The 109,649-nt window shown below is 37.3% G+C and overlaps 2 protein-coding genes across 6 annotated transcripts; both read left to right on the top strand.

Moving 5' to 3' along the window:
- The first annotated feature begins 16,975 nt into the window (after positions 1-16,975).
- Positions 16,976-108,576, top strand: MIGA1 (mitoguardin 1). Of its 5 annotated transcripts, XM_082667935.1 has the most exons (17): positions 17,013-17,038; positions 20,190-20,219; positions 29,059-29,128; positions 43,434-43,611; positions 45,068-45,204; positions 47,025-47,151; positions 50,372-50,505; positions 51,237-51,360; positions 79,753-79,853; positions 92,430-92,548; positions 92,805-92,877; positions 93,927-94,013; positions 95,430-95,528; positions 98,467-98,601; positions 99,706-99,759; positions 102,662-102,778; positions 104,529-108,167. In XM_082667935.1, exons 3-17 carry the CDS (start codon positions 29,099-29,101, stop codon positions 104,745-104,747), a joined length of 1,734 nt encoding a protein of 577 aa, XP_082524061.1. In that variant the 5' UTR covers positions 17,013-17,038; positions 20,190-20,219; positions 29,059-29,098; the 3' UTR covers positions 104,748-108,167. The 5 variants fall into 5 exon arrangements, with proteins under 5 accessions (XP_082524064.1, XP_082524060.1, XP_082524063.1 ...); XM_082667938.1 differs by lacking the exons at positions 29,059-29,128; positions 104,529-108,167 and adding an exon at positions 108,503-108,576 and having other exon boundaries at positions 16,976-17,038; positions 20,190-20,303; XM_082667934.1 differs by lacking the exon at positions 29,059-29,128 and having other exon boundaries at positions 16,976-17,038; positions 20,190-20,303.
- On the top strand, positions 25,881-26,312 carry LOC309834994 (2-iminobutanoate/2-iminopropanoate deaminase-like; the record flags this gene model as incomplete). The annotated part of the gene is made up of 1 exon (XM_082674244.1): positions 25,881-26,312. The coding sequence occupies one exon, from the start codon at positions 25,881-25,883 to the stop codon at positions 26,310-26,312; it is 432 nt and encodes a 143-aa protein (XP_082530370.1).
- Positions 108,577-109,649: the final 1,073 nt, after the last annotated feature.

Raw genomic sequence — 109,649 nt, 5'->3', positions numbered from 1 at the left:
TACTATCTGACTTAAAGGAGAGTTTTATAGGTTTATTTGAAAAAAGACAAGTGTTTTAAATTTTCTGACCTTTGCTGTGATGACAAGTAGCTGTCAACGATATGCTAATAAAAAAAATTTTTTTAATATATACATTTATCCTATGGCCCCAAAGTAAAAGTTGTGTTTCAAAAATGAGTGAGAACTGCTTTTGGAAAGAAACTTGTACAATGAAGAGAGCATTTTGAAAAAGGAGGTTTGAAACTGTTTCCCTTATTTAGTAATATTCCTGCCAAAAATTGTGTCACCTATAAAAAACTCATCTCTGCATCAAAAGACACCATTAAGAGATGAAAAATCAAGCCAGCAAATAGAAGATATTTTAAATATGTATTGGGTTGGCCAAAAAGTTCCTTCAGTTTTTATGTAAAAATAAAAAAACACATTTTTCATTTTCACCATGAACTTTATTGAACAACATATTCACCGTTTTATTCCACTACCTTCTGCCATTTTTCAGGCAACTTCATGATTCCAACTTCCCAAAACTTTTTATCTTTTTGAGCAAAGAACTGTTCCAGGTGTCTTTTACAGTCTTCCAGGGAACTGAAATTTTTTCCATTAAGAGAATTTTGTAAAGACCAAAATAAATGGAAATCCGAAGGTGCAATGTCTGGTGAATACGGTGGATGAATCAGAACTTGCCAGCCAAGCTGTAACAGCTTTTGCCTGGTCATCAAAGAAACATGCAGTCTTGTGTTATCCTGATGGAAGATTATGCGTTTTCTGTTGACTCTTTCCGGACGCTTTTCGTTGAGTGCTGCTTTCAATTGGTCTAATTGGGAGCAGTACTTGTCGGAATTAATCGTCTGGTTTTCAGGAAGGAGCTCATAATAAACTCCCTTCCAATCCCACCATATACACAGCATCACCTTCTTTGGATGAAGACCGGTCTTTGGTGTGGTTGGTGGTGTTTTACTTCTCTTGCCCCACGATCTCTTCCATTCCACGTTATCGTACAGTGTCCACTTTTCATCGCCCGTCACAATTTGTTTCAAAAATGGAACGTTTTCATTACGTTTAAGTAGAGAATCTCATGCGGAAATATGGTCAAGAAGGGTTTTTTTGCTTAACTTATGTGAAACCCAAACATCAAAGCAATTCACATAACCAAGCTGGTGCAAATGATTTTCAACGCTTGATTTGGATATTTTGAGTATGTCGGCTCTCTCCTGTGTGGTATAACATTGATTGTTCTCAATTAATGTCTCAATGTGATCGCTATCAACTTCAACTTGTCTACCCGACCGTGGAGCATCATCCAGCGAGAAATCTCCATCACAAAACTTCGCAAACCACTTCTGACACGTTCGATCAGTTACAGCACCTTCTCCATACACTGCACAAATCTTTTTTTGCGTTTCGGTTGCGATTTTACCTTTCTTGAAATAATAAAGCATAATATGCCAAAAATGTTGCTTTTTTTCTTCCATCTTCCGTATTAAAATGGCTACACAAAAATTCACCAGTTTTGATAAGTTTTTTTTTTTTTTTTGCTGTACGCAGGCCTCTCACTGTTGTGGCCTCTCCCGTTGCGGAGCACAGGCTCCGGACGCGCAGGCTCAGCGGCCATGGCTCACGGGCCCAGCCACTCCGCGGCACGTGGGATCTTCCTGGACCGGGGCACGAACCCGTGTCCCCCCGCATCGGCAGGCGGACTCTCAACCACTGCGTCCAGGGAAGCCCATTTTTTTTTTTTTTTTAATGCATGCTGATATGGCAGCTGTCACATACAATCTAACAAAATTGTCTCGAATGGAGTTAAAGACACCTAAGCACTACTAGAGCCATCTTACGGAGGAAAACCAAACAAACGTTTTGGCCAACCCAACATAACTAATAAAGAGCTCATATATAAATGTGTGTATATATGTGTGCATATATGTGTGTGTGTGTATGTGTGTGTGTGTGTGTATATATGTGTGTGTGTGTGTGTGTGTGTGTGTGTGTGTGTTTCCATAAATCAATAAGACAATTAAATAGACAAAAGGCAAAAGTCATTGCTCCAGAAATTCCTGCATGGAAAATGTATCAGGCATGTTATGTTACCGCAGAGTGTGAGCAAATTTAGCTCAACCACAAAGTCTCCCCACCAACCTGCTTGATAACCAACATCCTCTTTGGCTTACCTGTCCTTCAGGGGTCCTAAGGCAAAGGGAAGACAAATGATGTGACTGTTCAAGGCAGGTGTGGCTCATTGCCTAGATGACAGCAGGCAAGTGCCTCTCATGTGGACACCAGGTCAAATCCTTGCTGTGGATCTGTCCTTATAAACGAAGCAAATGCACTCTGACAATGCAATCTCTCTCCCACTTTTAGCGTTCATGGATTCCCACCCTCCCTGCGAACTCACGGTTTACATTTATCCTTTTATCCCTTTATCTAGAATCCTTAATCCCTTACTTTTCTTCAAATAATACCTCAACAGTAGGCTGTAAGGAAGGATGCTATCATTGGGAAATCTATCAACTCCCCTCTCAGAGAGGAGAGATTATAGATTCCATAGTGTGAACACCCAGCTGAATCACACTAATTCTGGTATAGAACTCTGGAGGTGCCATTCGTGTCCAATATGATGTGAATTGTATGCCCTGGAGCTGTGCATCAGGCCAGGTAGTGAAGGCCCTCAAAATGGGGCTGGTGACCGGGATGGGGCAGGGCAGGAAAAGAATATCAAAGCAAATACTTTCTCCTTTTTTGCAACTAAGGGCAAGTAAAATAGCAAAGCACAAAACATACATTTCAATGCTCATGTAATTGAGACTGAATAAGCCTTCGCAAATGCTGTTCCCTCAGACACACTTTTGTCAGATATACTTTGACCTGATACCAAACTCCTATCCCTCATTTACCTAATTCCTACCTAGATATTCCCTGCTTAAAGTAGCACTCTTGGACTTCCCTGGCAGTGCAGTGGTTAAGAATCTGACTGCCAATGCATGGGACATGGGTTCGAGCCCTGGTCCGGGAAGACCCCACATGCCACAGAGCAACTAAGCCCATGTGCCACAACTACTGAGCCCGCGTGCCACGACTACTGAAGCCCACATGCCTAGAGCCATGCTCCGCAACAAGAGAAGCCACCGCAATGAGAAGCCCGCTCACTGCAATGAAGAGTAGCCCCTGCTCACCACAACTAGAGAAATCCCATGCACAGCAACGAAGACCCAATGCAGCCAAAAATAAATAAATTTATTTTAAAAATAATAAAGTAGCACTCTTAAACAAACAAATTAATTAATTAAAGTAGCACTCTTCACCCCATTATTTCTCATTTCAGTACCCTGTTTGTTTGTTTCAGAGAATTTATTATGAATTTGAATTATTTTAAGATTTTTGTGTGCACCTAATTTTTTGCCTATCTTCTCTGAACTGTAAGTATTTCTGTCTTGTTCACAATATTCTCAGAGATCAGCATTGCAGGACTCAAATATTTGCTGTTTCTCAACTGGGGACAGTGGATATTAGCCCCCTGGTAGATATTTGGCAATATCCTTGAAGAGGACTGGAGGAAAAAAGAGTCACATTCCTTTGCATTAACATGACAGGAGAGTCCAAAACGTTGTTAGTGCCACTGTTGAGAAACCCTGATTTAAACTGAGGCTTTATGTTTTTGGTTATAAGTGACAGAAACCTAATGAAACTGTGGTTCCTAATTTGATGAACAAACTGAATTTGGTAGGGGGTAAGCAGAAACCAATTTTATTCTCTCTTATTACTGTCCCTGAATATTTCTGAGGATCCCTCTCTATTCCTCAGACAAAATCTTAGGCAAAGGCTTTAGCTTTTTTCCCTGGTATTATGATCTCTTTTTCATTCATTTCTTAAATTTTCCATCTTACAACTCTAAGAGCAGAGTTCCTAGTTTAAAAAATCCCAAATAATGGGCATATTGTCTTCACCTGGGTTAAGTGCATGCCTAGGGGCATTCAACCAGAGGGTCAGGGGCATAAAAGAACAGAGCAGCTCCAAAGACAATTATGTGGATGAATGGAATGAAAGTTTCCAAGAGAGAAAAATAGGGGGTCAAGTCAACCCAATATCACACACACACACACACACATGATATTGGTTTAAAGGCTGAGAAAGAAGATTTCTGATGAGCCAGACGGGGAAGGATTTTTTTAGGCAGAGAGAACAGCATAGGTGAAAGCACATGAGCAAGAGGCCATGTGCTAATTTGGGAACTTGTAAGGGGTCGATATTACTAGAGCAGAGACTGAGGGCAGGGAAACGGAACAGTCTAGACGCAGAAGGCAGATCATGAGTGATCATGTCTGCTAAGTAGACTTTTCCCTCTAAAGATCCATGAAGAACTTTGAGAAAGGGAGCGACATAATGAGATGTATATATTAGATTACTTGGATAGTCATGATTAGCATAGTTTGGAGACTATTGCAGAATCCAGACAAAGGAAGGTAAGGGCCTAGCAGTGGAGATGGCTGTGAGAACTACTTAGGAGATAAAAATCAATAGACTTTGAATCGACTACATGGGAGACAGAACTTAGGGAGTTTCCTCTATGGATTCTCTTTATTTCTATTTTGAGAGTTCACTAACAAGTTTTTCTGACTCTAGTCTCAGTCTACTCTAGTACAGTGCCATACTTCTGAACACAACTCTTCCTAAAACACAAATCCAATCATATAGCTCTTTAATGACTCCTTGTTGCCCCAGAGAATTTTTTTTCGCCAAGGGTCTAGGGTGAAAGGAGAAAATTTCCTAGGGGTTAATATCTAAGGATCTTGCACTGGTCTGAACCAGAGAATACCTTTCCAAATTGTGTGCCCTAGGCACCTGCTCCCCTAACCCTAGTCCCCTTTGGCTATAGTATTAGCCAAATTTACTCCTCCTATCTCATTTTTTGTTATACCCAACAAAACACACTTTCCTCAAACTGTTCTAATCTACATCCCATTCTCCTAAAAGGCAAAACACTTGCTTGTGCCTCTCCTATTTAGTGCTGCTTTCCCTAACCCTATCCCTTAGAATGACCTTTTGTCCTTTGCCCTTTATCTTCAAAGTGAACTCTACTCATCTCTCAAGAGTCACCTCCTAGGAGAAGCTTTCATCAACTTTCCCAGGTCATGTGGGTCCTTCCTTGTATTCTATGTCATGCTCTCTAGTGATATTATACTGCTGATTATAAATTATACAGTGTAATGTCATTATTATATATTGCAATAATTTTTTCACTTTTCAGTCTCCTGAACCAAACTATGCACAGGGATTTTTCTTACTCACCCTAGTATTTTCAGCATTGAGCACACTACAGGGCACACTGTAGGAAATGGACAAATTAATAAATTTGCTGCTTAAAGAGATGAATAAATGTGAAAATATTAAAGAAATATGATATAGTGTCTAACTTGAAGAGATAGTAATTTTCTTTTTCTTTTTTTTTTTTTTGCTCTGTTGTGTCTTCATTGCTGCACTCGGGCTTTCTCTAGTTGCAGCGAGCGAGGGCTACTCTTTGTTGTGGTGCGCAGGCTTCTCACTGTGGTGCCTTCTCTTGTGGAGCATGGGCTCTAGGCTCACGGGCTTCAGTAATTGTGGCTCACAGGCTCTAGAACGCAGGCTCAGTAGTTGTGGTGCACAGGCTTAGTTGCTCCATGGCATGTGGGATCTTTCTGGACCAGGGCTCAAACCCGTGCCCCTGAGTTGGCAGGCGGATTCTTAACCACTGCGCCACCAGGGAAGTCCCAGTAATTTTCTTATACGTTTAAAAATGTTTATCATTTAAATGTATAGACAGCAGATATAGTTCTTTCCATTTTATTACTTTTAGAAATAGCACATGGTTTTCTAGACCTTTGTAACGTTATGAATTCTAAATGTACAAAATAAGAATTCTTGTTTCCTTGAGGTTTAATTTTACTATGATTGCTCTTTATTTTTTTTAAATATTTATTTATTTATTTGGCTGTGCCAGGTCTTAGTTGAGGCACGCAGGATATTCCCTGCTGCGTGTGGGATCTTCGCTGTGGCATGCAGTATCTAGCTCCTGCCTTGGGAGACCAGAGTCTTAGCCACTGGACCACCAGGGAAGTCCCTCTGGCTCTTTTTTTTTTTTTACATTTTTTAATTTAATTTTATGTATTTGTTTATACAGTGGGTTCTTATTATCTATTTTATACATATTAGTGTATACATGTCAATCCTAATCTCCCAATTCATCACACCACCACCCCCCGAGCCACTTTCCCCCCTTGGTAGCCATACAGTTATTCTCTACATCTGTGTTTCTATTTCTGCCTTGCAGACCAGTTCATCTGTACCATTTTTCTAGATTCCACATATATGCGTTAATACACGATATTTATTTTTCTCTTTCTGACTTACTTCACTCTGTATGACAGTCTCTAGATCCATCCACATCTCAACAAATGACCCAATTTCGTTCCTTTTTATGGCCGAGTAATATTCCATTGTATATATGTACCACAACTTCTTTATCCATTCGTCTGTCAATGGGCATTTAGGTTGCTTCCATGACCTGGCTATTGTAAATAGTGCTGCAATGAACATTGAGGTGCATGTGTCTTTTTGAATTATGGCTTTCTCTGGGTATATGCCCAGTAGTGGGATTGCTGGGTCATATGGTAGTTCTATTTGTAGTTTTTTAAGGAACCTCCATACTGTTCTCCATAGTGGCTGTATCAATTTACATTCCCACCAGCAGGGCAGGAGGGTTCCCTTTTCTCCACACCCTCTCCAGTATTTGTTGTTTGTAGATTTTCTGATGATGTCCATTCTGACTGGTGTGAGGTGATACCTCATTGTAGCTTTGATTTGCATTTCTCTAATAATTAGTGATATTGAGCAAATTTTCATGTGCTTCTTGGCCATCTGTGTGTCTTTTTTGGAGAAATGTCTATGGAGGGCTTCTGCCCATTTCTGGATTGGGTTGTTTGTTTTTTTACTATTGAGCTGCATGAGCTGTTTATATATTTTGGAGATTAATCCTTTGTCCTTTGATTCATTTGCAAATATTTTCTCCCATTCTGAGGGTTGTCTTTTCATCCTGTTTGTAGTTTCCTTTGCTTTTCAAAACGTTTTAAGTTTCATTAGGTCCCATTTGTTTATTTTCGTTTATATTTCCATTACTCTAGGAGATGGATCAAAACAGATATTGCTGTGATTTATGTCAAAGAGTGTCCTTCCTATGTTTTCCTCTAAGAGATTTATAGTGTCCAGTCTTACATTTAGGTCTCTAATCCATTTTGAGTTTATTTTTGTGTATGGTGTTAGGGAGTGTTGTAATTTCATTCTTTTACATGTAGCTGTCCAGTTTTCCCAGCAACACTTATTGAAGAGACTGTCTTTTCTCCATTGTATATCCTTGCCTCCTTTGTCATAGATTAGTTAACCATAGGTGTGTGGCTTTATCTCTGGGCTTTCTATCCTGTTCCATTGATCTATATTTCTGTTTTTGTGCCAGTACCATATTGTCTTGATTACTGTAGCTTTGTAGTATAGTCTGAAGTCAGGGAGTCTGATTTCTCCAACTCTGTTTTTTTCCCTCAAGACTGCTTTGGCTATTCGGGGTCTTTTGTGTCTCCATACAAATTTTAAGATTTTTTTGTTTTAGTTCTGTAAAAAAAAAAAAAAGCCACTGGTAATTTGAAAGGGATTACAATGAACTGCAGATTGCTTTGGGTAGTATAGTCATTTTCACAATATTGATTCTTCCAATCAAGAACATGGTATATCTCTCTATCTCTTTGTGTCATCTTTGATTTCTTTCATCAGTGTCTTATAGTTTTCTGAGTGCAGCTTTTTTACCTCCTTAGGTAGGTTTAGTCCTAGGTATTTTATACTTTTTGTTGCAATGGTGAATGGGATTGTGTCCTTAATTTCTCTTTCTGATCTTTCGTTGTTAGTGTAGAGGAATGCAAGAGATTTCTGTGAATTAATTTTCTATTCTGCAACTTTACCAAATTAATTGATTAACTCTAGTAGCTTTCTGGTGGCATCTTTAGGATTCTCTATGTATGGTGTCATGTCATCTGCAAACAGTGACAGTTTTACTTCTTCTTTTCCAATTTGTTTTCCTCTTATTTCTTTTACTTCTCTGATTGCCATGGCTAGGACTTCCAAAACAATGTTGAATAACAGTAGTGAGACAGGACATCCTTGTCTTGTTCCTGATCTTAGAGGAAATGCTTTCAGTTTGAGAATGATATTTGCTGTGGGTTTGTTATATATGGACTTTATTATGTTGAGGTAGGTTCCCTCTATGCCCACTTTCTGGAGAGTTTTTTATCATAAATGGGTGTTAAATTCTCTTAAAAGCTTTTTCTGCATCTATTGAGATGATCATATGGCTTTTATTCTTTAATTTGTTACTATGGTGTATCACATTGATTAATTTGCATATATTGAAGAATCCTTACATCCCTGAGATAAATCCCACTTGATCACGGTGTATGATCCTTTTAATATGTTGTTGGATTCTGTTTGCTAGTGTTTTGTTGAGGATTTTTGCATCTATATTCATCAGTGGTATTGGTCTGTAATTTTCTTTTTTTGTAGTATCTTCATCTGGTTTTGGTATCAGGGTGATGGTGGCCTCATAAAATGAGTTTGGGTGTGTTCCTTCTGCTGCAATTTTTTGGAAGAGTTTGAGAAGGATGGGTGTTAGCTCTTCTCTAAATGTTTGATAGAATTCACCTGTGAAGCCATCTGGTCCTGGACTTTTGCTTGTTGGAAGATTTTTAATCACAGTTTCATTTTCATTACTTGCGATTGGTTTGTTCATATTTTCCATTTCTTCCTGGTTCAGTCTTGGAAGCTTATACCTTTCTAAGAAATTTGTCCATTTCTTCTAGGTTGTCCATTTTATTGGCATATAGTTGCTTGTTGTATTCTCTTCTGAAGCTTTGTATTTCTGCGGTGTCGTAACTTCTCTGTTTTCATTTCTAATTTTATTGATTTGAGTCCTCTCCCTCTTTTTCTTTTTTCTTTTTTTGTGGTATGCGGGCCTCTCACTGGTGTGGTCTCTCCCGTTGCAGAGCACAGGCTCCGGACGCGCAGGCTCAGCGGCCATGGCTCACGGGCCCAGCCACTCCGCAGCATGTGGGATCTTCCCGGACCGGGGCACGAATCCGTGTCCCCTGCATCGGCAGGCGGACTCTCAACCACTGCTCCACCAGGGAAGCCCTCCCTCTTTTTCTTGATGAGCCTGGCTAAAGGTTTATCAATTTTGTTTATCTTCTCAAAGAACAAGCTTTTAGTTTTATTGATCTTTGCTACTCTTTTCTTTGTTTCTATTTCATTTTTTTCTGATCTGATCTTTATGATTTCTTTCCTTCTACTAACTTTGGGTTTTGTTTGTTCTTCTTTCTGTAGTTACTTTAGGTATAAGGTGAGATTGTTTACTTGAGATTTTTCTTGTTCCTTGAGGTAGGCTTGTACTGCTATAAACTTCCGTCTTAGAACTGCTTTTGCTGCATCCTATAGGTTTTGGATCATCCTGTTTTCGTTGTCATTTGTCTCTAGGTATTTTTTGATTTCTTCTTTGATTTCTTTAGTGATCTCTTGGCTATTTAGTTACATATTGTTTAGCCTCCATGTGTTTGTGTTTTTTACATTTTTTCCCTGTAATTGATTTCTAATTTCATAGCATTGTGGTTGGAAAAGATGCTTGGTATTATTTCTATTTTCTCAAATTTACCGAGGCTTGATTTGTGACCCAAGATGTGATCTATCCTGGAGAATGTTCCCTGTGCAATTGCAAAGAAAGTATAATCTGCTGTTTTGGGATGGAATGTCCTATAAATATCAATTACATCTATCAGGTCTATTGTGTCATTTAAAGCTTTTGTTTCCTTATTAATTTTCTGTCTGGATGATTTATCCATTGGTGTAAGTGAGGTGCTAAAGTTCCCCACTATTACTGTGTTACTGTCGATTTCCTCTTTTATAGCTGTTAACAGTTCCGTTATGCATTGAGGTGCTCCTATGTTGGGCGCATATATGTTTATAATTGCCATATCTTCTACTTAGATTGGTCCCTTGATCATTATGTAGTGTCCCTCCTTTTAACATTCTGTATTTTAAAGTCTATTTTATCTGAGTATTGCTACTCCAGCTTTCTTTTGATTTCCATTTGCATGGACTATCTTTTTTCATCCCCTCACCTTCAGTCTGTATATGTCCCTAGGTCTGAAGTGGGTCTCTTGTAGACAGCATATATATAGGTCTTGTTTTTGTATCCATTTAGCGAGCCTGTGTCTTTTGGTTGGAGCATTTAATCCATTCAAGTTTAAGGTAATTTTTGATATGTATGTTCCTATTACCATTTTCTTAATGTAATGGGTTTGTCTTTGTCGGTCCTTTTCTGCTCTTGTGTTTCCCACTTAGAGAAGTTCCTTTAGCCTTTGTTGTAGAGCTGATTTGGTGGTGCTGAATTCTCTTAGCTTTTCCTGTTGTAAAACTTTTGATTTCAACATCGCATCTGAATGAGATCCTTGTCAGGTAGAGTAATCTTGGTTGCAGGTTCTTAACTTTCATCACTTTAAATATATTGTGCCACTCTCTTCTGGCTTGCAGAGTTTCTGCTGAGAAATCAGCTGTTAACCTTATGGGAGTTCCCTTGTATATTACTTGTCATTTTTCCCTTGTTGCTTTCAATAATTTGTCTTTAATTTTTGTCAATTTGATTACTGTGTGTCTTGGCGTGTTTCTCCTTGGGTTTATCCTTCCTGGGACTCTCTGCGCTTCCTGGACTTCGGTGGCTATTTCCTTTCCCATGTTAGGAAAGTTTTCGACTATAATCTCTTCAAATATTTTCTTTGATAGGTTTCTTTCCTTCTCTTCTCTCCTTCTGGGACCCCTATAATTCGAATGTTGGTGTGTTTAATATTTTCCCAGAGGTCTCTTAGGCTGTCTTCATTTCTTTTCATTCTTTTTTTCTTTATTCTGTTCCGTGGCAGTGAATTCCACCATTCTGTCTTCCAGGTCACTTATCCGTGCTTCTGCCTCAGTTATTGTGCTATTGATTCTTTCTAGTGTATTTTTCCTGTCAGTTATGGTATTGTTTATCTCTGTTTGTTTGTTCTTTAATTCTTCTAGGTGTTTGTCCTTTAATTCTTCTCGGTCTTTGTTAAACATTTCTTGCATCTTCTCGATCTTTGCCTCCATTCTTTTTCTGAGGTCCTGGATCATCTTCACTATCATTATTCTGAATTCTTTTTCTGGAAGTTTACCTATCTCTACTTCATTTAGTTGTTTTTCAGGGGTTTTATATTGTTCCTTCATCTGGTACAAAGTCCTCTGCCTTTTCACTTTGTCTGTCTTTCTGTGAATGGGGTTTTCCTTCCACAGGCTGCAGAATTTTAGTTCTGCTTCTGCTGTCTGTACTCTGGTGAATGAAGCTATCTAAGAGGCTTGTGCACACTACCTGATGGGAGGGACTGGTGGTGGGTTGAGCTGACTGTTGATCTGGTGGGCAGAGCTCAGTAACACTTTAATCTGCTTGTCTGCTGATGGGTGGGGCTGGGTTCCCTCCCTGTTGGGTGTTTGGCCTGAGGCGACCCAGCACTGGAGCCTACAGGCCCTTTGGTGGGGCTAATGGCCATCTCTGGGAGGGCTCACAGCAAGGAGTACTTCCCAGAACTTCTGCTGCCAGTGTCTTTGTCCCCACAGTGAGCCATCGCCACCCTGTCTCTTCAGGATACCCTCCAACACTAGCAGGTAGGTCTGGGTCAGTCTCCTATGGGGTCACTGCTCCTTCCCCTGGGTCCTGATGCACACACTACTTTGTGTGTGCCCTCCAAGACTGGAGTCTCTGTTTCCCCCAGACCTGTCAATGTCCTGCATCAAATCCCACTAGCCTTCAAAGTCTGATCCTCTAGGAATTCCTCCTCCTGTTGCCGGACACCCAGGTTGGAAAGGCTGACGTGGGGCTCAGAACCTTCATTCCAGTGGGTGGACTTCTGTGGTATAAGTGTTCTCCAGTTTGTGAGTCGCCCACCCAGCAGTTGTGGGATTTGATTTTATTGTGATTGTACCTCTCCTACCATCTCATTGCAGGTTCTCCTCTGTCTTTGGATGTGGCATATCTTTTTTGGTGAGTTCCAGTGTCTTCCTTTCGATGACTGTTCAGCAGTTAGTTGTGATTCTGGTGTTCTCGCAGTAGGGAGTGAGTGCACGTCCTTCTATTCCACCATCTTCATTTCTTTTCCCTATTGCTCTTTACTTTAAAGTAACTTTAGAATAAACTGGCTTACCTAAACTCTTAATAGAAAAACATCTGTGTTGTTTACACTTTATTTTACATTTTGATGTAAATACTTCCCAATGGAACGCATGCCTCTTATTGGAGCAGCTTAGCATTTTGATAACTACTGAGGCAATGCAGGGAGAGCATGCGCTACATCAGTCTCTGGCCTCAGATCTCTAGGTTTTATCATTTTCATAATCTCTTTAAGCCTCGATTTTTTGACCTAAGAAATGGCAATAATAATTTTGGGGGGTAACAGCTTTATTGAGATACAATTCACATGCTATATAATTCATGTATTTAAAGTACACAATTGAATAAGTTTTAGCATATTCACAGATTTGCACAACTAGTACCACAGTCTAAGTTTAGAATATCTCACTACCCCATACCCATTAGAAGTCCCATACCCTTTAAGGAGTCCCCTCCATTTCCTCTCAGCCCTTTGTGCCCTGGGCGGTCACTAACTTACTTTCTCAATAGATTTTCCTATTCTGGAGGTTCATGTAAACAGAATCATACAGGAACATAATCTTTTATGACTGGCTTCTTAACATGTTTTCAAGGTTTACCCATGTTGTAGCATGTATCAGTACTTCATTCCTTTTTATGGCCAAATAATATTCCATTATATGAATATACTACATTTTATTCATCCATTCATCAGTTGATAGACATTTGGGTTGCTTTCGTTTTTTAGCTATTATGCATAATGCTACTATGCACATTCATGTACAAATTTTTACTTCAATGTATGTTCTCATTTCTCTTGGTTATTGTCTAAGCGTAGAATTGCTGGGCCATGTGGTACTCTATGTTTAACATTCTGAGGAACTGAATCTGCAATATTTGGATGTGTATGGAATAGATGTTCTAAATTAGCATCTAGAACAATACTCTGAGTTCTAGATGCCTTGGTTGGCTTAGTTCTGACTTGTAGAGGAGTCTTGTCAAACACTCTTGGGTGGGTGATAAGAACAAAGATACAAGGGCCAGTATATGTCCTATGGCATTGTGTAGATTTAAAGGAGGTCTTGAGTTATTGCTGGGGACTCTGCAGGTTTTAGCAGTTAATGGAAACGGTAATTGGGTATATGAATTACCTAAAAGAATTCATTTACTTAGGTAATGTCATTGGTTTTAATTGTCAAAGTGCTAGACTTTGGTCAGGTTTAATGTTGTCACTTGATAAGCACTGTTTCCATCAATAATTAGTGAAGTACACTGGTCATATATTGTCTCAGATGGACTGAGCAGTAATCCTAAATGTCTGAAATAAAATATCAGATATACCCAATCAGTGTAGTTAAATACGACTTCAGTGCTTTCTGCCTGTGCCCCACTCCTAAGAGCTGGCTCTTTTCTTATAGGTCCCTTTTATGTGTTCCTCAATGACTTCCCCTCCCCCTGCCTTGCTGGGCACTTTTCACTGTTTCATTTCCTAATACTTTGAAAAAATCTGTAGCTAACCTTTTACCAATAGATGGTCCGCTTAACTCCTGATTTCAACATACGACCTTTTAAGATAACTGAAGCCTGCTACATTCTGTGGTGTTCACATTGTCCACAGGAAAACTTTTCTTGCAAGATTGCTAGTATAGGGCATTTCTGCTGCAGCCCTCTCTCTCTGCTCAGTCATCAAAGGCCTCTTTGGGTAGTCTGTTGCCTTTAGATTTTTCAGGTGACATAAACTACAGGGCACAGAGGTCAAATTGTCTGAATTTCTTAAAATTCTTTCACTTGGCTCAAGGTGGTGATAGGACGGAATAAGCAAGTACCCTTCTCTCTCCACTCTTGGGGAAGAAGAATGAAAAAGGCACAGCACTCCAGAAAATTGTCTCCTGAGTATTTCCATTCTCCAATCTTTTTTGATCAATTCTGCCACATCATTCCCTGGAGGTACATGAGGGCTAAAAGTTGCTAAATGGGCTGCCCTTTCTCCTAGCATGCCCTGTGTGGATGATTTAGCATTCTTTTTTAGAATGTTCAGGGCACTTGGCATCTATTTTGCTCAGCTTTGGAGCTTCTGCTGAAAGACATGGAAAAGTCCCACTTGATATGCCATATATCTTAGAAATATGTGCCAGGGAATGTTCTAAGTTCTTAACCATTTTTTGATGTCATTGGATTTTGATGTCAATGGATTCCATTGACATTCTGGTAAATCCTATGGACCCCTTTCTCAAAGTAATGTTTCTATGCATATAAAATAAAATATGTAGGATTACCAAGGAAACCAATTATATGGAAATAAGAGTTTTATCCTTGGATTCCACAGAAGTACAAGTAACCCAAGTTAAAAACTTATATAAGAATCTTAGGTGGGGAGGGATAAATGGGAGATTGGGATCGACATACACACCACCATATAAAATAGATAACTATGGGACTTCCCTGGTGGCACCGTTGTTAAGAATCTGCCTGCCAATGCATGGGACATGGGTTCGAGCCCTGGTCCAGGAAGATCCCACATGCCATGGAGCAACTAAGCCTGTGCGCCACAACTACTGAGCCTGTGTGACACAACTACTGAAGCCTGCATGCCTAGAGCCCATGCTCCACAACAAGAGAAGTCACCGCAATAAGCCCGCACACCGCAACAAAGGGTAGCCCCCGCTCGCCGCAACTAGAGAAAGCCCACGCACAGCAAGGAAGACCCAACACAGCCATAAATAAACAAATAAATTTATTTTAAAAAAGAGGATATATGTATATGTATAACTGACTCACTTTGCTGTACAGCAGAAAGTAACACAACATTGTACATCAACTATAATCTAATAAAAAATTTTTTAATCCTAAAAAAATACCTATATAAGATTCTTAGTGCTTTACAAGTATTATTACATTTCTCTTCTCAACATCCCAATGAGGAAACTGAGGCATAATGAGGGTTAGTACCTTGCCTAAGACCATGCACCTAGTAAGTGGCAGAGAAAGAATTCAAACCATGGCAATCTGACTCCACAGTATTGTTCAATACTACGCAGACAGGATACCCAAATTCACTAATGGTTGATGTAGCAAGTACCTCAGTATTTGAACAATAGCAACAACTAATATTATTTCATGAATTCCACTTCCTGGTTTGGTGAGCACTACATGATGACTTTGGTTATCTGGGAGAGGATCAGACCTTTAGAATTAATCCAAGTGCCATTTTTTTTTTCCTGGGCCAGGATAGCAGAAGATATCAAAGATATCAATGTTCAAATATAAGACTGTGTCCATCTGTTGCTAACATCCACATGGACCACCCTGTCCTATGGTTTAAGCTACTATTTGTTCAGTTTTCTTTCGCTTCTAGCTAACAGCATCCTACCTGATATATTCAATAATGACTAAGATTGAATATTCTGGTAACCCAGGAGAAGGGAGGCTTGGAGCAAATTACACTGATTTAGCAAAATAAATACAATCTGATAGTTCTTATTCTCCTGTTAAAGAGTAAAATCCATACCCAGTGTGTAATAATATCTTTCTCATAATGGTTATTGTGGAATTAAAGGAGAGAGTGTTCATAGGAAAGTTGCTTTAAGTGGGAGTCATCATTATTACTGTTCTTCCCATTAGGCTGAACGTTTGGAAGTTGTGGGAAATAGGGAGGAGGCACAGACAGGAGATGGAGGAATAAACAAACATAGCCTTACAAATTCCAGGTTCTTTAAGTGTCAAGAGCACTGTTCACAAGTGCACAATACTTTCACACACAACTCAGTCTGTGTATTTTTAGCTATTGTTCATCCGGTAACGTCAGACACTGGCATTACCATTCTCCCTATTTTCCATTTCACTAAATGGGAATTTCGAACACTACCAGAAAAGACTGTTCATTCTTGATTCTTAGATAGGAATAGTAGCATGTGCTCTCATGTTTTAGCAATCCTTACAAAATTATTTTGTCTTTTCACCACAAATATGCTCAGAAATTGGAATTTTAAAATCTGCAGTTCTGATGGAATGTTTTGGCTCAGGACTGCACATAGAAACAGCATGTTGTTTTCTGTTGTTCTCCCTCCCACCCTATTAGTTTACTGTGTATTAGACAGAACTTCGGAGCTGTGAATACATTGCCTAACCCCTCAGAGTTGACCATATTCACATATTATTTGGTAGCCTAATTCAGTAGGAAATGTGGAGAAAAGCTAAAGAGGAATTGAAATCAATAATAACTTCATCATTACTACAGGATTGGAATACCTCAACATTAATTTGTTTGGGGGCTGAGCGTCTATAGTAGTTCTTAATCTGGGACCTGTGGATTGGTTTTGGGCATCTAACCTCATATATATATATATATATATATATATATATATACACACACACACACATATATATATATACACACACACACACACACACACACACACTATTTTTTCTTTTAATAGTATGTGAGTGTATTTTTTTAACACTGTATTTAAATGACATATGGGGAAAAGGCCCCATAGTTTTCACCAGATTCATAGTATGGTCCTAGAGCCCTCAAATGGTTACGAACTAGGATGCTAGCTCTTGACAGCACTGTAAGAGGACGCAATTCTTCCATTCTGTATTTTACATCTATCTGGCAGGGCGAGAGCCTCTACCCTAAACAAAAATGGCGGGAGCTGCTTCACACGTAGCCCCTCACGCAGAAAGGCTAGGAGGCCCCCGCGACTTTCTCTCCACCTTCCCACTCCTGACCCCGGAAGGACTCCGCCCCCGGGGTCGGCCTGCGGCTCGCTGCGGCGGGGAAGTAGGCGTGGGCAGGCTACACTTACCCTGGAGCGCCAGGTACGCGGACGGAGCAGGCGGGCGGAGGGTCGGGTGGGGTCGCAGCGGACACGGGGTAGAGGCTGCTGGGCGGGCAAGAGCGCCAGCCTGCGACCTCTGGACTCCGAGTGCGGGTGGAAGAACAGAAAGCCGGAGGGAGGCCCGCCCGGGACCGCTGAATCAGGGTGGGCTGGCGACCGCTTGGAACCGGAGCGAGGGTCGGTCGGGGCTGCTGAACCGAGAGGGAGCCCCTTTCCTGGTCCTCTTGGTAAAGAAAAAGGAAGCCCTCAGAGGAGAGCGCGGTGGGGGTGAGGGAGGCCTGAGGGAGGGGCAGCTAGTGTGGTACAAGTTCCTGCAAGAATGTCAGTGGTTTGAGCAGGGAGTGGTTTTTGGATGTGGAAGATTACGCTTTCCTTGAAGATGCTTTCCGAGAATAATTTAGCATCGGGAGGTTTGTGGCGTTAGAGGCCTAATGTAAATAAAGTTTTTCAACTTTTATTTTCTGGAGGGAGGACTCCAAAAGGTCTTGCTCGTGCACAGACCTTTATTTTTTATCATTATTGCAAGTAAGCATTTTTTGCTGTATTTCAAGGATCTTCTCAGATTTCGGTTGTATAGATTATCAAAATTTTGTGGATATTTCAGACTTTCATTCTTGCTTGGATTATAAAGTTCAGTTTTAGGGTGTTTAAGAAACAAATTCTATTTATGACACTTATTTTTAACTCTCTCGTGGTTAGAATGGAGAAAAGCGAGTAATATTACAGAGTATAATATTTTTAGTGATGTTTTAGACACTCCTCTCGAAATTCGAATAATCATGAAACTGCCTTCATGTTTTTTAAAATTAATATTTATGAAAGCAACTGAAATGACCAGTTTTTAAAAGCTATTCAGTTATTAATGATTAAGTTTGGAATCACTTCCACAGTGATTTTAAATGAAAGGGAATGAGGTGGTTAGAATGCAAAAATAGAAATTTGTCAGAATTCTTTTAAGAAAACCCCTGCAGCAAATTGAAGTGATTGCTTTATTTTCTTTCTCCTCTGCTTAAAAATCTGGAACTCTGTTATGGAGAAAATCACTTTGGGTGAATTACTCTCAGTATCTTTTTTTTTTTAAATTTTTAATTCAATAGCACAGATAGCTTTAATGATCCAGAATCTATTTCGTTACCAAAAATGTTTCTCTAAAAGAAATTGTCAGGCTTTTTGGGGGTTTTTTTTTGAGGGGGGGGATAAATGTGCTTCCCCTCCTTTTTTTTGTGTAACATTTCAAAAAAGAAGTACATGTAGGCACTTAAACAATCAAATATTACAGAAGCACTTATAATGAAAAACAGTGGTTCCCTGCCCAGCCTCCCAACATCCCTAGTCTCATTCCTCAGAAGTCTGTTTTTCACTTGTTTAACTGTTTCTTCATGATTTCCTTTGTATTTCTGAATAATATGTCTCTATCACAGTTTGTTGGTTAGAATAAATGTACTTCAATTAGAACTAATTACACTGAGCTGAAATATTCTAATTAGAATATGAGTGAGGGGGAATTAAGTTTATACTCCTTGAGTGTCCCTAATAGGGAAAAGGTAAACGGTCAGTAGCAATAACCCACCTTAAGAAGTATTACTGTGCTTGATGTGAAAGGAAACTACTACTTAATCAGTAGTTTGGTTTTTTTTTGTTTGTTTGTTTGTTTGTTTCCGGTACGCGGGCCTCTCCCTGTTGTGGCCTCTCCCGTTGCGGAGCACAGGCTCCGGAAGCGCAGGCCCAGCGGCCGTGGCTCACGGGCCCAGCCGCTCCGCAGCACGTGGGATCTTCCCGGACCGGGGCACGAACCCGCGTCCCCTGCATCGGCACGCAGACTCTCAACCACTGCGCCACCAGGGAAGCTCTTAATCAGTAATTTTGATAGTTGTCCGAAAAAAAAAAAAACAAAAAAAAAACGGGGCTTATTAACGGAAGGGATTAGTCTACTAGAGTTTAGAAAAAGAGAGCAGAGATATATGCAGAAATAAAGGACTTAAAGTATAGTAAATAAGTTTTTATAGAGGGATTGTTGGTAGTTTCTGTTTTCTCTTTGGTAGTTTGTACAGCACTCTGCAAGGGAAAGAAGTATTGAATTCGGTAGGCCTAAACATTCTGGCTAGTGGGGAAGCCTACTCTTGTACATCAGGCTCTTTCCTAGTTTGTATGAAATATTCCTTAGGGTCCATTAATTTTGTGCTCACCACACAGCCTTTTATACTTAATTCAACTCCCTGCAATGTCTTATTTCAGAAAGGGTATGTTTCGATAGCATATAAAGGTATTCTTTCACTAGATAGTGTATTTTCTTATTATAAATGAGCAAATTTGTAAACTAATTTATATTAATACTCTCTGAATTTGTTTAGTGTGTATCCAGCTGGGTACACTGATAAAATTGAGTTTCTGGCTCTACAAAGCATAGACCCAGACCCTGAACCATCATGTTTCTGTCAGCGTTGTGCTACCTTTAAGGGCCTCTCTCAGTGATGACTGCCTTCTCTGTGGACAACTGATGTTTCCTTCTTTGGTTTCAATAGAAATAGGCATTCAAACAATATTAAAATTTCATAGCATGTATGTCATTTCTTTCAAGAGCTTTAAAATGGGATAGTAGGATCAACTATATTCCAGTATAAAATAAAAATTTTTCTAAAATGGGACAGTAGGAGAATAAATGCTTGAGTTCTGAAGTTCAGTGAGCCCTGAGGTTCATTTTTAGCCCCTAGAGTCAAGATTCCAATCAGATTTCTTTCAGTACCTGCCCCCACCCAATGCTGTTATTGGAAGGAAATAAGTGGGAAGAAAAATATTTTAAATTACTATTTAACAGCTGAAACATTTATTTAACCAGAAAAGAGAGAATCTAGAACCTGCAGTTTTCTAAGGAAAATTTACTACTTGAACTCAAAATTGAAATCTAAGTCATTTTCTTTTTGGTTACTTTGGTGATTAATAAACTTTTAGCTCAAGTAAATTTGGCTCAGAATGTTATTTTCTTCAGGTTAGTGTGCAAAAAAGACAGCTGTTTAATTAAGTGCAAAAAAGAAAGCTGTTTAAAAAGAGTTAAATTTTCAATTTGTATCTTTCATTTGTAGAATAACCAGAAATCTTTGTGGCTAATATATTTTTTGTTTCATTTATTGAAGATTAGAAGAGGAGTCATGTCAGAAGAAACAGTAAGTGAATCACAGTTTTCCCTGAGGACAGCAGCACTAAGAGTGTTTGATCTTCCTCTGTCTTGGTACTATTCTCTCTGCCAGGTAAAAAAAAAAAAAAAAAAATGAAATACGAAGTTGAATAATAAGTCTATTGCTCAGAGCGTATTGTGTTTACAGTATTTAAATTTCATTTGGGGTTTTAAATGCTTCAAAGTGTTTATTAAAGTAGTTTAAAACTTACTTGGTTTTTATTTATTTCACGTTTTTTTGTTGTTATCATATTCATAACTCTTAAAAGGAGATTGTATTACTTTAAAAAAATCTTCCTACCTTAAGTGAATTTACAGTCTATTACAGTTATTTTCAGAGAATTATGTTATTCAGATAGGCTTGTTCTCACTATTACAGTCCTTTAATTTTAACTTTATTTTATTGTGGTAAAATATATGTAACATAAAATTTACCATTTTAGGGCTTCCCTGGTGGCGCAGTGGTTGAGAGTCCGCCTGCCGATGCAGGGGACACAGGTTTGTGCCCCGGTCCGGGAAGATCCCACATGCCACGGAGCGGCTGGGCCCATGAGCCATGGCCGCTGAGCCTGCGCGTCCGGAGCCTGTGCTCCGCAACAGGAGAGGCCACAACAGTGAGAGGCCCGCGTACCGCAAAAAAAAAAAAAAAAAAAATTTACCATTTTAACCATTTTTAAATGTGCAGTTCAGTAGCATTAGGTACATTGACACTATTGTGCAACCAATCTTGAGAACTCTTTTCATCTTGCAAAACTGGAACTCTGGAGCCACTAAACAGCAATTCTTTATTCCCGCTCCCACCAGCTACTGGCAACCACCATTCTCTATTCTGTCTCTATGGATTTGATTTGACTACTCTAGGTACCTCATAAGTGGAGTTACATAGTATTTGCCTTTTTGTGACTGGCTTACTTCACTTAGCAAAATGTTTTCAAGGTTCATCCATGTTGTAGCATGTGTCAGAATTCCCTCTTTTTCCCCAAGTTGGATAACATTTGATTTTATGAATATACCACATTTTGTTTATTCATTCATTCATTGCTGGAACTTGGGTTGCTTCTACCTTTTGGCTTTTGTGACTAATGCTGCTGTGAACATGACTGTACAAGTATCTATTCAGATTCCTGCTTTCAGTTATTTTGGGTATATACCCAGAAGTGAGATTTCTGCATCATATGGTAATTCTATTTTTAATTTTTTGAGGAATTACCATACTGTTTATAATAGTGGTTGTACCATTTTTTATTTCTACCAGCACTGCACAAGGGTTCCAGTTTCTTTACATCCTTGCCAACACTTGTTTTCTGTTTTTTTAATAGTAGCCACTCATGGTAGTGAGTTGGTATCTCACCGTGGTTTTGATTTGCATTTCCCTAATTAGTCATGTTGAGCATCTTTTCACGTGCTTACTATCCATTCGTGTATCTTATATAGAAACATAGAAGCTGCACGGCCTGCAGGATCCTAGTTCCCCGACCAGGGATTGAACTCAGGCCCTAGCAGTGAAAGCACTGAGTCCTAAGCACTGGACCGCCAGGGAATTCCCAATCCTTATTTGTATGTGTGTGTGTGTGTATATATATATATATATATGTGTGTGTGTGTGTGTGTATTTTTTTTTGTTGTTGCCGTATGTGGGCCTCTCACTACTGTGGCCTCTCCCGCCGCGGAGCACAGGCTCCAGATGCGCAGGCTCAGCGGCCATGGCTCACGGGCCCAGCTGCTCCACGGCATGTGGGATCTTCCCGGATTGGGGCACAAACCCATGTCCCCTGCATCGGCAGGCAGACTCTCAACCACTGCGCCACCCGGGAAGCCCATTTTTTAATTTTTTTTTAAAATAAAATTTATTTATTTATTTTTTTGGCTGCATTGGGTCTTTCTTGCTGCACACAGCCTTTCTCTGGTTGCTGCGAGCAGGGGCTACTCTTCGTTGTGGTGCGTGGGCTTCTCATTGCAGTGGCTTCTCTTGTTGCGGAGCACGGGCTGTAGGTGCACGGGATTTAGTAGTTGTGGCTCGCAGGCTCCAGAGTGCAGGCTCAGTAGTTGTGGCGCATGGGCTTAGTTGCTCCATGGCATGTGGGATCTTCCCGGATCAGGGCTCGAACTCGTGTCCTCTGCATTGGCAGGTGGATTCTTAACCACTGTGCCACCAGGGAAGTCCCTCCTGTTATTTTTAATATATGCTTCTAATGCAGTTTACACTCCATTGTAGTAAATAAAAAGATACGTATGGAAAGTAGCATTTATTTCACTAAACTTAAACACTGAATTTCATCAAATCTAAGATGATCATTTTTCACATTTCAACATTTCTAAAACTTCCTTGCATCTTAAAAGGAATAGTACCTTAGATTGATAAAATATAGTATAATTTTATTTTATTTTTCTCTCTTTTTCTTTTTTTCACCATGCCACACAGCATGTGGGATCTTAGTTTCCCAACCAGTTCCCCCACCTTAGTTCCCCCATCTTAGATCCCTGTGGATTGGATCCACGCCCTGTTCTGTGGAAGTGTGGAGTCTTAACCACTGGACTGCTGGGGAAGTCCCCTAGTATAATTTTATATAGGCGAGGATGTTACACAGATAAGATGTATGAAAATAATACTGGTTAGTATTCACTATGTTTAAGACATTAGTTAGGTCATCTTTACATATAATGTCTCTAATCCTTAAAATAACCCTGGAATTTCTGTATCATCTCCATTTTACAAATCTGGCAGCTTTTTAACAGCTTAATTAACTTGTCTAAAATTGCATATATGATATGGGATTTGAACTTGCATTTCTTTGATCCCGAAATCCATTTTCTCTCTCTTTCTTTCTTTTCCTTTTTAGGATTACATGATTAAAAGAAAATTTGAAAAATACAGAAAAGAATTAAAGAGAAAATAAAAATTGCCAACAACCCCTCTATAAAAGTTTACTGGCTGTACTTTACTTAGGTCTTTTATTTCTGCATATATCTCTCTGCTTCCCAATCCCTCACTCCCCACCCTCACCACTCTGTCCCCCTCATTTGAGATTATAAAGTTGTATATTTTGAGCATTTTCTCTGTCATTAAAAATGCTTTATAAGTATAGGTGTACTATAGTTTATTGAATATTTCTCTATTTTTGAGTTTTTGGGTTGTTTCAGCAGTTCATTATTTATATTTAAATCTTTGTCCAATTTTTAGATTTTTATTAAGGTAGATTCCTAGAGATGAAAATATTGAGTCTAAGTGTTTGGTATTTATTCTTTTATTCGTTTATGTTATCACACCATTTGGATGACATTTAAAAAGACCAGCAACAGGACATAGCAGCACCCACTGTGTGTAAAACACTGTGTTAGAGATTTTATATTGCTTACATTTACAAACTCTTTAAACCTTACAATGATTCTAAAGTAATATTATTCTTTAAAATTTATTATTTGAATAGCTAATACATTTACATGGTACAAAAAACAAAACTACACACACACACACACACACACACACACACACACATACACACGTACATACATGGAGATGTTTTCTCTCAATTCCTATCCACTTCTATAGGTAACCGTTTAGATTACTTGAATATCTTTCAAGGTTTCTTTATTCAGATATCAGCAAAAGCAATTATATTTTCCTTCCTTCCTTCCTTCCTTCCTTCCTTCCTTCCTTCCTTCCTTCCTTCCTTCCTTCCTTCCTCCCTCCCTCCCTTCCTTCCTTCCTCCCTCCCTCCCTCCCTCCCTTCTTTCCTTCCTCCCTCCCTCCCTCCCTCCCTTCTTTCCTTCTTTTCTTCGGCTGTGTTGGGTCTTAGTTGTGGCGTGTGGGCTTCTCTTTAGTTGTGGCATGTGGGCTTCTCTCTAGTTGTGGCGTGTGGGCTCCAGAGCATGCGGGCTCAGCAGTTGTGGCACGCAGGCTTAGTTGCCCCACAGCATGTGGGATCTTAGGTCCCCAACCAGGGATCAAACCCGGGTCCCCTGCATTGGAAGGCGGATTCTTAACCACTGGACCACCAGGGAAGTTCTATATTCTGTTTTTTTAAAAATATTTATTTATTTATGGCTGTGTTGGGTCTTCATTGCTGTGCGCGGACATTCTCCAGTTGCAGCAAGCAGGGGCTACTCTTCATTGTGCATGGGCTTCTCATTGTGGTGGCTTCTCTTGTTGCAGAGCACAGGCCCTAGGAGTGCAGGCTCAGTAGTTGTGGCTCGTAGGCTCTAGAGTGCAGGCTCTGTAGTTGTGGTGCATGGGCTTAGTTGCTCCACAGCATGTGGGATCTTCCCAGACCAGGGCTTGAACCCGTGTCCCCTGCATTGGCAGGTGGATTCTTAACCACTGCACCACCAGGGAAGTCCCAATTATATATTCTTATTTTCTCTTTCTTATAGAAGGTATCATACTACTTATGTTCTTGCTTTTTTTATACTTAAAACATTTCCTGGAGATTTTTCCATATTAATATATGTAGTTTTTTGTTTTTGTTTTTATTCCTACAGCTACATGATGTTTCTGTATATGGACATTTGGGTTGTTTCTGATCTTGTTCATTACAAACAATGCTATAATGAATAAGCTTGATATACTTCAATTCACATAGGTACAGGTATAAGATAAACTTTTAGACTTTGGATTTCTGGGTCAAAGAGTAAATGTATTTAAATTTTGATGGATGTTGTTAAATTTCCTTCCATAAGGATAGTATTGTTTTGCACTCCCCAAAGCTTTGGGATTTTTGCCAGTTATTTTTGTGTGTTTTGTCCACACTGATTCTACTATACAACCTGCTTTTCAATCCTAAGAATAATTTTCTGAGGCCAGGACTATTGTCCACATTGTTCCATGGAATATTTTTTAAAAAAATAATATAAGGAATCATTGCAAGTAAACTTAAGGATACATCCTCTACTCTCAGTCATGGTATTGCGTATCCAAAACTCATTCCATGTTATGAAATGCACTAAGGTGGGTCAGCAACCTACAGGCTATGGGCCAAATCCTGGCCGCTGCCTGTTTCTACAAGTAAAGTTTTATTGGAACACAGCCACGTTCATTTGTTAATGTATTATCTGTGACTGATTTTGTGCTACAACAGCAGTGTTCAGTGGTTGCAGTAGAGACCGTATGTTCCACAAGCCTAAAATAATTTACCTGGCCTTTACCAAAAAAGTTTGTTGGCCCTGTACTAAGAGAGTAGGCTATAGTTGGAATAGCATCAAAGGACCAAGAAAAGACCAAGGAAAAGCTCAGAGTTCTTGTTCAGACAGTTCTGTAGCTTTAAATAGTTTTGTTGATTCTCCAAATTCAGAGTGTTATGTGGAAAAGGCTAAGAATTAACTAAGCACTTAAAAAATAAAAATCTGTCTAAATGTAGTGTGGTATCTTGAGTTGGCCTTAGAATAGAAAAAGAACATTAGTGGGAAAACTGGTAAAATCAGAATATATAGTTTAGTTAATATTGTACTAATGTTAATTTCTCAGTTTTGACAAGAGTACTATGGTTATGTAGGATGTTACTATCAGAGAAAAACTGAGTGATATGGGAACTTTCTCTACTATCTTTGCAACTTTTCTGTAAATTTAAAATTATTTCAGAGACCCGTGAGATGCGAGTAGGAGCAGTGTACAGGGTAGTTGTCTCTGAGGGGTGGCAAGGGAAAAGGATTAACCATGTCGTCTTTGATCAGAAAGGTGATCAGCACCGTGAAAGCCCCAGCGGCCATTGGTCCCTACAGTCAGGCTGTGTTAGTCGACAGGACCATTTACATTTCAGGACAGCTAGGCATGGATCCTGCAAGTGGACAGCTTGTGCCAGGAGGGGTGGCAGAAGAGGCTAAACAAGCTCTTCCAAACTTGGGTGAAATTCTGAAAGCAGCAGGCTATGCCTTCACCAATGTGGTAAAAACAACTGTTTTGCTTGCTGACATAAATGACTTCAATACTGTCAGTGACATCTACAAACAATATTTCCAGAGTAGTTTTCCTGCAAGAGCTGCTTACCAGGTTGCTGCTTTGCCCAAAGGAGACCGTGTTGAGATTGAAGCAGTAGCTGTCCAAGGACCTTGTGACAGCATCACTCTAAGTGGGCCCAGTGTTACTTAGTCTGGAATTTTAATAATGTTTTTAAATTAATTCTTAATTCTTACAGTCTTTGTTGGAAAGTGTAAGGTTGACTGAAATATCTGAAGTTATTATGGAAATACCATATAATAAGGGGAATTGAACATGAGTTGAAGATTAATAATGAATCTAGTTACTGAAGTTATAAATTACACTTCTATAACACTCATATTACTGGATGTGGGAAAAGAGACACACATTACATAGTTACTCAGAAAAATAAAAATAAAGGGAAATAACATGTAGGAAAGATGAGTTACTATTCCTGAGAAATAATAAAGAGCACACCTAATTCAGTTAAACTATTAATTTAATGATGTGAAATATTTAGTTTTCATGTCAGATACATGATTCTGCTTTTACTTGAGTAAAATTATTTAAGTTTGAATGTTAGAAGTAAAGGAGAAGAAACTGGACCAAATTTTATATAGATAATATTTTTCTAATGGAAATAAAATAGCATGCAGATTTTAAAAACTAAATAAAATAAAATCAAAATAAGGTGTTTGTTTAAAAAAAATTTTTTTAATTAAAATAATAAGAGTGCATATTTTTGGAATGTGTACTATGTGTCAGATATAACTTTACGTATGTTATCTCCTTTCACAACAACCCTGTGAGGAAGACGGTATTATTCTCATTTGTCCAAAGGTCACAGTTAGCATATGACATGTGGTGTGTTCAAGTTACCAGAGAGATTCATTCAAACTATGTTTATTGAGTATCTACTCTGTTTCAGTTGATATAAAGTGGTGAACAAGATCTAGATATAATCCCTGGCATTATTGAGCTTAGAACTTCAGTAACGCTCTTAAGAGTCCCCCTGCCCAAAAAAAAAAAGGAGTGTTAAGTACTGTGTTAGAGGAATAGATCAACTTAGTTCTAGTTAGAACTTCATGCTGAATAAAGGGAAATAGGTTATTGGAGCAGGAGACTTGTGTGTGACTAAATAGCTATTCTGTCTCCAGAGAACATTAGATGACGGGGGAAACTTGACAAGAACATTAAACAATGGCATCGGGTTATGGAGTGGGGAGGATTGTGAAATCTGAGCACCAGGAACAGTGTCTTATTCCTTTCTTTGTATTCTCAGTGTTTGGCCCATAAGTTGGTACTCAGTTCATGTTGAATGAATAGGACACATGTCTGGTTTCCATTTTGTCTGGGGGTAAGGAACTGTATCACCTCGAAAAGCCCCTCAGAATTTGGGATTCAGAGATGCAGTATTTTCAGTGTTCCAGGCAATGATAATAGGAAGTAATTGACTTTCCTCTGGGGAAGAAAGAAGTAACAAAATGAGAAGTGATAGGCAGGAGTAATAGAGACTTTCAAACCTTGTGTCATCTAGATTACTTGTGATAAAAATCTTTTCCTGGGAAATTTACCTTATTTTTGTCATGGAAAGGTTTCTTTTTTCATGAGATTAGGACTGTAAGTTGTAATGGGTCTTTTATGTAAAAATAATATTTAACATATACACAGAACTTGTATCTTAATAAAAGTGAATTGATTTATATTGTATTTGAATTCATATTAATAAAAGCATGTTATATTTCTGACAGTAGTTTTAATTTTGTATTTATGTCTCCTAATAGTTCTCTAACTTCAGTGCCCTAAGATATAGCAGAACTGACAATTTAAGAACATGTGATCACTTAGTTATGGCTGGGCCTGTGTTAATAGATTATTTTCTTTCTTTCCTTTATTTTTTCTTTTTTTTGGCTGCACCACATGGCTTATGGGATCTCAGTTCCCTGAGGAGGGATTGAAACCAGGCCACAGCAGTGAAAGTGCCGCATCCTAACCACTAGTCCACCAGGGAACTCCCAATAGATTATTTTCTTTAGTTGAGGTCTTAATTTTGTTATCTTACATTTGCTTATTCAGTAAATAGTAATTTTTATATTTGATCTAAGAAACATTTTTGGGGGTAATGAAGTTAAGGCAGTTCATAAAATATAGTGAAAAGTAAGGTGTTCTTAATAATAGTGCTATTTTTTAGAATTTATTTTATTATTGGTTGTTTAGCATCCAAATTCCAGGAACTGTTTTGTTTTGTTTTTTTTCCCTGAATCTCATTTGGTTGCAGTGAACACTGGAGCTATGGTTCCAGAGGGAAAAACATAGAAATGGAAAGAAACAAAGATTTGGCAATTCCTGTATGGATACATTACTGAAGAGAATAATTCTTACAGTTTGCAAAAGGAAAAAATCTGAGGCAACATTGGAATGTTCCAATTTTCCATGATAGTTTTGGAAGAAATTAAATGGATTTGAAAGAAAAGTAGAGTAAGAATAGTTTTAACTTTTTGTTAGATTACAGTCGCTGAGGCCAAATAATAATGGCAAGTGGAAGTAAATAATTTCTGGTATACCAAAAATGAGCAGTTATTTTGGATTTATGTGTAGAACCAAGATTTTTTTTTTAATTTATTTAGTTTAAAAATTTTATTTATTATTTATTTTTGGCTGCATTGGGTCTTTGTTGCTGTGCGTGGGCTTTCTCTAGTTGTGGTGAGCGAGGGCTACTCCTTGTTGCGGCGCACGAGCTTCTCATTGCAGTGGCTCCTCTTTTTGCGGAGCACAGGCTCTAGGTGCATGGGCTTCAGTAGTTGTGGCTTGCGGGTTTTAGAGCGCAGGCTCAGTAGTTGTGAACGGGCTTAGTTGCTCCATGGCATGTGGGATCTTCCCAGACCAGGGCTTGAACCCGTGTCCCTTGCATTGGCAGGTGGGTTCTTAACCACTGCACCACCAGGGAAGTCCCGAAGATGTTATTTTTCAAAAACAGCTTTATTGAGGTAAAATTGACACACGTTAAACTATACGTGTTTAAAGAATACAATTTAAGTTTTAACATATATGTGTATATGCCTGTGAAATCCTTGGCACAGTCAGGGTAATAAACATACCTGTGATCTCTAAAAGTCTATCATTCCCTTTTGTAATCTCTGCCTTTGCATCTTCCTGTCCAACTCCCCTCCCCCACTTTTCCCCAGGCAAGCACTGATCTGCTTTTTGTCACTATAGATTAGTTTGCATTTTCTAGAATTTTGTATAAATGGAATCATATAGTATGTACTTCCTTTTGTCTGGCTTTTTTTGACTCAACCTAATTTTTTTTTTTTTTTTTTTTTTGTGGTACGCGGGCCTCTCACTGCTGTGGCCTCTCCCGTTGCGGGGCACAGGCTCTGGACGCGCAGACTCAGCGACCATGGCTCACGGGCCCAGCCGCTCCGCGGCATGTGGGATCTTCCCGGACTGGGGCACAAACCCGTGTCGCCTGCATTGGCAGGCAGACTCTCAACCACTGCACCACCAGGGAAGCCCAACCTAATTATTTTGAAATATATGCATGTTGCATGTATCAGTAGTCAGTTCTTTTTTTATTACTGAACAATATTCCATTGTATGGATATACCACAGTTTGTTCAGCTATTCACCTGTGATGGACTTTTGGGTGTCCTGTTTTTTCTTATTTTTAAAAAAACTTATACATAAAGCTGCTAAGAACATTTCTGTACTAGTCTTTGTATGAACATATGGTTTCACTTCCTTGGGTAAATACTTAGGAGAGGAATGACTGACTCATAAGTAGGTATATGTTTAATTTTTTAAGAAAATGCCAGACTTCTTCCAAAGTGGTTATACCATTGGTATGGACAGTCTTTTTAATTTTTGCCATTCTAAAATAGGTGTGTAGTGGAATCTCACTGTGGTTTTAATTTGCATTTCCCTAATGACCAGTAGTGTTGAATGTGCTTTCATGTGCTTATTTGCTATCTGTTTATTTTCTTTGTTGATGTGTCTCTTCAAAGTTTTTGCCCATTTTTTAAAATTTATTTTTAACATCTTTATTGGAGTATAATTGCTTTACAATGGTGTGTTCGTTTCTGCTTTATAACAAATTGAATCAGCTATACATATACATATGTCTCCATCCTTTGCCCATTTTTAAATTGGGATTTTTGTTTTCTTACTATGTTTGGAGAATTCTTTATATACCCTAGATACAATTCCTTTGTTAGATAGATGATTGGCAGCAATTTTCTCCTAATTCGTGGATTGTCTTTTCATTCTCTTAACAGTGCCCTTCATTTATTTTTTTGTTTTTTTTTCTGTTTATTTTTTAACATCTTTATTGGAGTGTAATTGCTTTACTATGGTGTGTTAGTTTCTGCTTTATAACAGAGTGAGTCAGTTATACATATACATATGTTCCCATATCTCTTCCCTCTTGCATCTCCCTCCCTCCCACCCTTCCTATCCCACCTCTCTAGGTGGTCACAAAGGACCGAGCTGATCTCCCTGTGCCATGCAGCTGCTTCCCACTAGCTATCTATTTTATGTTTGTTAGTGTATATATGTCCATGCCAGTCTCACTTTGTTACAGCTTACCCTTCCCCCTCCCCATATCCTCAAGTCCATTCTCTAGTAGGTCTGTGCCTTTATTCCCATCTTACCCCTAGGTTCTTCATGACCTTTTTTTTTTCCCTTAGATTCCATATATATGTGTTAGCATACGGTATTTGTTTTTCTCTTTCTGACTTACTTCACTCTGTATGACATCCACCTGGACTCTAGGTCCATCCACCTCACCACAAATAACTCAGTTTCATTTCTTTTTATGGCTGAATAATATTCCATTGTATATATGTGCCACATCTTCTTTATCCATTCATCCAATGATGGACATGTAGGTTGCTTCCATCTCATGGCTATAGTAAATAGAGCTGCAATGAACATTTTGGTACATGACTCTTTTTGAATTATGGTTTTCTCAGGATATATGCCCAGTAGTGGGATTGCTGGGTTGTATGGTAGTTCTATTTGTAGTTTTTTAAGGAACCTCCATACTGTTTTCCATAGTGGCTGTATCAATTTACATTCCCACCAACAGTGCAAGAGGGTTCCCTTTTCTCCACACCCTCTCCAGCATTTATTGTTTCTAGATTTTTTGATGATGGCCATTCGGACCGGTGTGAGATGATATCTCATTGTAGTTTTGATTTGCATTTCTCTAATGATTAATGATGTTGAGCATTCTTTCATGTGTTTGTTGGCAATCTGTATATCTTCTTTGGAGAAATGTCTATTTAGGTCTTCTGCCCATTTTTGGATTGGGTTGTTTGTTTTTTTGTTATTGAGCTGCATGAGCTGCTTGTAAATTTTGGAGATTAATCCTTTGTCAGTTGCTTCATTTGCAGATATTCTCTCCCATTCTGAAAGTTGTCTTATCGTGTTGTTTATGGTTTCCTTTGCTGTGCAAAAGCTTTTAAGTTTCATTAGGTCCCATTTGTTTATTTTTGTTTTTATTTCCATTTCTCTAGGAGGTGGGTCAAAAAGGATCTTGCTGTGATTTATGTCAGAGTGTTCTGCCTGTGTTTTCCTCTTAAGAGTTTGATAGTTTCTGGCCTTACGTTTAGATCTTTAATCCATTTTGAGCTTATTTTTGTGTATGGTGTTAGGGAGTGGTCTAATCTCATACTTTTACATGTACCTGTCCAGTTTTCCCAGCACCACTTATTGAAGAGGCTGTCTTTTCTCCACTGTATATTCTTGCCTCCTTTATCAAAGATAAGGTGACCATATGTGTGTGAGTTTATCTCTGGGCTTTCTATCCTGTTCCATTGATCTATATTTCTGTTTTTGTGCCAGTACCATACTGTCTTGATTACTGTAGCTTTGTAGTATAGTCTGAAGTCAGGGAGCCTGATTCCTCCAGCTTCATTTTTCATTCTCAAGATTGCTTTGGCTATTTGGGGTATTTTGTGTTTCCATACAGTTTGTGAAATTTTTGTTCTAGTTCTGTGAAAAATGCCAGTGGTAGTTTGATAGGGATTGCATTGAATCTGTAGATTGCTTTGGGTAGTAGAGTCGTTTTCACAATGTTGATTCTTCCAATGCAAGAACATGGTATATCTCTCCATCTGTTTCTACCATCTTTAATTTCTTTCAGCAATGTCTTTTAGTTTTCTGCATACAGGTCTTTTTTCTCCCTAGGTAGGTTTATTCCTAAGTATTTTGTTCTTTTTCTTGCAATGGTAAATGGGAGTGTTTTCTTAATTTCATTTTCATATTTTTAATAATTAGTGTATAGGAATGCTAGAGATTTCTGTGCATTAATTTTGTATCCTGCTACTTTACCAAATTCATTGATTAGCTCTAGTAGTTTTCTGGTAGCATCTTTGGGATTCTCTATGTATAGTATCATGTCATCTGCAAACAGTGACAGCTTTACTTCTTCTTTTCTGATTTGGATTCCTTTTATTTCTTTTTCCTCTCTGATTGCTGTGGCTAAAACTTCCAAAACTATGTTGAATAAGAGTGGTGAGCGTGGGCAACCTTGGTTTGTTCCTGATCTTAGTGGAAATGGTTTCAGTTTTTCACCATTGAGAAGGATGTTGGCTGTGGGGTTGTCATATATGACCTTTATTATGTTGAGGAAAGTTCCCCCATGCCTACTTTCTACAGGATTTTTATCATAAATGGGTATTGAATTTTGTCGAAAGCTTTCTCTGCATCTCTTGAGATGACCATATGGTTTTTCTCCTTCAGTTTGTTAATGTGGTATATCACGTTGATTGATTTGTGTATATTGAAGAATCCTTGCATTCCTGGAATAAGCCCCACTTGATCATGGTGTATGATCCTTTTAATGTGCTGTTGCATTCTGTTTGCTAGTATTTTGTTGAGGATTTTTGCATCTGTGTTCATCAGTGATATTGGCCTGTAGTTTTCTTTCTTTGTGACATCTTTGTCTGGTTTTGGTATCAGGGTGATGGTGGCCTCATAGAACGAGTTTGGGAGTGTTCCTCCCTCTGCTATATTTTGGAAGAGTTTGAGAAGGATAGGTGTTAGCTCTTCTTTAAATGTTTGATAGAATTCACCTGTGAAGCCAAGCCTCGGTAAATTTTAGAAAATTGAAATTGTATCAAGTGTCTTTTCTGACCGCAACGCTATGAGACTAGATATCAATTACAGGAAAAGATCTGTAAAAAATACAAACACATGGAGGCTAAAAAATACACTACCTAATAACGAAGTTATCACTGAAGAAATCAAAGAGGGAATCAAAAAATACCTAGAAACAAATGACAATGGAGACACGACGACCCAAAACCTATGGGATGCAGGAAAAACAGTTCTACGAGGGAAGTTTATAGCAATACAATCCTACCTTAAGAAACAGGAAACATCTCAAATAAACAACCTAACCTTGCACCTAAAGCAATTAGAGAAAGAAGAATAAAAACACCCCAAAGTTAGCAGAAGGAAAGAAATCATAAAGATCAGATCGAAGTAAATGAAAAAGAAATGAAGGAAACAATAGCAAAGATCAATAAAACTAAAAGCTGGTTCTTTGAGAAGATAAACAAAATTGATAAACCATTAGCCAGACTCATCAAGAAAAAAAGGGAGAAGACTCAAATCAATAGAATTAGAAATGAAAAAGGAGAAGTAACCACTGACACTGCAGAAATACAAAAGATCATGAGAGGTTACTACAAGGAACTCTATGCCAATAAAATGGACAACCTGGAAGAAATGGACAAATTCTTAGAAATGCACAACCTCCCAAGACTGAACCAGGAAGAAATAGAAAATATGAACAGACCAATCGCAAGCACTGAAATTGAGACTGTGATTAAAAATCTTCCAACAAATAACAGTGCCTTTTAAAGAGCAGAAGTTTTAAATTCTGAAGTCCAATTTGTCAACTTTTTTTAAAAACTGAGTCAGGTTTTTGGTGTCATCTCAAAGAAATATTTGTCTAATCAGAGATCACAAAGATTTTTCTCCTATGCTTTTTCTGGAACCTTTATAGTTTTAGGTTTTGTGTTTAAGTCTGTGATCCATTAGTTATTTGTTGTGTATGGTGTGAAACAGATTGAAATTCCATTTTATTGCATATGGATACTCAGTTTTTATTTTTTTTAATACCTTATTTGAGTATAATTGCTTTACATTGTTGTGTTAGTTTCTGCTGTATAACAAACTGAATCAGCTATACGTATACATACATCCCCACATCCCCTCCCTCTTGAGCCTCCCTCCCACCCTGGCACTAGTTGTTGAAAAGACTACTCTTTTTCCACTGGACTGCGTTTTTGTACCTTTGCCAAAAATCAATCTTCTGTATATGTGTGGGTCTATTTCTGTACTCTCTCTCGTTGCATTGATCTGTTTGTCTCTTTGTGTCAACACGACAGTGTTTTGTTTATTGTAGCTTTATAATAAGCCTCAAAATCAAGTAAGGTTAGTCTTCCAACTTTGTTTTTCTTTTTCAAAATTGTTTGGACTATTCTTGATCCTTTTCATTTCCATATGAATTTTATTTTTTTGGCTGCACTGTGGGTCTTGTAGGATCTTAGTTCCCTGACCAGGGATTGTACCTGCGCCCTCAGCAGTGAAAGCACAGAATCCTAACCATTGGACAACCAGGGAATTCCCTCTATATGAAATTTAAAAATCAAGTATCAGTTTTTACCAAAAAAAAAAAAATCTTGCTAGGATTGTCACTGGGATTGTATTGAATCTATAGATCAATTTGGGGACAGTTGACATCTTTGAGTCTTTCAACCTGTAAATGTGTTATGTCTTTCCATATATTTAGGTTTTCTTTCTTGAACCTCAGCAGTGTTTGCTAGTTTTCAGGATACATGCCTTTCACATCTTTTGTTGGATTTATCCTTAAGTATTTCATATTTTATGATGCTACTGTAAATGGTATTTTTAAAATTTCAATTTCCAGTTATTTATTACTAGTATATGAAAATAGGCTTTTGTATATTGATATTATATTTTATAGCTTTATTAAACTCAATTATTAGTTCTGGTAGCTTTTTGTAAGTTTCATAGGATTTTTCTACACAGATGATCATGTGGTTTTAAATGGTAATGAATAATTGTTTTTATTCTACTGTTACATTATAGTTTAAAGTTTATGTTAATTCAATTTTTATTTTTACAAATAGTTCTATTATAGAAAATTTTAGGCATATACAAAATTGAATAGTTTAATGAGCCCCCATATACCTGACACTCAGCCTCAACAGATAGCAATGCATGGGCAATCTTATTTTTCTTTTTTTCTTTTTTTTAATTTTTATTGGAGTATAGTTGATTTACAATGTTGCATTAGTTTCAGGTATACAGCCAAGTGAATCAGTTATACCTATACATATATCCACTCTTCTTTAGATTCTTTTCTATACAAGTCATTACAGAGTATTGGGTAGAGTTTGCATGGGCTGTCTTGTTTCCTCTGTTTTCGTATCCGTTTCCTCCTCCATCCCTCACTGGATTCTTTTGAGGCAAATCGATACATCATATTATTTCATCTGTAACTGTTTCATTTTATATCTCACCTCTTAAAAGTAGAGCCACCACAATAACATTACATCCTTCTATACAATAGTAATTCCTTAATATTACTAGTATCCAGTCAGTGTTTAATTTCTCCTGTTGTCCTATGAGTATTTTTTGTTTGTTTTTGTTTTGTGTGATGGAATTGAGGTATCTGTCAACTCTTAGATCTCTTTTAATCTGTAGTTTCCCCCATACCGTTTTTTTTTTTTTTTTTTTTGCTTTGCTTTGCTTTTATTTTCTCTGTGGAAGAAACCATGTTCTTTATTGTGACAGGATAATCCTGATTATATTCTCTCCACTGTATTTTTCTATGAATTGAGTTAGATTGGAGTATCAATTAGATTCAGTTTGTTGCTAAAGCTAAGTTATAGGAAGTACATAATATCTGGTTGAGTCTTTTTGTGATGTTGGCAGTCTTTAATAATTATTATTGGATCTGCTAATTCAAGAGGTTGTAAAATGGTGACATCATTCTATATTTCCTTCTTAATTTATTAGCTAAAATATATCAATGAAGAGAAACTTTCTGTCACTACTTGGGTACCTTGGTGCAGTTTGCATAGAAATGGCAGAATAATTGCTGCTTTCCTTTTTATTGACCAGATTGTAAAATAATTAGATGCTTCTTTAGTATTCGTCAGAGCTGATCAAGGAGGGTTTAAACAAAGATCATTTTGATCTCACAGATTTAATTATATATGATATATTAAACCATTACTTTATTTATCCTTATTTATGCTCAAATGAACTCATTTTGGCCAGTGAGAGCCTATTCAAGTTGGCCTGTTTGCGCTTTAGATACAACTCTGTTGACAGCCTCCTTGCTATCTGGTATGAGAAGATGTTACAGGCTCCTCTCATACTTTTCATGCCCCATATCTGGAATCAGCCACTTCTCCAAGAAACCCTTTAGTGTAAAATGATATTTAAAGACAACAAACTGTGCACCATGGGTCAATTCAGTTCTTTAAAGATTTTTATTTATTTATTATTTTTTGGCTGCACCACATGGCCTGTGGGATCTTAGTTCCCCAACCAGGGATCGAACCCAGGCCCTCGGCAGTGAAATCACAGAGTCTTAACCACTGGACTGCCAGGGAATTCCCAGTTCAGTTTAATTGAATAGTTGTGCAAATGAAAACAACCCAATCATAAAATTCTTCCAAAATTTCATTGGTTTGAATTAACTGGGATTAGCAGCTGTGTTGATACAGCTTTATTTTCTAAAAACTTTAAGTACTTATAGATTCACAGGAGGTTACAAAAATAGTACAGAGAGGTTCAATAATTTGTTCCTTTTTATTGTGGTATTCCGTAGTCTGTATATGGATGTACCAGTTTGTTAACATTCATTTATTGAGGGACATTTTGGCTGTTTCCAGTTTTGATTATTTTAAATAAAGCTGCTGTGAACATTTGTGTACAGGTTTGGTGTGGGCATAAGTTTTTATTTTTCTGGGATATATGCTCAGGAATGTGATTACTGGGTCATATGGTAAGTGGATGTTTAGTTTTTAAAGAAATTGCCAAATTATTTTCCAGAATGGTTGTCCCATTTTAAATTTCCAACAACTATATATGAGAAGTAGTCTTCATATCCTCACCGGCATTTGATATTGTCACTAAACTAATTTTTTTTAGCTGTTCTAATAGCTGTGTCATATGTTACAGTAGATTTAATTAACATTTCTCTATTGATTATGTTGAACATCGTTTTGTGTGTGTGTGTGTGTGTGTGTGTGTCTATGCCATCCGTGTATCATCTTCTGTGAAATGAAATGTCTCTTCATGTCCTTTGCCTGTTTTCTAATTGGATTGTTTTCTTACTGTGGAATTTCAAGAGTTCTTTATGAATTCTGTAAACAAGTCCTTTGTCAGATAGGTGGTTTACAAATATCAATATTTTCTCCCAGTCTGTAGCATGTTTTTTCATCCTCTTGACAAGGTCTGTCAGAGCTTTATCTCTTTTATTTTAGAAAGAATTTTACTTATCAAAGTTGTAAAGATTGTACAAAGAATTTCCTTATACTTTTCACCCAATTTTCCTTAATGTATACATCTATCATAACTCTAGTATAATTACTAAAACTAAGAAATTAACATTGGCATAATATTCTTAACTAAAAACTGTAGACTTTATTTATTGGGTTGGCCAAAAAGTTCCTTTGGTTTTTAAGTAAAAATAAAAGACACATTTTTCATTTTCACCACAAACTTTATTGAACAACATATTCACTGTTTTGTTCCACTACCTTCTGCCATTTTTCAGGCAACTTCATGATTCCGTCTTGCCAAAAGTTTTTATCTTATTGAGCAAAGAACTGTTCCAGGTGCCTTTTACAGTCTTCCAGGGAAGTGAAATTTTTTCATTAGAGAATTTTGTAAACACCAAAATAAATGGAAATCTGAAGGTGCAATGTCTGGTGAATGCAGTGGATGAATCAGAACTTCCCGCCAAGCTGTAACACCTTTTGCATGGTCATGAAAGAAACATGTGGTCTTGCGTTATCCTGATGGAAGATTTTGTGTTTTCTGTTGACTAATTCTGGATGCTTTTCGTTGAGTGCTGCTTTCAGTTGGTCTAACTGGGAGCAGTACTTGTTGGAATTAATCGTTTGGTTTTCTGGAAGGAGCTCATAACATAGAACCCCCTTCCAATCCCACCATATACACAGCATCACCTTCTTTGGATGAAGACCGGCCTTTGGTGTGGTTGGTGGTGTTTTACTTCTCTTGCCCCACGATCTCTTCCATTCCACGTTATTGTACAGTGTCCACTTTTCATCACCCATCACAATTTGTTTTAAAAACGGAACGTTTTTGTTATGTTTAAGTAGAGATTCGCATGCGGAAATACAGTCAAGAAGGTTTTTTTCTGCTTAACTTACGTGGAACCCAAACATCAAAGTGATAAACATAACCAAGCTGGTGCAAATGATTTTCAGCATTTGATTTGGATATTTTGAGTATGTCGGCTATTTCCTGTGTGGTATAACGTTGATTGGCAGCTGTCACAATTCAGTCTAACAAAATTGTTTCACATGAAGTTAAAGGGATAGATGCTACTAGAGCAATCTTATGGGGAAACCGAACGAACTTTTTGGCCAACCCAATTTTTTTTCTTTTATGTAATTACTTAAATTTCATTGCTTTTTCCACATTGCTTTTAGTTGTTAAGTCTCCTTAGTCTTCTTCAACCTGTGACAGGTCCTTCAATCTTTCCTTGCCTTTTATGCTTGACACTTTTGAAGAGTACAAATTAGGCATTTTATAGACTGTCCCTTAATTGAATTTGTCTGATGTTTTCTCAGGATTGCATTGAGATTATTCATTTTTGACACAAAACCACAGTGCATTATATCAGGGGATACATGATGATGTGTATATGTCTTTTACAGGTGATGTTAACCTTGATCACTTGATTAAAGTTTTTCTGCTGTTTTTTCTCTTTGTAAATAAATTTGGAGATGGGTGCTTTGAGACTATACAAATATATTGTTTCTCCTTAAACTTTTGTCCCCTAATTTTATTTATTTATAATAAATTTTATTTATTTATTTATTTATTTCTGACTGCGTTGGGTCTTCGTTGGCTGTGTGCAGGCTTTCTCTAGTTGCGGCGAGCAGGGGCTACTCTTCACTGCGGTGCACAGACTTCTCATTGCCGTGGCTTCTCTTGTTTCAGAGCTCGGGCTCTAGGCCCGTGGGCTTCAGTAGTTGTGGCACGTGCACCTCAGTACTTGTTGCATGCAGGCTCAGTAGTTGTGGTGCACGGGCTTAGTTGCTCCGTGGCATGTCCAGGGATCTTTCTGGACTGGGGATTGAACCCTTGTCCCCTGCATTGGCAGGCAGATTCTTAAATACTGCGCTACCAGGGAAGTCCCTGTCCCCTAATTTTAGCACTTAGTAGTGAATCTTGCCGTAAGCAGTTATTACCATAGCGTTTATTGGTGATTTTCTATTTCCTTCATTCCTTCTACACTCATTATTTAAAATTATTCTATAAGGGAGAGTTGTCCCTTCTTCCCCTTTTATTAATTTATTCAATTATTGATTTATATCAGTTTGGGTATTTATTTTGTTCTTTGGTTTGTAATCTAATACTAATATTTTGTTGCTCAAATTGTTCCATATTTGGCTTTGGAAGCTCTTTCAGGTTGGCTCCTGTGTCTTTTTTTTTTTTTTTTTGCGGTACGTGGGCCTCTCACTGTTGTGACCTCTCCCATTGCGGAGCACAGACTCCGGACGTGCAGGCTCGGCGGCCATGGCTCACTGGCGCAGCTGCTCCGCGGCATGTGGGGTCTTCCCGGACCGGGGCACGAACCCGTGTCCCCTGCATCAGCAGGCGGACTCTCAACCACTGCGCCACCAGAGAAGCCCTCCTGTGTCTTTTGACATGCCTGACATGCCCTCTTCTTTTTTTTTTTTTCCCCTCTCCAGGTTCATTTTGTATTTTCTCTGCCTCAGTCCTGGAATTACCCACTTTTCCGGGGAGCTTTGGCTCTCTTTAGTCTCCATATTTAGTTCTCTTTAGTCTCTGGCAATTAGAAACTAAGATCTGGATGCAAGGTGTGTGCGTTGCTACTGGGATGTTGCTATTTCTAGTCCCTCTTAGGAGACAGAACTAGGATGTGTGTGAATGCATACTGATCAGTGTATTTATACACAACTGTATTTCTGAATTTGTCTATCTGTATATATTAAAAAGAAAAAGCAAAACATGAGTTCATATTGATACTTCTTTTTTAATATATTGAGATTATATTATGGCTTTTCTTCCTTAGTTTGTTATTATGTTGAAGTATATTAATTAGTTTTTGAATGTTGAACCAGATTTGAATTCATAGGATAGACAACATTTTGTCATATATATTATTCTTTTTATATATTGCTGGATTTGATTTGTTAATATTTTATGAAGGATTTCTGCATCTATCAGTGTTGGTCTGTAGGTTTGTTTTTGTAATGTCTTTGGTTTTGATGTTAATAGTAATGCTGGGTTTGTAAAAAGATTGGGAAGTGTTCCCTCTGTAGGATTTGATATTTCTTCCTTGAATATTTGGTAGAATTTGGCTTATAATTTGCTTTGTCAGAAGATTTTAACTACATATTCAGCTTCTTTAATAGGTATGTAAATATTCATGCTATCTATTTCTTCTTGAGTAAATTTTTTTTTTCCAAATTTATTTATTTTTGGCTGCGTTGGGTCTTCGTTGCTGTGCGCAGGCTTTCTCTAGTTGTGGCGAGTGGGGGCTACTCTTCGTTGCGGTGCATGGGCTTCTCATTGCGGTGGCTTCCCTTGTTGCAGAGCACAGGCTCTAGGCGCATGGGCTTCAGTAGTTGTGGCATGGGCTTAGTTGCTCCGCAGCATATGGGATCTTCCCGGAGCAGGGATTGAACCCTTGTCCCCTGCATTGGCAGGCAGATTCCTACCACTGTGCCACCAGGGAAGCGCCTTCCTGAGTAAATTTGATGGGTTCTCTCTTTTAAGGAATTAGTCCGTTTTATCTAAGTTGTTGAATTTATGGGCATAGAGATGTTCATAGTAATCATTTTTTTTATCCTTTTCATATCTGTGAGGTCTGTAGTGGTGGCCCTTCTTTCATTTCTGATTTTGGTAATATGTATCTTTTCTTTCTCCCTTTCTTTTTGATCAGACTGAGTAGAGGTTTATCAATTTTATTTATTTAAAAAAAAACCTAGGGGCTTCCCTGTTGGCACAGTGGTTGAAAATCCGCCTGCCAATGCAGGGGACACGGGTTCCAGCCCTGGTCCGGGGAGATCCCACATGCCGCAGAGCAACTAAGCCCTTGCGCCACAACTACTGAGCCTGCGCTCTAGAGCCCGCAAGCCACAACTATTGAGCCCACGTGCCACAACTGCTGAAGCCCGTGTGCCTAGAGCCCGTGCTCCACAACAAGAGAAGCCACTGCAATGAGAAGCTCACGCACCGCAAGGCAGAGTAGCCCCTGCTCGCCGCAACTAGAGAAAGCCCGTGCACAGCAACGAAGACCCAACACAGCCAAGAATAAACAAATAAAATAAATTAAAACAAAACAAAACCAGGAATTCCCTGGCGGTCCCGTGGTTGGGACTCTGAACTTCCACTGTCCAGGGCCTGGGTTTGATCCCTGGTCAGGGAACTAAGATTCTGCAAGCTGCACAGCGCAGCCAAAACAATAAAAAATTAAAAATTAAAAAACCCAAACAACTCTTGATTTTATTGAGTTGGTTTTCCATTTCATTGATTTCTGTGTCGTCTTCATTACTTCCTAATTTTCTGCTTGCTTTAGATTGGATTTGGTTTTCTTTTTCTAAGGTCAAAGCTCAGATTATGGATTCAACACCCTTCATTTTTTCTTAATATAAACATTTAATGGTATAAATTTCCCTCTAAAGTTAAAACTGCATCCCACAGTTTAAGGCTTTTGTTCCTTTTGGGGGACAAAAGAGAAGGTTACTGATGCAGTTCATGTCCCTCAACAAAAATTCCTGTTTCCCTTCCACAGTTCACCATTAGGAAGACTTTCTTAGGACTCTTGCCGTCTTTTCTGTGTGTGCTTGGTGGGATTCATGAAGATAAAAACATCCAAAAAGTGTGAATTACCCTTATATTTGCACCACACCTGCCCCCCTGGGAAGGGTGATTCACCGTCTTTCACCAGTACACTCTCAGTCTCCACCAATTTACCAACCATGCTAGCTGAACTCTTCTACTGATATCCTGATATGCCTTCTTCCTGCATGTCAGTGTTCATGTCTTATCTCTCCGGGTGAAAACCTGTGTCTTCTTAGTTTTGGGGCCAGTTGATTACCCTCCAACTTCTGCATTCTGATGGGTTCAAAAAAATTGAGAATTTGTCATTTGACTTTTTTGTTTTTGGAAGGTTGGAAGTGACACTCTTTCTAGCTTTCTACATCCCCAAGCCTATAGCTTTATTTTAAAGTTCTTTTGCATTTTAGGTGATTAATAGTGTTTGTCCCTCAAGACAAAGTTAATTACCTCTTGCTCTTATGTTAGTACTTAGTACATACTTACATTACTGTATTTATCACACTATACTGTAATTATTTGTAATACATTATTTGTATATTTGTCTTTACTATTAGTACACTCTTTAGGGAAGCAAGATCTGTATCCTCTGTATACCTGGTGCTTCTTGATAAATGAAAGACATATGCTTATTGAATAGAATTATACTAAGATTTTAATTTTCATTTTCATAGCACAGTCCTGGTATATTGTAAGATGCTGAGTAAATATTTGTTGATTAATTCATGAATAAAAGGGCTTATTTAAATGATATTTATAAATTGAGTTAATTTATGTTTGCCCACATTTCCAGATAGTTTTAAAAAATTGGTTCATTTTAAAAGTCTGATTTAATCATTCCTGCAATTAAAAATCTTGCTGTGATTCAGATAGAAGATTGAGTTGCATGAATTAATCATTAGTTGTTCAACAGATATTAATGGGATTGAATTATTTTGTGCTCCTGGTAACTTTTTGGGCATTATTATTTATCTGAGAACTGCAGAGCAGTGGATATTAAATTACTACATTTTTTTGGGTTTGTCTTTAAAATTCAGATTGGGCTAGTTGTCATTGAAAGAGTAAAATAATATTATCTTGGTAGTATTTAGAACTAGATTAGCTTAAGAATAATTTTAGTCCTTATGTCAATTTTAAACAAACAAATAAGACTTTTTTTCAATCTAATTGCATCTTTTCCAGATCAGATTTTCGCCAGTAGCTAAAAAGTTGTTTGTGGTAACTGCAGTGAGTGTTGTATCTGTAATTTTTCTGGCCCGTCACTTTAAAAGAAGACGTGGAAAGAAGAAAGGAAAAATATTACCATGGGAACCAGAGCATCTCATACTTGAATACACTAAAAGAGCAGCATCAGACAAAGGTATGTAGAAATAGCTGAATTAAGTCTGCAAAGGAAATTTTATATGTAAATCATTACTGGAGTGCAGTGATTTCAGTGTTTTAATTTCCAGAATTTCCTTGCTTAATATTTAAGTCACAAGTAATACAGATTAATTTTAGAAAGATTAGAAAATACAGACAAGCAAACAGAAAAAATTAAAATCACTTGAAATTCTGCTACCCAGAAATAAATACTGCTAATACTTTGGTATATATCTATCCATTTATATTTGCACTTAAATGTCATATTGAGACATAAAATTTTATATTATATACAAGTAAATAATTTATGCATTTTAAGTAAAATTCATACCTTTTGTAACTTGCCTTTAAAATATTTAACATTATATAAGAATGTCTTTAAATGTCAATAAATATATCTCTGTGCTATCATTTTTAATATGTATTTAGTGTACAAATGTACTCTAATTATTTAACCAGTTCCCTGTTGTTCTCTTTAGGTTGTTTTTCTTGCTTTGCATATACTTGTCTGGTTTATTTCCTAAGTTTATAAAGTTCTAGAAGTAGAATTGCTGGCCTTTAAAGCATCTATAGTTTTTGTTAGAGATCTGATACATATTATCAAATTGTATCAATAGAAATAATTTCTTCAGCATGCTGGATTTATTTTTGAATTTTAAATTATTTTAAATTTATTATTTGATTTATCATATGATTTTGTGATTTGTTGGCCCAACAAATAATTAATGAATGACTATTTTGTGCCAAGTGTAGTGAACATTACAATAATGATGCCTCTCACTTACTGATGTTTTATTAGACCTCGGGTGCAGTGCTACATTCTATATATTCACTGTGTTAATTTAACCTTTATAACAATCCTATGAATTAGGACTATAATCCTATTTGTTGTTCCCATTTTATACCTAAAGAAAATTGAGATATGGAAAAGTTGAGTGACTTGCTCAAGTTCATATAACTAATAAGTGCAAGGATTTGAATTGAGGAGTGTCTTAACTGCTGCATTAAGATAAACTAAGGCACAGTGTCTGCCCTAGATGAATGGGTAGATGGTTAGGGGAGACAGACGTATAAAAAGACTGATTACAATATAATGTGATAAAGATAAAGTTTAGAGGTAATTCAGGAAAGAAGTGCTTATATTTTGTTAAATTTATAATTTGAAGGTTCATAGTTGCCAGTATTTTTATGCTGATTACAGTAGACCATTCAAATACCACCTTGAGTAATTGATGAATGTTTTAATCTTCATTTCAGAAGCAGATTTTAGCAGTATTAAAAATATTATATAGAGATGTAGATTTTAATAATGGTATACATTTAATAACTTACACAATTGAGGGAAATGTGTTTTAAAATGAGCCCTCTGAATGAATATATAAACTTTGAAATTTTACCTGAAATTTATCATTGGAGTTATTGATACTTTTAATATTAATGTGTTTGTTTGGTAGGTTCAAGTTGTTCCAGTAGCAGACAGAATTTGACACTATCTTTAAGTTCTGCCAAAGACAAAGGATCTCAGTCTTATAATTATGCTAATGGAGGACTCTTCAGTAAACACTCAGGTTCTGCACAGAGTTTGGCCTCTGTAAGTAAAGAAAAAATTTTTATTAGTTTTTTCTTTTAACTATTTATATATCTATTGTTATCTATTGGTTTAAATGTCATACAGTTATAGATAGCTCTTAGTATGGAAAGAAGCTTAAGAAATCTGGTTGATCCTGTTTTCTTCAGGCAAGTAAAATTATCCTTTTGCTAAATATTCAGCCAGCTTGGTTCCAGGTTTTTTTGAGTTAAGTGATGTAGTCCCATGGGGTCCTCTGAGGATGATGTTGGTATGGAAGTGTTGCTTCAAAGCTAGATGCTCTGCAGAAAGCTAGAAGATGCAGCAAACATGGTACTAGGTCACAAAAATCACTTGATGAACCTGCCAAGGGTGGAGTTCTTCACCTCTTTCTTGACAGCATTAATATAGTATTGATTGACAGGTGAAAAATGAAGTTAATATTTGTTTAAATCTAATGTAGTTTTAAAAATAGGTAGGATACGCACTTCCTACTAAGTAAAGAAGAGGCAAAAAGCAAACAGTGAAAATGTGCTCCTGATCCTCTCAATTCCCCTCCTTAGAGACGGACACTGACAATTTCTTATGTGTGTACTTCCAGGGAGAATATGCCTCCTACCATCATGTATATTCATTAAAAAAAATAGTTTAAAAAATAAAAAAATACTTTATAGAATACCATAATCTGTTCCATACCTTGCTTCTGTATTTCGTTGGAATATACAGCTGCCCCATTCTTAAATGCCTAAAAATATACCAAATTTTTAAAGGCTATTCTGTGGTAGGAACATCTAGATCAAAGGCATGCAGACTCTCAATTCGTTTGTGAAACTGAGCTGGATGATGAAGTATATGCCCTTTCTATAATCTGGGGTACCTCTGTGTTGAATTTTCTCAACTGAAAGTTGAAGCTGTTCTTGACTAGAGAAAAGGAGTTTTATGGTAATAGTATAAGTAAGAAGTCTTTAGAATCACTTTACTAGATGTGCCTTAGCTGACCTAGTCATTCCACTGCCAGGGCTGTGAACCCAGATTTCTGCCTCTTAATGAGTGCCTCAGTGAGGGTCATGACAACAGGAGTGGAAGAGGAGGGAACAGGGTCCACAAACTTGGTAACTGGATATGAGGGGTGTGGGAAGAGAAGTTGTTTGAGGAATTATGGAGATAAAAGTACTGTGAGTACTTTTCACTGTGAGTGAACTTGGGAGGAGGAAGAGTTTTTGTTGTGGGAAGATGCAGAGCTCTTTTTTGATATAGTCATTTTGAGATGCCAACAGAAGAGCCAAGTGGAGTCACCAAATAGGCAGGTGGAAGTGTGGGCTTAGATTTCTCAAAAGAGGACAGAATTGAAGTTCAAGATTTGGGAGTCATTTGCATAGAGGTGACTGAGATGATTGGCTCAGCGGACCTTGCTAGAGAAGGGAAGATGACAGAGGCTTTTCGATTTTCATTATTACATAGTAGAGAATCAGCATTGTAATAAGTTCTGAAAGGAAAATAAGCTAGCTACCTCAAATCAAAGTAGGTGTGGATAAAATTTATAAGTAAATACTTAATGACAGTAAACTATAAAAATAACTGCTTGATTTTTGATGGAAATATCTGATTTATGTTCAAAATATTGTTCTAGTTGTATATTTTTGAGCAAACAAGGGTTCAGAATGCTTAGGGCCTTATGACTCTTAAGTTTGACTGAATATAATCAGATTTATTTCTTCAGGTAGAAATTCCATGGGTTGTTATACCAGGATTAAGATTTACATAAATAATTTATAAATATAAAAGATCGCAAAATACTATTACAAAAGAGATTTTGAAGTAACTTCTGTCCATTTTAATTTTAGGTCCAGAGTGTCAATTCTTGTCATAGCTGTGCTTGTGGCAATTCTAATTCCTGGGACAAAGCAGATGAAGATGATATTAAACTTGTTAATATTCCTGTGACCACTCCTGAGAACCTATACTTGATGGGTAGGAGTAACATAATGAAGTTTTAAGATACTGTACTCACATTTAATGTGAAACAGAAGAATGATGAATTGTTCTAAGGGAAGCAACTATAATTCTAAAATGTTCTCATCTGTTGACTCTAGTCTATATAACATAACATGTTGTGTTAGCTTCCTGAGGCTACTGTTAAAATTACCACAAACTTGGTGGTTTAAAACAATAGAAATATATTCTTTCAGAGTTCTGGAGGCCTGAAGTCTGAAATCATTAATTATCACTGGGCTGAAATCAATGTGGCATTTGGGCCATGCTCCCTCTGGAGGCTTGGAAGAGAATTCATTCCGTGCCTCTTCCAGCTTCTGGTGGCTTCAGGCTTGTGGCCAATGACTCTAATATCTGCCTTCCTCTTCACTGTGTGTATCAAATCTCCCTCTGCCTCTCTTTTATAAGGATGGTTGTGATTGGTTCTAGAGCCCCTCAGATAATTTAGGATAATCTCCCCATGTTAAGATTCTTAATTTAATCACATCTGCAAAGACACTTTTTTCTTATATGGTAACGTTTACAAGTTCCAGAGACTAGGGCCTGATATCTTTGGGTGGTTATTATTCAATCTATTACACTTACCTAACCTAATCTGTTGACTTTTATCTAATGAATCTATCAAAATCCACTTTATGTAGTCTTTTATCTAGATATCATTTGTATTCTTCCTATATGTAGAAAGGATTTTAGATAGAAAGAGGCATGTGTTTACAGCTCAAACATGAGCATGTCTAGAACGTCTCACTGGAGCCCAGGAAGAGAACCAGAGACCTTAACACCAAATCAGATTCAAGTGCATTTTCAAATCCATTCCCCTGTTCTTCTGTATTCTATTTCAGGCTATATTCCTTTTAAGGGAAATGCATACTAACTAAAAAAAAAAAACCAAAAAAATCTTGATGTGACCTTGGCCAGTGAGTAGTAAGGGGATGGTGAGTTGGCAGAAGGACTGTGTGCCTGCGTGCATTCCCACACTCTAGAATAGTTAAAGACTATATCATCTGTAAAGCAATTATACTCCAATAAAGATGTTAAAAAAACAAAAAGAGAAAAAAAAAAAAAAAGACTATATCATCCGCCGTGATGTCACAGTAGGTAATACTGCACAGGGGGAGAGATATAGGAGTAGTTCTTCTGCCACCTTTTCCAGGTCTTCTGAGAATTAAGCTCACTATGTTTCTAGATTAACTATGCCTAGTAAACCTACACTCAAAACTTCTGTAGGAATATTGAGAGTTAGAATTGAAGAGAAATAGAGTAAAACTAGGGAAGCTGCAGGGAGTCTCAGTGTCATAGAATTAGGATCGGTAGGAGATATTGTTTCAATTCCCACCTATTGTTTCAGTTCCCTTCACAGTGTTGATGACATAAAAAATATATTGGTAACATGTTTGAATTCCTGTCACAAAACTGCTGATGTGTGACAGTTTGGGCCACGTTCTGCAGTCAGGTGAGACACAGTACTTCCTGAGAGGTAACTTTTATCTTTGGACAACTCTGCTGTTAGATAATTCTTCCTTATATTTAGCCAAAATAATCAGAAGGATAGAGAGTGGATGGAGCGAGAGGAGGATGAAGGAATTAGAATTGTATAGCTTGGAAAAAGGAAGTCTTTTAAGTGAGTAAATTTTTTAGAAGGAAGATCCAGACAATGAGTCTTTGCTACAGAAAATTAAACAATTTAAGGCCTACATTTCATTTAAAGAACATCTTGTTTGTTTAGAGTTGTAGGTTCTCCAGATAACTGAAGAAATGATTTTCGAGGACAGGTATTCTCTAGCTACCATATCTTAAAAACATCTTCAGAATGACTTGGTCAGATTCTTAAGCAGCTTTTAAAGATCTTTTACTTTTATATGTCTAGAAAAATTGAGGTTTTGAAATATTTTGGTTTGGTTTGAAGTGCATAATTATTATTATTATTATTTTTTGCGGTACGCAGGCCTCTCACTGTTGTGGCCTGAAGTGCATAATTATTTTGGTAAGCCTTTTTTTTTTTTAATTTGGAGAAAAAGAGGCACATATTCACCTATTTTCCTACAAAAGCTTTCTATAAGGAGGGATATGAAATTCCTACTCATATTGTAACCCTTTATTGGTTCTTCTTGTATATTTTTAACTCTGGCCCAGCACTTTATCCATCCAAATCAGCAAGTTGGTGTCAAGGTGGTCTAAGACACCTTTTGGTGGAAAAAAGATAGAAAAGACTTTATTCTGGACCTCTGTGCTGTTATCTTTCTTCTTAGCTTTACTCTCTCCTTCTGAGAACCTCTTGTAAACCTGATAGTTTCTTATCAACTAGTTTCTTCTATTTGCCCATCAGTTTTCTGTTTCATTTAGGGGGATATTTTGAAAGATAGTTATGTGACTATAAAAATTAGCCATTATTGTTAGGACTTTTGATGAATTCATGATATTATTTTAGAAAATTTCCAAGCACCGTATACCTTTGAGTTACATATTTTAAAAAGGGAAAACATATTAGTCATTTCTCTCTTATTGTTGGTTGACTACATCTGTAGACCTGGAATGTATTGAGATATTAAGATTCTGCTAAGAAATGATGTGAGCATAAATTTTATTCTTTAGTGCCAAAATTACAGTCACACTGTGCCATTGGTGCTAACTGTGTGAAAAACACTTTAGACTGAAAATGATTTTGGTATTGATTTCACTTATTTAAAATTGTTCTGTTCTTGGGACTTCCCTGGTGGCGCAGTGGTTAAGAATCTGCCTGCCAATATAGGGGTCGTGGGTTCGATCCCTGGTCTGGGAAGATCCCACATGCTGCGGAGCAACTAAGCCCATGTACCACAACTACTGAGCCTGCGCTCGAGAGCCCACAAGCCACAACTACTGAAGCCAGCGTGCCTAAAGCCCGAGCTCTGCAGCAAGAGAAACCACCGCAATGAGAAGCCTGTGCACCGCAACAAAGAGTAGTCCCCGCTTGATGCAACTAGAGAAAGCCTGCGTGCAGCAACAAAGACCCAATGCAACCAAATAAATTTAAAAACTTTTAAAAATTAGTAAAATTGCTCCGTTCTTGGGAAATCGCAGGCAGTCCAGTGGTTAGGACTCAGCACTTTCACTGCGGGGGGCCTGGGTTCAGTCCCTGGTTGGGGAACTAGGATCCTGCAAGCCATGTGGCACAGCCAGAAAAAAAATAAAATAAAATTGTTCTGTTCTCAATTTTTAGGTATGGAATTGTTTGAAGAGGCATTGCGTCGATGGGAACAAGCTCTAACCTTTCGAAATAGACAGGCTGAAGACGAAGCCTGTAGTTCCATTAAATTGGGTGCGGGAGATGCCATTGCAGAAGAAAGTATAGACGTAAGGATGATTTATTTGGGAGTGGTCTTCATAATATTGGAACAGTTGAACTATTTTTAACATTGATTCAGTGTATTTGATTTCTGTGGCATTTAATAGAACTTTTTTTTTTTCTTCCTTGGGATTGTGTGGGGATATTTCTTACTGGGCTTTTCCTGTTCGGTTAGTTGTTAAACCCCAAATTTGCAATTTATCATTGTTTCCTGATTTTTCAAGAAAATAAAGAATTAAGCAAATATGATTTTTAAAAGTCTGTTTTGTGCTTTGGGTTTAATTAAGTGCCATTATATACATAAAAATCACACAGAGTTAGAGCTAGACTCATCTAGGTTAGTGATTCTCAAATTTGAGCATGCATCAGAAGCCTCTGAAAGGCTTGCTGAAAAATAGATTTGGGGGTCCCACCTTCAGGGTTTCTAATTCATTTCTAATTTGCAATTCTAACAAGTTCCCAGGTAATACTGATGCTGCTGGTTCAGGGACCTTACTTTGAGAACCTTACTTTGAGATCTAGTCCAACTCCTTAATTTTACAGATTATGAAATGGAGATGATTTTATCTGAGGCATAGCTAGAACCCAGGCCTCCTGACTTCTATCACAGTATTCTCACCACCCAACAGTATTTTTTTATATCCCTCACTTTTCTGCCTTTCATTTAAAAGTGGAAAGTGTTTAGAATTTTAGCATTAGAATCTAATATGTGCTGTATGTACTTTTTCTCTCCTTATAGGATATTATTAGTACTGAATTTATCCATAAACTTGAAGCTCTGCTGCAAAGAGCATATCGTCTCCAAGAGGAGTTTGAAGCTACTCTAGGGGCATCTGATCCTAATTCCCTTGCTAATGATATGGGTAAGGTGGTTATTTTATATGGTTTTTATGAAATGTGTGATTTTATTCTTTTCTATTCTTGGAATCATTGGCATAAGTACATTAATATGGTTACATACTTTTTAGAAAATAACCAAGAGAAAAAGAGTACTATCATATTTATTGGATTTTTTTCTTTCAGTTTAACTTTTCAAGTGAACTTATTGACATAAATTCAAGTACTTACCATAGATAGGATTGTAACATTATTTTAAAATTACATTCTAAGTGAAAGAATCCCAGTTAAAGTGTTAGAGGGAGGAAAAAAATAATAATATAAAAATGGGACAGAGACACACTACCTCAGAAACAGGCATGTAGCTCATGACTTACATTTAAAGTATTTTAAGTCACTCTATTTCTTGACGCAATTTCAGTTGCAGGCTACATTTTGATGTAAGTAGTCAATACATACGTCAATATATACCATTACCTTTGTTTCCTACTTTAAAGAAAAAAGAACTTTGAAAAGACTTCTTAAATGAAGTCTTCCAGGGAAAGAATGATTAAAATTGCTTCCGGGAGTTCCCTGGTGGCTTAGTGGTTAGGATCCTGGGCTTTCACTGTGATGGCCTGGGCTGGTTGGTGAACTGAGATCCTGGAAGCTGCCCAGCGAGGCCAAAAAAAAAGCTTCCTTGACTTCAGTACATCATCCAAAGAATGAAATAAAATAAAATTACATTATATATTTTTTTTGTTAAAAGTAATTTAAATTTTTTTATTTGAGGATTTTTGTTTTCTAATAAATAAAAATTGTTAAGGCTTGTTAAGTTTTTCCACATTTATTTCTGAACATGAAGTACTGAAAGTGGCTGCATTTTGAGATGTTTACATATTTATATATTTTGAATTTAGGTAAAAGATTTCACTTGTATTAGAATTATGAATTTCTGTCTATATGTTACAGTGAGGGTTATGTGAAACCTCTGCATTAATTTTGGTCTTTGCTTTTTCATCCTGTTACTGTCACCAAAAATTATTCATTAGACTTGAATGAATAGTTTTTTTAAAGTTTCTCTGCTTTTGGCATAGGGGAGATTCAGGCCAGAAGAAAAGTAGACAGTATTCATGTCAACAAATAGAATTTGCCAAAGGTTTCTATTTACATATTTTTTTACACAATTTCTTTTATAACTTATTAGAATGGCATTTATGATAGTAAGTAGGAAAAAGAACAGAGAGAAGCATTTTTGTAAATGAATTTTTACTGGAGTATAGTTGCTTTACAATGTTGTGTTAGTTTCTACTGTACAGCAAAAATGAATCGGCTATACATATATCCCCTCTGTTTTGGATTTCCTTCCCCTTTATGTCACCCCAGTGCATTAAGTAGAGTTCCCTGTGCTATACAGTATGTTCTCATTACTTATCTATTTTATACATAGTATCAGTAGTGTATATGTGTCAATCCCAATCTCCTAATTCCTCCCCACCAGTGAAGCATTTTTAAAAGAAGTCAAATGTAAAAATGGGAATGGAACTACTAGAAGAGATAGCAAAGTGGTTAAGTAGCAAGGAAAGCCACAGAGAAAAAGAAGTAGGAAAAAATTATAAATATGAGGATGGAAGAGGAAGAGGGCCTGAGACTTTTATTCTTTTATTCTAGGAATGGAGGCTTTGCCCTCACTGTTCTAATCTTCTGCTTGCAGTTTCTGTCTAGCCTCATGATAAGGATCATGTAGATGTGTAGTTCTTGTACTTGTTAGTCTTCTAATATGCATCTCAGATTTCGTTCTGTTTGGCATGCCCAAAGTTTCTTTTTTCTACTGTCCATAGAAGTTGGTGGAATCCATCTCTGATTTCTTCAGTTTATTAGGTAATAAAGGTTTTTTGGGTATTGCCCAGAGGGTCTGCTTTGGGTTTACATTGCATCTGGACAAGAAGACCCCTGGGAAAATGGCTTAATTTCTGGGGCCTTCAAGTTGTTTCTGAGGAAATTGTTGTTAATTTGGAACTCTAAATGGGTAGGATTTCTAGAGTGGGACTCATAATCAGTCTATCCATTTGGTTAGCTTAGGTTGTAATAAGTTCCTGACCCCACCCATGTCTTAACCTGAGCTGTCAGTGGCTACTAGGCTGGCTGGCTTTTCCCTGCAGCCTAGCAGTACCTTGGCCTGTTATTGCCCTGGAGATCCCAGTTGACATGAAGCTGTTATATTTTGTTCCTTCTTGGGAATTATTTGGATGTTCTTCTATATCGCAAGTTTCCATTTTGGAACTTCTGGATTCAAAGAGCTGAATCTATGGCCAGGACTCTAGTAGGGAAGTAGTTCTGTTATATCTGTTATTTGATATTAATCAAAATTGCTTAGAAGTCAGTTAACTCTCCTCATTCTCTAAATCCAAATTCATTTTACACATTTAATGTATATTAATGAGAGGCAACTTACAATTAGTAGTCATAAATAAAGAGAGGTTAACAAATGGCCTTCAGAGGCTCAGGGGTGAATTTAAACCACCCCTTATTGATCTGACTTCAGTGAATACTTTATTGTTTTGAAATTTGCTTTGTCTTATTTGATAAAATCAAATTTTTTTTCTCCTAAGCGTGTGATAGGTTTTCAAGGTTGGAAGATTTTTTAGCAGTCATCTAATTTATCTCCTTTCCCCCTGGACTTAATATTTGACAGCTACCATTGTTTGCATGTCACCATGTTCCAGGGCCTTTGCTAAGTAAGGCCCATAGTTTCTTCTCTGAGTCAGGCACAATTCTAAGTAAAAATTATGTCACTTAATCCTTACAACTTTTATGAGGTAAATATAGTTATCCTCATTTTTCAGACGGGGAGAGAGGTACAGAGGTATTAAATCACTTCCCCAGAGTTACATAGCTATTAAGTGACAGAACTTAGATTTGGGCCCAGGCGGCTGGCTTTGGAGTCCATAAACCACCATGCTGTATTGCCTCACCACTTAGAAGACAGACATGTTCTTTGAATGGGAGGATTGACTGTGAACTCTTTGTGGCAAAGTTCCCTGTAAGAAATGTCTTGGAGCAGGTAGTCTGGAATCCCCACAGCTGCTGAAGTAAGGAACCTTATTTCTGGTAGTGGTATCATTTATTTAGTGTGGATCTTCCTTTCCTTTAAATTTTTTCTTCCTCCGCATCTATCTGGGGATCTGCAATGAACTCATGCATCTTTCCTCCTCTCTCAGGCCCTCTATGCAGTCTAGACAGACTTCGCGCATTTTGTTTTTTAAAAATATTTATTTATTTGGCTGCGTCGGGTCTTAGTTGCAGCATGCGGGATCTTCGTTGCAGCATGTGGGATCTTTCGTTGCGGCGCGTGGCCTTCAGAGCACAGGATCAGTATCTGCGGCACATGGGCTCTCTAGTTGTGGCGTGCAGGCTCTAGAGCGCACAGGCTTAGTTGCCCCACGGCATGTGTGATCTTAGTTCCCCAACCAGGGATCAAACCTGCGTCCCCTGCATTGGAAGGCAGATTCTTAACCACTGGACCACAAGGGAAGTCCCTCACGTGTTTTATAGAAGGGAGTTATCAAGGTTTAATCCAGGAACTGAAGACGTGAACTGCTGTATTTACCTGAGGGAATAGGGGGAGGGGGCCCAACTGTGCCAGCTGACTTTAATGTAGCACTTTAATGAGTTATTCTAGTGGATTACCTTTTGGCCTATATCTGCATAATAGCTAAAAATACAAACTCAAGATTCAGACTAACTGGGTTCAAATTCTGTCTTCACCATTTATTAGCTGTATGATTATGTAACTTGTCTAAGCCTCAGCTTCTTCATCTGAAAAATGGGCATGTAGTACCTATTTAACAAAGTAATTATGAGAATTAAATTATATTAACAAATAAAAAGTCTAGGGAACAGGGTAACAATATTTATGAGGTTGGAGTTTGGAACTCTCTGAGGAAGACAATCATTTTTACCTCTAGGATATTAGGCTGTGGTTTGATAGGACCTACCTGATCCTACCTTGGCCAATTTCAAGGTATTCTTTAAAATTTCTGGTCTGGGGCTTCCCTGGTGGCGCAGTGGTCGGGAGTCCGCCTGCCGATGCAGGGGACGTGGGTTCGTGTCCCGGTCCGTGAAGATCCCACGTGCCGCGGAGCGGCTGGGCCCGTGAGCCATGGCCGCTGAGCCTGCGCTTCCGGAGCCTGTGCTCCGCAACGGGAGAGGCCACAACAGTGAGAGGCCCGCGTACCACAAAAAAAAAAAAAAAAGATAAAATTTCTGGTCTGGTGATACCTTTTCCATGTGTTCCAGTGAGGCAGTTATTTTCTTCCTGTCATTTTTCTTTTTTTTGGGGGGGGCCACTCCACGTGGCTTGATTGAACCCATGCCCTCGGCAGTAAAAGTGCGGAGTCCTAACCACTGGACCGCCAGGGAATTCCCTCTTCCTGTCATTTTTAATGGGCCTTTAGGAAGGAGAAGTAGATGCTTTTTTTTTTAATTTAATTAATTAATTAATTTATTTTGCCTGTGCTGGGTCTTCATTACGGCACATAGGCTTCTCTAATTGCAGTGCGAGGATTTCTCTAGTTGCAGCGTGCGGGCTCAATAGTTGTGGTGCACGGGCTTAGTTGCGGTATGTGGGATCTTAGTTCCCCAACCAGGGGTCGAACCTGGGCCCCCTGCATTGAGTTAAGAACGTGGAGTCTTAACCACTGGACCACCAGGGAAGTCTGGAGAAGTAGATGCTTGTGCTCTGTCATCTTGAACTAGAAATTCTGGACATTATAATTACAGAGCCTAAGGACTACATTAACTTGTAACATTGCTAATGTAGAGCTAATGGTTAACTAAAACGTTTAAGTTCTTTGTTGTTACTGTTAGATGTTATTATTAAGCCACATCTTCCTTCATTTGTTCCTGTGCAGTTGTGTTTTTGGACCCAAGGTTTAGATGTTATGTTTATTATTCCTACTAAATTGTCATTTCTCAGTCATCACTCTGAATTAAGATAGTTTTAGATTTTGATTTGACATCCCTTTTAGCTTTCTATCACTTTCTGGTTTGTTCAGTTTGGTCTATTTGTTCATCAATGCTCTCATTGAAACCATTAACAAAAAATGCTTAAAGGAAAACTTATTTCCCTCTACTTACAATTTCTGACAACAAATGAGTGGATTTTCCACACCAAGCAATTCTCCGGTTCTCTTTGGATACCAACTGGGTATCCTGCAATTTAATTCAATTTGAGCACTAATTACCCAGAGTTAGCACAGATTCCACAGGTAAAGGGCTCATCTCACAAGGTTGCCCCCCCTCATATGCCAATCGCAAATCCAGGCCTCCCACGCTTCTGACCAACTGTCTGTAAATCAGAGGTTCCCACCACTCCCTCCTTGGGCTTCATAATTTACTAGAATGTCTCACAGAATTCTGGGAAACACTTTTCTTACTATTACTGGTTTATTATGAAAGATATAACTTAGCAACAGTCAAATGGAAGAGGTGCATAGGGCATGGTATGGGGAATGGGTGTAGAACTTTCATACCCCGTCCAGACACAACATTCTCCCGGCACCGGGATATGTTCACCAACCTGGAGCTCTCTAAACCCTACAGTTTGGTGTTCTTATGGAGATTCCATTATGTAGGCATGATTGATTAAATCTTTGGCTATTGGTGATTAACTTAATCCCCAGCCTCTCTCCCTTCAGGGGTCAGGGTTGGAGTTGAAAGTTCCAACTTTCTAATCAGAGGGTTTGTTCCCTTGGCAACCATCCCCCATCCTCCAAGAGTCACCTCATCAATATAAACTCAGGTATAGTTGAAAGGGGCTTATTATGAATAGCAGAAGATACTCCTCTCACCCCCATCACTCAGGAAATTTCAGGAGCTTTAGAAGCTCTGTGCCGGGAACCATGATAAATATATATTACTTATTTTATCACAATACCATATTTTAAAGTGGACAGGGCCAGAGTCAAAGATCTGAGGCATGACTTTCAAGTAGCCTTAGCAACTTGTGCAATAAGCTATAAATTCAACTGTTTCTACTTTCATATTTTTTTCATCTTGATCATAAAGAGATCATGAGATACTTTATTATGTATCATGCCAAAATATGTGTGTATTTATGTACTTAACTAGTTAATTTAAGAAAATATTATATGAAATTTTTTTGAAAAAGATTTAATATCAATTCACATTATTTGGAAATATTGTCATTGCTGAGCTGTTTTGCGGATAGGTATTTTCCATCAAGTATTCATGGCTGGTTTTACACTCACTTGCAAATAAATAAATCATTTTAGTTTTGAAGGGCACATGTGTCAGGTTTTATTGACTATAAGAGCCTCAGCAAAACTTATTTCTCTAATTTTGGAATTCAAAATATAAACGGGGGCTCTACTTAATTTTACATTCATTTGTACTGTTTATAGTAAGTAGTAAGTAGTTTGCCAAGTTAACATTGTGGACCATAGGAGGACAGTTTAAATCCTCCTAAGCATGATTCTTTTAGTATGTTTAAAATCGTCTTAGAGTTTTTCTTTTTTGATAACAGTGTATTTGTTGAAAGTAAATTATATCGATCCTCTTTAGCAGATCCAAAAATACTTTTGACTTGTCAGTATTGTGAGTTATTTGGTTAGTTTAGGTAGGTGAAGTTAATAACAGAGTTTTAAAAATGTGTGATTCTAACACTGGATTGCGGTGATAGTTGCACAACTCTATACATTTACTAAAATTCATTGAATTGTACACTTAAAATGGGGAAGTTTTATGGTTTGTTAATTATACTTCAATAAAGCTGTTAAAAATACAGTGTGATTCTGTTAAGCTAATTTTAAGTAAGTAATTTTTTGTGATTTGAAAAAGTGCAAAATAGCACTTCATACTAAAAATTTTAAATAATGCAAGTGTCAAAAAATTTTTTTTTTAATTCATTAAGAATCTCTTAGTTTCAAAGCTCATGGACATGGTGAATTACAAATTTTGTTTACCCAAGGTGGTGCCACTTCAGCTGGTAACCAGAAATACTGAGTATCCTATGTCAATATCCAGTGAACTATACTATTGGTTACATGCATGGGAACTTATGCAAATGGTTTTGGTGATAATTGTGCTGTTAATTTTACTTTTATTGTTAACTTTAGAATGTTTTTTATATTCTATAATATAATCATCCAAGTGGTCATTAAATTAAATGTGATAAAGAAGCTCAAATAACTGCTGACACTCATGCTGTTAATTTAGTACAGAGCATCCTGGAAATATTGGAACTAATGCTAAGAAAATAAAAGAGCGGAATTGAAGCAGGAGCCCTTTTATTTAAAAAATGAAATAAACCTCTGGCAACATGGCTCTAAAATCACAACTCTAATTCACCCCTAAGCCAGGTTATCATCTGTGTTGAAATAGGAAATATTTTTGATATCTGGGAAGGAAGTGATAGTGATACAAAAAACTTTACTACCAATACTTAGTGTTTTTAAAACATTCTTAAAAACAGACCGTATTATAGTCATTTATTGTGCTTTGAAACTATGCTTGAGAAAAGAAATATAGTACAATAGTTGTATGTCAGCATTTCTTTACATTTATTCCTATAGCAAAGTAGCTTTGAATTAGGCAGGGTTTGAATTACGTTTTAAGGCATGAATTCCTTGTATAAAATGTAACCACCCTGTATTCTCTAATTCACCTTTGTCATGTTCTGTACCGATATTTCCTTAATCATTATGAATTAATGAATCATTATTGGGTATAGTTCTGTATTTGCTCTTACACACCAAAAAGTTTACTTCTGGCTTAAACAAAAGTTATTTGCTCTGTTCTTCTGATTATTAAATAAAATAAAGATTTTAGTTCTCTAATTTAAAAAAAACAATCATTTCCCTTCACTTACAAGAGACCACTTATTGTTAAATGCAAGGTGTTGAAGTCACTAGAGGGCAGCACACTTTATCTGCATGTGGGACGCCTATGACTCATAACTGCCCTTCTGTGCTGTTCGTAGCACTGGGAGTTAAATTTAGGTCACCACTCTTTTTCTGGCGTGTTTCGTATACACCTGCTACTGTAACTCAGAGTGAGACAGAGTCAGGAGGGTATGCACGGAGACTTGAAATAATATTACTGTACAGTTCCATTTGTGTGCAATTTCTTCTAGCTAACAGCATGTAGAAGTGTTACATTTATTTGTAGTTTCTGTTTTTCAGATAGTTGTTAAATTATAATTGTTAAATGATAATTTTGTTATTGTACTGATAATTTTTGAAGATTCAACCAAAAGACTGCACTATGTTTTCAGTTGTAAACAGTATAGCTTAGTGGTTAAGAACATGGGCTTTGGAGTTAAACAAACATGGGTTCAAATACTGGCTCTACCACTTTTACTAGCTGTGAAACCTAAGGAAGCCTTGACCTTTCTTAGACTCATATTCTTCCTCTGTAAGCCGGAGGACTATATTAGGATCAGCTTCATAGAATTGTGAAGATGAAATGAGATAACATGTATATCGTATTTTAGCATAGGTACATGGTGAACACTTGTTATCCATTCATATATATTCTGGCATTTTTATGAGGCCTGTTCTAAGATTGTTTAAAAAATACATGGTTGGGCTTCCCTGGTGGCGCAGTGGTTGAGAGTCCGCCTGCCGATGCAGGGGACACGGGTTCGTGCCCCGGTCCAGGAAGATCACACATCCCGCAGAGCGGCTGGGCCCGTGAGCCATGGCCGCTGGGCCTGCGCGTCCAGAGGCTGTGCTCTGCAACAGGAGAGGCCACAACAGTGAGAGGCCCGCGTATCGAAACAAAAACAAAAACAAAAAACATGGTTTATCACCACAGAATCCACCTAACCGATCTCCCACTCATATCACTCTGTCCACTCAAGTGGCAGACACTGTCCTGAATTGTGTACTTATCATTTTCTTTGAAGTTCTTTTAGTTTGACTCCTATGAAATTTCCAGTATTTGATCATATTTGCCCTATGAAACAGGCAATAAGATTAAATGCCATTGACTTATCATCCCTGTATATATTCCTGTCCAATTTATACATTTGACTCTTTCTTTTTTAAAATTTATTTATTTATTTTTGGCTCTAGGTGTGCAGGCTTCAGTAGCTGTGGCACACGGCCTCAGTAGTTGTGGCTCACGGGCTCTAGATTGCAGGCTCAGTAGTTGTGGCGCACGGGTTTGTTGCTCCGTGGCATGTGGGATCTTCCCGGACCAGGGCTCGAACCCGTGTCCCCTGCAATGGCAGGTGGACTCCCAACCACTGCGCCACCAGGGAAGCCCACATTTGACTCTTTCTTAACCTGTTAGAAGATTAATCTTAAAATATGAATTTTGTGTCCTGGTTGTTCTTTTAATTATTGCACTTTCAGTTCAATCATGTTGTTGGTTGTGGCAGAAATGAACTCATTTCCAGTACTCTGGACTTTTATGTTACATGTGGTATCTTTTCAAAGTGTGTGTTCTTTCTGATACTGATGGAAATTTTATTTCTAATTAGTTCTCTGAATAAATGTTTTTGAATAGGCTCTTATTTTAAAAAAATACGTGGTTACAGGTAGATGCTATCACATGTTCATAACTTGTTTTACAGTGATATTGTTCAGTTATGCTCCAGACAGCATTTATTTGTCTCTGAAAATTTATTTTTCTCATATTTTAGTAGTAACATAAGTTTGCACTTCCTTAAACAAGGTATTTAAGCCATGTTCAAAGTTATTTGGGAAAGTAAAAAAAAATGCTCTTTATAAATCTACTTTTTCTCAGCATTAGAAAAGGAAACTGCCATCTGAAGGACAAATACTTTGTGGAAGTATTTATTTCAGATATAGCTAAGATTTTTGACTTTACTTGATCCTTAGTCTTGCCATATGCGTAGGAGGAAAACAAAAAATGATAGTGGATGTACTTCTTGCCAGCACATCCAGTAATTCTGCCTCCATAATATAGCTGTCGTTCGTTCCCATTTCTCTGCACCCTCATTGTATTTTGCTGGGATTTAATAATCTCCTAATAAAGTTCCTACCTCCAGTCTCTCTCCCCACTGGTAAATCTGTACCTTGTTTCTGGAGTTATCTTCGTGATGCAGAGCTCTCATCTTGTCACTCCCAGGTTCTCAGACCACTTTTCTGACCTATTTGTTTTACTGTTTCGCATATATTCTAGCCAGACTAGGTCTCTTCCAAAACTGAAATTCTTCTCTAAGATTTTAGTTTTATAATCAACTCCAGGTTTTTAGTAAATTTTCAGTGTTTTTCTTTTGCCATTTCTTTGCTGATGCTCTTCCTTTGTATAATTCAACATGCTTTGAATCATTTGTTTCTGCCTTTTGTGGAAGCAGTCAGGAGCTGATTTTTTAAATGTATATTATTACTCTTTTTTTTTAACAACAAAAAAAACATTTGGATAACTAGTTGCCTCAATACCATTCACTGAATGATGTATCCTGTTCTTACTGATCTGAAATGCCCCCTGTCATATGTCAAGTTGTCTTATATGTGTGTCTTTTCTGGACTCTGTTTTGTTCTGTTTGTCTGTTTCTGTATTGGTTTCTAATGTCTTAATTACTGTAGCTTTATAAAATTTTATAATGAGTCTTGACACCTGATGGGGTGAGTCCATTCACTGTGTTCTTTTTTTTTAAGTTCTTTAATTTTAATTAATTAATTTATTTTTGGCTGCATTGGGTCTGTTGCAGTATGTGGGCTTCTCATTGAGGTGGCTTCTCTTGTTGCGGAGCATGGGCTTTAGGCGCACGAGCTTCAGTAGTTGCAGCACACGGGCTCAGTAGTTGTGGCTCGTGGGCTCTAGAGTGCAGGCTCTATAGTTGTGGTGCATGGGCTTAGTTGCTCTGCCGCATGTGGGCTCTTCCGGGACCAGTGATTGAACCCGTGTCTTCTGCATTGGCAGGCGGATTCTTAACCACTGCACCACCGGGGAAGTCCCCACTGTGATTCCTTTGGCTATTTTTAACCCTTTGCTTTTCCATGCGAAGTTTAGGACAGCTTGTCAAGTTTCATGAAAGCCCCTCTTGGGATTTTGATTATTGCTTTGCATTTTTAGGTCAGCTTGTGGGAGAATGTATATCTTTATAATATTAATGTTTCCATCTACAAACATCATATGGCTCTTCATTTACTTAAGTCTTTTATGTCTTTCATAGTTTTTTATAGTTTTCTCCATAGAGGTCTTATATATCTTCATTCCTAAGTCCCGTATAGTTTTGTTGTCATTGTACATGGTATCTTTTCTAAATTTATTTTCTAATTTTTTATTGCTGGTATCTAAAATGTTGTTGATATTTGCATTTGAATATTATCAACAATGCTTATTAACTCTTAGTTCTGCCACCAGTAATTTGTCATAGGTTCTTTTTCTAATAATATTGATTGATTGACTGATTTGGTTGCACCGGGTCTTAGTTGTGGCACGTGGGATCTTCGTTGTCGCACATGGGATCTTTAGTTGTGGCCTGCGGACTTCTTAATTGCAGCATGCAGACTCTTAGTTGTGGCATGTGGACTTATTAGTTGGAGCATGTGGACTTCTTCGTTGCAGCATGCGGACTCTCAGTTGCGGCATGCATACGGGATCTAGTCCCCAACTAGGGATTGAACCTGGGGTCCCTGCATTGGGAGCTTGGAGTCTTACCCACTCACTGGACCACCAGAGAAGTCCCTGTCATAGGTTCTTTTTGGAATTTTTATCTAGACCACGTATCTGTGAATGATAACCTGTTTATTTTTCTTTCTTTCTTTCCAACCCTTATGCTTTTTTCCAACCTTTATGTGTTCTTTTCTTTCCTTCTCTTTTTTCCCCCATCTTACTGCTCTGGATAGATTCTTAGAGTCTTTTTGCCTCTGAAGAGAGCTGTGTAGAAAGGAGGACCATGAGTTAGCTGGCCCACTACACAGAATCAAAGACTGTGCCCCTATTGCTGTAGGCTCCCAGTTAGGTACAAGAGTGTTGATGTAGGGACTTGTGAATACTGCTAAGGCGAATTAAAGCTTAAAAGTCACCTTGCAAATATTTATTTAACTGTTTATTGTATGCCTTATGTGTGATGACGTGCAGATGAAATAAGGACTACAATGCCTGTTTTCAGGTTACTTGTAGTCTGATTGGCCAATTAAGACTTTTAGGAAGCAGTTAGAATACCATACAGATTAGTATAAACCTCAATACTGAGCTATTTTGTAAAACTCAGACCTTAAGCTCCCTCTACAAAGCAGAAGATCCTTCTTTTAACTTTTCGTTCCCACCTCCATTCTTTCCCATACTTCCCAACTGAAGTGCCCTCAGTCTGTTTAAGAGCCTAAGATAAGGGTTTGGGACATGTGGTTATCTTTGGTTATCTGCTGCTGTTTTTGCTGAATATCTATGAAATTCATTTGGAGATTCATGAATATCAGGTAAGGAGATGATATTTACAGTAGTGTCTTCTACATGATTATATTATTTTTTCCTTAATAAGTAAATAATTTTGTAAATGTTGAAAAGTGGCTGTAGGGAATTCCCTGGCGGTCCAGTGATTAGAACTCTGTGCTTCCACTGCTGGGGCCTGGGTTTGATACCTGATCGGGAAGCAAGGCACATGGTGCAGCCAGAAAAAGAAAAGAAAAGTGGCTGTAAATGGGTAGTATATTCACAAATGTTTGTTTTAGTATTTTGATTCAAAATATGCACCTATACTATATATAGTTTTTTGTTTGTTTTTTTTTTTGTGTGGTGCGCGGGCCTCTCACTGTTGTGGCCTCTCCCGTAGCGGAGCACAGGCTCTGGACACACAGGCTCAGTAGCCATGGCTCACGGGCCCAGCCGCTCCGCGGCACGTGGGATCCTCCCAGACCGGGGCATGAACCTGTGTCCCCTGCATCGGCAGGCAGACTCAACCACTGCACCACCAGGGAAGCCCCTATATATAGTTTTTGTACATATCAAATATTACACAATAAACGCATATATATTTTTCATATTAAACAGAAATTTATGTTATTTGAATTACTTTGGAAAAAATTAGACTTTATTTGGTCACAACAACTAACACCAAGGAATGGTGTTATATTTTAGGAGACTTTTCTTATCATCATATCGTGCAGAGTATACATCATTACGTAGTTTGGTAGTTTATTTCTGTAACAGTGCATTCAGGAATTAAGATTATTTTTTACTCATTTGGTTAGATTATTAGGGCAGGACCAGATTGCTGAATTTAATACCAGTGTAAAAATAAACTTGATTAATGCCGAATGAAGCTTGCTTACAATTTCTTGGGCATATTATTTAGTTGATATGGTTTACAACAGATAAAGTTTAATCTATACTTTAGATTTCTTTTAAAATTAATTGGGCTTTGTAGTTTGTATGCTTATATTTTCTTTTTTAAAATTGAAGTATAGTTGAGTTACAATGTTGTGTTAATTACTTCTGTACAGCAAAGTGACTCAGTTATACATATATATATATATATAGATTCTTTTCCATATTCTTTTCCGTTATGGTTTATCATAGGATATTGAATATAGTTCCCTGTGCTATACAGTAGGACCTGTTTATCCATTCTATATATACCAGTTTGCATCTGCTAATCCCAAACTCCCAATCCATCCCTCTCCCACCCCCTGCCCCCTTGGCAACCACCAGTCTGTTCTCTGTGTCTGTGATTCTGTTTCTGTTTCATAGATAGGTTCATTTGTGTCATATTTTAGATTCCACATATAAGTGATATCATATGATATTTGTCTTTCTCTTTCTGACTTGCTTCACTTAGTGTGATAACCTCTAGTTGCATCCATGTTGTTGTATGCTTACATATTCTGTAAAGAATAGTATGTGTTTGCAATAACCATGTTAGCAGGCAACTCTGAAGCCATAAGTTTGATAAATGTTGTTTTTTTGGCTGAAGCAAAGGACTTTGAAATTCTTTTATAATGATGTGTAGGGACAAATTTAGCCCTTAAAAACAAACCAGGAATTTTTGTAGCTTAACAGCATCGCTTTGCATATTTCAGATATGTGTTTAGGCCTCTTTATAATCTATTTTTTGAACAGAATGAACACAGAATCTTAGGTCTGGAATATTTATTTAGCAAACATTTGCTTTCCTGGTATATGTCAAACGGTATAAGCCACTGGAGAGACAAGAATGAAGAAGATTTCACTCTTGCTTTTAGGCAACCCAGAAGCTAGTTTTGGAGATAGGCATTAAAAAATTTTATAGCACAGTGAAGTAAGTGCTGTAACAATGTGTTTAGAAGGTGCTGTGGAGGTGTCACACAAAGAAAAGTGTGACACTTGAAGAAAGACAGTCCACCAGGAACGTGAGAAAAGAGCATTCCCAGTGGAGGGAATAACATGGATCAAGGTGTAGAGTGGAGCCTGTTCAGGGAACTATGAGTTGATTGATATGTTTGGGAACACAGTATATGTAGGAGAGTGGTGGGAAATGAATCTAAAAAGGTGGGCAGGAGATAAATCTTGAAGGTCTTTGTTTTATACCTTTAGGCAACAGGGAGCCACTGAGAATTATAAGAAGTCATAATCAAATTTACTTGTTTGAGGGAGATTGTGGAAACATTGACTGGTACAGTTTAAATATTTTATCCATCTTTCTGTCTGCTCACTTATGCATAGGATTTCAGGGGAAATTAGAGATTTTTCCAGCCTAGTACTGACTGCACAAATTCTCTGGCAGAGAACAGGAAAAGCTGTAAAGTGGGACCTCCCGACCGCTAGAGAGACGTTTTTCTTCTCTTTTGTTAAGCAGCCAGATAGAACATTTAGCGATATTGAAAGAGCTCAGCAGCAAGAGGAAATAACCTCAACCTATCATCTTATGTCAAACGTCAGACAGCCCAGAGTTGACACTCTACGACCTTGTCCTTTTCTTTCCTGCAGAATCACTGTGGTCAGAGGATAAACTCCCTGAGGGTTTATTTTTAGGGAGTGACGTGAATTACAGGCCTAACTTGTATACTCAGACCTCTAAATATACAGACTGCAAATTGCAGAACATATGAGAAATTTGCCCTGTAATTTTCTCTCACGCATTAAAGCTCATAATCTTAATTTGAAAGTGTTAAACAAAACTACAAAGTGAAGTGTAAGTGGTGTTATATATGCAAGTCAAAATCGGTTCAGAGATGAAAGCAGTATAATGAAAATTGCTGGGGTGCCACGCACAAGGGAAATTCCTGCTTCTTGCCTTTGCCTTTTTTGTATTCAAGTTATATCTTATCCACTTGGATTTCTAAGTACAGGACCTGCATTAGCCCATCCAAGGCCTTTGTTTGATTTAGATAAAGGCCCATGTAACCTCTTGGGAAGGGCACGTTTGTGATAAGAAAAAGGTTCAACTTCTTCCAGGAAGATGTAGGCCTGAGATGTGGGCTGGAGTTCTGCCCCTACTTGTCCCATCAGCCAGGGACCTTTGTGTAATGTACAGAGTGACCAGTGGTTCTAGTGTCCCCATTAAAGTCTCCATAACTGCAGACCTACCCTTAATTACTTTTTGCCCTTTGGGTAATCCAGTTACTTCTTTCTTCTCCTAAAAAAGGTATAAAGTGCTGTTACTCCTTTCTCTTTCCTTCTATTACTTGTTTTGCATTGGCAGCTGTATTTCCCAGTTAGGAATCACAGTTGTTATGTTGGCCAATCATGGCATATAAGAAGTTTTGATACACAGGGAAAGCCACTGACAACTGTTGTGGAACTATTGTTTTGAGTAGAGACATAGTATCAGGCTGTTTTGTGCATGTACTGTTTCACATAGGCAAAATTGTGTAAGTTATACCACATCAAGAATTGGTCAGATAGCCTTTTGTTTGCTCCAGTGGATTTCATTGCTGCTCTTTTCAATATTAAGGTACATAGAGGGAAAAATCAAGAAAATATCATCTGTTAGCTCACTCAATTCTTTCACTTTCTGAAATTATGGGTTTCTTGATTCCAGTTTTATTTTAATTGACATGTAGCACTGTGTAAGTTTACAGTGTATAGCATAATGATTTGACTTACATGCGCCATGAAATGATTACCACAATAAGTTTAGTGAACATCCATCGTCTCATATAGATACACAATTAAAGAAATAGGGAAAGGAGATTGGTTCAAGATGGCAAGTAGAAAGATGTGCAGGGTCAAGATGGCAAGTAGAAGGATGTGCACTCACTCCCTCTCGCAAGAGCACTGGAATCACAGCTAACTGCTGAACAGTCATCAACAGGAGCACACTGGAACTCAGCAAAAAAGACACCCCACATCCACAGACAAAGGAGAAACCACAATGAGATGGAAGGAGGGGCACAATCACAATAAAATCAAATCCCATAACTGCTGGTTGGGTGACTCACAAACTGGAGAACACTTATACCACAGAAGTCCACCCACTGGAATGAAGCTTCTGAGCCCCATGTCGGGCTTCTGAACCTGGGGATCCAGCAACAGGAGGAGGGGTTCCAAGAGAATCAGACTTTGAAGGCTAGCGGGATTAGATTGCAGGGCTTGGACAGGTCTGGGGGAAACAGAGACTCCACTCTTGGAGGGCACACACAAAGTAGTGTGCGATCAGGACCCAGGGAAAGGAGGAATGACCCCATAGGAGACTGACCCAGACCTACCTGCTAGTGTTGGAGGGTCTCCTGCATAGACAGGGTGGTGGTGGCTCACCGTGGGGACAAGGACACTGACAGCAGAAGTTCTGGGAAGTACTTCTTGGTGTGAGCCCTCCCAGAGTGTGCCATAAGCCCCAACAAAGGGTCTGTAGGCTCCAGCGCTGGGTCGCCTCAGGCTAAACAACCAACAGGGAAGGAACTCAGCCCCACCCATCAGCAGACAAGCAGATTAAAGTTTTACTGAGCTCTGTCCATGAGAGCAACATCCAGCTCTACCCACCACCAGTCCCTCCCATCAGGAAGCTTGCACAAGCCTCTTAGCTTCATCAACCAGAGGGCAGACAGCAAAAGCAAGAAGAACTACAATTCTGCAGTCTGTGGAATTAAAACCCCATTCACAGAAAGACAGACAAAATGAAAAGGCAGAGGACTATGTACCAGATGAAGGAACAATATAAAACCCCAGAAAAACAACTAAATGAAGTGGAGATAGGCAACCTTCCAGAAAAAGAATTCAGAATAATGATAGTGAAGATGATCCAGGACCTCAGAAAAAGAATGGAGGCAAAGATCGAGAAGATGCAGTAAATGTTTAACAAAGACCTAGAAGAATTAAAGAACAAACAGAGATCAACAGTACAATAACTGAAATGAAAAATACACTAGAAGGAATCAATAGCAGAATAACTGAGGCAGAAGAATGGATAAATGACTTGGAAGACAGAATGGTGGAATTCACTGCCATGGAACAGAATAAAGAAAAAAGAATGAAAAGAAGCACAGCCTAAGAGACCTCTGGGACGACATTCAACACACCAACATTTGCATTATAGGGGTCCCAGAAAGAGAAAAGAGAGAGAAAGGACCTGAGAAAATATTTGAAGAGATTATATTGAAAACTTCCCTAACATGGGAAAGGAAATAGCCACCCAAATCCAGGAAGCACAGAGAGTCCCAGGCAGGATAAACTCAAGGAAAAACACACAGGACACATAGTAATCAAATTGACAAAAATTAAAGACAAGGAAGTTCCCTGGTGGCGCAGTGGTTAAGAATCCGTCTGTCAATGCCGGGGACATGGGTTCGAGCCCTGGTCCAGGAAGATCCCACATGCCGCGGAGCAACTAAGCCTGTGCACCACAACTACTGAAGCCTGCACACCTACAGCCTGTGCTCTGCAACAAGAGAAGCCACCGCAGTGAGAAGCCTGCCCACTGCAAGGAAGAGAAGCCCCCACTCGCCGCAACTAGAGGAAGCCGGCATGCAGCAATGAAGACCCAATGCAGCCAAAAATAAATAAATAAATTTATTTTTAAAAAAGAAATTAAAGACAAAGAAAAAGTACTAAAAGCAACAAGGGAAAAACGCCAAATAACATACAAGGGAACTCCCATAAGGTTAACAGCTGATATCAGGTGAAACGCTACAAGCCAGAAGGGAGTGGCATGATATATTTAAAGTGATGAAAGGGAAGAACCTACAACCAAGATTACACGGCAAAGATCTCATTGAGTTTTGATGGCGAAATCAAAAGCTTTACAGACAAGCAAAAGCTAAGATAATTCAGCACCACCAAACCAGCTCTACCATAAATGCTAAAGGAACTTCTCTTAAGTGGGAAACACAAGAACAGAAAAGGACCTACAAAAAGAAACCCAAAACAATTAAGAAAATGGTAATAGGAACATACATATCAATAATTACCTTAAACGTGAATGGATTAAATGCTCCAACCAAAAGACACAGGCTCGCTGAATGGATACAAAAACAAGACCCATATATATGCTGTCTACAAGAGACCCACTTCAGACCTAGAGGCACATACAGACTGAAAGTGAGGGGATGGAAAAAGTTGTTCCATGCAAATGGAAATCAAAAGAAAGCTGGAGTAGCAATTCTCGTATCAGACAAAATAGACATTAAAATAAAGACTAGTACAAGAGACAGTGAAGGACACTACATAATGATCAAGGGATCAATCCAAGAAGAAGATATAACAATGGTAAATATTTATGCACCCAACATAAGAGCACCTCAATACATAAGGCTAATGCTAACAGCCATAAAAGGGGAAATCGACAGTAACACACTAACAGTAGTGGACTTCAACACCCCACTTTCACCAATGGACAGATCATCCAAAATGAAAATAAATAAGAAAACACAAGCTGTAAATGATACATTAAACAAGATGGACTTAATTGATATTTATAGGACATTCCATCCAAAACAACACAATACACTTTCTTCTCAAGTGCACATGGAACATTCTCCAGGATAGATCACATCTTGGGTCACAAATCAAGACTTGGTAAAGTTAAGAAAATTGAAATCATATCAAGCATCTTTTCCAACCACAACGCTATGAGATTAGAAATAATTACAGGAAAATAAACATTAAAAAAACAAACACATGGAGGCTAAACAATACATTACTAGATAACCAAGAGATCACTGATGGAATCAAAGAGAAAATCAAAAGACACCTAGAGACAAATGACAACGAAAACACGACCATCCAAAACCTATGCGATGCAGCAAAAGCAGTTTTAACAGGGAAGTTTATAGCAATACAGTCCTACTTCAGAAACAAGAAAAATAAACAATCTAAACTTACACCTAAAGGATCTAAAGAAAGAAGAACAAACAAAACCTAAAGTTAGTAGAAGGAAAGAAATGATAAAAATTAGAGCAGAAATAAATGAAATAGAAACAAAGAAAACAGTAGGAAAGATCAGTGAAACTAAAGGCTGGTTCTCTGAGAAGGTGAACAAAATTGATAATCCTTTAGCCATCCTCATGAAGAAAAAGAGGGAGAGGGCTCAAATCAATAAAATTAGAAATGAAAAAGGAGAAGTTAAAACGGACACCACAGAAATACAAAGCATCATAAGAGACTACTAAAAGCAGCTCTATGCCAATAAAATGGACAACCTGGAAGAAATGGACAAATTTTTAGAAAGGTATAACCTTCCAAGACTGAACTAGGAAGAAATAGAAAATATGAACAGACCAGTCACAAGTAATGAGATTGAAACTGTGATTAAAAATCTTCTAACAAACAAAAGTCCAGAACCACATGGCTTCACAGGTGAGCTCTATCATAGAGATGAGCTAACACCCATCCTTCTCAAACTCTTCCAAAAAACTGCAGAGGAAGAAACACTCCCAAACTCATTCTACGAGGCTACCATCACCCTGATACCAAAACCAGACAAAAATACTACAAAAAAAGAAAATTACAGACCAATGCCACTGATGAATATAGATGCAAAAATCCTCAACAAAATACTAGCAAACGGAATGCAGCAACACATTAAAAGGATCATATACCATGATCAAGTGGGATTTATCCCAGGGATGCAAGGATTCTTCAGTATACACAAATCAATCAGTGTGATACACCATACTAACAAATTAAAGAATAAAAACCGTATGATCATCTCAACAGATGCAGAAAAAGCTTTTGACAAAATTCAACACCCATTTATGATAAAAACTCTCCAGAAAGTGGGCATAAAGGGAACCTACCTCAACATAATAAAGGCCATATATTACAAACCCACAACAAACATCATTCTCAATGGTGAAAAAGTGGAAGCATTTCCTCTAAGATCAGGAACAAGAGAAGAATGTCCACTCTCTCCACTGTTATTCAACATAGTTTTGGAAGTCCTAGACATGGCAATCAGAGAAGAAAAAGAAATAAAAGGAATACAAATTGGAAAAGAAGAAGTAAAACTATCACTGTTTGGAGATGACATGATACTATATATGGATAATCCTAAAGATGCCACGAGAAAACTACTACAGCTAATCAATGAATTTGGTAAAGTTGCAGGATACAAAATTAATGCACAGAAATCTTTTGCGTTCCTATACAATAACAACAAAAGATCAGAAAGAGAAATTAAGGAAACAATCCCATTCACCGTTGCAAAGAAAAGAATAAAATACCTAGGAATAAACCTACCTAAGGAGGTAAAAGACCTGTACTCAGAAAAGTATAAGACACTGATGAAAGAAATCAAAGGTGACACAAACAGATGGAGAGATATACCATGTTCTTGGACTGGAAGAATCAATATTATGAAAATGACTATTCTACCCAAAGCAATCTACAGATTCAATGCAATCCCTATCAAATTACCAGTGGCATTTTTTACAGAACTAGAACAAAGAAATCTTAAAATTTGTTTGGAGACAAAAAAGACCCTTAATAGCCAAAGCAATCTTGAGGAAAAAAAATGGAGCTGGAGGAATCAGACTCCCTGACTTAAGACTGTACTACAAAACTACAGTAATTAAGACAATATGGTACTGGCAGAAAAACAGAAATATAGATCAGTGAAACAGGATAGAAAGCCTAGAGATAAACCCACGCACCTATGGTCAACTAATCTATGACAAAGGAGGCAAGGGTATACAATGGAGAAAAGACAACTTCTTCAATAAGTGGTGCTGGGAAAACTGGACAGTTACATGTAGAAGAATGAAACTAGAACACTTCCTAACACCATACACAAAAATAAACTCAAAATGGATTAAAGACCCAAATGTAAGAGCAGACACTATAAAACTCTTAGAGGAAAACATAGGAAGAACACTCTGACATAAATCACAGCAAGATCTTTTTTGACCCGCCTCCTCGAGTAATGGAAATAAAAACAAAAATAAACAAATGGGACCTAATGAAACTTAAAAGCTTTTGCACAGCAAAGGAAACCATAAACAAGACGAGAAGACAACCCTCAGAATGGGAGAAAATATTTGCAAACGAATCAACAGACAAAGGATTAATCTTCAAAATATATAAACAGCTCATGCAGCTCAATATTAAAAAAACAAACAAGCCAATCAGAAAATGGGCAGAAGACCTAAATAGACATTTCTTCAAAGAAGACATACAGATGGCCAAGAGGCATGTGAAAAACTCCTGAACATCACTAATTATTATGCAAATCAAAACTACAATGAGACATCATCAGAAAATCTACAAACAAATGCTGGAGAGGGTGTGGAGAAAAGGGAACCCTCTTGCAGTGTTGGTGGGAATGTAAATTGGTACTCTGGAGAACAGTATGGAGTTTCATTAAAAAACTAAAATTCGAACTACTGTGTGCCCCAGCAATCCCACTACTGGGCATATACCAAGAGAAAACCATAATTCAAAAAGACACACGCACCCCAGTGTTCATTGCAGCACTGTTTACAATAGCCAGATCATGGGAGCAACCTAAATTCCCATCGACAGGCAAATGGATAAAGAAGATGTGGTACATATATATAATGGAATATTAGCCATAAAAAGGAACAAAATTGGGTTGTTTGTAGAGACACGGATGGACCTACAGTCTGTCATACAGAGTGTAGTAAGTCAGAAAGAGAAAAACAAGTATCATATGTTAACATATATACGTGGAATCTAAAAAAATGGTACAGATGAACCAGTTTGCAAGGCAGAAATAGAGACACAGATGTAGAGAACAAACATACGGACACCAAGGGGGCGAGCGGGGATGGGGGTGGTGGTGGTGGGATGACTTGGGAGATTGGGATTGACATATATACACTAATATGTATAAAATAGATAACTAGTAAGAACCTGATGTAAAAAAATACATAAAAAAATAAAATGGTGAAATAGGCAATACAAAAAAAAGAAATACGGAAAAAAATTTTATTGTGATGTGAACTCTTAGGATTTACTCTCTCTTTTTTAGATTTATTTATTTATTATTTGGCTGCGTCACGTCTCAGTTGCAGCACGCAGGATCTTCGTTGAGGCATGCGGGATCTTTCGTTGCAGTGCACGGGCTTCTCTCTTGTCGTGGTGTGTGGGTTTTTCTGTGTCTAGTTGTGGTGCGTGGGGTCCAGAGCACGTGGGGTCTGTAGTTGTGGCATGTGGAGTTGAGAATGCCTTAGCTCTGTGGTGTGCAGCACGCAGGCTCTCTAGTTGAGGCACGCAAGCTCAGTAGTTGTGGCATGGGCTTAGTTGCCCATGTGGGATCTTAGTTCCCTGACCAGGGATCGAACCCATGTGCCCTGCATTTTAAGGCGGATTCTTTACCGCTGGACCACCAGGGAAGTCCCAGGATTCACTCTCCTAACAACTTTCATATATAACATCAAATAGTGTAAATTATATTTATTATGTTTTACATTACATACCTGGAAGTTTGTACTTTTGACTACCTTCATCCAGTTCCCCCTCCCCTATGTTGTTTTTGGTTTTTGTATTCCAGTTTGTTTTTTTCTCTCAAACTTTTCTGTAGTATTAAAATAAATGAGAGTAAAAAATTATCCACAGTGTGGAAGGAGCACATAGTCATACAGGATAAACAAAGAACAGCAGTAATTTTCTAGATTTCTTAATTATTTTAACAGGTTATAGCAGATTCTGGAAAATAACTTGTCAGCAGCAGGACCTTTTCCATTTTTATTAAAACCATAAAAAAGATAAGGTTCCACGTCACATTTAAACTGCTAAAAATCATCTGGAGAATAGCTGCTGACATAGAAGTCAGATGACATTGAAACATTTGGCAGGCTCCCTCTTCTTGTTGGTGTTATAAAATCCACAGTGGACAGCCTGGATTTGAAAAGAAGAGTGGCATCTTTGGAATCTCCACTAGAACCTGCTGAAGTTAAAATAGACTTGATGCCTTCTAAGTGACAGAAAATAGAATATGCCTGGGCATGGCAAAAGTGAGACATGCATAAAACCCACTTGGTTTGGTTTAAAGAAATAGATCCAGGCTTGAGTTTCCAAGTTCCAGAGCTGAAGTGTCCTCTCGTTTTTTCTTTTTCTTTGTATAACTTTCAAGCAAATTCTGCTTTGGAAAAAACTTAAGTAATATGTGAATTATGAGATTATTAAAGAAGGAGGAAGACTTGAATCCAGTCAGATTTTCAGCCTAAAATATATGACTGTTTAGTTAAAAGTAAGCAGTATACTTTCAGTGTTCTTCCAAAGAACATAGTTTATGTCTATGCATGAATGTTTTAAAAGTTCTGGATGATTGAGACATGTAAAAAAATGTTCTTAAAAATGTTAGATTTACTATTTAAGAAGGTTAGGAAAAAAAAAAAAGCTGCCCCACTGAGAGCCAATGAGGCAACACATGGAGCATTTTTTTTATATTTAATCATCCAATTATGTGGAAAGCTTTCTTTTAGGCACTTCTAAGGTTAATGATGAGTCCTTAAGGGGCTTAAGCTGCATATTTCATGTTTATAGTATCATAAGTTTAATTAATTTAGGGTTGGATTTTAGAAACATAAGAATTTTAAGAGTGCTCTTAAAACAAGTTAAAGTCATAGAACAAGCAAAATAACCCAGGGGAAATACAGGAGAGGTTTTAAAATAGGGATTTTTCATGTGTTGAGAATGGTCAGTCTATAATAACAAGTTTTATTTAGTTTATGTGAACAAATAATTGTTTGCAATGTGTTCAATGCTGTACTGAGAACTGTAGGAACCATAAGAAAAAAGAAAAAATGAAAGAAAAAGGAAAGAGAAAAAAGAGAAAGTTCATCCACTCAAGTTGTTTCAGTCCAGCTGGACAGACAGGTTACATATTCAGGCAGTAATAAAGATTCAGAGAGTGTATTAAATGGTATGTCCTTATTTTTTGCATAATAATATGAATAGCTAACATTTATTCAGTGCTTACTTTACATATACAGTCATCCCTGCTCCCCATGGATACCAAAATCCGTGGATGCTCAAGTCCCTTATATAAAATGTTGTAGTATTTGCATATAACCTATGCACATCCTCCCATATACTTTAAATCATCTCTAGATTACGTATAATACCTAGTACAATGTAAATATTATGTAAATAGTTGCAAATACAATGTAAGTGCTATGTAATAGTTCTTGGCACACAGCACATTCAAGCTTTGCTTTTTGGAATATTCTGGATTTTTTCCCCCCCATCTGTGGTTGGTTGGCTCCTCTGATGTGGAACCTGTAGTTATGGAGGGCCGACTATATTAACTTGTTTAATCCTCACACAGCCCTGTGTGGTAGATTTTATTCCGATTTTACAGTTGAGAACACTGAGGAATGGAGAAGATAAGAAACTTACCCAAGGTTACACAGCTAAAAAGTAGCAGAGTCAGACTTTGAATCTAAGCTGTCTGGCTCCAGAACCCATGGTTTTAACATCTTTTCTGTACTGCGTTACATAAAAGCAACAAATTAGGTAGTTCTTGGAGGAGAATGCATGCAGGGGTTAGATAGTACTTGAGCTGCATATTATAAAACAGTATGTGTTCCTGGGTAGCATGGGGCAAGGGAACAGAAGGAGAGAAATTTATATGTTGGAGAAGTTTCAAGAGAAACCGAAAACTTGAGTAAAGAATATATTTGGCAGGGCTTCCCTGGTGGCACAGTAGTTAAGGATCCGCCTGCCAATGCAGGGGACACAGGTTCAAGCCCTGGTCCGGGAAGATCCCACATGCCTCGGAGCAACTAAGCCCATTTGCCACAACTACTGAGCCTGCGCTCTAGAGTCCGCAAGGCACAACTACTGAGCCCGCGTGCCACAGCTACTAAAGCCCGTGTTCCTAGAACCTGTGCTCCGCAACAGGAGAAGCCACCACAATGAGAAGTTCACACACCGCAACAAAGAGTAGCCCCCCGCTCACTGCAACTAGGGAAAACCCTCACACAGCAACAAAGACCCAATGCAGCTAAAACTTAAAAAAAAAAAAAAATTAAAAATTTAATATTATAAATTTTAAAACTGCACAAAAGCAGTTAAATATTGCCCAATATTCTTTCTTTATACTTCTTATTGGCTTATCTAAAAAACAGATGTATTATTTCTCTTCAAAATTATTAAGCTGTCATTCCAGGAATCATAACAATTACTGAAATGAGAGATATGGTCTGTGGTTTATGAAGTTGGGTTTAATGAGTAAGACTTTCCAGTTCCTTGGAGCCACTTTTCTTTGTTAGATTTAAAAAAAATAAAATACAACCATGGTAACTGATCTGGATGACATTGAATGGCTGGTTACTGTTGAGTGAAGTAAAACAGACTTTTAACAGCTCCTGGGTAATGTCTGAAAGGTAAAGTGACATAAGATAAATGTCTGTGTTCTACTCTGAAAATAGCAAAAGGCATATGGAACCAAGATTTAACTTAGTTGGCTTGTAACTTAATCCCACTTTAAACGTGCTTTGGCATAATGAAGGTTGTAGTGTGATTTTTTTTTTTTTGCAGAATTAATACCAACGATGGAAAATAATTAAGAAGATAAAGGTTTGAAAGTTATGAATGCTGATTTAATTTTGTAAATAATTGATTCCTCAGAGTTTGTGTATGTATTTTGAAAGGTCATATATGCACTGAAAAGAGAATACTGGGAATTTTTCTGGATACCTGAGTGCCCCAAAATACCAGTTTTATAGCTGTTTATAAATGTAAAACGATTATGTTGTTTTGTTCTCAAGTTTGATGAAAAGATTTTAAATTCCTAAAAGAACTTTTATTTTTGAAAATAGAATAATTTAACCTCAGATTTTGTTCAGTTAATAGTCATTTAGTAGTAGAATTTTGAACTGACAAGTTAGGTATTTTAAAAGGATTGATGTAAGCTTCATTTGAAAACAATTATAACTTAAATTTGGAAGATAAATGGTAAAAATGTCAACTATGGTCCTATCAGATATAAAGTAGAAAAAAATATGCTATGCGTATGGTTATTTTTGATACTTAATAGGAATAAACCTTGTCCCAATTCACCCTTCTGCTTGGCTTAGAGATTGGAATACAAATGGCAAAACTTGAGTTTCAACTAAATTGATGGTTTGGATTTTTTAAAACTTTACACTTCCTGTAGATCATCATAAAAGTTCTGTTTTCTGGTACTTGGGGGTTGTAAACAGGATTTGGAACATTTATGGTAAAGGTAATGAACTTTATTTTGGGAAAAAATGATGGAATAGAAACTTGGATTAATGAAAGCCAAAGAGATTTCCGATTTCTTTTCAAACAAGATTAAGTATCTGACAAATTTAGCAGATTGAAAATCAAAATAAAAATCTGTATATATTTTGTTCTTTGCTTTTTTCATACTTGTGATAGAATTTGAAGAGTATCAGTTGCTTGCTACAATGTAGTCACATCTATAAGTGAGTACTGAATTTGTTTGAAAATGTAATTTTTTTTAACTTTTTATTTTATATTGGAGTATAGTTGATTAACAATATTGTGATAGTTAAAAAACTATAAACAGAAAAGTGATTTGGTTATATATGTATATATATATATATGTCTCTATTCTTTTTCAAATTCTTTTCCCATTTAGGTTGTTACATAATATTGAGCAGAGTTCCCTGTGCCAATCAGTAGGTCCTTGTTGGTTATCCATTTTAACTACAGCAGTGTGTACATGTCAATCCCAAACTCCCTAACTATCCCTTCCCCCCACCCTTCCTCCCTGGTAACCATAAGTTCCTTCTCTAAGTCTGTGAGTCTGTTTCTGTTTTGTAAATAAGTTCATTTGTATCATTTCATTTTAGATTCCACATATAAGCCATATCATTAAGATATTTCTCTTTCCCTGAGTTACTTCACTTAGTATGACAGTCTCTAGGTCCATCCATGTTGCTGCAAATGGCATTATTTCGTTCTTTTTTATGGCTGAATAAGATTCCGTTGTATATATGTACCACATCTTCTTTATCCATTCCTCTGTTGATGGATATTTAGGTTGCTTCCATGTCTTGGCTATTGTAAACAGTGTTACAATGAACATTGGGGTGCATGTATCCTTTCGGACAATGTTTTTCTCCATATATATGCCCAGGAATGGATTGCAAGATCATATGGTAGCTCTATTTTTAGTTTTTTAAGGAACCTCCATACTGTTCTCCATAGTAGCTGTACCAATGAAAATGTAACGTTAACAGTTAGATGATAGTATGTGAAGATATTGACATCGACGTTCAGAATGCTTTGTATTGGTAATAGGTAGCCTGTCTTGGTATGGTCATATTAGCCATTTACAAATGCCTTTAAAATTTTTCAACACTGCAAATCATTGGGGAGGAATTCCCTGGCAGTCCAGTGGTTAGGACTCTGTGCCCTCACTGCCAGGGGCCCAGTTGCAGTCCCTGGTTGGGGAACTAAGACCCACAAGCCGCCACAGTGTGGCCAAAAAATAAATAAAAATAAAATCATTGGGGCAGTTATATTTGATCCTCAAGTAAGCAGAATAAACATGAGGGACCTAAACCAGATCATTTTGGGCCTTTCAGTGTTTTAAAGTAGACCTTAGAGACTGAAGGTATCTTCCTGAATTATTTTAATTGGTCAGTTTATCACAAGTGACTGGCCAGACAACATTTTATGCGAATAATTCATTTAATTTGAATGAACCTACCAGTTATCCCGATTTGGGCAAGGCCACTTGCAACTTAAATTGCTCTGTTTCAGGCTATCTGTGGTATATGCTGATAGCTGGTAGATAATCCAACTCCAGTTATTATATACCAGTTTAAGTTATTATTTACTCAGAAGCTTTTAAAATCTGAAATAGTTTAATATTTTTTAAAAATAAACATGTCTCCGTTATAGTACTTTCTCCTCTTCTTGGCAGTGTTCAGAATCAGTTTGAAGCACTTTGAGAGTCTTGTCAGATTATTTCCCATTGATTTGTATTGTTTTCCTTTTAGATTCCAGAATTCTAAATAAAGACTGATGTTCAAACGAAAAAAGAAAAAGAAAAACCAACCATAGAATATGAAATATGGCAATGACAAGGAATGTCAATTTCTGAACTTTTCACCTTTTCTTTTAAGATAAAGATACAGATATCACCATGAAGGAGAATATGGATGACTTTGGCCTGAGAGACGCCTTGAGTGTCACATCAACCGATTCTTTTGCTTCAGCAGCAGAGGTAGGACATGTATGTTCCTAATGAGGATTTCTTATTCTTTTTAGGTGGAGAATACAGTTTTGCCATTGTGCTGTAATTCAGTTCAGTAGCCATTTATTGAGTATCAACTCTGTAGATAGATACAGAGATACAAAGATGATAAGATACCAGGATACAAAGATGAATATACCATGAATATAAGTTCCCACAGGAGCTTAGAGTCTCTTTAGAGAGGTGGACATGTAAACACAAACTTTAGATAAGCACTTTCATACACTGTGGATTATGGGTGAGGCATATAAGTGTCTCAACGGAAAGCAATTAACCTTATATCAAGTGTCTTAAACATATTCAGATTCTTTAGCTGAGAGATCATACCTCTAGATATTTTTTCCAAGGAAATGATCGGATTCAAAGATTTATATATAAAAATATTCACTGTAGCATTTTTAATAATAATGAAAAACTGAAAACAGTCTAATACCAAATTATGGAACATCCATAATTTGAAGTATTATATTGCCATAAACATGTTTCCAATAATTTTTAATGACATGGGAACACATGTTAAGCGAAAAGAGTGGTATGTAGGTTTTATACAGAGTATGCTTGTAATTTTGTAATAAAGAAAAACATGTATGTGGTATATTATGTAAGTATTTAGGCTGAGGAAAAGAAGACTAGATATAAATACACTAATGTGTAAGGAGTGGTGATCACTGAATTACAGATTTATGGGTAATTTGTTTTCCACTGAGATTTAAATTTTTTATCCAAAGAGAAGATTGCAAAGTGGTCATCTTTTTCTACTTGAAACAGCTTTAAAAAATCACATATGGCCAATTTTGTCTTAGAATTATTTCATTTTTATAGTAGATTTTGGATACTAATGCTGTCCTTTTTCATATCGATAGTATCACACATCTGTAATTGATGTGTGAATTCAAGCTCTAGTGTGGAAAGCTTTAGGTGTTCCAACACCCTGTACCCTAAACCTTGATTCTGCCTTTTTTAAAGCTGTACTGACCATAATCTTTCATTGTCTTAAGATTTTTCTGTATATGTATATTTTAGCTATTGCTCACAGTATCATCTCCTGAATTGTTCATCTTTTTCCTTATATTTTTATACTTGTAAGTTTGCAACACACAGAACATATCTACTTGTTTTATGAAGAACCTATTTCCTCTTCTTTTTACTATTCTATATAGACAGGGTTATCTTTCTGTTTTTTCTAGCTTTATTGAGATATAGTTGACATATAACTTTGTGTAAGTTTAAGCTGTACTAAGTGATGATTTGATACACATATATTGTGGAATAATGAACACAGTAAGGTTAGTTAACACATCCAGCACCTCACATGATTACCTTTTTTTCTTTGTGGTGGGAACGTTTAAGATCTACTCTCTTAGCAACTTTCAAGCATATAATGTAGTATTGTTAACTGGGGTCACTATGCTGTACATTAGATCCTCAGAACTTACTCATTTTCTGACTGGACATTTGTACCCTTCAACCAGCATCTCCCCATTTTTCCCACCCCCAGTTCCTGGCACTCACCATTCTAAATCTCTGTTTTTATGGGTTTGGCTTTTTTAGATCCCACATGTACGTGATACCATACAGTACAGTTGACCCTGGAACTGCATAGGTTTGAACTGTGTAGGTGCATTTATACGTGGATTTTTTTTCAATAAATACATACTACATTATCTGCAGTTGGTTGAATCCGAGGATGTGAAATTGCGAATACTAAGGGCCAACAATAGGACTTGAGCATCTGAGGATTTTGGTGTCCGAGGCAGGTCCTGGAACCAGTCCTTTGAGGAAACCATGGGATGACTATTTTCAACCACATGGGGGGTCAGCGCCCCTAACCAGCACATTGTTGAAGGGTGAACTGTATTTGTCTTTCTCTGTCTGACTTCACGTAACATAATGCCTTCAAGGCCCTGCCCCATACATATTGTTAATGGCAGGATTTCTTTCTTTCTCATGGATGAATAATATTCCATTGAATATACAGAAATATATGTATACCACATCTTCTCTATCCATTCATCCATTGATGGACATTTGACTTGTTTCCATTTCTTGGCTATTGTGAATAGTGCTGCAATGAACATGGGAATGCAGATATCTCAAGATAGTGATTTCATTTTTTTTTTTGATATATACCCGAAAAACAGTAGGATTGCTGAATTATATACATATATATTTTTTAAATTTTTTTATTTTATTTTGTTTAATTGTGTTTTTGGCTGCGTTGGGTCTTCATTGCTGCATGCGGGCTTTTCTGTGGTTGCGGCGAGTGGGGGCTACTCTTTGTTGCGGTGCTTGGGCTTCTCATTGCAGTGGCTTCTCTTTTTGCGGAGCACAGGCTCTAGGCGCACGGGCTAGTTGTGGCATGCAGGCTCAGTAGTTGTGGCTCGTGGGCCCTAGAGCGCAGGCTCAGTAGTTGTGGCGCACAGGCTTAGTTGCTCTGTGGCATGTGGGATCTTCCCGGACCAGGGCTCAAACCCAATGTCACCTGCATTGGCAGGCAGATTCTTGACCACTACACCACCAGGGAAGCCCTGAATTATATTTTTTGGTATATACCTAGAAAAGAAGTAGGATTGCTGAATTATATTTTTAATTTTTTCAGGAACATCCATATTGTTTTCCATAGTAGCTGTACCAGTTTACGTTTCTACCAGCCATGCACCAGGGTTTCCTTTTCTCCACATCCTCGCCAGCATTTGTTCTCTCTTGTCTTTTTGCTGATAGCTATTCTGTTTGAGGTGATGTTTCATTATAGTTTTGACTTGCATTTCTCTAATGATTAGTGATGTTTAACACCTTTTAATGTACCTGTTGGCCATTTGTGTCTTCTTTGGAAAAATGTCTATTCAGGCCCTCTGAATATTAACCCCTTATCAGATAGATGGTTTGCAAATATTTTTTCCCATTCTGTAGGTTGCCTTTTCATTTTGTCGATTGTTTCTTTTTCTGTACAGAAACTTTTTAGTTTAATTCAGTCCCACTTGTTTATTTTTGCCTTGTTGCTTGTGCTTTGGGTGTCATATCCAAAATATTGTTGTCAAGACAAATGTCAAGGAGCTTTTTCTCCCTATTTTTTTTTTTAGGAGTTTTATGATTTCAGGTCTTATGTTTATGTCTTTAATTCATTTTGAGTTAATTTTTGTGAGTGGTGTAAAATAGGGTTCCAATGTCTTTCTGCATGTGGTTATCCAGTTTTCCCACTACCGTTTATTGAAGAGTCCTTTCCCCACTGAATATTCTTGGCCCTTTTGTCAAATATTGGTTGACTTTATATGCAAGGGTTATTTCTGGGCTCTTGGTTCTGTTCCATTGGTCTGTGTCTGTTTTTATACTAGTATGATACTGTGTGATTACTTCAGCTTTGTATTATTGTATGAAATCAGGAAGTAGAATACCTCCAGTTTTGTTCTTTCTTAGGATTGCTCTGGCTAGTTGGGGTCTTTTGTGTTTCCACACAAATTTTAGGATTTCTTTTTCTGTTTCTGTGGAAAATTCCATTGGAATTTGGTAGGGATTGCAATGAATCTCTAATGGCTCTAGGTAGTATGGACATTTTAACAATATTAATTCTTCTGATCCATGAACATGAGTGTCTTTTCATTTATTCGTGTCTTCTTCAGTTTCTTCATCAAAATATTATAGTTTTCACTCTACAGATTTTTCATTTCCTCGGTTAAATTCATTCCTAAGTGTTTTACTCTTTTTCATGCTACTGTAAATGGGACTTTTCTTAATTTCTCTTTTTGATAGTTTGTTTTAGGGCATAGAAATGGAACTGATTTTTGTATATTGATTTTTGTATCCTGCAACTTTACTGAATTTGTTTATTAGTTCTAATAGTTTTTTGGTGGAGTCTTTAGGATTTTTCTGTGTATAAGATCATATCATGTACAAACAGAGGCAGTTTTACTTCTTTCTGATTTGAATGTCTTTTCTTTGTGTCTCTTGCCTAATTGCTCTGGCTAGAACTTAACAGTGCTATGTTAAATAGGATTGGTGAGAGTGGGCACCCTTGTCTTGTTCCTGATCTTAGAGAAAGAGTTTTCGACCTTTCAATGTTGAATATGATGTTAGCTGTGGGCTTGTCATTTGTGGCCTTTATTATGTTGAGGTGCATTCCTTCTATGCCAATTTGTTGAGAATTTTTATCATAAAAGGATGTTTTATTTTGTCAAATGCTTTTTATCTTTCTTGCTGTAGACACTTATGTCCTAAATGGTTTGTAAAGAGAATTGCAAGTCACTTTGCATTTTTTCCACTGTGAAGAACAACATACCTTTAGAGCAAATTGCTCTAAATTTCTTTATAATATGCAACCTTAAAAAATATTTTGCCGGGCTTCCCTGGTGGCGCAGTGGTTGAGAGTCTGCCTGCCCATGCAGGGGACACGGGTTCGTGCCCCGGTCTGGGAAGATCCCACATGCCGCGGAGCGGCTGGGCCCGTGAGCCATGGCCGCTGAGCCTGTGCGTCCGGAGCCTGTGCTCCACAACAGGAGAGGCCACAACAGTGAGAGGCCCGCGTACCGCCAAAAAAAAAAAAAAAAAATTTGCCAAGTATTCATTGTACTCACTTTAAATTTGTGGTTTAAGTTACAAAGCTTTGATAAACTAAAAAAAATCTTATGGAAAACAAAATGCATGAATACCACAAGAAGGGCTCACTATCTGAGAAACCTCCTAGGAATGCTTCTAGGGTATAAATGTAGGATCTCAGAATGTGAATGTTCCAAGATAAATTGCGTACTAAGAAATGTTTGTTAAATTATTTTTAATAGCATTTACTATATGCCAAGCACTTAAGAAAAACTGCTTAATGAAGAAAGTTATTAAGAAAATAAGACCAGAACTGCTTATGAAGTTAAACAGTTTGTGATCATTTGAAAGCTTTATTCAGAATTATCAGAAAGAGTTTTCACCTATTTAGATTAAAACAAGTCCTGGCATAGGCTTTTCTCTAAGGTTGGTCAGTCATTTGTGAAAGTGATTAACAAAATTTTCCTGTATAAGCTTTGCCAAACATTGGTTTGGAACCAGAGCCTTTTTTCTCTGAAAAGTCTTTTTTTTAAATAATAGCTTTACTGAGATATAATTCACATACTATAAAATTCACTGTTTTAAAGTATACAATTCAGTGTTTTTTAGTATATTCAAAGGTGTGCAAACTTTCTAATTCTAGAACATTTTTATCACCCCCAAAAGAAACTCCTCCCTGTTGGTCATCGCTCCCTTTTCTCTCCCTTTTCTCTGCCTAATCTCCCTTGGCACTTACTCCCATACCTTCTGTTTCTATGAATTTGCCTATCCTGGGAATTTCATACAAATAGAATCACTCAATATATGATCTTTTGTGTTTGATGTTCTTTCACTTAGCTTAATTTTCAAGTTCTGAAAAGTCTTTTTAATGTTAGGGTACCACTGCATTGAGTACTCTCCTAACTCTCCCATCTGTCAAAGAGATTGTCATTTGATAGGTAGAAACTAATATTGCAGAGAGAGAGTTTTTAGCTGTAAATTTAGTTTTTCTTAGAATTACCACTCTGCACTGTGTGCATGTTTAATATATAAGTTTTAGGGTGCTCTTTAAAGAGAAAAAATTTTATTTCTTATAGTTCAGATACCTATACTTATAGTCTAAAAGGAAGCTTGGAAAGCTTTTGATGTACCTCTCTGATTTGATAGCACTTGTTTATAGCGATCCAGAATTATCTTACTTCCTCTGGGGTCAATTTGTTTCTTTTATTTTGGGCTCTCATTCTTGTGCCAATGGTTTTCCTTTTAAATGTGAAAGCTTAGCTGGTGACTGGACTGATTTCCTTAGGTAGATTGTGGAGGTTGAGAGCATTGTTTTCTGTTTGTTTCTTCCTTGAATAGGTGAACAGGAAGGATAACTGGGCTCAGTTGACTTCTTTGAGGTTGCTGATTGACAGGCTTTTCTTTAGGATGAATGGTCTGTAAAGAGCATAATGTTCAGGGCACACCTGGATGCAGAATGAAGAGGACCTTACTCTGGGGGACCCATCACTCACCCTAGCAGACTTACTTTCCCCAGGTAGTTCAAGTAATTTTTGTTTGTTTGTTTTTTGGCTGCACCATGCAGCTTGTGAGATCTTAGTTCCCTGACCAGGTATTGAACCCAGGCCCTTGGCAGTGAAAGCATGGAGTCCTAACCGCTAGACTGCCAGGGAATTTCCGTTCAAGTAATTTTTTTTTTTATTAAGTTTATATTATTTATTTATTTTTGGCTGCATTGGGTCTTCGTTGCTACGCGAGGGCTTTCTCTAGTTGGGGTGAGCGGGGGCTACTCTTCGTTGCGGTGCACAGGCTTCTCACTGCGGTGGCTTCTCTTGTTGCGAGCACGGGCTCTAGGCATGTGGGCTTCAGTAGTTGTGGCACTTGGGCTCAGTAGTTGTAGCTCACGGGCACTAGAGCACAGCCTCAGAAGTTGTGGCGCACGGGCTTAGTTGCTCCACAGCATGTGGGATCTTCCCGGACCAGAGCTCGAACCCGTGTCCCCTGCGTTGGCAGGCAGGTTCTTAACCACTGCGCCACCAGGGAGGCCCCCGTTCAAGTAATTTTTAAAGAGAAATGTTCTCTGGTTGCAAATTCTTTTTTTCTGGGGCAGAGAGTAGAAAAAGATATAGGACAACTACAGTTGTTTGGACAGACTTTCATTTAAACTACTATTTTCAATCCCTCTTCTTCAGTCCTGCCCTCATACCTGCTCACTGTGAGCCTGGTTCTCTTTGAGGCTCTGCTTAGCTAATGTCTCCTCTTTGACTGTATCCCCTCTTGAACTTATTCTGGACTATGGCTTCCTCATCTCTTTCATCTGTCCACACACTTCCATTTGCTTTCCAGTGTTTGGAAATCTGTGTGTCTTCCTTTTGCTCTTAGTATTATTTCCACTGTTATATTAGTTATCCATTGCTATGTAATAAATTACCCACAACTTATTGTCCTAAAACCAACAGAATTCAGGTGTGGGCTGGGGGCTGGTGCCAAGGCTGTAGGTCCTGTCCTGGGTCTCAGAAGTGTGTGCTAAAGAGTGGGACCACATGCCCCAGTTTGGGAGTTAATTGCCAGAGTCCTCAATTTCCTAGGGATTAAATCAAGTAGAGGGCATGTGTCTTTGTGTTAATCTAGATTAGAGCCTTCTGAGTCCTGGGGGTTCCACACTTGGAGTTTAATAGAGGCACAAGCATTTTAGGAGTCCTTCTTAAAATCCAAGTCTTATGGGGTGGTTTTCTGGAGCTCTTGGGCCTTAGGGGTTAGTCCTGTGAGAACTAAATCCTAGGGCTAATCCAAGGAGCCCATCGTTTTGGTATTTAATTGTGAAGCCACATATATTAGATAAGGAGTGACTCCTGGACTGAGCGTCCCTACCAAAGGCAGCAGATACCATCTTTCAAAATAAAAAGAGGGTCCTGCTTGGAGAAACTGTCAAGGAGAAGCTCCCCCAATACAAGAACATTGGCCTGGGCTTCAAGGCACCTGGAAGGCCATTGAGGGCACCTACATTGACAAGAAATGTCCCTTTACTGGTAATGTCTCCATCTGAGGGCAGATCCTATCTGGTGTGGTGACCAAGATGAAGATGCAGAGGACTATTGTTGTCCACTGAGACTACCTCCACTACATCCAAAAATACATAAGAATATGTCCATGGACCTGTCCCCCTGCTTCAGGGCCATCCAGATTTGTGACATTGTCACAGTGGGGGAGGCTGGGCCCTGATCAAAACTGCGAGTTCAGCATGCTCAAGGTCACCGAGGTTGCCAGCACGAAGAAGTGATTCCAGAAATTCTGAGACTGGACGCCTGCCCACTCCCCCAGTTATTTCCCATACAATAATAAGAACAATAGCAAATATTTGTTATCTCATTGTTCTGAGGGTCAAGAATTTGGAAATGGTTCTGGCTTGAGGTCTTTTGTGAAGTTGTAGTCAAGTATGTTGGCTGGGGCTACAGTCATCTGAAGGTTAACTGGAGCTGGAGAATCTGCCCCAAGATCACTTACATGAATGGCATGTTGGTGCTCCCTGTTGGTAGAAAACCTAAGTTTTTACGGTTTTATGGACTTTTCAATAAGACTGCTGGAGCCTGTTCACAACGTGGCACCTGGCTTCCCCAAGAGAGAGTGAGACAGAAGCAGTGACTGTTATAATCTAGCCTCAGAAATCACACTCCATTATTTCTATATGTTATTGGTTACACAGGTCAGCCCTCTTCAACATGGGACGAGGTATGAAGTACCAGGAAGAGAGAATCATCATGAGGGCTGTTTTAGAAGGTGGTTATTGTGGGTTTATTTCCTTTTTTATTTCTTTTCTATTAGTGACATAGGAGATACAATCAGCCCGCTTTCTTTAACTGTAAGTCCTATTTGTAATTTTACGTGATTATTTTGAAAGGAAAATGTAAATGTAAAAAATAGTCTGTATTAAAATTGAACTTAGCCTATTTTATGCCCCAGCTTATAATAGTTTTGGAACTTTGGACATTTCTTTCATGGTTGTTCAGAGGCTTTTAAAAATATTAAGGCTTTTAAAAATACTACTTTACATTCAGCAAAGTCATTGCTTGTCAAAGAAGATAAGACATCTCACGGAGGGCAAGGGGGAAGTAATTTGGGATGTTAAATAATTTAGAAAGAAAGCACATTTCACGTTTCAGCCAGCAAAGAAAAAGAACCCCTTTTCATGGTAAATTGCATGTTATGCAGAGATTAAACTGTGTTTCTGACTGCTTCTGAAGTAACGGCTCTAGTAAAATGTTAATCTTTTTCTGAAACCTTCTAAAAAGTTTTTGGGAATTTTGTCAAAAAAATTCTTCCTGTAAGATACATGCTAAAATGAGAATTTAAGCCATCATCTTAGTGATTTGCTTTTTGCTTTAAAAAATTTAAGACTTTTTTTTGTTAAAGATTTAATTTTATTTTTACTTTTTTGGCTGCGTTGGGTCTTGCTGCTGTGTGTGGTCTTTCTTTAGTTGTGGCGAGTGGGGCTACTCTTCGTTGTGGCGTGCAGGCTTCTCATTGTGGTGGCTTCTCTTGTTGTGGAGCACGGGCTCTAGGCGCGTGGGCTTCAGTAGCTGCAGCACGTGGGCTCAGTGGTTGTGGCTTGCGGGCTCCAGAGCGCAGGCTCAGTAGTTGTGGCGCATGGACTTAGTTGCTTCGCAGCATGTGGGATCTTCCTGGAACAGGGATCGAACCCGTGCCTCCTGCATTGGCAGGCGGATTCTTACCCGCTGCGTCACCAGGGAAGTCCTTAAGACATTATTTAAGTTAATGTTTCTGAGTTGTCATTGTCTCTTATGAAGAATTGATGATAATGTTAGCCAGTGTCAAATCTTAAATATGATGTATTTTCACAGCTGCAGGCTTATTTTAAGAGACTTAAACGATCACCTCAGCCAAACCAACAAATAAACAAGATAGACTAAAAAATCAAGACTTGATCCTGGAATCCCTCATTGTTGGATTTGTTCACTTCTTATTAGTATAAATTATTTTATGTAGAGAGTTTAATTGGAGCCCCAGTTTCCTCCTTAGAATTTTTCTCTGCTGGTAGGTGTACATAGATCCTATTCGTTTTGACAGTGGTACAAAACTTTAAATTATTTAATATCTAAAGAATTTCCACTCTAATTTTTTAAACTGTTAGCTTTTTTTTAACCTCAAATACACTTTGCCTTTAGCGTAATATATCTTCCTTAAAACATGCAGGAAATATTACTTAAAGCAGACAGTATATATAATGGCAGGTATTGTCATTTTGTTTACTTTTTGTTTTTTTTGCCTCTGGACCAATAGACGTATATATACTGTCCTAAATAATGCTGATGTGTAAACTTATTCTCCTTTGGATTTTTGGATAAGGCTGATAGGAGAGTATGTATAGTTTGATATTTAAAAGTACATATAAGCTCTGGAATGAATGCCTGGTTTTAAGTTCTACCATTTAGTAGTGGGCCTTGGGGCAAGTTCCTGCTAATCTAAATCTCTGTTTCTTTACCTATAAAAGGTGGATAGTAATAGTACCTACTTTGTGAGTGGTTGTAAAGAAATGAGATAATCAAGTTAAAGCATTTAGCCCAGCATGGGTGCATATGAAGTGCCAGAACTGCAGCATGGAGAAACACTTCTGGAATAGCAGAGTAAAAACTTCCAAAGATCTCCTCCACAAAAGCAATGAAAGCACTGGCAAACATTGTCAAAAATCAAAATGTTCAGAACTCTGAAAATTAAACATTTGTAAAAATTCAAGGAAAAGAGCTGAACCTCCATGAGAACAGTAAACTTTGTAAATTTTTAACTTGTTCTATTTCTAGCCCTTTCTCCACAGTAGTCTTGAAAACGAACAGCTTCATAACTATCTATGGTAACTGTGAAAATCAGGGGCTCAGCAGCCACTGGAAGAAACTTAATGGCTTTGGAGCTTCCCCAAAGTCCCATCACTAGAGAATCGTCACTATTTGGCTTGTATGGCAGCTCCTTGCAAAGCTCCATTCTCAGGACTTGTCTTTATTTGACCTGACTTAGAGCTTGCTCTGTGCAAAATTTCTATCCCTAGAGCCTTTGTTGAAAAATATCAGTGGTAATTGTTTAACACTGGAGCTGCCTCATTCCCCAATTTTTAAAAGGAAAAACTGGGCAATGAGATGTTTATAGGGAGCTTTGAAAAGCTCCAGTGTATTTCTGAGAATCTAGAAGGCCATAAGCATGTGCAGGGCTATGCATGTGTCCAGGAAAGACCTTAGAAGTCCCTAACCTCTCACCTCTGGCCAACCTTGATGCTCTGCACAAAAGAAAAAGTTAAGACAGACAAAAGAAAACAAACAATTAATTGGCATTTATCAAAAGTAGAAACTTTTGTGCTTTAAAGGACACCAAGAAAGTGAGAAGACAGTAGAATGGGAGAAAATATTTGAAAATCGTGTATCTGATAAAGGTCTTATATCCAGAATATATAAGGAACGTTACAACACAACAATAAATAGACAAATAACCCAATTTAAAAATGGGCCAAGGATTTGAACAGACATTTTTCCAAAGAAGATATACAAGGGCCAATAAGGAGATAAAAGATGTTCCACATCATTAGTCATTAGAGAAATTTAAACCACTTCACGCCCACTAGGGTGGCTATAATAAAAAAAGATGGCCAATAACAATTGTTGGCAGAGGTGTGAAAAGATTTAAATCATCATACATTGCTAGTGGGAATGGAAAATGGTGCAGCCACTTTGCAAAACAGTTTCCTCAAAAAGTTAAACATAGAGTTACCATCTGACACTTCCATTTTTAGATATATACTCAAGGGAATTGAAAATATAAAAGACTTGTACATAAATGTTCAAAGCAGTGTTTCTTATTCATGATTATCAAAAAGTGGGAACAACCCACAAGTCTATCAGTTGAGAAAAGGATAAACAAAATGTGGTATATCCCTACAATTCAGCCATAAAAAAGAATAAAGTACTGATATATGCTGCGTTACAGATGAACCTTGGAAACATTATGCTATGTGAAAAAAGCCAAACACAAAATGCTGCGTATTACTTGATTCAATTAATGTGAAGTTTCCAGAGTGGGAAATTCCATAGACACTGAAAGATTATTGGTTTCCCAGGCCTAGAGAGAAAGGGACATAGGGAGCGACTGCTGATGGGCAGAGGGTTTCTTGTTGGCATAGTAAAAATATTCTGAAATTGGAAAGTGGTGCTGATTGTACCACCCAGTGAATATACTAAAAAGCCACTGAATTGTACACTTAAATGGGTGAATTTTATGGTATGTGAATTATCTCTCAGTAAAGCTGTTATTAAAAGCAAACAAAAAACCTCTACAGCGTCCCATTTAAATGGATCACCTGGTGTTGAAAAATAAAATCACTCCAGAGTTTTCCTGTTAGCTGGCAACTCTATAGTGTTTGCAGTGTTTTTTCTTTTTTGTCATCATTTTCTTTTTTTTCGCATCTTTATTGGAGTATAATTGCTTTACAGTGTTGTGTTAGTTTCTGCTGTACAACAAATTTGTTGTTTTTTAATGAACTATCAGAAGGCTGGAATTTCATTTGTAGAGTTTTTATGCTAGCCATAGGTACATGACTCTTCTTCAGTTATACAAAGGTTAGTCGAAGCTACATATAAAAAAAAAATTCCCTAGAATTAGCCAAATTGAGATTATTACAGTGTTTTTGTAGACAACTTTACTTCATTTACAATCATGAGTTATAATGCTTTTAAGCATTCTTTGGATGATAAAATTCTCTTCTTTTTTTTCAATGCTTCATCATCAGTTTTTCTTGTTGGTGAACTGTAGTTGTATTCAGAATTAACTATAAGCTTGTTATAAAGTTTTACTCTTTTTTTACAACTGAATTTTGATATAAAATGAATTCAGATCTTACTAGCTATAAAATCTTACTGAATTATTTTCACATTTTAATAAAATTGAGTATATTTTAATATTAGCAAGATCCTATTTTCTATTTTTTATAGTTTTTCTTCTCGTATCAGTGTAGTCTGTTTTAACCCACTGTATTCTTAGCTTGCAGAACACAAAGAAGTACAGCATATCTACAGTCTGGAGTCTCTTTGCCACTGCCCTTTTTATGAAGAGGCCATGCATTTAGTTGAAGAAGGAAAAATTTACTCAAGAGTGCTTAGGTATCATGCTTATGTTTATAAAACATATTAAGATGCTATTGCTATGTTTGTCTGATATTTGTTAAAAATATTTATTAGAATAGGGGAAAATATGTTCTAAGGCTCAAAAAAAATTATTTTTACATGTTTTGTCAGTACTGAAAAGACATGTGTTTTTTTATTAAGGTCCCGAGGTTAAGCCTTGTTCGAGTCCACATTTGTAGTAGGCTTGATCTTAAATGCACTTTAACAGTTGTCTCCCCTGTTTATTACTTAGAACTGAAATGTTGGAGTGCCTAGGAGACAGTGATTTTCTTGCCAAACTTCACTGTATTCGACAGGCTTTTCAGGTATTTTTTTTAACAGTAAGTGACTTCACCCAGCCACTCATCCCCACCCTCATGCCATAGAGTCCAGCTGCATATAAACAGGACAGCCCTGTGCTCTTTATTATCCTTATTCCTATTGGCAAATAAAAAGTCTGCTAAGTTTATTTTTCCTGCCTGCTGTTTCCCTTCATTTGTCTTCATTTGTCATCCTCTGCTATAACTTCCTGGGTCTACCACATTTTGTCAAAATAGAATATTTTGTTGCTAAAGATGTATGTGTATAAATTGCTGCTTAAAATATAGATCCTTTTTCTTACTGTCAATTAGCATGTGTTCTAGAATATTTTTATTTGAATCAGATGTGAAATCATCAATTTCCTAAAATGAAATAAGGTCATTTAACAACAAAATTATCTTTATTTTTCTGTGTTTTGGAGTTGTATAATATTTATTTTGGATTTTCTAATATGAAATTGAACAGAATTTAAATTCATATTTATCTCCCTTTAATCTTTTTTATTATATGTTCAAGAGCTATTTTTTAAGTATTTTTCTTTTTAAAAAAAATTTTATTTGTTTTATTTATTTATTTATTTTTGGCTGCATTGGGTCTTCGTTGCTGCGTGCGGGCTTTCTCTAGTTGCAGCGAGTAAGAGCTACTCTTCTTTGCGGTGCGCAGGCTTCTCACTGCAGTGGCTTCTCTTGTTGCGGAGTATGGGCTGCTTCTGTAGTTGTGGCTCGCAGGCTCTAGCACGCAGGCTCAGTAAGCTGTGGCGCTTGGGCCTAGTTGCTCTGCGGCATGTGGGATCTTCCCGGACCAGGGCTCAAACCCGTGTCCCCTGCATTGGCAGGCAGATTCTTAACCACTGCGCCACCACGGAAGCCCTCAAGAGCTATTTATATTTTAGTAATTTAGGACCTTTTCTGTGGTCTGCCTGCTGAAATAGAGTCACATGCCATGTATTGACTGTATTTGGGTTATTTATGCATGGATATGCTATAAAGTCAAATGTCCATTCAAATTAATTATAGGTCTCTTTTTTCTTTGTTTGGGGATGGATATTTTTCAGGTAATTCTTTCAGAAACAGCCAACAGGATATTCCTTGCTGAAAGTGGGAGGAAAATTTTATCAGCGTTAATTGTAAAAGCACGAAAGGTAAACTTGTTTTGTTGGCAGGTTTTTTTATTGTTGTTATTTCAGTTGAGCTGAAGATTAAGATGCATTAAATTTTTAATAGAAGAAAATGTTTTTGTAGATAGTTACAAAGGTTCACATATTGAAAATAAATAACCCAGGGACTTCCCTGGCAGTCCAGTGGTGAAGAATCCACACTTCCACTGCAGGGGGCATGGGTTTGATCCCTGGTTGGGGAACTAAGATCCCTCATGCCGTGTGGCGTGGCCAAAAAAATAAATAAATAAGTAGCCCAAAGAGCATTGATTTCTACTTGGGTTCATTTGTTTTCTTTGTATAAAGTTCACACTGTTTTGATCAAGTTGATAAATTATTCTCAGTTTGCCATAAAACTTGTGAATGTCATGGTAAGAATTATCATTAGATCTGCTACTACAGCCACCACTATTGTTATTTCTAATACCTCTTCTCTTATGTCCCTCAATCCTGTTCAGTAAGAAGGTTCCAGGAAGTAGTATAGATCTCAGAAATCTGGAAATATAAATTGAGCTGCCTCTTACTCATCTTCATGGGACTGACAGAGGCAGAAGCAATGGCAAGAACTTTATGAAGACTGTGAGGAACCACTTTCCTTTATGCAGGTTGTGTCCAGATGATGAGGGAAAAAACAAAAACCAGACTTTCTCTGAGCCCTTTGAACACCTGGTTTTCAGACCCAGTCCCTTTGAACCTCAGTTCCCTCATTTGTAGAATAGAATTTTATTTATGGTACCCTATTTCAGAGAGTTCTTACGATGATTAAATACAGGATAAATGGGAAAGCAAATTTTTAAAAAATACAACATAAATTTAGGGTGATATTAACTACTTGCAATTCCCAATGTAAATCTTTGTTTTTTAACAAGAAACAGAATGTTTAATGATTATATGAAAAAGTTCCATAGCATTATAGTCAAAGAAATTAAAATTAAAACAACACAGTAGCTTGTTCTGCCTATCAAATTGCTACCACTAGAAAGAAAATAAACCCAGCGTAAATCTTACGTTGCTTTCTTGGCCTTCCCAAGGCAGATAAACCCACTGATTTGAACTAGAGTTCCTCCAAAAGGAATAGAACTGCATCGAAAGCATCGCGTAGTATCTGCTGTAACTGAGTTTTCATCTTAAGGACTGACCTAAATAAGCACACATATTTGAGTAGTAAGCAGTTTGTGTATGACATTTTACATAACATTCTTAGTCTTGGCTTCTGCAAAATGTTGGACTAACAAAATATTAAATCAAATGAATACGGCATCCCTTGAAAGTGCGTTTTAATTCAGTTACCTAATAGAATGAAGATCTAACAAACTTACTTGAAGAGTAACTTATTTACTTTGTAGGCTTGAGCCTTGTTATAAAGTCGGGCTTAGGATTAAAGTGTGTTTTCTTCTACAGAATCCGAAGAAGTTTGAAGATGTTTTTGATGAAATGATCTATTTTTTAGAGCAGACTGATCACTGGGATAGTACTGAAATGGAACTTGCTGCTAGAGGAGTAAGTTCAAATTTTTTATAATAGTTGTCCCCCTTAGTTATTTACTCAGAATATTTACATAATTTGAGGCCACTGTTTCTTTGTCCTTGTTAAATGACAGTAAAACCAATTGTGTGATGGTGGCTATGACAGAGTCAGAAACAAGAGCAACCACAGTCTTTATACATTGAGGCAGCAGGTGAAAATACTATTTCTTTAGGAAGCCCTTCATTCCTTCTCTCCCTGTCTTCCATCCAGAAGTCAATGAGCAGGCGCCAGCAGGGTGGTAATGGTAGCCTGTGCAAGGATGGTTTCAGCTAGGACAGTGGCAGCTCAGTGGGGCCAGGGAATTGGCTGCATACACAGGATCAGACAAACAATTAAATACATTAAGAATGATCAGAACCAGATAACTCACTGTCAGAGAAGGGAGGTATAAAAAAGCTAGGATTGGAATTGGAGCTGTCAGTGTGAATTCATAGTTTACAATATAGATAGATAGGGAAATAAATATACATAAACACACATAAACTTCCTAGCTCTATTCACTGAGAGGGTCTGGGAGCAGAAACACCTCAAAAGAAATTATTTCTAGCACACAGATTTTAACTTGTAAGTACCACTCTCCACTAAAAGGAACTAGGACTTCTTGGAAAAATGGCTGATTTCTGCGCTGGGTTAGAGAAAGCACATGATGAGCCTGGAATATTTTGTTGTTATGGAAGCTAAAAGAATGAGTTTGCAAGGGACTGAAAGGCTTTCTAGGCAGAGAAGACAGTAGGTGCAGAAACACGGAGGCACGATCTTTCCTTCTCTGGTGTTCCCTCACTCAGTGAAGGAATTGGCATCCGTTCAGTTGCGCAGGCCCGAAACCTGGGACTCATGCTTTTACACGTCACTGGTCCTCGCCTACTTTATCATATTCATCTCTAAGTTTTGTCAATTTAACTCCTATATACCTTTCAGTTTCTGCAACTTTTCTCTGTTGCTGCCCGCCCCGTGGTAGTCTGAGTAACTGTTGTTTTCCCTTGGGCTACCCCAGCGTTTTGCATTCCCCAATTTCTTGCCTGCTTCTCCCCTCCTTGCATTCACTCTTCCTCCTCTGTGTTCTGCTCTCCACATTTCTGCCAAAACGGTCTTGAGCAATACAAATCTGAATATTACTCAGCCATAAAAAAAAAATGAAATCTTCTCATTTGTGACAACATGGTTGGACCTAGAGGGTATTATGCTGAGTGAAATAAGTCAGGCAGAGAAAGACAAATACTGTATGATTTCACTCACATGTGGAATCTAAAAAACAAAACAAATGAACAAACTTAACTTTAACAAACAGAAATAGAGTCATAGATACAGACAGGTAATTGCCAGATGGGAGGGGGATGGAGGGAGGAGAAGAAATAGGTGAGGGAGATTTAAGAGGTACAAACTTTCAGGTATAAAATAAGTGAGTCACAGGTATGAAATGTACTGTGTGGGGAATATAGTCAATAACTATGTAATATCTAGACTAGACTTATCATGTTGATGATTTTAAAATGTATGGAAACATTGAATCACTGTGTTGTATACCAGGAACTAACATAGTGTAGGTCAATTATACTTTAAAAACAAACAAACATAATCATAGAAAAGGAGATCAGATTTGTGGCTACCAGAGGCAGGGGGTCAGGGGAAGGGGAATTGGATGAAGGTGGTCAAAAAGTACAAACTTCCACTTATAAGATAAATAAGTACTACAGATGTAATGTACAACACATTAAAGATAATGAACACTGCTGTATAAATATGAAAGTCATTAAGAGAGTAAATCCTGAGTTCTCAAGGAAAATTTTTTTTTCTAATTCTTCCGTGTTGTATCTATATGAGATGATGGTGTTCACTAAACTTACTGTGGTAATCATTTCATGATGTATGTGAGTCAAATCATTATACTGTACACCTTAAACTTTTACAGTGCTGTATGTCAATTATGTCTCACTGAAACTGGAAAAAAAAAAATAGATTCATGAGTTACCGAAGAATAAAAAAGAAGATCTGATCATCCATCTCCCCTCCACCACTACCCCCCAAAATACTGTGAGGATAAAATCCAAAGTCATTAACCTGGGCCATAAACTGTGCAGGAGCTGGCCCTTCCTCCTGTCTCTAGGCACTCGCCCCCGTGCTGTAGAGAGCTGCGGCACACGTTCAGTGATACTCTTTGGCTCCACATCACTGTGTTCTTTCTTACCTTCAAGTATTGACAAGGCATTTCATGTACTTGGCTTGCCTCACTCCTTGAAAAAAGCCCTCACTGACATCCAGTCTAGATTAGAAGCTCCATCATAAGCTTTCATAGTACCGTGTACTTTTTCCTTTACTGTGCTTATCACAGTTTTAATTGTGCATTTGTGGAATTATTTATTGCTGTCTTTTCCCCGCTAACCTCTAAGCATATAGTTTGCTTACTGTAGAAGTCTCAGCACCTGGTACAGCATGTAGTACAATACAATTTGCATGAATGAATGAAAGAGCGAGAGGTTCATGATGTGGTGGGGAAGACAGGCAGATACACCAGTAACTAAATGACGGAACAGAATGAGCATTGTGGATACCATAATATTTGGTGGGCCAAAAAGTTCGTTTGGGTTTTTCCTTAACATCTTATGGAAAAACCCAAACAAACTTTCTGGCCAACCCAATAAAAGCATGAACAAAGAACTCCTAGAATAGAGTGGAGGGAGAGATTAATTTCACCTGATAGGATCTAGGAGAGAACAGCTGTCATGTGAATTATAATTTCTGGTGGTGAGTTGTTCTCATAGTTGTCTCTCTTCTTCCTCTGTTTTTGTCAGAGATATAATCTGATTCAACTAAAAATGTACTGCTGTTGTAATGTATCAGTATGAAGCCCTGGCTCAGACTTCATTTCAGCTCTATGTAGTAATAATTTGTTTTAACTTATAATTTAATGCAGGTGAAAAATCTAAATTTTTATGATGTTGTTTTGGATTTTATATTAATGGATTCCTTTGAAGATTTAGAAAACCCACCCACATCCATACAGAATGTAGTAAATAATCGCTGGCTAAACTCCTCCTTCAAAGAAACCGTAAGTGGTGGTTTACCTTTCTCAACCATTTAAATTTGATGAAAATTAGTCAGAATTGGGAAGATGGGGACTTCCCTGGTGGTTCAGCAGTTAAGACAATACACTTCCAATGCAGGGGGCCCAGGTTCGATCCCTGGTCGGGGAACTAGATCCTGCATGCTGCAACTAAGAGTTCGCATGCCGCAACTAAAAGATCCCGCGTGCTGCAACTAAGACCCAGTGCAGCCAAATAATAAATAAATAAATATATTTTTAAAAACAAAATAGGAAGATGAATAAGATTTATATATATGTGTCTGCCTGTAGACGACTGTTATGGAAACTGAGCTCATCCTTTGATATTGGGATCAGATGTGTATGATATGTAACATCTGAAGATGAAATTTCCTTTTGGCTCTTCTGTCAGTCCCTGCCTCGACCTGGAGGACCCAGTATTTCTTCAGATCTCAAAAAACACTTGGGTTTCAAACTAGTTCAGACCTAACAAAAAATTATCTGTAACTGAAATGGCTCTATGACTAAACAAATACAGCAATTTCAGTGAAAAGCCGATATATATATTTTTGGAGGAAAAAAATATATATATATTATAATACTTTTCCTTCAAAGTATGCTTTAACCATAAAAGATACATGTCTCCATTTCTGTAACTGATTTGGGACAGTGACGTTGATCGAAGTGGGGTCATGCCAGAGTAGGGTCAGATTCCTTCAGGATCCACTTGGGTGTTTTTGTCCCTGTCATTATGGTTATGTTTCTTAGTTCTTTATTTGAATAAGACTGTTGGTTCAACTCACAGCTATTTCCAGCACTACTATTCTTGAAGAAAAAAATATTACTTGAACTATAATTACCAAGTTCCTTGTCACTGGAGTCCACCCTTTTTCTTTTAGTGGCTTTGTATTTAATTTTAAAATTTATAAACATCTTTTCATTGATATTTACAAACAATAGAAGGAGCATGGACTATTTCTTTTTAGTTAATGTTTTAAACATTTTAGATCTTTAAACTTTGAATTTCTAATTAAAGTCACTCTTTTCTAAATGGAAAGTTTATATAGTTATAAATTTAAATCTTGCTTTTTCTCCTCTGTATATGTTTAGGCTGTGGCTTCAAGTTGTTGGTCAGTGTTGAAACAGAAAAGGCAACAGATGACGGTAAAATTCATTATGTCTTGGAGTTCTCTGTAAAGTAATTTGAAGCTCCTGTCAAAGAAACTTGTGAGTCAGTTCTCAGCGGGGCATGGCAGCTCATAAGCACCGTCCCTCAAGCTAGATGAGTGATCTTTTGGCACTGCGTTGGCTTCTCTGTTTTTAAAGTTGCAAACAGTGCTAATAGACTTTTTTTTTCACTTAATGATATTTTAAGATTAAAAAAATTGTTTAGGGCTTCCCTGGTGGCGCAGTGGTTGAGAGTCCACCTGCCGATGCAGGGGACACGGGTTTGTGCCCCAGTCTGGGAGGATCCCACATGCCGCGGAGCGGCTGGGCCCGTGAGCCGTGGCCACTGAGCCTGCGCGTCCGGAGCCTGTGCTCCACAATGGGAGAGGCCACAACAGTGAGAGGCCCCCGTACCACAAAAAAAAAAAAAAAAAAAATTGTTTAGCATAGTGGATTCCACTTCATGTAATCCAGTTGAGAAATGATGATTGATTAGCTGGTTTATTCAACTGAGAGCGCCTACCAAAAAACATCTCAAAGTCATATCCTGCTCGCACGCTCCGCACCCTCCAGGCTATCTCACCCACCACACACTGCTCTCACATACACTCTTGTGGTAAAGGAGGATGGACTCTGGGGTGAGGCTGCCTGAGTTCAGATGCCACCTACCAGCTATGACCTCAGGCAAGTCTTGACCTCTCTATGCCTTAGTTTTCTCATCTCTAAAGAAGAGCATAGTTTCCACCTCATGGGGTTTTTGGAGGATTAAATGTAGTGTCTTAGAACAGTGCTTGACACAGTGCATTATGCACCTGTAGGTTATTATTATTTTATTATCATTTGCCCACTGACCTACAGTATTTTGTCATGTCCATATTTCTAAGTCTGAGCCTTACACCTTTGAGATAGTATTGCCAAGTGCAGTGTTTCTGGAGCATAGGTCTCACAGCATCTGCAGAAGGTGCTTGTTAAAAATAATTCTGGAAACCATATATTTGCATAATTCTTATTTCAAAGATGTTGTACAGGGTTGTATTGTACAACATGGGGAAAAAGCCAATATTTTGTAATAACTGTAAATGGAATGTAACCTTTAAAAATTGTATAAAAAATGATTCTAAAGACCCTGTGTTTTTAGCAAGCTCCCCAAATGATTAGAAACTCTAACGTCTGAGAACCACTGGTTTAGGGCTGGGGAACAGACTTGTAGACTTAGGTTTGATTTTCGCACTAACCATTATGATCATAGGCAAGTTACTGTCAGCTGGCCTTCAGTTTTCCTGTTTGCAAAATGAAGTTAATACCTACCTCATAGAGCTGCTGTAAAGATGAAATGAGATAAAACATAAAATTAAGAGTAAATATAAAAAAGAGTTTAATAAGTAGTAGTTTCCATAATAATAATGATAGTAATATTATTATCATTATACCTAACCTTATTTCTTACTTCTTAGTATAAATCTCATGCCTTGGACTAATATTCTTCCTATATCCACAGATAGCTATATATCTTATGTCTTGGGGAACTATTTCCTATCCTGGAATGTCATACTCTATCCTGTCTACTTAAATAAATTTTACCTACTGTTTCAGTTCACGTTATTCCTTGATGAAGCATGACTCTTCTACTTCAGCCTATGCTAACTTCATACCTGTCTGAATTCCTATTATAGTTAATATATATAGTTAATATAAGTATGGGATTTAGAATTTTAATATATGCAGAACATCTCTTAGACTACAGTCCATGTATCCGTGATAACTTTTTGGCCTTTACTAACTAGCTGTATGTGAGTTAGGATAGGTTTTTTTTTGTTTTGTTTTGTTTTGCAGTATGTGGGCCTCTCACTGTTGTGGCCTCTCCCGTTACGGAGCACAGGCTCCGGACGCGCAGGCCCAGCGGCCAGGGCTGACGGGCCCAGCTGCTCCGCCGCATGTGGGATCTTCCCAGACCGGGGCACAAACCCATGTCCCCTGCATCGGCAGGCAGACTCTCAACCACTGCGCCACCAGGGAAGCCCAGGATAGGTTTTTTAACCCCTCTGAAGTCTCACTTTTTACATATTAAAATGATACTAACATGACCTAATTTTTCAGGAACGTTTTATTAAATTAAATAGAACCTAGCATATTATCTGGTATATAGTGGGTACTCATTAAATGGTAACTGCTATTATAATATATTTTTAATTTGAGATTTAAAAGTTGTCTTGGAGCCTGTAAAATAGAAGATAACTCCTCCAAGAGGCAGGATCTTAAGGCATACTTATCCCCAGTAGATGCTATGACAGAATCTCACAGGATGTTATCTAACAAAGGAGATTTAGAAAGTTATTAATAAACTTAGAGAGTTTCCTAAATCACAACTGTATGTATTACTATTTCACAAGAAGGTGCATTGCCTAATTAAATGCTTCAATAATATCTGGTTCCTTAACTAAAAGTTAGAATTCTAGTAAGCATATTTTTGTGCTTAATCAATTAAAAATTCATTTTAGTCTTTTTCAGATAATCTAATTAAGTGATTGAGTAGAATTTCTTAAATTCTACTGAACTAGCTAAAACCATGTTGGTCTCATTCATCCTAAAAATTATACTGCTAAGGAACATTGTAGCATTCTTGTTATTGCTTGGTTACAGCACTGTGATTGCTTTTTTATGAGGTAAAAGTGCCTTTAAGAAATAATGTTTTCAGCAAATTGAGACTGTTGGCTAGGATATGAAATCTACTTAAAGCATTCTGTGACTCTAACAGTTACTTGTTAAGTGTATTAACTGTCTTATTAGGCTAGCTTATCATTGACCCTTGGTCTATCCTTAAAAAGAGCTGGTCATATGATGGATAGCAAGCAAATGCAAGAAGGTAAAAATAACGTGATTCTCCTTTACTTCATAACAGATCCCAGATGGATTTTTTGCCCATTTTTATGCCATTTGTGAGCACATCAGCCCTGTCCTAGCCTGGGGTTTTTTGGGTCCTAGAAATTCTCTCTATGACTTATGTTGCTTCTTTAAGGTATGTTCAGTCATTGAATCATTTCTTTTTTCTAAACTGAAAAACGGATAAAGTTTTATTCTGTTTGGTTTTGGTTTTGTAGAAGAATGTTATTTAAATGTAAGATTATAAAAGTCACCCATGCCAGTGAAACAGTATTATATAGATTTGGTGTTTTATCCTGGAGAAGATTCAACAAGTCCATTCACCTTATCAGTTTCTTCTTTAATGTGTACATGTTCTCATGTGTGTTACAATGTTAAATTGCTATAGACAGTTCTGCATGCCTGGACACTTCTGAAATTTGTAAAACAAATAATATCTGTCTTTATTGCACATGTGGCAATTTAGAAATAAGTTCTAGGTAAAGGTAATATGAATGATAAAATCCCAGCTGTGAGAAATAAGGTGGGAGTTTAAAATTGTATTCCAAAGTCAGCAGTTTAAATTTACCAAAACACAAATTGCAGCTTGTTGCAGAAATTTCTGCCTGGCACAGTGCCAAGAAAAGTCTCACTATTTAATAGTCCTGAATTTAGGCTGAGTTTCAAGGAGCAAATAAAAGTAAACATAAGTATGAATTTGAAAGTTTTTGATGTTTGAAACTTTGGATGTTACTCTATACCCTTCACTTAAAAAATTAAATTATTTTGTTTATGTGCCGTTAATGTAACATTTATATAAATGGTTTAGGACACTTTTTTTTTTTCCTGTCATTGAAAACTCAATTTTTGATTAATTTACTTGACCTCTCAAGTGTAAGGTATGTGTTTAGAGGGAAAAGTTTGGACTGGGAATTAAGTATGCCATTAATGAGCACTCTGATTGTGGGCAAATCATGCTTTGTCCTCCTCCTCTTCATAAAATGAGGGGACCATACAGGTTGATCGCCAGCGACCCTTCCAGATATAAAATCCAATGAAATCTATAAACTGTGCCTTCTTAGTACCTCTTAACAGTTGATTTCTGTAGGATAGAAATTAAATATTCCTGTTTTTTTGTTCTTTGGAATTACTTTGTTTTCCATCATGGCATAACAACCTGAGACTTACTTAGTAGTATACAAGTTGCTTAAAATGGGTTTCAGCATAAGTATTAAGTTACTGAAGTGAAATATTCTTCACGATCTTCCACTGATTTGAGACCTGAAATTATTTTTATTTTTCACATGTCAAGTCATTTTTGGTACATTTGAAATTTATAAGTTATAATTATTGGAAATAGTTTACTTTCCTGTCTTAAAGTAGTACCAGTGCCCATAGGTAACAATGAAAACTTCAATTATTGGGACAGGACTAATAGTAGCCCCTTAGGTTTATACAGTGCTTTAGTATTTACCAGCATTTCCCAGAGTTTTTTTTTTAACATCTTTATTGGAGTATAATTGCTTTACAATGGTATGTTAGTTTCTGCTGTATAACAAAGTGCATCAGCTGTACATAAACATGTGTCCCCATATCTCCTCCCTCTTGCATCTCCCTCCCACCCTCCTGAGATTTTTTTTTTTTTTAAGATTTTTTTTTTTTAATCATTACATCAGCCCTGAGTAGTAAAAAATGACAGGTAGTAATTATCCCTTATTTTACAGAAAAAGAAAATGAGACTCCCCAAAAAGGTTTAATCACTTGTTCAAGGTTCCTTTTCTATTGAGATTTGAAATTAGTAGTGGAACTGACCCCTAATTCATTGTTTGTTACAATATTAGTAACTATTTAGTTTTAATATAATTTTGGTCTAATAAGTGCCAATTTGTTTTGTGTTCATTTTCCAGAATCAAGTTCTTTTCTTTCTCAAAGACATTTTTGATTTTGAGAAGGTGCGCTACTCCAGTATAGAGACTTTGGCTGAAGACCTCATGCAGTTGCTTATTCGCCGCACTGAACTTTTAATGGCCTATCTTGGAGCCGATGCACTGAGGCATACAAGTAGCTGTATAAGTAGTCATAGTCATGTTATGCCCAGTGGCCTATTAGAAGCCAAAGTACAATAAGTACCATAAAAATCAGACAATTTCAGTGTGCTATGAAATATTTTAAGGTAACTATTGATTTTGTAACATATATTACACAGAATTGGTGGATATGGACTCAGGGAGGGAAAAAAAACCTAGTAAAGAATGAGTGATTGTACTGTACTTACACAGAAGTTCTGTCATTGAATCCCCATGTAGTGTATCCAAAGTGCTTTTTTTTTAATCTTTAGGTAATAATCTTTGTGAAATGTATATTTTACAGAAATACTTCTTGAATTGAAACCAGTACTTGGGAGTTAATTGATTTGTTGTCTTGAAGCTGTCTGAAATGTCCAGTTTCATTCTCAAAAGCTTTGTTTTTATGCTTTGCACCTGGAATACATATACTTTAGCCAAGACTTTTATGGCCCACACATGCAAGAATATATTACTCCTAGTGTCAACAAAGTTAACTTTGCCTGAAAATGTATTTTTAATTGTAAAGTTATTTGTTGTTTAATCAAATTTAGGCAGTAGTGGTGTTTAATACGTACTGCTTATGTTATTGCTTGTGCATTTGCTTAAGTATTTGAATCAAAGAAATTGTAATAGCCGAGTATCGTTACAGAACGTTTAAACGAATTGCCACTGAGAAGTTTACAAGTTTATATTAGATTTACTGAAGTTTCCAAAATACATTACAGTTGGTCCTATGTTACAATAGAGAGACTGAAGAAATTTCTTTTATCTTGGTATAGATTAGAATATTTCCCTTGAATGAATATTGATTAAAAATATAACACTTATTAACTATGACAGGCAATTAAAATTTTTCCATGTAGTTTTGAGACCATCTCCCAACATCCTAGGGTATTAATCTTGATACAGTAAAATCATTTCTTCTTTCTCCTTATGCAAAACTGGCTTTTAGTTGTTTCTACAGAGAACTTAGCACACTGAGAATTTGTCATATTATAACCATATTTTTAAGTTATTCATTGATACTTTGAATCTTAGGGAGGTCTTGAAGGTTTTTCCCCCGAATATAGAACAAAATATTTTTTAATGGTGTGGAAGTATGTTTCCTGTCCTTTATGATAGATGTATGAACAAGTGCGTTGTTCATATGAATAAGGTTCTTCAGAGTATATTAGATACTTTCAGAGTTGTATTAATTTTGTGTGTAAATCATATGCCACTTATTTAAAGTGGCTGTCTGAGTAAAACAATAGATTGGATTTGTTGATTTTGCTCCTAAAGTGGGCTTTATTCATTTTAGGAGTGAGTTATCCAGAAGGATCTAAAATATATTTTTTTTAAATGCATTTTTAAAGTGCCTAGTTTCTGATGAATGAATAGAAAATGAAAAGTGGGGAAAGAAGCATAGTCTTTTAAGGTTTTACGTTTATATATGTGCCAAATTTATATAATATTAGTTACAAAATAGGACATTCAGAACCTTTATGCTGTTTGCATGTACTGTGTTCCATAATGTATAGGTTACAACATTAAACAATATGAAATATTGCTCTCATATTTTTTGAGTATATAATTCCTTGACTTTTCTTACACATATTACATATATTCTTAATTTAACACTTGGCTGTTCATAATTCTTATTGTTGATGGAGGAATATCTTTAGAGGTATCAAAGCTAAAAATTGCATTATGTAATATTTTACTTTTTAAATTTGTATCCTGTATTTTGGTTTCTTGTTGAGGTACCACCGGCCTTGAATGATTCACACACGTACACACGTGTGCACACACCTATTCCCATCATTGTATAAGCAAGATAGTTATTGCTTATGTTAATTTTCCTGTTTGGGGGCTGAATGTTTTAAGCTGTGGTTTTATAAACAACGCTATAAGTAAACTTAATTACTTTATTATTTGAAGAGGATATTGTTTGAAATCTGTTTTGAAGAATTGCACTATTTAATAATGCTGCTAGTACATGAAACAACTCTGGGAAATTTATTTCATCAGATAAGATGAATGGCTTTCCAGAAGGTGTTTTTTCTTTTACACTTCACCTTAAAAAAAAAAAGAAATTGCCCATATTTAAGAGCATATCAACCTCAAATTCAGTGCTTGAGATTGGTTAGTTTCTGGTCATTTCAGAAGCTACTACCTTAGTAAGAGGCTTTCTATGTGGCCTTTGACTTAAGAGACAAGAATGACCAAATAGACTTTCAAGGTAATAGGTATAGAAAAAACCCTCTCTATTATAAGGGAAGAAACTTGACCTTTCTAAAGAAACAGCTCTTAAAAATGTTTCTGACCACTGAAGAGTACTTGAGGCGTATGTTCCAATTTCAGTTTGCCTTGAAATTGGGTTAAAAGCAGTTTTAAAAAATAAAAAGTAAGTAAATTAGTCCAGAGCCTTTTAGGATAAAACCCTATTTAACACTTCTTCATGGTAGTATTATCAGAATATTGCCTTTGCCACCGTGAGTTCTACCATCTACTTCCCTATGTGAATTATAAGAGGACCTTGAATTAATCATGAGAAAATGCATTTTTTTTCCTCCTGTTTTCTGGAAGAAAAAAGATAAGTGTTCAGGTGATTTATATTTGATGATTTTTTTTTTCTATTTTGGTTTCTCTACATCTTTGTTCAACTAAAAGGCTAGTTATTTATTCTTGCAGGATTGTGATATGTTTATTAAATGTCAAAATGAGATTCTTTTTAAAAAGAAGGCAAGTTTTTCATAGTGTTATAGTCAACTCCAAAGAACTTTTTCCTTCTCATAAAAAAATTTTTTATTTGTATATATTTATTGTGATTCTATTAAGTTGTTGAATTAACTGACTTCATAAAAAATATTTACAAACTTTTTCTTGCCTTAAGATATAATATTTTCCACGTAAATGATTATCTAGGGAGTGATTATTTGCATTACAAAAGAATTCTTTAGTTTATTATTCCTTTAAACCTGTGAGATAGGAATGCCAAAGTAACATTTAACATACTTCCCTGTGACATTTCATAATTAGAAATTTTAAATTATGTTCATAACATAATTTGCTTTTATTTTAATATGAACACATATTAGGAAATTATTTGGAATATATATTTCAAAGTGGTTGTAAGAAATAGGCTGAATTAAAAAATATATTTTTTTTGCTTGGATTAATCAAATTTAGAAATACCTCTGTATGTGAGACTTAAGAATTTGTATAGTCTGTGATTAATGGAAATAAGGGCATTCTTTCTTTGTTCCTAATGATTATATTATGTTATTGTTTTGCTTAGTTTGAGAACAACCGTGTATTAGCTTTACTTGGCTGATATCAGTAAATGTGTCTATTTCCTATATGTAAGGACTGCACTTATTAATTTATGTAAAAGTGAAACACTACAGTAGCAGAAAACAATAGCACTGGCTCTTTAGCCAAAATAAGCACTGTAACATGGCTGTATTTCTACTTCTGCCAAATAAAAAAGTGATGGTACATCTTGCTGATGTATTGAATATTTTATACAATGCTTATATATATTTGCAAGGTCACACTTGTCTCAGCAAACCCTACCTACCTTATGGGAGCTTTCAGTCTCCATAAGACCACATATACAGGCATGGAGAATACAGAACGCTGCAGAAATGCTGAAATCAAGTGTAAAAGTATGTTTTCTTTATGTACTAACTGGGAGAGAAAACAGTTTTGTGATCAATAAAGGCAAAGTACTTGTGTTTTTTTATTAAGAATTTAAAGTGTTTTGGTTAAAATTGCCATCAAACACAATATAAATTTATCTTATTGATGTACGTGCATCCTTCCCTATTCAGACATGCCCCTTGCCCACCACTTCTTGGTTCAGATACATTTAGTCAAGGAGAGGGATGCTGCCTGGACACCACTGAAGACGCCGGATGGTGAGAAGGGTTTACCTCGTTATAAAAACAGTATTCTCGATTTGGGACTTTTTAATGAAGAGGTTTATTTTAGAATAAACCTGTACAGTATAGATAAATGTGTATAGTTATACTTTTAGACTGTTAAACTAAACATAAACTTAAGTATATTACTTAATAAACGAACCATACAAATATGGGTGAAATTTTTTCCTAGCAAGGATATAGGGTTGGAGATGGAATGGGAAACCTGATCCATGTCTCAGTCTCATCTTCTGTTTTCTTTGTCATCTGCCATCCTCCTGTTGTCTCATGCCGTCCTCGTTGACCCTGCTACATGAACTTAATATTTTGCCCTTTAAACATGTCACTCCGAATTTTTATGTTTGTCTAAAATACTCCTCTACAAGAGTCTCAGTGTCCTATTGTTACACTCTTTTTAGGGCTTTGCTGGAAATCGTTATAAACTCACTTGGTTTATCCAGCTGTCTTTCCTACTGTTCTTTCTTTTGACTTCTATTTTTTATGTAGTGTTTCTTCCTACACTCTGTATTCTGTAATACTTTAACCTGCCACTTCTCCTTTAATCTCTTTCTCTCCTCATGCTACTGACATCTTTGATCAGGCTGCTCAGCTCTTTTGTCTGATGAGGTTCTTTTTTTGTTTTTTTTCTACCTTTGAACAGTGAAAAACCCCTAATAACCTTTATCGTTTGGGCAGGAAAGGACTGAATTCCAGTACAGGGAAAAAAAAAAAAAAGGAAACCTTCCTTCTATGGTGCTTTTTATTCTGTACTTAAAAGCCTCAGCAAGGCAACTGGTATATCAGATACCACCTCAGCGTTTTGCTTTTAACTGTCTCTTATGTGTGTCACAAAAGGCTTTCACAAAGTATACTTATATATAGGAAATTACAGAACTTTTGTAATTTGCTATCTGAAATAATACCATAATACTTAAATATAGAGAAGAACTTCGACATTTGAAAGCACCTGAAATATGTGACTTCTAGAATTTTGCTAATTCTTTTATTTAATAACACTGTGAGAGAATTAGGCCCAGGGACTTTAAAAAGGACTGAG

This window comes from Grampus griseus (genome assembly GCF_964374135.1).
Source record: "Grampus griseus genome assembly, chromosome: 1".
Classification (NCBI taxonomy): domain Eukaryota; kingdom Metazoa; phylum Chordata; class Mammalia; order Artiodactyla; family Delphinidae; genus Grampus; species Grampus griseus.
The sequence above is the reverse complement of the archived record's forward strand: the minus strand, read 5'-3'. Positions and strand labels throughout refer to the sequence as shown.

Excerpts from the sequence above, each read along its gene's own strand:
- MIGA1 (XM_082667934.1), top strand. The coding sequence starts at position 20,205 with ATGTCAGAAGAAACAGTAAGTGAATCACAGTTTTCCCTGAGGACAGCA. Across the intron at positions 94,014-95,429 it reads TAATTGTAAAAGCACGAAAG|AATCCGAAGAAGTTTGAAGA; the intron begins GTAAACTTGTTT and ends TTTCTTCTACAG. Across the intron at positions 102,779-104,528 it reads ACTTATGTTGCTTCTTTAAG|AATCAAGTTCTTTTCTTTCT; the intron begins GTATGTTCAGTC and ends TTCATTTTCCAG.